This window comes from Phragmites australis, chromosome 14, assembly GCF_958298935.1.
Source record: "Phragmites australis chromosome 14, lpPhrAust1.1, whole genome shotgun sequence".
In the NCBI taxonomy this organism is placed as follows: Eukaryota; Viridiplantae; Streptophyta; class Magnoliopsida; order Poales; family Poaceae; genus Phragmites; species Phragmites australis.
In genome coordinates, this window is record NC_084934.1 from 10,263,600 (window position 1) to 10,407,778 (window position 144,179).

Genomic DNA, 144,179 nt, shown 5'->3' on the forward strand with positions numbered 1-144,179 from the left:
CCCTCACAGACATGGGTCCCTACTTCAGACTGAGGAACTCCTTCCTTTTTAGCTTCACCTCACTTGCAGGGACATGATGCGCTCTGAAGCTATTCCGGAATTTTGCCCAAGTGATCTCCTGAGGATCCTCGAGAGCAGCGGTGTAAGCTGTCCACCACTCTTGAGCTAGTCCAATCAATTGATGAGATGTGAAGAGAACTCTCTCCCTTCTAGTGCACTGAGCTATCTGCAGCTTTCTCTCTATTGTCTTCAGCCAGTCATCTACCTACATGGGCTCCATTGCTTGAGAGAAAGTGGGTGGCTGAGTGCTCAAGAATGTCTTGAGCCTGGACTGTGGCTGCTACGGTAGTGCTTGCTGAGCTTGGGGTTGCTGATTGATAGCCTGAACCAAGCCTTAGAGAATGGTCATCATAGACTCAAAACATAAGCAAACACTAGCGCAAACAGCACACGAGACTAAAAGATTTATTCAGCTAGGGATATCTTCTTAGCTTGACTCTACTCCTCGCATGTTGTGCCTAAAGGGCCTGCTGCATCTACCTGATAGAGCTTCTTGCGTGGAGGGGAGTGGGGCAGTGCAGCCACAGGTGCTGGGGGAACCTCCTCGGGGAGAGGGAGCTGGTCGGGGTCCTCCAGCAGCATCTCCAACTCACGGATCATCTGCTCGTGCTCGGCGTGGCACTGGTGCATATCCTCCAGCTCGTCGAGTGCTCTGTCCAGCTCGGCGTACAGGGTGGCAGTGAGGCAGACCTGCTCTCTCAGACGGAGATCTGGCTCATTATTGATGAGCGTGAAGATGACCTCCAGGCTATCGGACGGGCGCTGCGGGAACTTCCCTAACTGGGTGTGGCAGAGGTCCTGTCTGTTCTCCCTGTAGAGAATAGCCAGAGCCTGGCAAGTAGCGTCCTCAATCCCTACCTCGAACGTAGCTCTAAGGGCAGCGGCGGTGTGGACTCAGTGAACTCGTCGAAGAGTGTCGTTAGAGGGCTTCTCAAACATGGTCACCTCCGCTAACCAGGAGTAACCACGGCCTCCAAGCGGAACTCTGACTCCCCTGAAGAGTGGAGCGTCGTGGTAGCCAAGTCCCTGGAGCAGGTACCACAGTGTGCAGGCGAAGTAGACGGCATGCTGTCCGTCGAAGTAGAACTCAGCTGGGGGTTAGTGCCTCCAGACTGCACCAGCAAGGATCTCCAGCTCAGGAACCAACACGCGCTTGCATGGAGTGATCTTCATGGGAGCCATCTAAAATTTTGAAGGAAACAGAAAACTAATAACAATTTTATAAAGAGCAATAGACAGAAAAAGGAAAAACTGGAAGAAACAGTTTTAAAAAAATAGTTTGTACAAACATAAGTCCTTAGCATGTCCATTCTATCTAGGTTGTGTCTTACGATCAACACGGCTCTGACACCACTTCTGTAACACCCAGTTTTAAAGGAACAAACAAGGCACAACACATGTATACTAGGATCAAGCTTCATACATACGCTAACATCATTAGTGTATCATTACAGTGTCATTGTTACAATAACGTTACCAAACTTACTACAAAAGGACCCAAGGGTCTAAAAGAAAACAGAGCGAAAACTAAATAGGGGCTTCAGCACCAGCGGGGCCTCACATTGACCCTTCTCGTGGTGAATCAGATTTAGAGAGATGCAATCCGTAGAGTAGGACGGTCCAGGAAGATAGCCACCGCAGGACCTCACCGATCAGAGATCATCCCATCAATGATCTACATAAGGTTATCAAACGACAAAGACGCTCGAAGACCCCTGAGGAGGAATCAATTGTGGCTTAGTGGTCTAATCGGAGGACATCCTGACACCGCTCGAATAAAAGTCAAGGCGGATCTCTGACACCCGTGGGTAGAACACCCGTGGCTGCCTGGACCGTGCAAGGAAACATTGTAACACCCATTTTCAAAGGAACAAACCAGGCACAACACCTGTATGCCAGGATCAAGTTTCATACATGCGCTTACATCATTAGTGTATCATTACAGTGTCATTATTACAATAACATTACTAAACTTATTACAAAAGGACCCGAGGTCTAAAATAAAACACAGCGGAAACTAAATAGGGGCTTCAGCACCAGCGGGGCCTCCATCTTCCACAGGCGTCGATCGGGGGCACACCAGCCTAGAACAACAGCTCTGGATCGAAGTCATCCTTGTCGAAGGTTTCAGCTTCATTAACGGCTTCTGAACAACGATAGAATGCAAGAAGAGGAACAACGGGTGTGAGTACAAAAATGTACTCCACAAGTGGAGGGAAAACATGTTATGGGGCTCAAGACAAGGAAGGTTTGACACAGTTAACTGCAGTAAGCAACTTAACCTAAGACTCCAACATCAGGCATCCTATTTACTAGGTGAAGACACAACTATGACAAAAGGATTGACTCATCGGATTCCATCCGACTACCAAGACTCACCAGGTAATTCCATTACCCGACTACCCAACCAACCATACCAACCCTGATCCCAACTAATCCTGATGAAGTCCAAGTTCACTCTTCTCCGTGAGCACGGCTGATCGACCAGTTTGATACTCTGCAGAGTTTGCACAGCTTTCCCCATGAGTCGTGATTCCCATGTGGCTTCACACTTCCAGGGTGTGGAGTTGAGGTCTCACTACAAGGCCTTTACAGAGCTCCCACTAACCTGTAGGCACCCACTGAGTTTTCACCGCTAACAGATGATTCCATCACTACAGAAGCCCCATGTAGTGCCACTTAATCGTCCAACGGTGCCCACAGAATCAGAGAGATGGCTAATTAGTTGGCTAGGCTGTACCCATATAGGCCTCAAGATTGTGCAGAAATAGCTTGGTTACATGTTTAAGAACCAGTCCTTAGGACCCCACACAGGAACAACCACAACCAACTGTGCACTACCGGCACACGTGCATTACCGCACCATCATCAAACAACCATTCTGTTGGGATCCCTATACCATATTGCTACAAAATTACCCTTCCCGATTCTTGTTGCATAATCATTAGTCAATATTAACATTTTTCCCAACCACGACTGCACTAGCATATTCTACCCATTTTATATCATGACTTAACAACGGTGACAAGGAATAGTCATTAAAAAACTAGTAAACCCTAACATAGGATTTCAAATTAGACAATCATGCATTTGAAGGATAAACATATACGTATGAATCCTAAAATAGGGGTGAAATGTTAAAGGACACTTGCCTTCGGTGAAGGGTTGCTCAAAATCCTCGAAAGCTTGATCTTGGAGAATACCGAACTGCACACATCATAAGCGATACACTGGAAAAAGCACACAAGGAAAAACTCTAAGAACAGTATGCTATACAGTACTAAAACTAGGTAAAAAAAACCCTATAAAAAGCACACTAGGTTCACAGGTGCCGGTGATCGAGCGCGGCAGTGCTTCATCAGACTTGGGGCATATGGCATTGGGGTGGCATTTTGTTAGCCTATCAGCGTGGGGAGGTGGCGTGCATGGTGCGGCAGGCTCAGGAGCACCTTTTTATAGGCTAAGGAGGGAGCGAAGAAGACGTCGAGCGGCTAGAGTTGCGGCGGCCGACTTCAATGGCCACTATGGCTGTCGATTACGGGTTTGAGTGGGAATTAAAGAAGGGAATTGAATGAAGGGAAGATGGGGGAGAGGGGGGAGGGCAAGTGCCACGGAGATGGGCAGTTGGGCGGCCATGTGTGGTGAGGTTAGGTGATGGAAAATGTCGATGGTGGTGGCGCTCCTGTGTGGCATCGAGTGTGGCACATGGGACGGGAGGAAGTGGAGTTGGGGCTCGGCCACGGTTTGTAGAGGGGGTGAGGTCCATAGAGTCCAGGTACAGGCAGGATGGGGCAAGACATGAGAAGGTTGGATGGTCGACGGCAGCGGCATAGGAGCGGGCAGTTGAGCGGTCGGAGGATGAAGAAGAACTGGCTAGCTTGTCTCAAGAGCAGCTCCACTCATGCCAGGCCCACATGTAGAGATGGAGGGTAGAGAAGTGAGTCGGCTCAGTCGGTTTGGACTCGGACCAAAATCGAGAGAGAGTGGGGGAGGGCGAAAGGGCCTTAGCCTGAACGAAAAAGAAAGCAGGTTGGGAAAAGAAAGAAAAACAAAAATGGCCTGGCTGGGAAGAGAGGGAGAAGGAGATTGGGTTGCGTTCAAAAAGGGGTTTCGGCCCAAGAGGATTTAGGATTTCATGAATTAATGCATTTTTAGAAAAAACAAATAAAACCAATAAAATCCAAATAAATAGTAATTACACTAAAATAAATCTAGAAATTTTCAAAGAAGCATTTTGGAAAGCTTTGAACCCAATTAAAATATTTTATCATCAGGAATAAACTCTTTTTAAAATGCCAAAATTTATGAAAGGCTTTTAAAAATAATAAAATGCTATTTAATTGTTTTAAAATGTTCACATCTCAAAATTGAAATTTTGGGGTGTGACAATTCATCACTGTCCAGGGTTGCCACAAGGCAGGCCTTCGCTACGACAAGCGAAGTTTTGACAAGGAGCACCAACCTGACAAGAAGACAAAGAACTCGAGGTCCAAGGCAACTATGAAGTCTCACGGTGAAGTCAAAATTGTTCCTTTGGACTCGGTAGAGCCATCCAAGACCATCCGGATGGACCCTAACCTGAACTCTAAATAGAAACTCGTGCTCATCACCTTCATCCGGGCAAACGCTGACATGTTTGCATGGCAGCCATCCGACATGACTGATGCAAAGCAAGTCAAATAGAAGCTCCAGCAGTTTGCACCCGACCGAAAAGAAGCAGTCAAAGAGGAAATCGAGAGGCTTACAAAGGTTAGGATTAATTAGAAAGGTGGATCATCAAGAATGGCTTGTCAACCCTGTCATAGTTTAAAAATCAAATGGCAAGTGGTGTATGTGTGTGGACTTCACTGACCTCCATAATGCCTGTCTGAAAGATGCCTTCCCCCTACCGCGCATAGATCAGATAGTCGACTCCACCTCTAGGTGCAACTATCTAAGCCTTCTCGATGATTAGTATGCATTTTAGAAGATGAGGAGAAAACCTCCTTTATAACTCCTTTCAGAGTATATTGCTATGTCAAGATGCCCTTTGGATTGAAGAACGATGGCGTCACGTACCAATGAAGTATACGGATATTACTCCATGGCTAGATAGGCTGAAATGTCAAGGCCTACATCGATGCATCGCCAAGACTAAAAACAACGAAGATCTCATCTCCAACCCGCAAGAAACCTTTGACAACCTGCGCAAAAACCGATTCATGCTTAACCCAGAGAAGTGCGTATTTGGAGTCAACACAGGAAAATTGCTCGGGTACCTGGTGTCATACTGGGGAATCAAAGTTAATTTGAAAAAACCAAGGCTATCAAAGAAATGCAACCCCCATGTCACTACGAGAACTTCAGAGATTAATTAGGTGTATGGTAGTTGTCAGTCATTTCATATCCCAACTTAAGGATTGAGGACTTTCTTTCTTCAAATTGTTGCGCCAACATGACAAATTTAAATGGTCAGAAGAGGTAGACGAAACGTTGAAGAATCTAAAGCGGTATTTTTCATCCCCCTATGCTAGTCGCTCCTAACCCAAATGAAGATCTTCTGTTATATATAGCGGCCAGACCGTGTACTATAAGTAGGATATTGGTGGTGGAAAGGGAAGTACCCGAGAAGTGAGAGAGGAGCTAGCGACTGGTATACTATGTCAGTACACTATTTTCAGGCTCATAAGATCATCGTACCATCAATATTCCCACTATTTCCAGGCTCAGAAGATCACCGTACCATCAATATTCCCACTCGAAGAGATCCTCAACAACATAGATGTCATTGTCCTAAATGGGTTGTAGAGCTCAGAGAATTCGACATTCGCTTCATACCTCGGACAACGATTAAGTCACAAGTATTCATTGACGTTGTTGCCAAATGGAAAGAACTTGATCAACTTCAGGACAGATGCAATGACGTGTCGGATGTATGGACTCTTTTCTTTGATAGGTCACTTAAACTTCAAGGCACAGGGGTTGGAATCATACTTATCTCTCCCATAGGAGAAAGCCTGCTGTATGCTTTGTAGACCAACTTTCCAGGCACAAATAACGTAGCTGAGTATGAGGGTATGCTCATCGGTCTCTGAGTAGCTTCTGCTCTTGGTATCCACTGTCTTCTCATAAAAGGGGATTCACAGTTGGTGGTGAAGAAAATCAACAAGGCGTATCAAACCTTGGATAAGACCATGACAAACTACCTCATGGAGGTGAGGAAGCTAGAAAAGAACTCGTCGGACTCAAGGTCAAATATATCTCAATAAAGGATAATTGTCTTGCCAATAGTCTTGCCCATCTAGGCTCCTCATGATCTCAAGGACAAACTGGGATTTTCATAGAGAAACTCTTCAAGTCGTGTGTGAAATCATCATATGACATGACCAAAAAAAGTGGTGGTCTACAAGACCTACAACCAGCTTGGGGGCTTGCCAGGAATTGACACTCCAAAAGGAGTCACGGGGGACCTCATGGCTTAGCTCAAATATGTTGATTCGTGGTGGGATCCAATCCGCAAGTACCTTCAAGATCAAGTTGTTCCTGAAGACAATACACTATCTAAGAAAATATCCCGTTGATCCAGGATATATACCCTGGTGGAGAATGCTCTCTATCGATGAGGCGCACATGGAGTACTCATGAAGTGCATCTCTCAGAAGCATGGTAGAGAACTACTCAAAGAAATCCATGGAGGGTGTGCGGGCTCATGCTTCGTTCTGGCCCTGGTCGAAAAGTCATTCAAACAAGGTTTTTATTGGCCTATAGCTCTCAATGATGCGAGTGAGTTGGTAAAAACATGTATCAGCTGTTGATTCCACAACAGGCGCATACACCAACCCACCCAAGCCTTACAGACGATCCCCTTATTGTGGTCATTCGTGACTTGGTGGCTGGATATTCTGGGGCCCTTCCCGGTAGTGCCTGGGGCTTAAAGTTCCTATTCATCGCAATCGATACCTTTACAAAGTGGATTGAAGCTGAGCTAGTTGGCAAAATCATCTCAACAACAGCCAAGAAGTTCATGATGAAAAGTGTCATGATAAGATTTGGCATCTCGAGTAGGATCATAACCAAAAATGACACTTAGTTCTCAAGCGTGGCATTCATCGATTATTGTAAAGAACTATGCACTACAATCTACTTTGTGTCAGTAGCTCATCCACAAAGCAACAGACAAGTCAAGCGGGCCAATGGTCTGGTGCTCTAAGGAATCAAGACCCGAGTCTTCAACCGCTTATCCACACACACAAAAGCTTGGGCCTCCGAATTGCCTAACGTACTTTGTGCACTCCGAATGACATCCAATAGGGCGATGGGTGAAACACCTTTCTTCCTAGTCTATAGGGCCCAAGCCATGCTATCCTGTGAACTAAAGATAAAATCTCCCCAAGTCGAACTATACTCCAACAAGGATAAAATCCCGAGAAGATAGGATGACCTCAATGTTCTCGAAGAAAAATAGACTCAAGGGCTGATACGATCAGCATGATAGCATAAAGCTCTCCGGTGCTACCATGACCAATGTTACAATCCAATGCCTTAAGTTGAGATAAGTTGCCATTCAGGTGTGTATGCACAAGTGCGCTCTTGGAGTTATAGATTGTCTATCTAGGAACTTTTCCCTAATAACAAGTCAGGGGCTTCATATGTTTTCGATGCCAATGGCTGCAAATACTTGTCATGTGTGCCACCAAACATTTTCTGATGAAAAGGGATGATAATCTAAAACCACTTTTTAGGGACCATGAAGATCCTTATCGAGTTCATGAGTGCCTGAAAGCTATGATGCTTTTCACTCAAGGTTGACCTAAGGCACTCCACGATATACATCCTGACAAGTGGCTGCAAAATTTCCCAACTAATCAAAAGAAAATGTTTCAAAGCCCAACACATGTTTGCCATTTCTTGCATTCGTGAAGACCCACATTCATTTCGTACACAACCATTGCAGTAGCAATTAGGATTTTTCATTTAACAAGATTTTGATCTCTTTTTTACAGCTATGTAAAGAGAATGAACATCCAACAGAAGGTCTAAGAAGCCCTACATTCTAGCTCTATGTCGGGCAGGAGGAGGAAGAAAGAAAAGATCAGGGAAGCCTCTCCCTCCTCCTTTTTCTCCTTAGCCACTGTCATCATCGTCGGCGTCACTTGGTAATGAGGACAAAGTGGAATCCTTGGCCTCCTCCTTAGCCATCATTGTCAATGTCACTTGAGGACAAGAGCGAACAAGAAGCTGAGGCCTTGCTGTCTTTAATGGAGACGCTGCCAGTCACTGCCTCCTACTTCTTTTCCTCAGCAACCACCTCCTCTTCTCGTATCTCTTCCTCTAAGAGATCCCATTCCGCGTACTATTGGCTTAGGGATGATTCCTCGACAGCAGGGGCCTTGCTATCTTTAACGGAGATGCTACCGGTTGCCGCTTTTTCTTTTACCTCCTCATTGGAAGATATGTTGAAAACCTCCATGATGGAGTCGAACTTTGCTGCAGAGGACGGTGGCACTAAAGGGGGAGAATTGTGTGTTAAGGATGGAAGACTTGATGGTTATGAAACCCTAACCCTAGCTTCTAGCGAGTTAGATGAGGATGAAGACTTCATGACTAAGGCTCTATTTGTTTTCTGCTTCTGCTACTACCAGAAGCCAGAAATCAGAAGCCAGAATAAATGGGGTACTAGAGAAGTGGATTCTGGAGAAGCTAGAAGTCTGATTCTAAGGAAGATGAACTAAAGCTAAGAAGCTCACTGAGAGACGCTTTTCTGAGAAGCTATGTCCTGATGAGACAATAATTTGTTGTAGAAGCCAACACCTATTTCTAAAAGTAGCTTTCTAGACAAGCTAACAGCATAGCTTTTCATAAAATCCCCAACCAGAAGTCCAAACAAACAGACCCTAAGCCGGGAGGATCATATGGCAAGAGCTCGCCACCCAGGAGTTATAAAGGCCCATGGGTCATGGGGAGATGGTGGCTCTTTGTTTTTGCATATTAAATGGTGGGTGTAGCCGCATAATGGCTCATGGTAAACCAAGCGTCAACTTGCCATCAAGTCGCGTCTTTTCCGCAGACTCGCGCAGACAAAGAAGTGGTATCTCATTGCATTCAATACCCGGAGTATTCTCTTGATGCACATGGGGCAATTGGAATAGTATCTTGGAGAGGACAGGGCACTACCTCACCGTACTCATGCAGTCCCCAAGCGTCATCATGATCTTTTGACACGTAAAGAATCTCTTCTCCACCATGTAAAATCTCTGCTGCGATGGTTCAAATTTTAAACCCGGTTAGTGACTAGTAATTTCTCCCCATCCTTTCAAAGAGAATACGATGATATTTTTTGGATGAATTGGAATTCCTATGTAGAGGGAGTACCTTCTCAAGAACTCACCTGAGTACTCGAAGGTGCTGAAAAGCCCGAATGGATCACCTGAGGACTCCAAAACCCCAATTAGATGTATGATCCTATCCAAGGACCCAAATTCTACTAAAGGACATGGTCAGTCAAAACGTTTATCTTTGCTGACTAAGCCTTTGATCCGTCGAAGCCTCATTTCACATACTAGTGGGGGGCTCGATGATGGGTAGTGTAAAACTACTGAATTCGGACCTCATAGAATTTTCCTACCTTTGGACACCATAAAGAAATCCTAGGATGTATGGAAACTGCTTGCTGAGACCCCGGATATCTTGTAAATAGGGAAGTTTATCTCTAAGAATGATAAGGAAAGATTCCATGAGTCATATGATGACCTCTCTATATATACAAAGCCAAGAGACCCTACGGAGAACAAGCTAATTGAAGTCCACACAACTCCATTGATGCCATTCAAGCATGCAAGAGCTCTGAACCCTCGAGCCTTCTATAACTTTGATATGTATTAGTATCTCTCCCAGTCTACTCGCAAAGGTGCCCTCTGACTAGGTTTAGATGCATCTAGGCTAGCCAAGCACCCCCTTGTAAACAGTCATAGAGATTAATACAAAACCAACAGGACGTAGGGATATTATCCTACGGGAGGCTTAAACATGTATAAAATCATGTGTGTGTTGTGTGATTCATCTAATTGAAGCATCCCCTACTATTTCTATAAGTTTATAAGATTAGCGGTTCACCATTCATCGACACCCTCCTCAAAAAGAATTTGTCCCCGAATTCATCCACTTAACACCAACTATCGAATTAATTAGAACAAAAACTTATGCACATGCTAGCCAAAGAGTTCAGAATACTTATTGTGCATCTGCTCCTCAAGTTCCCAAGTCGCTTCCCGCCAGAGGTGCAGGGAGAGGGGTGCCTTGTGGGGGAGGGGCTGGTTGGGTCCTAGGCCTAAATAGTGGTTATTTGGGCCTAGTCGGGCCAACCCGTCCCTTTTTCTTTCCAAGTATTATAGAACCTCCTCTGGCGAGATGGGATACATTGGCCCCATCTACCCCTAGTTTCATGTCGCACGCTCCCTAGTGTTGTGCGACACCATGCTAAGCTGGGCCAGAAGTGGCCTAGCTCTTCATGATAAGTCAATGTCCTGCTTTGCTATGATGTTAGCCCTCTAGAATTCCCCCCTTCCACTATAATTTTAGTGCCTTCATTAGTCATCTCCGTGATGTGTCGATTTCTTTATGTATTCATGCATTTAACAACAATCATACACAAAACACAATATGTCACAAAACAAGGTTATCATTAGATGCCAAGTGGCATTCATGATAGAATAATGAGAATATATTCACCGAATTGATAGCAAATATGTACAATAACTCACGTCAATAACCATGTGGGTGAAAGACTGGTTAATGGAACACAAATAGGAATGATGTTTCACGAAATAAATCCAGGTATATCGAGATTGGTCATCAATAAAATTGATAGTAACTATGATCACCTTTTGTAGAAAAAGGTGAAGGACCACATCTAACAGAATGGGAACTACTAGTATATTATGGGAGTTGCAGTTGCTTTTCATGCTTACAACCCTTATAATGAAAAGAAGACTCGATAGATGTTTGACCTAAACAACATTCGTTAAACAATGATGATAAACGAAACCCACATAAATGACCAAGATGATGAAACCGCTTGGCGAAGGATGAAGTGGATGATGATGCGGCTAATTACACGAGGGGTAAAGCAAGTGGAAGGAGGAAGATGCAAGGTGTCCAAAATGTAGAGGCTAGGAGAACTTGTATGCTAATGGCCAGTCCCAATCGTAGTCCCACTTCAACAATCCTGAATAAAACAAGATTAGTCATGAAATCCAACAAACAGTTTTGGTCAATGATTTGATCTACCGAAAGAAGATTGAGGGATAACTGATGTACAAAAGAAACATTCAGGTATAGAAAAATGAGAATTGCAAAGAGCACCTGATATGTGATATGACAAGAAGTATCGTCAACTCTCAGTACATAAGCACCATCAGTGATCGACTTACAAGAACCATAGGAATAAGATTGCTCAACCCAATACTCCCAACGTACCCATAGCTCCAGCGCCACAAATTTCTAAAGCTATCAATACCAAACTCCAAGAATTCTTAGAGCTGGAGCTCTACCAAATAGGCCCTAAGATGCACTGTTATGTGTGGCAGCAACAACAGACACAGAGCCTCTCGGAGGAGGACCTGCAGCACGAACACGAGCAACATGGCATGCACGAAACTACACCAACTTCTTGTGGTGGTGGAAAAAACAATTTTTTTTGCAAGGTGACCAATCTTCTTACAATGATCACAAAGGATAGACTCCAAAGCTGCCTCTAGTTGTGCTAGTCCACTGAGAAGCTGCCAGCACATTATGAGGTACTGGCACTAGAGCAGCACACAATGAACAAAGACAGGGGTGGATCTAGGTAAGGCTAACCGGGGGCACATACCTCCACTCAAATTTGCTAAGCAGTATCAGTTAACTATTTTTTATCATAGATGCTCCCACACAAATAAATTACAGTGAATTACACAAAACTATAACTATTGTGCTATTTGTAACAGAAAACTATAACTATTGTGTCTAGTAAAGCAAAACTATGAGTTTTGTATACTAATTTCACACATAACCCGATTTCTGTTATCTCAATCGTCGAAATTTACTATTCACCAGTATTGTTCACTGACACAAAAATCTGTGGTCTTCAGTTTCTCCAAAAATCCTCTAACTCTTTGTATGTGTTACATAATCTATATGCATCCCATTTTAATTGGATTCACCTAAAAAGTCTACGTAGAATTTAAACTAAAATTCTAGAAAAAAAACTACTTCTATAACTTCTCACAATCATTAGGGTCTCAAATGACATCCCAAAAATCTAGGAAAATTAATATAAGATGAATTCCATATTTTTAGGATTTTATTTGAGACCCTAATAATTGTTAGAAGTTATAAAAGTAACCTTTTTGAGAATTTTAGTTTAAATTCTACACATGTTTTTTAGGTGAATCCAATTAAAATAGGTTACATATGAATTATGAAACACGTACAAAAAGTTCTAGGATTTTTGGAGAAATAGAAAACCACTGATTTTTTATTGGTGAATAGTGAATTTCGACGACAGATATAACGAAAATCGGGTTATATGTGAAATTAGTGTGTAGTTTTGTATTATTAGACACAATAGTTGTAGTTTTATATTACAAATGGCACAATAGTTATAGTATTATGTAATTCACTTAATTAATTATAAAGCCCTAACATAACAAGAAATGTAAGTAAGTTAAGTCCTCAATCAATTTTTTTTCTAGGTGCACTCCTAAATAAAGACGAGTCTCTTCAGCAATCAAAGCAGATAATGCCACTGCAATGAATGGAGTAGCAAAATTATGAAGGAACCACATACGAATAGTCAAAATCAGACCTTAGTCCCGTAACAAATTGTTATGTAAGAAATTTCTCAATAAACTTGTCCTTATTGACACATTACACCTAACGCACTAAAGTACTATTGAGATCAACGAACCATTAAAGGATCAAAGGCAGTGTAATACTCATCAATGAACATACCACTCAGTTAAATCCAATAAAATCTTTGTATCAGGTACGCAAAAGAGCACCACTGTCAAGCCTGATAGGGATAGTAAAGGCATCGGGATTCGACATAATGGAATGCAAAGAAGACTATCTTAGCAGCAGCAATATCCTCACAGCAAAATACAACTACTACGGGCAGAGACAGAGCAGATCACCAACCAATAGCAGCACAGCAAAAGAGAAAGGAGCAGCCACCACCCTCCTCTGTTCCTCTTCACCACCCCTGGGCACATATAGCAGAGAAGGGGCAGGGGCACATATAGCAGTGGAGTTCCGGTGTTCCTCTTCACCACCACTGTCGCCCCAAATCTCTCTCTCTCTACGCACACCAGTTTGCTCTATCCCCAACAAATATCTCCCTCTCCATCTTCTGTGGTGAGCTTTGACGAAACCTAATGAGACCATCAGGTCTCTCTCTCTATCTAACTTTCTTCCTTGCTTGCTCCGCCCCCAAATCACTCTCAGATCTATCTCTGCCATTCCCACGGTGAATTCTGACGGCGCCAGAATGAGAGCATCAGATCTGGAAGCCGGAACGCATGGCTAGGATAGGTGCAGTTTTACCCGACGAGGCGGTGCAATCTCTCTCGGCTCCCACAGGGGCTTCTCACTGGAGGATCACCGGCTCTAGAGCAGAGTTCTGTGCTTTTTTTATGCTCCTTCTGCTATTAGCTCCCATGGTCAATGCTTAATCATTTGGTTTGTTTGCAAATTTGAATCAGTTTGCTTCTCAGCTTTTTATGGATTTGCTTGTAAGTATGGAACAACCTGCCCCTAAATTTCTTTTTATGGAACTACTTAGAACTTTTCCGGACTTGCTTTATTCTAATTTAGGGCCAAATTTTCTCGTGATGTCGTGACAATTTTCCTACCATTTTAAACGTGAATTCATGAATTTTTGGATGCAAAGAGGACGAACGAGAGAGTAGTTCGTCCTTCTGTTATGCTCGGAGAGTCAGAGGGGATGCAGAATTGCAGAGTGCACCCTGCCAAAAAAGGATATACGGGGAGTAATGTTGTTTCCAAAACGAAGGTTTGCATGCCAGATGCCCAATTCGCATGTGCTCGAAATTTAGAACGTCCAAAAAATTAACATTTGGTGCCATTTGAACGTCTAATGCTTGGACGTCAAATGTGAGCTTACCTATCAAATGCTTGGACGGAAGCCACCCACATATACGTGCAAGTAGCACTACAGTATCGATAAAATAGTTGCAGAAAGCACATCTTGTCAGCCAAATTTCGATGGAAACCATGAGTATAAAACTTTGCTCCGTCTTAAAACTAATTAAAAAAACAACAGACAAGCTGCATGGCAAAATTTGAAAAACAACAGGCCATTGAATTACAAGCAGGAGAGAGGCAGATTAAAACAATGTTTTCATGGCAGTGGTATCCAATAGGTCCTATAATCCTAGTAGAAATCCTAGATCTATATGGCATTACAAACAAACAAATCTCATATACTGCAGCACGTCAAAAATTAAAAATAATAGAGGCAACGTTTTAATGGTAGTGGTATCCAGTACGTCGTACTAGAAATTCTAGATCTAGAGACCACATTAGAAATAGATTTACATATCATTCCACAACTGTGAGCTTGTATAGGTGGCTAATAAAACGAGCCTCTAGAATGGCCTTTCAAGGTGTTCCACGGTTCAAGGTTAGTAAGATAGTTTAAGATAACAATTCAGTTATTTATTTTTGAAAAAAAAAATCAGTTATTTGATCGTCACTCAAGACTAGAAGTTGCGAAGAGAATAAAGGTTTATACATTTGTGGGATGTTTGGTTAATCATAGACGGTATGATCCACCGTAAGACCATTTATTCAACTACTCGAAACCAAACAAACATATTATATTGGGATTTGGATCAAATGGCTATTCCATCCTCAAGCACATGTATAAAAACTCTTCTGTCCAATGCAAATGTGTGTTTAAGTAGGTCTTAGGCCACTCCCAATATTTTATTTCTTAGGTGATATTTTAGAGAAGAGAGTAACAAATTGGTGTTAAAAAATAAGCTTCCATCGCATAGTATTTATATGTTATTTCTTTAGGTCTCTCAAGATAATTAATGGTTGTATGTAGTATGATCAAAACTATTATTTTAATGATATGGCTAACTGTGTTGCTTTACGGGGAGAGGAAGCGTGAGTAGTGCTTGTGTCGTGAAGGGTGCAGATGATCAAATGTGGGGGGAGGGGGTGTTGGTGATATGCCATAGAGGTGATCGCATATGCAAATTGGATCTGCGAATGAGATTTAATATGATCCAATGTCCATTAGTGTTTAGAGTTATGATGGACTTTAATGTGATTAAAGACCCATTAGTGTACTCTATATAAGAGTAGGCAAGGGCTGTGGGTGCATGAGTGTTTTTTCACCACCAAAACCCTGGTCAGCACCTCTTCCCAAACTCCCTGGGAAACCCTAGTTGGGTGCGCGGTGCTAGCACAGTGGTGTACAGCGTTCCATCCCTGTACGTGTGGATACTGTGGAGACACTACTGCGATTGTTGCGGTGCCGATTAACGACAAGGACACTAGGAAGATTTTGATTACTTCTCATTGCAATCGAGGACGTGGCCGAGGCTTCCTGTTCGTGGTCGACGTGATCGACAACTTTCTCTGCGTGGTCAAGGAGGTGATCGATTACATCCACTTCATGATCATGAAGGTGGTCGACGAACACACCGGTACAACTCAGAGCTGGTCGTGGATGCGGTGCACCTGCTCAGAGCTGGTAGAGAAGCACGACCACCTGATCGTAGTTGGTCGAGGAGCACGACCACCTACTCGAAGTTGATCGAGAAGCGTGATCACCTGCGCGGGGCTGGTTGTAGATGTGATCGAGAAGCTACTTGAGGAGTTTGACATGCACGATGTTGGATCAGTCTACTCCAACTCTTCTTCCGCTGCACTGCACGTCAAGTGGTAACGATCTATGATCTTCTATTTGCACGGTTTCCTTGATGAATGTGGTACAGATTTTTTTTTAGTCTAGTGTAGCCAACCCGTTCCCCAACAATGGTATCAAAGCCTACATACGTAGTTTTTTATCTAGATCGGTCACATATAGATGATATGTGGTAGTAATTGATACGATCTATTATTGTTCTTGTGATCGGTTCATGTGATGGATCGGTCAATGCATGGTTTGGTAAAATTGGGATCAGAATGAGGTGTGAATCAATGGAATCACACGACCAAAAAAATTAGCTCGATCTCCCACCTAGCCGCGCGTGCGACTTGCCCCTACCGACTGGAATCACTATCTGGGCTAACAACATGCGCTAGTGCATGATTGGAAGAACAATAGATCGAGGTTGTGTGTGTTGTCATCGTTTCTAATAAACCTCACACGATGATCAATTTGATTGATCTAGTGGAAATTGAGGCATTCTGAATGACTCAGAATCAGCTTGATATGATCAATTCGATGAGATTTTCATACCGATTTCGTAGATATGATCTATGTATTTCCGAGAGGTTTTTAGGGTGATGCATAGCATACACTCATAGATTGTTATAATAACATGTTCACTTCATGAAATTAGAATTTGTTTCTACTCTTAACTCAGTTTTGCAGAGAATGTTGTGATTGGTATGGCCTTATTATGTATGTGACCCATGCGTGTAATTTTCATGGCTTCCATGTCATAGTTAATTGCAGCCAAGGCTATCGTGTTATTTTATAACAACCTGTGTGCCGACTTGTGATGCTTCATATTCTCATGTAATTCTTCGCTAGCTATTAAGAGTAGTAGTCTAGTACATGATCATAGAGACTTGAAGCATGATGACCTGGAGGACAGGATCATGGCGATGGAGATCACCATGTGAAGAGGTCATACTATGTCACAGTTAATATGATTGCCTCTAATGTTTATCTATGTTCCTATTATACTATTCCTTCATATTTTATATGCGGTGGATATGATTACTATGATAGAATAGGTTCCCTTAGAAAAATTTAGAGTAATTGATGCTCTTCCAATAGCTGCACCTACATAGGTTTTGATCATTGTTTGGTAGGTTTGCCAAAGAAGAGTGCCATCATTTATCTTAACCAATTAGGGTGGATGTCGGACATCTATGTGCATAGTGTTAGTTTCCTTAACAAGCTATCAAAATAGTTTTGGGCTTGGGGCATGGTGCCGGGCGTCACAGCATTGAATGCCACCCAACAAACAAGAGTCATATATGATATGATTAGCAAAGTGTTCCTTACCTATATCAATAGGTTTCTAGCAGTGATGCCAAAGCTCACTAAAACCTAGTTCAATATGGATCTTGTCCCAATGTATGGCGATGGAGGGAAATGGTTTCAAAACATACAGTGGGAGTCTTCTGATAAATTATTTATCGGAGGATACATACAAACATAGTGTTGAAGCGTTGCATATATTTTGTTGTAGATTTTGGAAGTAGTTCCCCTTACAATTTCTAGATTAAATTGTGACAATTGTTATGAAATTGAATTGGGAATTTTTCTCACTCAATGATGTAAAGGACGTGTTCTAGAAGTTCTTGTCCCGATGAACTAGCTCAAAGATGCTATATTGTAACTCAGAGAGTTTATGAGAAACGTCATGATTACTCATTTTATGTCCATTGCCTCACATTGAAATATGACTTCAATATGATTGGAGGGTATATTGCTTTATGGAGAACCAAGCTTGTCTTAAAGATACTTGATCATGAAAGCCTTGCTTGTGTACATGTTCAGAAAGTGGGGTATAGCACTTAAAGAGCCGTAATCATACGATGATAGTTCAAAGGGAAACCAGGATTACTTGAAAATTCTCAAGAAAAGGAAAGGAAGTATGACTTGTAGCCCTAGATATCAATGATATATACTTGGATTTAGCTATTTTCTCTTGTAATTCTTGGGTAGTTGATACTAGAATCAAACTGCAGTTTTTGACAAGATGTGAAGTTGATATGTGCATCGACAATATAGCAAATTGGTTGTTATGTTAGCCGATTGGCACTATAGTTTCATTAGTATCCTCGAAGTTTTGAATGGAATAATTTTTATTTCGATCTTAACTTGACTATAACCATAAAAAATGCTTTGGAAGTAAAGGATTGTGGACAAATGTTGTTTAGCTTTCTAACAACTTAGTCTAGTCATGATTCATTGGTGAATGGAATTTTGAGGATATGTGGGTCTATAATATTAATTGGCTTCACTTTTATTTGACATTGTTGCTTGTGTCATAAGAGACACATGGGGAAGTTACATAAAGATGGTCTTTAAGATTAATTTGATTTTGAATTATTTGACATGTGCGAATCTTGTTTATTTAGCAAGATGACTAAGTTGCCCTTCACAAGTCTACAAGAAAGGGCGAGTGAGTTATTAGCTCTTGTACATATAGATGTATGAGGGCTGAGGAGCTCTATAGCTAAAAGTGGTTCTTGGTATAAATTTGAATCCTTTAAAAAGTTTAAGGAGTTTCAGAATGAGGTACAAAATCATATATGTAAGATAATTATATTCCAACAATTGGATCGTGGAGATGAATACTTGAGCCATGATTTGATGGTCATCTAAAGCAATGTGAAATTGTTTCACAGTTGACTCCGCACGACATGCCTTCATGAAATGGATGTCTAAATGGACAAATCGTATTTTGTTGGACATTGTTTGATGTATGATGAGCCAATATGATCTTTCGTTGTCTTTCTGGGGTACGTTGTAGAAATTATTGTTTTCACGTTAAAAGGAGTTTTGCCTATGTCTATAGAGGAGACGTCATATGAGATATGGACTGGGAAATATCCCGTATTGTCTTTCCTTAAAGTATGGGGTTGTGAGACCTATGTAAAACGTTTGACATGTGATAAGCTCACTCCAAAATCAGACAAATGCTTCTTTGTGGGGTATCTTAGGGAAACCGAAGAATATTATTTGTATAACTAGGAACAATGCAAAGTGCTTGTTGCCCAGAATGATGTTTTCCTGGAGAAAGAGTTTCTCTCAAAGAAAGTTAGTGGGAGCACGATGCAACTCGAAGTGATTCGGGAACCGTTAGAAAACGTTTAAGCTCCTACTGAACCATAACTAGATGTTGCAGAACATGTTGTGGAGACACCAGCCCCACATCGATCAGAAAGGGTCAGTCGTGGAATTGAGATGCTTATGTTCCTAACCACAGAGTAGCGTGATATATTATTGTTGGATAATAATGAGCCCAAGTACTATACGAAAGCAATGGTGGGGCCAGACTCTGAGAGATGGCTTGAGATCCGAATTAGAATCCATGCGAGAAAACCAAGTTTGGAACTTAGTTAATCCACCCAATGGTGTAAAAACTATTAAGTGTAAATGGGTTTGAAGAAAAATGGGTAGACACTGATGGAAATGTTCGTGTCTCTATAGCACGATTGGTGGTGAGAAGTTTCATGTTAATTTAAAGTGTTGATTATGATGTAACATAATGCCCGTCGCAATGCAAAAGGTCTACCGGGATCATCCTAGCGATTGCTACATATTGTGATACAGAAAATGGGCGTTAAAACAACTTTCCATTATGGAAACCTAAGTTAAGTCATGTATGTGATACAATCTAATGGTTATGATGATCCTTAAATATGCTAGGAAGCTATGCAAACTTTGATAGTCCATCTGTGGATTGAGGCAAGCATATTAGAGTTGAAATTTTCACTTAGATGTGGTGGTCAAAGGAGTTTGACTCCATCAAGAGTGAGTAAGAACCTTGTGTTTACAACAAGGCTAGCGGGAGCACATTTATATTTTTGATATCATAAATATGTATGACATATTATTGATCAGGATGACAATCCAATGCATTAAGTTTCTCAAATCTTCATTGAGAAATGGTTTCAAGATGAAGTTGTGGGAAAGACAATATAAATAGGGCATAAAGATCTATATAGATAGATAAAATGAGGCCAAAGTGTTGGCACTTGCGAGAATCAGTGTGTGGTAACACCTGATGAGCACGATATCCTGAATAAAATGCCCGGAAAAAGGCTAATGAGATTGAGCCGAAGAACGCACATTAACAAGGTATTGAAATAGTTCAATATGCAGGACTCCAAGTGAGTTTTCTTGCCAATGCCATGTAGTGTCAGTCTTTGCAAGACTTAGCATGTTGTGACATTTGATGAGCATGAAAATTTTGATATCAATCACAAGTCCTGTTGATAGTCATCAGGAAAAAATCATCCTCTAGTACTGGATAAGAATGAGGATGTGACCATGGTTTTTAGAGGAAAGAAAAGGTCATTGTAAATAGTTACATCGATGCTAGATTCCCAACTAACAAAGAAATCATGGTGTGGAATCTGGTTTTATGTAAGTGATGGAACAGTAAGCTAGAAATGTTCCATGCAAGAATTGTTGCCTACTCTACAACTATTGTTAAGTACACTACCGCTTTTAAAGTCGCATTGGATATTGCTTGGATGAATTTTTTTTATAGTTTTTGAGTTATGTGTAATTTGCAATGTGTTTAATCCAATGAGTATCTATTATCGGTAGTAGACCTATTGCTCGAGCATTAGGAGCATTAGTACCACTATAATTTCGAGCATGTACTTTGGCATAGATACATCATTTTGAATTGAATGGAGAAGTGATGTAAATACATGCAATGAGTATTGGATACCTATCGGATTAGATCTGTTAGCTTGTCTTATCCTACAATCTGAAAGAAGGTGCACTATCGAGCTATAGGTATTGGATACCTATGTGACTGGTTCTAGTGCAAGTAGGAATGTTTTGGTGATATGCCATAAAGGCAATCATGGAGATGATGGTATCACGTCTATGTTTCTGTTGTCTAGAGTAATTTGTTAGTCTGTTCCTTGAATGACCATTATAGATATTGATCACCAAATATGTGAATTGCTCATAAGACTCATTGTTTGATGTCATTCTAAAATAGTCCCTAGTTTCACATCATCATATGGTACAATGATGATTCACAAGCCAGCACATGTATTGATTGATGATCATGTTTCATGGATCATTGATATGGAGATATCGAATCAATAATATGGACATATGTTAGCTAATATGGTGTTGGACAGAGTCACCTTGAGACACTGCTCGGATAGTTATGAGAAGTGCCATCAGTTGCAGTCTCGAATGGTGTACCTGTAGAATTCTTTGACCTGAGGTTGTCATTGATTCCAGAATGTATAGTAACACTCTTAGGGGCTTCCAAACGCTACTCCGTAACTAGGTAGTTATAAAGATTGCTTTCAGGTATGTTATGAAATATGTCGTGGGATGTGAGCGATTAAGATGGAATTTGACCCTCCTAGATAACAGGAGATATATCTTTGGGCTCCTCAAGATAGTTAGACTGAGAAAGTGCATGGCCATGCCAATATGATTGAAGAGTTAATCACGATGAATCCACTACTTGATCGAGTGAATGGTCGAGCTATCATAAGGGTGACACGTATCTCGCCTTGAGCTTGACTGGTACCATGTGGCAAAAGGGATTGGTGCATGTGTATATCAAGGTTCAGCTGATATAATTTTTGTATGTGCTCGGGAGTCAATATGTGCTGCTTGGTACTGTTATTGACTTGCAATACAAAAAGGGTTTCCGCGTCACGACCGTTTACACATGAACCTAACGGGTCACACACACTTACAGGGTTGGAACTTAAAACTTTCATGAATCGATTCTAATGCAAGTGGGAGATTGTTGGTGATATGCCCTAGAGGCGATCGCATATGAAGATTGGATCTACAAATGGGATTTAATATGATTTAATGTCCATTAGGGTTTAGAGTCATGATTGACTTTAATGTAATTAAAGGCCCATTAGCATACTATATATAAGAGGAAGCAAGGGTCGTGGGCGCATGAGTGTTATTTCGCCACTAAAACCCTGGCCACCATCTCTTCCCAAACTCCCTATAAAACCCTGGTCGGGCGCACGGTGCTAGCACACTAGTGTACGATATTCCATCCCTGTACGTGTGAATACCGTAGAGGCAATACTACGATTGCAGTGGTGCGGATCAGCGACAAGGACACTAGGACGAGTTCAATTACTTCCTCATCGCGATTGAGGACGTGCTTGAGGCTTCCTATTCGTGGTCGGCGAGGTGGTCGACATGATTGACTACTTCCTCTGCATGGTCACAGAGGTGATCGACTACATCCACTTCGTGGTCGCGTAGGTGGTCGAGGAACACACGATACAACTCGGAGCTGGTCGAGGACACAATGCACGTGCTTGGAGCTGGTCAAGGAGCATGACTACCTGCTCGAAGTTGGTTGAGGAGCGTGACCACCTGTGTGGGGCTGGTCACGGATCTAATCGAGAAGCTACTCGAGGAGTTTGACACTTACGACGTTAGATCAGTCTACTCCAACTTTTTTTGCATGGTTTCCTGGGTAAGTGCAGTAGGAAAATTTTGTTTTTAGACTAGCATAACCAACCCGTTCCCCAACAGGAGAGCATAAGAAACAAACTGTAATGTCCCAATATATATCTTAGGTCTTGATAGCTCAACTAGCTAGTTTTTTTATAAGAAACAAACTATATTTCTCTCCTCTTTAAATAACTTGACACATCAATTTTTTTTTACATGAACATCTAATTAATATCTAAGAAATCAACCATGTTAGAGCATTAGAAGAGAGCTTATTATCTTGTTAGACACAAACATATAATGCATACATAAGCACTCCTTTCTTCCGCTAAGCACCCACCTGACGTGACAAAAATAAATCATTTTTTTCCGTAAGCACCTCATATAAACATTCCCATTATATATGCCCTTATGGCACTAGCAGGAACAAGACTTCGCAAGGTCGTATGCAGAATTGAATAAATTCGCACAATCCTCCAGGATATGCTGGTTATTCAGATCAAGATTGTATCCGACCAAAACTCCACAAGCTAGGCCTGTTCACAGCCAAGCCACGATATCATGTAAGGCGATACAAAAATCATGTATCAAATCATGGTAATAAAGAATTAAAATCGCAGCCAAATCTTGAAATTAAAAGTCATCCACGAGCATGTAGCTCTGTTCTCTCCGGTCGTTTACTTGGGCGGGTCGGCCATGAAGGAGTTGAGCCCCGGCATGATCTCGGCGCGCTGCTTGTCCATGAACTTCCTGAAGCCGTGCTGTGAGTACTGCTTCCCCTCGTCGAAGTTCTCCATGATGCCTGCTGCCCTATTCTCCTTGGTGACCCTGTTGGAAAACACATGCATGCAAGCATCAGCAGGGTTGAAGAATGGCCAGATCTGATATGCAGCAGCGACTCTGACGCCGTCAACCAAACGGTCAACAAAAGGATGATGTTTGTCCGCATGTTATGCCTCTGATGGCGAGATGTGTAGGGACCCAATTCGATCAGAGGAAACAATTCTAACAAAGAGGCACTTCTCAGAACTGGAGAAACTACATTTGAATCACATGTTTTTTCTCTAATTCAACAAGCTTTAGAGTATGTAATGCTTGCATAGAAAATTCCTCCGTGACTACGAAAAAAATAAGAAATAGGAGCGGCGATGGATCCGGCTATACCTGACTTCGGGGTTGGTGGTGATGTTGCGGATGAGCTGCATGGCGCAGATGCCCACGGCCGTGCCAGTAGCCAGGAAGAGCGGGTACACCTGCGTCGGAGACCAACATCGCAAAAGATGAGCAATATTGATGACAACAACGAAGATAAACACCACCTCGGCGGCGGCAGCCTGGGCGACTAAGCAGCGCGCGCGTCAGCCGAAGATCGAGTTCAGATCGCGGAGAGCTGCGGGGAGAGATAAAAACTAGCACCTATCGACGAACCATCCTGCTCTGATCGTACCCGAAACGGGAAAAAAAAAAACAGAAGCAGAGCAGAGCAAAGCCAGAACAACTCAAGACGGGCGTGAGGTCGTTGATCGATTACCTCGGGCCGGAGCCACCTCTTGGACCACGCACCAGCAGAAGCCATCGATGGAGATCGGTGCTCTTCCTCGCACGCGCAAGAGAACGAGAAGGAAACGAAACAGATCCGCCGCCGCTCTTTCTTTCGTGGCTCGCAAGTATACTTTCCGCCTGCGCGTTTTATATAGGCCTGGCCTGGCCTAGCGGCGGCGGCGTGTTTGACGGAGGGCTGGTACCTGGTTGGTGGTAGGGTTCCAAGTTGTTGGAGGCGAACGCGAGGCTTTCGAATGCTTTTCTTTTTCTTCTCTTTTGCTTTTCAAATCGGGCAAGTGGTGTCGTGCGCGCAACGGAGGGAGGCGTGAACAGGCTGGCGGCACATGTGGACGCGGTGCGCGGCTTTTCACATGCCGAATCTGAGACGCCAACTGACCCCGCGCGGTCGGTGGCAGAGGCCAAACACGAATTTCCTTTCGCCGCGTGCCTACACTCTCCTCTGATTTCTCCCTTGACTAGTAAAATACGAATGGGAACGCAGCATGCAGCAACAAGTACGAACCGAAGGCACGGGAATAGTTTGCAGTCTGAGGAATTTCGAATAAAAACTTTCTTAGGAATACATTGTCCTGCAATCCACAGTGTACAATAGGAAACTTCTATAGGGTTTTAGGCGTACAAATTATCTCCAAATATTGTTTGTACAAATCAAGGGTCCCGAGATTTTCTAAGTAATTTCAGGCAACTAGTTTATCCTAATTGTTATTGACTTCAACTTTTGGGTCTAGTTGGGTATGACTAAGGTTCTATTTGGGATAACTTTTTTCTTTGAGGTTTTTCTGATAAGTTGGTTTTTTTAGAAGCAGCTATTTGAAGAATTTATTGGCCGGAGAAGCTGACTGTTTGACAACCTGATTTTCTTTAGAGAGATTGTCTACTGAGTGCGTAATACCTAATATACCCCTGAATAAAATGATGACAAGGTACAGCAAAAGAAATTAGGGCCAAAGCCTATTTCTGAAATGTGATCAGTGGTCACTCATGCAGTTAGCCAGCATCATATCAGAAATAGCGCACTGAAAAGCCAGGGCATCTCAACTTGCTTACCGTATTTTTTTTCGCGTCCTTGCAATGATACAGCAGAAAAGAAAGATGATGCAAACAAGAGATGCTTGGATGTGGCTATCAGGCGACCTTTTCTGAATAAATAGTACGACTGAATTTAGACCGGTAACTCTGAATTTAGCATGACAGAAGAATAGACAGCATCACAGCATAGGATTCAGACAGAGTAAAATAACCAATCTGAAATGCTCTTGATCACTCCTACCTCTACTTCTGAATATACACACTTCAACAATCATTACATAGTTTTACTCCTAATTTCCTCGTTCCTTATGGAAACAACAGAAAAAATGTTGCGTGCTCTACTACTCGCACTTAAATATTGTACCACACAATAAGTATATACATAGTTCATATGCAATCACCATTACTTAGTAATGATTCATCCAAGTAGAGGTCGCAGTAACAGCAGCCATCTCAGGGGGCAGGCTTGGCACCACCTCACCCCCAAATTGGCTCAGCACTGCCTTGACCAACATCTTGTCAGAGTTAAGAGGATCAAAAGCAGCTGTCCAGTTCAGGCAGGCCATAGTCTAGGTAGCTCATGCCATTGCTGCTTGTGACAATGGTCCAGGTAGCCCCGGGTTTCTAGGTTTGTGTTTTGAGGCAATGTGGTCGCGGTCATGACTAAAGATTTCTTGTCCATCTTGATCTTTGAGCTCTTTGGTTTCTTGCTTGGCTAGTGTCAAGCTGTCATGTTCAAACTCCGCTTGTCGCAACAGAGATCTGTCTTGGGGCAACCTCAGACGGTGATGACCCCTTTAGATCCCAAAATCTTATTGCACTGGTAAGCATAATGCATGGCAGCCATGAATTTGGTGAGAGTAGGTCTTTTCATGATAGTGTTGTATGCCATCTCGAGGTTGATCATATCGAACATAATCTTTTTCTTCCAGAAATTATCATGCTTCCCGAAGGTAACGAGGAGTGATATCTGGTCGATGAGAGTGACCGAAGATTTGGGTACTATGCCATGGAAGGTTTGTGTAACTAGTTTGATGGCAGACCGAGAGACCTGCATCGCTTTGATCACGCCAACGAAGAGGATGTTTAGGGAACTCCCTCCGTCGATGAGTACTCGAGTTACCCTGTAATTATTTATCATAAGCTCGACTATTATCAGGAAATAGACTGGTTGTACAAAGTTCTCAGGGCAATTATCTTAGCCGAAGGAGTTCTCAAAGTTTTACCACATAACAGCCTGATGACCCTTTAGGATGGCAGCTAAGACTTATCGGCCACTGTCTTGTACTGCCTCTTGGTCTCATAGGAGGCGGAACCACATAACATGTGGTCGACCATCCTCTGGTCCGGCTAAAAAGACATCGGGTCCATGTGGTTCTCACTGTGGCTAGAGTTGGAGTCCGTACCTTGGGCTGTAACCTGAGTCTTCTTTATTTTGGTCACTTTCTCTACCCCACCCTGACCATCTTCTTCCAAAGGCAGCACTCGTGGAGGCTATGGTTGTCGGTTGGTGGAGGTTGCACCAAGGCTTACCGTCGCATTCGCGGGGAGCCTAGTGTGAAGCTCTTGCCCTGGGAAGAACCAGAACGATTATCGGGATGAGTGTTATGCAGATATGCAAAAAAAAATCATCAGATTTAGCTTTCTTGCCCTTACCTCCCTTAGTGTTCTTCTTGCGCTTGCTCTTGACCTTGTCGCCGTTGAGCCTGGGTTGAGGATGCTTGATGCACCTGGCCTTTTCCTTGACGTAGAAGTGTGCATCCTTAGCCCTAGCAGACTTGTCGATGATCTGCACGAGCCTTTAGACCATTTCGGGCTACTTTTTTATGATGCCTTCAATAATACACCACCGGCTCTTAACCCTTGAGTGAATGCCTAGATGACATCATAGTCACTGATCTTGGGGATGGTGTTCTGGATATTGCTAAATGTAACATCTAGTTTTAATGGAACAAAACCAAGTACAACATATGTCTGCCGGGATCAAATTTTTATGCATCTGTTACATCATTAATGTATCATCACAGTGTCATTATTATAATAACATCATTAACTTATTACAAAAAGACCGAGCATCTAAAAGAAAATACAGCCAAAAAGGAGAGCTTCCACGCCAGAGGGTTTTCCATCTTCCACAGGCGTCAACCAGGGGTACACCATCCTAGAAAAGGAGCTCCGGGTCGAAGTTGTTCTCATCGAAGGATGTAGCTTCATTGATGGCTTCTAAATAGCAAAAGGGATGTAAGAAAGGGGACAACAGGTGTGAGTACAATAATGTACTCCGCAAGTGTAGGAAATCATGATATGGTGCTTAAGTCAAGGAAAGGTTAGACACTGATTAACAGCACTAAACAACCTTAACCTATGACTTCAACAACATGCATCCTATTTACTAAGTGTGAAGACATAACTATAACAAAAGGAATGACTCATTAGATTCCATCCGACTAACAAGACTCACCAGGTAATTCCATTACCTGACTACCCGAACATCCATACTAAAACTTTGATCCTAACTATTCAAGAAGAAGTCAAAGCCACTCTTGACCGTGAGCACGGCTGATCGATCAGTTTGACACTTTGCAGAGTTTGCATAGCTTCCCCACGAGTTGTTATTCCCGTGTTGCTTCACACATCTGGGGTGTCGAGTTGGGGTCTCACTACAAGGCCTTTACAAGCTTCCACCAACTTGCAGGCACCCACTGTGGTTTCATCGCTAACAGTGATTCCATCACTACAGAAGCCCCCTCTTATACCACACAACCGTCCACTAGTGCCCACATAATTGGAGGGATGGCTAATTAATTGGCCAGGGTGTACCTATATAAGCCTCGTGGTTGTGTGGTTTTGCTGGGTTACATGCTTCAAGAACCTGTCCTTAGGATCCCACACACGAACAACCACAAACCAACTGTGCAGTACCCGCACATGTGCCTTCCCGCACCATCATCACACAAAGATCCTGTTAGGATCTCTATACCATGTTGTGATGAGCCCATGGCTCCTTCAGATATGAACAATACCACCAATAATCTTCAAATCATACAAGGTCCAATTACAAGAGCTCGTGCACGATAATTAGACCACCAGGTGAACTCGTTCCTTACTGTTCATGTTTCTTTGGATGGACTACTACTAAACTTTTGTGATGTTTTATTGCATAGGAATGTGGGAGAAGCACCACAACCTTACTTGGACGTCACTCCTCGAAGGACAAGTCTACTTGGACTTAAGGCTGAGCTCTAGTCATGGTCGTGGTCGTGGTCGAAGTCGTGGTCATGGTTATGGTCGAAGTCGAGTTCCAGGACAACATATCAGTAAAATGGGCATAACTCTCTCATACGAAATCCGTTTTAGGCAATCTTGGACATTATGGAAAGCTTACGATAAGCCATTTCCAATGGATATGATCTCGACTAGATATTCCTTATAGTTTAGTTAGAGTCAAAGAAATAAAATGCTATGTCACCATTTTGAGTTATAGTCATGTAGATCTAGAGAAACTCCATTGGGTTAGCGTTTTTGTTATATTTCTCAATGTTGATGGGTCCGAATGTACTCGGTGAGTGAACTGCTTTAAGCTGGGGGGTGAAAGCCCATCACCTGGTAACTATAGGAGTTCTCCGACTGCTGTAGTCATCTCTCTGCCCCTTAAAATCTAGTTAGGCCTGGATCCTAGAAACCTGGTGTTGTTTGGCTGAGGATTTTCCCTGATCCCTCATCTTGTCATGTTGACTTCCATCTTCATGTCAGAAGTCTTCTCTTGGATCCTTGGTGGGTGTCTTGGAAGGGGGAACCCTTTGAACATGAGAGGGAGCATTCTCTAGAGCGCACCCCTGTTGGTTTCCTCTATTTGCGGGATAGTTATGACAATCCTAAGGTGCATTGCTCCATTGAACATGCTGGGCTGATGCATCTACCTGTTGCCCATCTTCACATGTATGGTGTGGATCACCCATGACTTCACACGCCATCTTGATCGTCTGATCCTAAACTTTTTGAGTCTCGATCCTCTCACCATTGACCACCAAGTTAACTTCACTGACCTACACAATATGAGACAAGAAAAATGATCTTCTTCTACTCTAACAATTTCTAATACCTTCACAAACTCCGGTTAGTCACAAATAATAATCATGCATTACAACAAAAAGGTACGTTCATACAATCCCTAAAACCCTGCATTTCAACTCAAGCCAAATAAACTTGTACATTACTATCACATATGATATGCCATGGCATATGCCAACATGGCTTCTCACTCCCCTTCAAGACCTAGTTGTTGTCACTGCTAGGAATTCAGCAATGTCCGCGATCTGTAGAGCACCCATCGTGTGACATCCCGGCCCAAAATGAAATAAGCCCATGGTGGCCCGTATGTGTGTGCATGTGAGGTTAGGAATTTAGTTCCGAGTTGCTAGTCTAGGGTGAGTTACACCAACATATAAGGCTAGTATAGTCAGTACCGCCAACCTGGACTCTTTTACGCGAAGTGATGACAAAAGCATAAGCAGATTGGAGTGAGGGTGGGCACCTAGGCTATTGTAGAACAAGCAAGTGGGCCTAAGCCAGATTAGACCCCAGGGTATTATACATCGAAAGCCGTGCACTGCTTCCACCATTCCTACCACTCCATTATTTGTTTTAAAGGGGACTCTTCAATCACTAGTGAGATGCTTGAGTTAAAGCCAAATTTGTTCACATCTGAATAGGGGAGTATGACAAGGGGTGAAAGGGGTGGATTCTCAGGCAGAGGTGGTCGCCACCGCCAGTGCAGTCGTAGCAGTGGCACCATAGCCTAGCTCGCCGACTTTGATTGTGTCTTCACCGGTGGCTTCATATCAGCCACTTCGCATGGAGCTCAGGTTGTGTTGATCAACTTTGTGCTCATGGACAGCCTCCTCATAGCCATTGCATGGTTCCCACACCTTGGAGAGGTGGAGGGTTGAGATTGGGATGTAGTGCCCACTACAGCAGAGCACGACATCAACGGCTGTTCAAAATCGCCTTCAGTGGCGAGTTTTGAACCGTCACTAATTACTCGGAACTATGTCATGTCTAGAACCGGCACTAAAAACCATATCAATGCTATTTGGAATCACCAACCGGTACTGATATGGTTTTCCCCGATTCAAACTTTTTAGGGCTGAAAAAAGCAAGAAATGTTTTTTGCAACCAGAGGCACCCGACTAGTCATGCTGCTCTCCCGGCCGCACAAGTCACACAATTTTTACTCGCATGCGGCAACCAGGACACGAACTCACGACCTCACAGCAGACCCTCGCGGGTGACCGCTCTAACCATCTCAACTATCGTTGGTTCTCAATTATAATAGCAAAATCAATCCTTTTGATATATTCTGACCGAACGTTTGAATGGTTATATGGACATCTAAATAACCTCAAATAAAAATCTAATCAACTACGAAGTTGTAAATCTCGTTGAGAGCTATAATTTTCATATAAAGTTTGTCTCTATCCGACTTTGTATAAAAACTTTATGAATTTTTTAAGATGAGTTGTCATCGAACACAGCTGCAACTTTGTTAAGATTATTTGGGCATTTAATGACCTCAAATTAAAAAGTTATCAACTACAAAGTTATAGATCTCGTCGAGATCTACAATTTTCATATAAAGTTTTTCCCCATCAGACTTCTTGTGAGAAAGGTATGATTTTAAGATAAGTTATGACAGTAGCATTCATGAGTGTCGGTTAGAACCGACACTGATACTGATTATCAGTGTCGGTTTGTGGCTAGAACCAACACTGATGTGTACTGATATATCAGTGCCAGTTCGTGGTTGGAACCAGCACTGATACTGATTTATCAGTGCCAATTCGTGGCTGGAACTAGCACTGATGCATCAGTGCCGGTTCCAGCGACGAAGCGGCACTAAAAAATGGTTTCAGTGCCCACTCTTAGCGGCTCACTCATTATTCACGCGTGGAAGCTTAAGAACCGGCACTGATACATTTTTCAGTTTCGGTTCCAGTACAACCGTCACTGATATACCGCTACTTTTGACTCGTTCTGTAGTTGTGCCCCCCCTCGCCTATAATCCCCCCCCCCCCCCGCTCGCCTGTAATTATGCGGAGCTAATGCAGGAGCTGAGATGTGCATGTAACCTTATTAAGGTTAAAAGTATAACACATGCCTCAAGTTTTTCGAGCGTCAAATTTCCGTGGACTAAATCAAAATGTTCCTAATGTCAACTATTCTTGACCGGAGAGACTAGATACTAAGATGGGAATCTGTGCGAAAAATGGGAGGCTGGTTACATGGTGTGGTTGCGCCTGGATGGCTAACAGGAGGATGGGAAGGGGCGGGATCCGAGAGGTGTTGCGCTATGCTTCAGAATCTCTTTTATTGTAGGAATATTATTATTTTTAGTGATCTTTCCGTTATGGATCACAAAAAGATATTTTAAACTAAGGTCTAATTTGTGGTTGTGATGTTGTCCTGTGCTAATCCTTACAAGTACCGGTAAAATCTACTATTATGTATTTAAAATGACACTTCTAACTAACTGCAACATTCAATTTTTTTTTAAAGAAAGTACTTCTGAAGACTCAACAAAATATACCAAACGAAGTCTCGGTTGCTACACACGTAAATAACCTAGAGCCTGAATGCCGAGACCTGTTGCCAGAGTCCGTGCAACTGTACAGACGTACATCTATCTTGTTGATAATCAGGAGATGGATATTCCAGTAAAAATAATTAAGAGTCAGCTGTTGGAGCTTCATCTATTTGTTGTGTTACTTATAACAAACAGAAGGCCCTTGGAACTTCGTCTCTTTGTTTCGTTTCTTTCTCGTGTGTGTGTATGTGTGGGGTTGCGTCATTGATCATCTACTAAAGATTGATTGTAAATCTGACATATTACACAACGTTATGATCTAAAGTACATCTGCATTGTTAATTTTACAAAAGTAATTTTTATCCTAACTGACAAATGGAAGAGAACAGATTAAGCGAGTTGCAGACTACCAAGAGACTCTACATAACAGAGCTGGAAGAATGGAGGAAAAGCTAGCCTGGTTTATATAAGGAGATTGCTCTGGAATTTTTAGAACTCAGTCCAAACTATACTAAGAACATCCTGATAAATCGATTCCTAATCGCTCTGTCGAAACATGCCCTAAAAGTGGCATAACGTGAATGGTCCCCGACTGCCGGACAAAATCAGATTACTCAGCATAGTCGGAACGAGACCCGTTTTATGAAGCTGGAACATTTTAAGGTTACATTCAAAGAGTTGAGGTCACGATGAACAACAAAACAAACCAAAATAGCAGTTCCAGCATGGAGGATTAACTGGTTGCTTACCCATGGGCATATATATATATAGATCGTCGGCAAGATGGGCCAAACGCGGACGAATGGATCTACTACTTTTATCTGAATCGATCAACGCATGACGACGATGCGATCGATGAGCTGCAAGATGTTGTGATCTTGGTGGTCTCGCTACTTGCGTGGCGTAGGGTCTGTTGGCACGTTGTCCATGGCCTGCATGTAGTCGCGGCGCTTGGAGAGCCAGAACTTGCGCACCCCGTGCTGCGAGTAGCGCCTCCCCTCGTCGAAGTTCTGCAGCACCCCCGCGGCGCGGTTCTCCTTGGTCACCCGCACCTCCGGGTTCGTCGTGATGTTGCGCACCAGCTGCATCACGCAGATCCCCACCGCCACCCCCGTCGTCGCGAACAGAGGGTAGACCTGTGTATAATCAGTCGCCGAAGATTAGGTTGGTCGATCAACGAGGCAGCAAACACCAACCGACAAGTTCATATATACTTTGAACGCATGCATTGTTTGCTGTTGGAAATGAATGAGCGATGCGCGCGTGATCGATTGAAATAAAATCGTGGGCAATTTGCACTCAAATATATATATATAATCATGTTAGGAATGGTTCTTTCGACGACTGGATCAGGCTCATTAGGATCCCAGAGAACAACATTAGAAAGAAAAAATAAAGCAAACCAGCAAAAGAAACAAAGCAAAACTTGTCTTTTAATTATTTCACAGCAAGGTTCGGCAATCGGTCGATTCGTACCTCCGGTCGAACCCAGCGAGAAGACATCGCTTGGAACTTTTTCCCTTTTCGCGAGATGAGATATATATCTCTGTCCGGGCAATGGAACAAGAAGAGAATGGAATTGAAGCCTGGGTAACTGACGACCGGCCTTCCAGGGAACCAGGAATACGTTTATCGATGCGATACCCCTATTTAGGAAATGGTGATTTCTGCAGGACCCGGTCTTTCCTCCGTAGCCTCCTCCTGCATTGGACACGTGGCCAAACAAAAAAGCGAAACTTAGCACCTCGCCATGGATCACAGTGAGTGCTCTGAACAGAGATTCCTTGACTCGAAGCTCCTTAGTTTTTTTAACGATGAGTGCTCTTTGACTGGGAAATAAGAATGCTATACAAATTTTTAATCCAAGACGGGCTTTTTATTCATCACTACATTATGCCATGCCACGTTGAGGTTAATGGGCTAAAATCCTCGTAGAAAAGGTTTATGGGCTCAAACTTGTTTCTTCGCAGGAGCGCCGGAGTTTCCACTTCAAAGTTATTTCAGTTTTCATGATTTCTTTATATAGTACTCAAATGTTAGTTCTTCTATGTAAGAACTCACCGTGCAGTGTAGTTGCATCTAATACAAAAATGTTCCCACCTCCATGGAAACCTTAGTCGCCACCCACCCCTGTTCCTCTCGCCGCCTCTCGTCCTCCTTTCCCAGTATACATTTCACACAATAGCTAGCATGTATTTTTAAAAATGAAAGATTTATTAACTTTCAACATTATCAGCTAGTATGCATGTATGCTCAAAAGTTTTAGAGAGATGGACTCTCATGTCCACAAATGACACTGACAATCTTACCTCGCACATAGCCTAATAGAATGAACTAGTAAAGTGCATGTATGTTGCAACGGTTCCCGAACCTCACATCCAAAATCTATTTTATTCCCCAAGCGAAGTTAACAAAACATTAAGTTAGAGACAATCCTTAGACCCTTAATTTTTTATTAAAACTAAATTCAATATCACTCGTCTCTTATATGGTCGTCAGATTTCAGCAATACTATGTCACATACATGCCACGATCCCAATTTTGCTAAAGCCTCGTCCCCACGCATGTACGCCACGCTCCACCACCATCTTTATGCAGTCTCCATCATAGCTCTAGGCTTCCCACCGCTATTTCCTAGCCAGCACGCGCACCCTGCCATTGTTCCTTGGCCTGTGTAGGTGTCTACAGGTCAAAAAAAAAACCAAAAAGATCAGCACAAAAAAAACTCTTTTCTTGATAAAGCCTTATATCATTACTCGAAGGGAAATATCAACCGTGTAAGAAAAATCAGTATCTTGACTAAGAATGAATGGGCCACCATCCAAAACAAATGCTAAAAGCCTTAAGCACATACTCCTGCTATTTCTCCGGTGCTTTCATAACATCTTCTTTGTGTAATCATTACGTTTTAACTCATCTTCATCATAGTCTCAAATCCTGCACCAATAGCTCTACTCATACTCTCTGATCACAGAAGAACACTTTATAGCAAAGGTGCAGGAACACTCTTGAGCCTCTGCACATGCTCGAGGTTCCTCGTGCCCAAGTACTTGGTCAAATTATCTAGCACTGAAGTAGCATCTCTCAAGGTCAGCCACACTCTAGAGACAAGCACACAACTGATAAGGGCATGGCTCCCTTGATACATATAAGGTGAATTCGTTCCTTATTATTCATATTTTTTTTATAAAAAATATAATACTACTAAGTTTTTGTACTGTTTTGTTATTTAGGAATCTGAAAGAAGCACCACAACCTTATCTGGACATCATCACTGGAAGGCCAAGTCTACTCGAAATCAAAGATGAGTCCTAGTCAACTCCAAAGTCTACTCAGAATCGCAGGACAACACATCAGGAGAACAGGCATAACTCTCGCATACAAATTCCTGAGACGGTCATGGAATTGCTGGAAATCTTATGATGAGCCCTTTCCAATGGATCCAGACTCGACCAAATATTCCTTATAGTTTAGTAAGAGTCGATGAAATAAGGTGCTATAACACCGTTTTGAATCTTTTCGGGTCTTGTAACCATGTCGAGGTCGGAGTCTAAATTGTGTATGCCTCTGTTGAAGGTGATATGCCTTAGAGACAATCATAGAGATGATTGTATCACATGTCTATGTTCATGTACTACTGAATAATGTGTTATTTCAAGAATGACTATCATTTACATTAATTGGCAAGTATGTGACTTGTTCATGAAACTCTTTATTTGTATCATTATGTTATTCTTAGTCGATCTTGGTCGCATATCATTGTGATGATACATAAGATCAGCATATGTATTGGTTGATGATCACGTTTCATGGATCATAGGTATAGAGATACCAGGTCAATAATGTGGATATTATGTTAGAGAACATGATGTTGGATAGACCCACCTTGAGATACTGCTGGGATTGTTATTTATGATGTACCATCAATTGTTATATCAAACGGTGTACCTGTAGGATCTTTAGACCTGAGATCGTCATTGATTCCCGGAATGTGTAGTGGAATACTTTGATGCTGCCAAACGCTATTCCATAACTAGGTAGTCATAAAGGTAGTTTTCGGATTTGTCATGAAACATGTCGTGGGGTATAAGCGATCAAGATGGAATTTGCCCCTCATTGATAACGGGAGAGATATCTTTGGGCCCCTCGAGGTAGTTGGATTGAGAAAGTGCATGGCCATGCTAATATGATTAAAAAAGTTAATCATGATGAATCCACTATTTGTTCGAGTGAATGGTCGAGCAGTCACAAGGGTGGCATGTATCTCGCCTTGAGCTTGACTAGTATCGTGAGGCGAAGGGATCGGTACATGTGTATATCAAGGTTCAACCGATATGATCTTTTATGTATAGTCGAGAGTCAACATGTCCTGCTAGGGACCACTATTGATTTCAGTTTGCAAAGGGTTTCTGAGTCGTAGCCGTTTGTAGATGAACCTAACGGGTCACACACTTAATGGGTTGGAACAAAACATGTGAATTAGATTTGTATATGGGTTTTGATTGGATTGTGATCCATGAGAAGTTAGAGTCCTAAAGGGCTTCCAACGTGGGAGCCCATTAGTGAGCTATATATAAGGAGAGGCCTGGGTAGGGCGTGCAGTGTTGAGCCACTCCAAAACCCTAGCTGCAGCCTTCCACGCGATCTCCCAAACCCATAGCCACGCGTGTGGTGCTAGCACATTAGCACTCGCATTTCTTCCCATATCCCAACATCTCTCCATGGTGGCACAACCCTACGTCGACCTCCCCACGTCTCTTCTATATATACATAGTAGCCATCATACTTTAAGCTCGAGTTTGGCTTAGACTATTTTGTTTTAGACAGTTTCATCGTTTATCAGTTTGTAGAACCCCAAACTCGAGTACTTCATTGGTAATCAGTAATATTTAGATTGCATCTACTTGTTCTTGCTTGTATTTTTGATTCACTTGTAGGAAAAGCCTTTTTGATGAGGTCAATCGCGTCTTGGAATAGTTGATAATCACGGAGTAGTGGTGTAGTGGTTGCGAAGGTTTCCGATTTGTTCTGGTCAGAGACTTTGGACCATCAACGTCGAAGCTCCACCAAATCAACTTATCATATTACCTTTCGGAAGATCGGACACCCCGTTCCCCATCAACAACCTCTAGTGCAACCTAAAGGCTCCAGCACCTTGAAATAGAATGGCAGCTTGTGCTCTCATTGTCGCCTCACTAAGCTAGGATATCGTATCTTGTGGTGATATGTCCTATTTTTTTGCAGGGCCATTTGCAACAAACATGTTTGGAAATTGCCTTCCTAGCCTTAGTAAAAAATTGAAAGAAAATATATTGGTGGCAAAGACAACTTTTTGTTTATCTCTATGTAATCTATGAATGACAGTTTCTTTAATGAGAGAAACTTTTTCTCCTTTGCAAGTTATTTATACTTGTACGCATTGGCTCCGTATATGGCCAGTGCTGCATTAGTAGGAACATCGCGAGTTGGTTGCAGTTACATGCGTGTAATTGGAATGGGTAGCTAGGGAGTTCTTCACCCTGTTTGGATGGTAGTTTAGACATTGTTTCACGGACTATCATAACCGAACAAGGTGGGGGGCCATTAGATCCCCAAGGTGATCTGAAGGCTGAGAGGATGAATAGACAAAGTGGGGAACTATGCACTACTATTAATGTCTCTCCCTCTTTTTTGGTTAAAGTTTTGGCCTATTTATAGGCCGTATCTAACCACTCCCGCTATAGTTTACAACATTACCCCTTGAACTGCCACATTTTCAGATTCTTCGTGGGTAGTTTGGCACTTTTCATAGTCAGATTGGCCTATTTACAACTCTATCATTTATTTTCTTCGGTTATCAACGGTCACACTTCACTCTGCTCTTCGAAGGCCCATGGTAGATGATGCCTTCGACCTCTCTTCGTTCATCCTTCTGGTGACACCAAGCGAAGATCTTCGACTAGTCTTTGAAGGCCCGATGATGGCTTCGCCTACCTTGAACCTCTAGTGTCCCTTTAGTCCTCCGTAACACTGAGCAAAGGCATTCCGTCTACCTCTGAAGCCCCAGTGTAGGCTTCGATGATTCCATCCATTGGAGATGTTCTTGCGGTTCTGCCCTGAAGAGTGCCTTCGAGGTGTCGTACGATTCCTGCACATGACAGACGCACGACAACTATAAGCTATCAGTAACGAGTGGCCGCAGAGGTCTTCAACTTAGATTTTGAAGGGGCCTGTGAGACCATTCCCCAATAGCAGCCCCCCACAGGAAAGGTTCCTCTTTGATGGACCGAACCCGTGAATCAGATGGTATCAACGAACACCATTCCCTTTGGCCCGTCAAAGGTCTCATGCTATTTTATTCACCTTTGGCAAAGGACAACATATTTTCTTTTAATGATATCTTATGTTACGATGTTCCAATTTTTGAGGCAGCGGTTACTATTTGTTCAGCCTAACTATCAATTAAGAGTCGTTTCAGTTCCCAATACACACCTTTTTAGCTACCCTCTTTTTTCACCGCTATATACATAGCACCCTATAGTTAATTTTTACTACTTTCTTCCTTCAATCCTACTCGCACATCTCTAATGCTCTGCACGAAGGTACTCACTATCCTTTGTCGTCCTAACCCTTTAGACCTAACACCAGGTAGTGCAAACCAATGGCTCCGAAAGGCAAGACCGGTAGGCCAAAGACCTATTGGATCGGGAAATCGAAGGTTGATGTGGCGATCTTGGCCGGTCTTAAGAAAGAGGGTTTAATATGTGATTTGATGAAAGCCAGGCTTCCGAAAGACCAAGAGACCCCAACACAAAAAGATGATGAATCTATTGTCTTTGTTGACTATTTCAGAGTAGGACTTCACTTGCCCTTGATGAAATGGTGGCAAAGGTTCTTAAGATTTTTTAGATCTACCTACATCAGCTATTGCCAAACGCTATCATTCGGCTCAGCCTCTTTGCCTGGGCAGCGAGATCCGAAGGAGCGAAGGCTTCAGCTAGGGCATTCATTGCAGCCCACCAGCTCCATCACCAGCCAAAGCACATCTTCGTTGACAACATAAAGAGCGAAGCTAACTATGGTTGCATGAACATCACTTGCCGAGTAGGTTTGGCCACACCTGCAATGGCTTATAAGAATAATTTGCCCAAGGACTAGACACATTGTTGGTTTTACCATAAAGTAGATAAAAAGGACTATCTTGTGTCGAAGACTAACAACTATAGAAGTAATCGTGCCCCAAATGTCATGATAAGGGGCCCCCAATGGGAGGCCTTTGAAGTGTTTACAAGGTTTGTGAAGTACCTTAGCACTCATGACCTCGTTGAAGAGTTCATCGCCACGAGCGTATGGCCACTTAGCAGAGGGTGGACCATTCCATCCTTTGGGCCAAAAGGTCCTAAAGGACTCTGCCACCACGAGTTTGACTTCGCGAGTAAACCAGGTATCTACTTCGGCCTAAATTACATTTGTCCTAGATTTTTTATTTGTTCTTATGTTTCCATGTTGAAACAGAAGTGACCATCGCAGAGGTGGAGGCTGAAGCTCATCATCTTCTAGGCAAATTCACCACAGCCGAAGTGAAGGCCTGTGCCGAACTGGCTCTCGGCCACCAGCTTAATTGAATTTTTGAGCTATGAGGCCTCAGTTATGGAGGGAGACTAGAAGCCATTGGTCTATTGATCGGAGGTGATGAAGAGGCTAAAGATCCAGAGGGAGAGGAAAACAGAAGGATGGGAACCCTTTGGCTCGCATTCACAAGAAGCAGAAGATCGGTGTCTCGAAGAAGGTTGCTCGTCCTAATGAGGACTTCATCGGCGAAGCTGGGGACGACAAAGGTGTCATGGTTCTGAGCACCATTCTGGTGACACCTCTCCGACAAGCATCTCCAAAGGACATGCCGGAGGTGGCCATGCCTTCGCCAAGACATGTTGCATGCACAGGGCCAATAACCCTCGCCCCTCTCTTCACTTGGAGTGACGATGATGATGATGTGCTGCCAGAAGTGCGGGTCACCAGTAAAGTAGCCGGTGATGAGACTATGCTTCGTCGTGCCAAGGATGGCGAAGGGGCCTATTCTGACAACGCCAAAACTAAGGGAGCTAGCTTGCTTAGCTGAGACTCCAACTCTTCCCCAAGTCTATAGGCTTCAGAATGCAAAGAAGGTGGGAATGTTTCACCATATCCACTCCTTGGCAGTGGCAAAAAAGTAATGTCGCTTGGTAGCTTAAGCAATGCCAGGGTCATCACTGCCAAAGTGCTACAAGTGTCTTCGTTCGGACCTAGTAACGGGGACATGAAGAACACATAAAACATATTTAGCAGCTTCATCCTCCCTGAGCTCAAAATTCAACTGGCTCAGAAACATGCTACTGAACTTATCAACACCCTCGATGTGGCAACCACAAAGCTAGTTTTAATTATTACTAAGCTTCCCTTCGCATTATCATTCTTATAGTGTTTTATGCTTTGTTGCAGAGTGTGCTTCTCTCATGTGCTCTGCTCCAATGTGAGGAACCGTCCAAATAGTATTCTAATTAATCATCAGGAGGATCATTATTCATAATCACAACCTCGACGATTAACCAGAATACCATTCCGGTAGTCCCGGCACGTGTTTTGTGCCCAGGATCGGAACACATGCCTTCCAACTCAAATATCACAACACAGTTTAATAGAGAGCAAATAATTAAACTGGATTACCATTATTAGACAAGCAACTGCTTCCACAATTTACAACAAAAGAGGAACAACAACAACTATGCAGCGGAAGAAAAACCTATACAACAAAAGAGTATGGAGCCGTATGCCCTTAGGCTCCATACCAAAGCGCCGGAGTTCGGAGTAGAAGGTGCTACTCCTGCCCGCCACCCTGATCGGCAGGCACAAAGTAGCCGAACACAGCCTCTTCCTCGCCAACCTGCGAACCTGAAAGCAACTTAAGGGCAGCACCCTTAGTACGAAGGTACTAGCAAGTCTTACACAGTATGAGTATATATATTCTCGACTCCAAGGATCATGCATTTAAAGCTGTAGCAAGGATTAAGACATGTTTAAGTTCATTAAGCGGTAAGCAACCTAGACTCTAGGTGTAAGCAACTGACTTAACCAACCACCGACTCAAACCCTGCCAACCAACTGATCAAAACAGATATATAACAACAAGTGTATAAAAGCAAACCATTCCCACTAAACCACCAACCACATACCGACCAAGTCACCCCAATCCAACCATGCCACAACCCACATCGAAACTCTACGACCAAAACATGGTCGCTCGGTGGAGATAAGCGATAGCGATGCTCATGACCGAGAGCGCGGCAGTTCGAACTGATTATACACCCTGCAGGGGGATACTCCAGGACCCACACGACACAGGGACCATACGGCTTGTGCCACCCGCTAAGATGCGCACAAGGGGGTACCCGTGACAACCTTTCCCAACCAGGCCCAACCATGTGGATCAACCAAAGCTCGGTGAGGCGGTATTAGAACTACTCCCCGAGCAAACTAATACCGCTAAAAGCCCGGACTCAAACCGGACTCACACCGTCTATGACGAGGCCCACATGACCACGTCTGCGAAGGTAATCGGCTCGCCTACCATTATATCAGCATGTGGTGAGTAAGGTATGTGCTAAAGCCGACTACACCGATGATCGGTGCTTAACCGGTGCAAGCGGTCTACGGTGTCCGGGTTCCCTCCCCGAACTGCCTGAGGACTCCTCGTGAGCAGATGACACCCCTAACACCGCCCACACCTCGTCTCAACTCACCACTCACCAAACCGACTCATCATCAACACAACCATAAGTGTGAACAAGTAATAAGTCCTAGGCTCGCGACAACGGTGGACGCCGTCATCGACTTCTACCGGAAAGCCTAAGTACCACTAAGCATAGCGAACTAAAATTAGACCTCGATGACACCACTAGGCTCCTAGGAACAACACATGACACGCGACCGAAATGGGATAATGCATCGGCATTGTCGGTGTATTTAGAACCAGGGGTCCCTAAGTCCCGAGGCCAGGCCGGCCATCCACCACATGTCACCACCCTGCAAGGTAGGTAGAAGCTAAGTCCCGGGAGAAGGTGCTCGGGGCCGCCGCTTCTGGTTCCCGAGCACCCTAGTTCCCCGATGATCCACAGAGCCCAAATACCAAGAAGGAAGTGCTCGGGAGAGAGTGCTCGGGGCTGCACGTGGCAGCCCCCGAGGACTCGGTGCCCCGAAGGTCCCACCAAAGTGCTCGGGAGAGAGAGTGCTCGGGGCTGCACGTGGCAGCCCCCGAGGACTCGGTGCCCCGAAGATCCCACCAAAGTGCTCGGGAGAGAGTGCTCGGGGCTGCACGTGGCAGCCCCCGAGGACTCGGTGCCCCGAAGGTCCCACCGAAGTGCTCGGGAGAGAGTGCTCGGGGCTGCACGTGGCAGCCCCCGAGGACTCGGTTCCCCGAAGGTTCGCCAAGATGAAATGATTACGCCCTTCTCCGTGGGACCTTGGCATTCGCGTCCCCTCTTTCCCATTCAGGATATGTTGAGGTCGGCGCGCCTATAAAAGGAAAGGATGGAGAACACTAAAAGAAGAGAGCAAGAGCCCCCGACCACAAGACGACCAAGAGACCAGACAACCAACAATCTCCGGCGAACCAGGCCAAAGATAGATCGACAGACACTCGAACCAGCTCAAGTTAAGCTAGAACAGAAGAGCCTCAAGCTCTTTGTAAACAGTTCTCCCCTTAGAACCAGATATCTCCTTGAAGAATCCCCTTCAAGGATAAATATAGCGCTCATACAGGAGTAGGGTGTTACGCCTCCGTGCGGTCCGAACCTGTCTAAAACCCGGCGTACCCACTTTTCCTTGCATTAGGGTGATCGTCTCCCACCAGCCATCGCATTTATTTCCGTTCCCGATTATTTCCCACACAAAGCTTTTCCAGGATCATCCCCCCGGCCGAATCTCTAAAAAGGGGTCTCTCGGGATCCCTGCGACAGGAGTTCACTCTCCGACAGGCATAGGTTCTACCCAACTCAGTACCCGACACATGCAATGTATACATAAGCGTAGATAACATATTAAATTTTCAAGTAGACACGGTGCAATATGAACGATGCTTGCCTTGCTGCCCTGGATCCGAAAGGTGGGACGCCTCACGATCGCCCACGGCCTCCGAGATCGACGAATCGGCGTTCACTACAGAGAGCAACGCGTGCAATGTAATGAGCATGTATGAAATGCGACCATGTAAGAAAAATATGCTCCACAATACACGACAACATTATTCCAAGATCGTACTGTCCAAACCAGAATTTTCCAAGTGGTCTCAAAAAGTTTAGAGTTCCTACGAATTAACTACGAATTTTACAAGCTATCAGCTATCAAGAAAGCCTGATAAACCGTGCTCGGGGGTGCCCGGGATGAACAGTACTCGCGGGTACCCAGGATAAACAGTACCGGGGTGCTCGGGTGAACAGTACCGGGGGTGCTCGGGTGAACAGTACCCGGGGTCCTCGGGATCGACCGTGCTCGGGTGCTCGGGGTGAACAGTACATGGGTGCTCGGGTGCTCGGGTAAACAGTACCCGGGGTCCTCGGGTTCGATCGTGCTCGGGTGCTCGGGGTGAACAGTACAGGGGTGCTCGGGTGAACAGTACCCGGGGGTCCTCGGGTGAACAGTACCCGGGGTGCTCGGGAGTGCTCGGGGTGAACTGTGCTCGTGCTCGGGTGAACAGTACCCGGGTGCTCGGTGAACAGTACCAGGGGTGCTCGGTGAACAGTACCAGGGGGTGCTCGGGTGAACAGCACCGGGGTGCTCGGTGAACAGTGCCAGGGTGCTCGGGTGAACTGTACTCGGCGCTACAGTAAAATCAGCCTCGCGCAGCTCCAGAACAGCAGCCTAACTCAAATCCACATAAATCCTCATTTGTTTCCAGACTGCAGAACTTTAAGAACTTTGCAACCCTAGTTCCAAATTCAAGATCTATCCAACCAAAAATGAGCATACTTGCCATGGGAGCCTAGCAGACTCACCCAAGGTCCTTTGCTGAGGTTGGCGACCGCCAGTTGAAGGAGGAAACGACGGAAAATGGCTTGGAGAAGAGAGGAAAAACTGCTGCTTCCTTGCTTCTCCCAAAGAACACCAAACAAGTTCAGAACCAGCTCGAATTCCTTCGGGGAAACTGAAAATGAATTGGATGGACGAGTAGTCCTTGAGCTGGTGGTCACGTGAGTACCACATACGTACCTTGATCTTGCTCCCAGAGGTAGGGATCCAAAAGGGGAAAAAGGGAGCCTAAGAGAGAGAGTGAGAGAGACAGCCAACTCCAACTTGCTTCCTCAAAAAGCCTTATATGGTGGAGTGGGTGAGGAGTACGTATGGGCAAGTTTGAGGGGAGAGAGAGTTGTTGCCCACTTATAGAGAGATATTTTCCACCCAGGTGGGCCCCATTTACCTAGAGGAAAGTCCAGACTTGCTTCCAGCTCCTTTATTTCTCTTAGTTTTTCCTTCTCCCACCTCATTGACTCAAAGTGAAGTGCTCCAGTGACCCAACTGGAACATGAAGCTGAAATTGCATGTTTTAGGATTAGAACACACAATTATGGATTTTGGGACGTGACAAACCTCCCCCCCTAAAAAGAATCTCGTCCCGAGATTCAGTACGAGTCGTGGAGAGAACGATGAGCACACTCATGTGAGAGATTCCAAATATGCCATATTACGACATCTTTCACAAGTTCTCAAAGAACTCAGGATACTCGGAACGGAGCTTATCTTCCCGCTCCCATGTCGCTTCGGCTTCTGTATGGTTGCTCCATTGGACTTTCAGGAATTTGATAGCATGGCGCCGTGTCTTACGCTCGGCTTCATCCAAGATACAGATTGGTCGCTCACAATATGTCAAATCCGGTTGCAACTCTTGGGGTGCAACATCAACGACTTCCGTCGGGACTCGGAGACACTTCTTCAATTGTGACACATGGAACACATTGTGTACGGCGGAGAGAGACGGAGGCAAGTCCAACTGGTACGCGACCTCTCCACGCCGAGCAAGAATCTGAAATGGGCCAACATACCGAGGTGCCAATTTGCCTCGGACTTGGAATCGACGAACGCCTTTGAGAGGTGAGACCTTCAGGTACACGTGATCCCCCACCTCAAATGTGAGCTCTCGGCGACGTCGATCCGCATAGCTCTTCTGCCTAGACTGGGCCGTGAGAATACTCTTGCGGATATTCTGGACATGGTCTTCTGCCTCCTTGACCAAATCCGAACCCAGAAAAGCCCGCTCACCGGATTCAGACCAATTCAGCGGCGTACGGCACCTCCGACCATAAAGGGCCTCGAATGGCGCCATCTCAATACTAGCCTGGAAACTGTTGTTATACGAAAATTCCGCGAACGGCAGGCATATGTCCCACTTCTTCCCATAAGTGAGCACACAAGCACGGAGCATATCTTCGAGAATCTGATTTACCCTCTCCGTCTGACCATCCGTCTGCGGGTGATATGCCGTGCTGTGGAACAACTCGGTTTCCATAGCCTCCTGGAAATTTCTCCAGAAATGAGAAGTAAATTGAGTACCCCGATCAGAAACGATCTTCTTCGGCACTCCATGGAGACAAACAATTCTAGTGAGGTACAACTCCGCATACTGCTTAGCAGAGTAAGTCGTCCTGACAGGAAGGAAATGCGCGGACTTTGTCAACCGGTCCACGATGACCCAAATAGAGTCATACCCACTCGAAGTCTTTGGTAAGCCGGTAATGAAATCCATCCCAACTTCTTCCCACTTCCAAGATGGAATGGGCAAAGGCTGGAGTGTACCGGCAGGCTTGATGTGTTCAGCCTTCACCCTTCGATAGACGTCGCACTCAGACACATACCTAGCAATCTCCCGCTTCATGCGAGTCCACCAGAAACGGGGTTTCAAATCCTGATACATCTTCGTACTGCCAGGGTGAATGGACAGCAACGAATCATGAGCCTCATCAAGGATCTTCTTCCTCAGCGCCTCGACCCTCGGAACCACTAGACGGTCCCCAAACCAGACAACGCCTTGATCAGCCTCAGTAAAGCACAAGGCCTGCCCGATCTTCCTCTTCTCTCGAATTCGGGCCATACCCTTATCATCCCTTTGTGCAGCCTTAATCTCATCAATGAGCGTGGACTTGATTTCGAGATTGGCAATAAAACCATCCGGCACCATATTAAGCCCAAGACGCCGGAAATCGTCGCATAACGTGGAATCCATCGGCGAGGCTACAAGACAGTGACAATGAGCCCTTCGACTCAAAGCATCGGCGACCACATTCGCCTTGCCAGGATGGTAGTGAACCTCCAGTTCGTAGTCTTTGATCAACTCAAGCCACCTGCGCTGCCTCATGTTCAAATCTGACTGCGTGAAGATGTACTTCAGGCTCTTGTGATCCGTGTAGATACGGCACAAGTTGCCCATCAAGTAGTGGCGCCACATCTTCAGAGCGTGCACGACAGCTGCAAGTTCAAGATCATGTGTCGGATAGTTCTCCTCGTGACGCTTCAGCTGTCGGGATGCATATGCAACGACTCGGTCCTCCTGCATCAAAACACAGCCGAGACCGATGCCGGACGCGTCGCAATACACATCAAATCCTCTGGTCACATCAGGTTGAGCAAGCACTGGAGCGGTCGTGAGCAGCTTCTTCAATGTCCGGAAGGCAGACTCACAGGCATCTGACCACTCAAACACGCTGCCTTGCTTCAACAACTGAGTCATCGGCTTCGCAACCTTGGAGAAGTTCTCGATGAACCGACGGTAATAGCCTGCAAGTCCAAGAAAACTCCGGATCTCACCGACATTCTGGGGCTGAACCCAGTCGAGCACATCCTGCACCTTGCTCGGGTCAACTGCCACTCCGTGCTCTGATAGAACATGTCCCAGAAAAGCCACCTCCCTGAGCCAGAACTCACACTTGCTGAACTTGGCATACAGCTGATGCTCCCGGAGCTTGCCCAGAACAATACGGAGGTGCCCAATGTGCTCTTGTTCAGTCTTGGAGTATATCAGAATGTCGTCGATGAAAACAATGACAAACTTGTCCAACTCCTCCATGAATACCGAGTTCATGAGGTACATAAAGAAAGCCGGCGCATTAGTCAAGCCAAACGACATAACGGTGAACTCATACAAGCCGTATCGAGTAGAGAACGCTGTCTTTGGAATATCCTCTGGTCAGACCTTGATCTGGTGATAGCCCAGCCTCAAGTCAATCTTTGAGAAGACTCGGGCTCCAGTCAACTGATCAAACAAGATGTCAATCCTAGGAAGCGGATACACATTCTTCACCGTGACTGCATTCAGCGGACGGTAATCAACACACATCCGGAGAGTGTCGTCCTTCTTCTTCACGAATAGAGCCGAGCATCCCCAAGGTGAGGAACTAGGACGAATGAAACCCTTCGCCAACAGCTCCTGGATCTGCTTCTTCAGCTCAACTAGCTCAACTGGCGACATCTTGTACATCTTCTTCGAAACCGGGGCCGCACCGGGCACGAGATCAATAGAGAACTCCACTGCCCTACCAGGCGGCATTCCAGGCAACTCATCCGGAAAGACATCCGGAAATTCCCACACCACAGGAATGGTCTCCATAATCCTGGTGGGGACAGCCTTTACGGCGAACAGGCAGGATTTGACATCCTCTAGCTTTAACTGGACCCGAGTACCTGACAGACCATTGAGGGTGACGGTCGGCTGAGCACAGTCCAACACAGCCTTGTTCTTGGAGAGCCAATTCATTCCCAAAATAACATCAATTCCCTTCGAGTTCATCACTAACAGATTGACAAAGAAGGGAACTCCGTTGACAATTACCGCCGCTTTATTCACACACTGGTTGATTAAAACTTTGGCCCCTGGGGCGTCTATAAGGTACGGCGTGTGGGTAGCACTGACTCTCAACCCACTTTCCCAAACATAACCCGAAGATATAAAGGAGTGAGAGGCTCCTGAATCAAACAAAACCACGGCAGAAAAGATGTCAGAGTTGAAACTCATATCCAACGTACCCATTAGGACGGTGTCACCCTTCTGAACCTCGTCGGCGGTAGTGTGGCGAGCTCGACCACGCTTGGGAACGTGAGTCGCCTGCGAAGACTGCGGTGCTGACTGAGCCGGCGGTGGTCGCGGGGCACTCACCGCGGCTCCTGGCCTCGGATACGGGCACTCCCTCGAGAAATGGCCGACGCGGCCACAGTTGAAGCACGGACCGCCTGAGCCACCGGTCACGCTCACTTGGGAGCCGGCGGGTCGTGCAGCCTGCCCCTGTGGGGCGGAGAACGCAGGACGTGGTACAAACCACATCGGTCGTGGGTAGCCAGCCGACGGCACCTGAAACTGTGGAGGCTGACTCTCAGTGCGGGCGCGCTGCGAGCTCCCACCCACAGAAGACGAGGAACCCCTCTTCTGCCTCTTCTCCTCTTGGTGGCTCTTATACTTGAGCTCCACCGTGATCGACGTGCTTACCAACTCGTTGAAGTCGGCGAACCTATGCGCGGACAACCGGTCCTGCATCTTCGAGTTCAGGCCATTCACAAAGCGGCGCTGCTTGCGCGCATCCGTGCTGACCTCCTCGGTAGCATATTGTGCAAGGTGGTTGAACACCTGCACGTACTCCATCATCGCCCGACCTCCTTGCTTGAGGTCCTCAAACTCCCGCCTCTTAGCCTCCATGAGGCCACTCGGTATGTGAAACGAGCGGAAGGCCTCGCGAAACTCCGCCCATGACACGCGGTGATCGGCGGGGTGCATGGCCAGAAAGCCGGACCACCACGCACCCGCCGGGCCCTGAAGCTGATGGGCGGCAAAGAGCGCCTTCTCGTGATCCTCACAACGAAGAAGGGCGAGCTTCTGCTCGATCGTCCGGAGCCAGTGATCAGCATCCAGAGGATCCTCAGCTCGCGAGAAGACCGGCGGCTGAGTCCGCAAAAAGTCCGAGAAGTCATCTCGGCGCACGGCCCCACCTCCTCCATGAGGAGCCGTGTTGCGCACGAGAGCCTCCAAGAGCGCTTGGTTCGTCTGGAGGAGAGCGTGATTCGCTTGGCGGTTCTGCTCGATTTGCATGAGCACATCCGCCATGGTCGGCGGTGGAGGAGGGTTGTTCTGACCGGAACCCTCCGGAACCTCCCCACTACGCCGAGTGACAACCATTCTTGAAATGCAAAATAAAAGGGGGAAACGTCAAATTCCGACTCAGCACAAAGCATTCGCCGGATATATTGTTAGAATCCCGTAATACATGTATAAATATGAATGCATGCATGAATGCCATGAAATAATGCATGCTCGAACCTAGCTACCGCTTCTTTCTCAAAATAAGAACCGCACCTGCAAGCATCAAAATCACAGGCAGTTTATAACATCCAGAACGTACCCTTCGCGCTAGAAAGAGTAAGAGCGCGAACGGCCCTTGTACCACATGCCGTACAAGCGACAATCCATACGTCGACAACGACGTATTCACTTCCCGTAGACCCTACGGGACATCTCGTGTAATCGCTACACGAGTAGACCACCATGTCTCCCATCGCATGGTGGATGTTCATACGCTATTGCTAGCGTATTCACTTCCCGTACGGATCACCGTACGGAACATGCCGGGCCCCTGCCTCGCATCCGGCTGAGCCCTCGGTGATTAACCGCCACCGAGCGTCGTACCTTACCTTCCGACGATGCAAAGCCGAAGATGCAATGCTCAACATGAATCAATGCAGGGTCGAAAGCAAAACAATGTGGTATAAGACATATAAACGTCACTCATAATACGCATTTTAACTTAGGGGCATAAACGATAGCAGTTTAATACATATTAGACGTGAAGAGGCATAAACATAAATCATGGGTTATTTAGGTGAAGTTGTCGACTTACTAAACAACGCACTAATTATGTTTAGGCTACTAAATTAAACCAGGCTCTGATACCAAGCTGTGAGGAACCGTCCAAATAGTATTCTAATTAATCATCAGGAGGATCATTATTCATAATCACAACCTCGACGATTAACCAGAATACCATTCCGGTAGTCCCGGTACGTGTTTTGTGCCCAGGATCGGAACACATGCCTTCCAACTCAAATATCACAACACAGTTTAATAGAGAGCAAATAATTAAACTGGATTACCATTATTAGACAAGCAACTGCTTCCACAATTTACAACAAAAGAGGAACAACAACAACTATGCAGCGGAAGAAAAACCTATACAACAAAAGAGTATGGAGCCGTATGCCCTTAGGCTCCATACCAAAGCGCCGGAGTTCGGAGTAGAAGGTGCTACTCCTGCCCGCCACCCTGATCGGCAGGCACAAAGTAGCCGAACACAGCCTCTTCCTCGCCAACCTGCGAACCTGAAAGCAACTTAAGGGCAGCACCCTTAGTACGAAGGTACTAGCAAGTCTTACACAGTATGAGTATATATATTCTCGACTCCAAGGATCATGCATTTAAAGCTGTAGCAAGGATTAAGACATGTTTAAGTTCATTAAGCGGTAAGCAACCTAGACTCTAGGTGTAAGCAACTGACTTAACCAACCACCGACTTAAACCCTGCCAACCAACTGATCAAAACAGATATATAACAACAAGTGTATAAAAGCAAACCATTCCCACTAAACCACCAACCACATACCGACCAAGTCACCCCAATCCAACCATGCCACAACCCACATCGAAACTCTACGACCAAAACATGGTCGCTCGGTGGAGATAAGCGATAGCGATGCTCATGACCGAGAGCGCGGCAGTTCGAACTGATTATACACCCTGCAGGGGGATACTCCAGGACCCACACGACACAGGGACCATACGGCTTGTGCCACCCGCTAAGATGCGCACAAGGGGGTACCCGTGACAACCTTTCCCAACCAGGCCCAACCATGTGGATCAACCAAAGCTCGGTGAGGCGGTATTAGAACTACTCCCCGAGCAAACTAATACCGCTAAAAGCCCGGACTCAAACCGGACTCACACCGTCTATGACGAGGCCCACATGACCACGTCTGCGAAGGTAATCGGCTCGCCTACCATTATATCAGCATGTGGTGAGTAAGGTATGTGCTAAAGCCGACTACACCGATGATCGGTGCTTAACCGGTGCAAGCGGTCTACGGTGTCCGGGTTCCCTCCCCGAACTGCCTGAGGACTCCTCGTGAGCAGATGACACCCCTAACACCGCCCACACCTCGTCTCAACTCACCACTCACCAAACCGACTCATCATCAATACAACCATAAGTGTGAACAAGTAATAAGTCCTAGGCTCGCGACAACGGTGGACGCCGTCGTCGACTTCTACCGGAAAGCCTAAGTACCACTAAGCATAGCGAACTAAAATTAGACCTCGATGACACCACTAGGCTCCTAGGAACAACACATGACACACGACCGAAATGGGATAATGCATCGGCATAGGTTCTACCCAACTCAGTACCCGACACATGCAATGTATACATAAGCGTAGATAACATATTAAATTTTCAAGTAGACACGGTGCAATATGAACGATGCTTGCTTTGCTGCCCTGGATCCGAAAGGTGGGACGCCTCACGATCGCCCACGGCCTCCGGGATCGACGAATCGGCGTTCACTACAGAGAGCAACGCATGCAATGTAATGAGCATGTATGAAATGTGACCATGTAAGAAAAATATGCTCCACAATACATGACAACATTATTCCAAGATCGTACTGTCCAAACCAGAATTTTCCAAGTGGTCTCAAAAAGTTTGGAGTTCCTACGAATTAACTACGAATTTTACAAGCTATCAGCTATCAAGAAAGCCTGATAAACCGTGCTCGGGGGTGCCCGGGATGAACAGTACTCGTGGGTACCCGGGATAAACAGTACCGGGGGTGCTCGGGTGAACAGTACCCGGGGGTCCTCGGGATCGACCGTGCTCGGGTGCTCGGGGTGAACAGTACATGGTTGCTCGGTGAACAGTACAGGGGTGCTCGGGTAAACAGTACGGGGTGCTCGGGTGCTCGGGTGAACAGTACTAGGCGCTACAGTAAAATCAGCCTCGCGCAGCTCCAGAACAGCAGCCATTACAAAGGGAAAAACTGGGCTAAACTAACCTGGGAGTCTCTCTAAATCAAAAGTAAAAATGCCTAGAAGGGTGTACAGGGTTTAGACTTTGCTCAACCGCCTAACAACATGATTCCTAACTCAAATCCACATAAATCCTCGTTTGTTCCCAGACTGCAGAACTTTAAGAACTTTGCAACCCTAGTTCCAGATTCAAGATCTATCCAACCAAAAATGAGCATACTTGCCATGGGAGCCTAGCAGACTCACCCAAGGTCCTTTGCTGAGGTTGGCGACCGCCAGTTGAAGGAGGAAACGACGGAAAATGGCTTGGAGAAGAGAGGAAAAACTGCTGCTTCCTTGCTTCTCCCAAAGAACACCAAACAAGTTCAGAACTAGCTCGAATTCCTTCGGGGAAACTGAAAATGAATTGGATGGACGAGTAGTCCTTGAGCTGGTGGTCACGTGAGTACCACATACGTACCTTGATCTTGCTCCTAGAGGTAGGGATCCAAAAGGGGAAAAAGGGAGCCTAAGAGAGAGAGTGAGAGAGACAGCCAACTCCAACTTGCTTCCTCAAAAAGCCTTATATGGTGGAGTGGGTGAGGAGTACGTATGGGCAAGTTTGAGGGGAGAGAGAGCTGTTGCCCACTTATAGAGAGATATTTTCCACCCAGGTGGGCCCCATTTACCTAGAGGAAAGTCCAGACTTGCTTCCAGCTCCTTTATTTCTCTTAGTTTTTCCTTCTCCCACCTCATTGACTCAAAGTGAAGTGCTCCAGTGACCCAACTGGAACATGAAGCTGAAATTGCATGTTTTAGGATTAGAACACACAATTATGGATTTCGGGACGTGACATCCAACAAGCAGGACAATCCATTGCCAGCACCTAAGGGATGGAGGAATTGAGGGCCCTCGTGCTCCAAAGAGCTAAAAAGGCTGAGGCAAAGCAGAAAAAATTTCTTTGACGTCCGAGGGATGCAAAGCAGAGGTTGCAAGAGCTAGAAAAAGAGGTGCAAATCCTTCACTCGGGTACGCAAGGACTGCAAAAAGGGGTGCTCACCCTTCAGCAATGTGCAGAGGGTTCTGAAGCAAACATATCAGAACTACATGCTCTCTATGATGCCGAGAAAGCTTAAAACCAACACTTAAACGAAGTGTTGAGCGAGGAAAAGCAATTTTCTTGCGATTCTGTTTGGGAGAATGTAGATATTCTGGAGCTGAAGACAGTTAAAGCTAGCCAAGCTATTTTCCAAACTCTTGAAGACTTGGAAACTTCGGTCGTGGCCCCAACACTCGACCAAGTTGATTTGGGTGACCTCCTCGGATGGATCACCAAATCGATTGGAAGCCTTCAGAAAGAGGCTCACATTTATGGTGATTTTTGCGCTATGATCTCAGGCCTAAGCATTATCCAATCCTTGGACTTGACGGGCTGCAACAATCACAATGCTCTCCAAAGCGCTTCGTATTGCTACTTGCCGGAGATGTCTGGGGTGGTATCGAAGGCCTCCACCAGGGCCTTCACAAGCAACTTTTGGTGTGAACACAAGCATGCCCATGTCGTTCAGGAGGCGGAGTACAACCGCCGCAAAGTAAGTAACTCTTCGCTATACGTTAGTGTATTTTCATTATTTTTTTCAATTAGATCTGACTTGTTTTTGTTTAGGCTATTGAGAAGGCCGCTGATGCTACGACCATCGCAGGAAGTTCTACCCAGCCCACTTCAGTACCTACCTCTTCGCAAGCAACTGATGGTGCACAAAATGTAGGTCCGAAGCGCGAGCAAAGGGTTGTTTTGCACTCGAAACATTCAATATTATTCGTAATGTTATATATCTTAATTTCTTCTTTAAACATTTTGATACTCTCCGCTTCCTGCACAGGTCCTCCCTTCGGACTCTGTGCAGGTAACCGAAGATGTTGTTCGCATAAATATGATGCGGGACCACTTTTATGTGTCATGGGCTTGCTGGAAATCGAACCGTCATCGCCATCCTGACATAGAATTTGACCATTAGTCACGAGTGAACGCCAGAGTCTATGACACAAGGAATGCTAATTCTGAAGTGTCTTGGGAGTTGTTTCACCCTTCAGACTTAGAGATCTGAAGGGCCAAAAGGGAAACTCATAGAATAGAGTGCAGGGAATTTTCCCCTCCGATAGGGCTTCTCAAGCCAAAGCCTAAGCCAGTTGATGAAGTGTATGACACCACTTCGCTCTTGTATTTTTTCTATTGGCAACGACCACAGCCATCAGAAGTGATTACATCTGCTGAAGGTGACAGTGATCAGCCTATATTTTTGATAGACACTTCTTCGGATAGTTATATCTGTTCCCCACTAGATCCGACAAAACCTTTTTCCACAAGGCATGGTATTGCCTTTCAACTTGGGCACAACCACTTGTATAAAGATATTATAGATCCTGACATGGATGAATTTGCAGATTAATGTTTCTTATTCTTTGTTGTATTCTTCCACTAAGTCTCTAGTGTGCAATATTTGAGTAGTAGGGACATCCGACATCATCGTGCATGAAGTGTCAATTAAAAAAACACTGTCCCCCTGACTTCTAAGCTGGAAGGACCTTTGGCAGCAATGCGCGTGAATCATCAGTGGAAAAAATGCCGTCACCTCCCCCTACTTTTAAGCCATTAGGATCTTTAGCAGCAACGCACATGAAGCGTTGATGAAAAAAATGCCATCACCTCCCTGACTTTTAAGCCGGAAGGACCTTCGGTAGCAACAGGCGTGAAGCGTTGATGGAAAAAACGCCATCCCTCCAGACTATTAAATCGTAAGGACCTTTGGCAACAACGTAGTTGAGCGCTGCTACAACTCTGCCTTCACTCATAAATTTTGACTCGAAGATAAAAATCATATTGGCAGAAGTGTGTGTGTGTCTAAAGACTATTTCCCTTTTTCTTGTGCACTAGTCTCATTTCTAGTTTGAGTATTGCTTTAATTATTCATACTAAAGCATGTTGTCCCCACTATGGGTCTGGTGACACGAACTTTCTTTAATTCAAAACTGGAGGTGTGCTGCTTTTTATCTGAGATCTAGTGTTACCTTGCCGTTTATGCTTGAAGAACTTGCGCTTTGATGCATTGACATAACGTGTGTGTGGAAAGTAAAGCTTTAGAGCAAGGACATGCACTTTTAGCCCCCATCTTTCATTTCTAGTTAAGAGGTGTGATGCCTTTTTTAAAGTTGAGCAACACTTTTGCCTTTTTTTACTTCGGTGCATGGCTGGCACTCTTAGTCCCTGTCTTGTTTATGATCCGAAGACTTTAGTTTAGTCTTTGGAGCGAGGGCAGGCACTCCTAGCCCCCATCTTGTTTATGATCCAAAGACTTTCTTCAGAGCAAGGGCAAGCACTCTTAGCCCCATCTTGTTTATGATCCAAAGACTTTAGTTTAGTCTTTGGAGTGAGGGCAGTCACTCTTAGCCCCCATCTTTTGTTTTTAAGTAGAGAGGTGTGATGCCTTTTTTTAAGGATGAACAATACTTTGGCTTTTTCCTACAGGTAAGCGTCTGTCTTATAAGTCAAAGGGTGAGGTGTCAAGCACACGTTGACATTCCTGACCTTGACTTCTCCCTATCTAGCTTCGGCCCTCCATGTTCTGCCGATTTGTGTGCATCCTTCAAACGAAGGCTTGCAGCAGTTCGACAGTGAATTACGCACTAATTCTATCGAAGCATATGCTTTCTTAGGGGTAATTTCTTAAAATCACAAGTATTTACAAAGGTGATTGCCTTGTTAAAACCTTCACACCCCAATGAGGGGGTTCCCCTGTGAGGAAAAGAGTACATCACTTGTACATTGCTTGAATTGAAATACTAAAATTAAAAGTTCATGAAAGTAAATTTGTTATGAGGGCTTCGCCTATTACTACAAAGGTCCTTCCTGACATCTTTGATTACATAATACTTGCGAAGATTACCAAAAGCTTTGACTGTGGGAAAGTTATGAAGCAAATGGTATGGGCCTTTCTTGGTCAAGAGTTCAAAGAGGCTTGGGTCTTGCCACTTCTCTACCCATGAAGGAGAAGAGCTCCCACACACATGAAGGAGAACATGCCAATGATGTCAATACCCCACCGAGTCAAAGGCCAAATCAGTGGGATAAGTTGTATCTCTAACGAAGGTCTATCCAAACCCTTTGCCATATACTCACACTTCGCGTAGCTTCGGACCGTGGTCTCCGCATCAAAGATGGCCTTCGACTAATAGAATACTTGCCTGAATGCTTTCCATATGAGTGCTCGAGTGCCAATGTGTGATCCACACTGCCCTTCGTGTATTTCTTTATGTAAATCCTTCCCGTCTGACTGGGATATACAATGAAGCATCGATGCACAAACTCCCATCTTTTACAGGTCAGCTCCCACAATCTTGTAGTTTCTAGCTCTCTACATCATACGCTTCACCTCCACCTGATCTTCAGGTTGGTAATGACCACGAAGGTAAGCCATTATACAAGATTGCCAATCTACACTCTCAATCGCAATGACGCTATGTGCCACTTGCTGAGGGGCTTTGAGAGCTGGTATTTTTAAATTTTGATAAAAATAACATCTGCAAGAAACATTTGCTGTGCTATAGCTTTGGCGAGGTCATCATCCTTGAGATTATCATTCCTTGATATACTTTTGATAGTGAACCCCAATTGCTTTTCCACGTTTTGCATGGCTGCCATATACTTAGCGAGCTCCAGCTCCCTGGTCTAGAATGCTTTGTCAATCTAGCCTGCAACCACCTAGGAGTGTATCTTCACGAGTACCTTTCGCGCACCAAGAGCTCATGCTTTGCGAAGGCTGAGGAGAACTGCCTTGTACTCTGCATATTGTTTTTTGACTGAAAATCAAGTCTAGCCATGTACCATAACTTTAAGCCTGAAGGTGAAGATACAACTGTTGTTGCGCCAGCCCACGAAGCCCCCCATGCTCCGTCACAATATATGATCCACACTGGGTCTAATTGTGTTTCCTCTTGATCTTCGGCCTTTGGTGTACAGTCTACCAAAACTCCGCCAGGGCCTAAGATTTTACTGTCGTTCGCACTATGAAGGACAATGTAAAAGGTGCTATTTCGGTGGCCCATTTCCCAATTCTTCTCGTGGCTTCACGATTTTCGAACATGACACGAAGGGGAGTAGAGGTTGGCACCGTTATCTTGTGTGCCATGAAGTAATGCCAAAGCTTTCGCGACGCCATCACCATCATATGCCATTTTTTCATTTCAAAATAGAATCTCTTCAGCCCTACCAAAGCCTCTGAAACATAATGGATGGAAGCTGTTGCAACTTTTCATTGACTTACGTTTCTTGCACAAGTATTGCACTTACTTCCGAAGGAGAAGCCGCTATGTACAACAACAACTCGGCCTTCGGATTTGGGCTGGTCAGAGCTGTGAGCATTTTTCAGCTCATAGAAAGCATTTTGCTGCTCTATACTCCATCTGAAAGGGTCAGAGCCTTTGAGAATTTTGAAGAAATGCAGGCATCGCTCAGTAGATCTAGTAATAAACTGGCTAAGGGCTACTAACTTTCCAGCCAAGCGTTGTGCCTCTTTCCTTCTTTGCGGAGACCTCATGTCTAGTATTGCTTGTATCTTTTCTGGGTTTACCTTGATGCTCCTTTTTGACCCTAAAAAACCCAACAATCTCCCAGAGCGCACACCGAATGCACACTTTACTGGATTCAATTTTATTCCCACACTTCACAGATTGTTGAAGGTTTCCCAAAGGTCATCGAAGTGATTGTCTTCTTTGGTATTCTTGATAACTATGTCATCAACATACGTAGATACGTTTCTTCCCAACTGTGACTTCAGTACAATTTGGACCAACCTGGCAAAGGTAGCTTCGGCATTCCGAAGACCAAAGGCCATTCTCAAAAAACAATATATTCTGAAGGAGGTTTTGAAGCTTGTTTTTGTCTCATCCTTCTTCACCATCCAAACCTGATGGTATCCATAACATGCATCCAGAAAGCTCAACATTTCATAGCCAACTGCAGAGTCTACTAACTAATCAATTCGTGGCAAAGGAAAGTCATCCTTCGAACAAGGTTTGTTTAGGTCTGTGAAATCAACGCACATTCTCCATTTATCGTTGCTTTTCTTGACTAACACTGAGTTGGCCAGCCACTCAGAGTGTAGTACTTCACGTATGACCTCCACATCAAGCAACTTTTGCACCTCAGCCTTTGCTACATCTTATATTTCTTTTGAAGCCTTCCGAAGCCTTTGTTTCTTTGGCTTTGCGTTTGGGTCAACATTAAGTGTATGCTCAATAATATCTCTGTTGAAACCTTGCAAGTCCTTCGGCGACCATACAAAGATGTCTTCATTATTGCGAAGAAATTCTATCATCCTTCGCTCGGCCTCGTTGGTCATTTTGCTCATATGAGCATTACTCTATCTTGTCTATCCTGACACATCAACACTTTCTTGGCCTGCCTTCGGGCTTTCGGTACTCATTGTGTCTTTTGTAGGCCTTTGCCTTCTTGGGGCTTTGACATAGGATCTGCTATGATGTGAACATTGCGGCGACCCAGAGTGTATCCAACTTGAATTCAATGAGTTGCATGCAAATCTCCCAACACCGTTATGACACCCTCGGGATTGGGCATCTGCATGCACAAATAACCATTGTGTGGTATTGCACCGAACTTGTTTAAAACCCCTCTTCCAAATATGGCATTGTATGGATAGGTTATATATATGACATCAAAGGTAATATCTTCAATTTGAAAATTTGACCCTTCGCCAAATTATACTGATATCTGTACCTGACCCAAAGCATTGATTGTTTTTCCACCATAGCCTATTAATGGTGATCCAGTCTGCTGTAAGATACTTCGCTGCAGACCCATCCTGTCAAAAGCGTCAGCGAATATGATGTCTATGGAGCTGCCACCATCTATTAGGATCCTGTGGACTTCATTGCATGAAATGTTAGCAGCGAAAATGAAGGCATATGCATGTGGATATTCCAGGGCTCCCATATCTTCCTGAGAGAAGGTGATGGGGACATGAGACCACTTCGAATGGATGAAAGCGGGGCTTACACCGATGTGGTTCACCCTTCAAACATATTTTTTTCGCTTCCCCTTGGACTCGGTCTCCTGATTACCTTCACCAGTAATGGCCAACACCACATTCAATCCGTGTGTTACTGTGTTTACTGAACTGCTGGTTTCTAGGGGAGCTTCGATTGTAGGTATTGGCGGAGGGGGTGGAAGCAGTGCTTGAACAACTATTGATTGAGTATAGGTGTGACATGGTGGAGTCGAAGGTGTTGGCCCATGCGGTTGCACCGAAGTCATACAGCACCATTGAGGAGCAAATGCCAAAGGGTTTGGCCCATAAGCCTGGCCCTGTCCATGTTGATATTGCCACACATTGTCTAGCCTATATAGTGTGGCATGATGCACTACTCTTGCACGGTTGAAGGGTTGCTTCCCCCGGCCTTCCTACATAGCTACAATATGTGGATAACGTTTAGTTGTATGACTGACAACTTCGTCGTGTATTTTGTAGTACAATGTGCTTGGATCATGAGGTGCTCGTCCTCTGCGACCTCTACCACTTTGGCTGCCACGTACTGCACTGCCCTGAGCTTCGATGAGCTCTTGGGAGACGTCCTCAAGCCCAGGTTCTATCTGGTTGACCTCCTTTTGCTTCGGAGTATACCCATAGGACTCGTGTTTCTTCGGTTGCTTCGTCCTGTCTTTCGGTAGGTTAGCATTTGCGTCCTTGTTTGAGGGATGGGGCTCTGATGTTTTTGATGCTGCCATTTTTCTCTTCCTTCGATGATGGTCCACTTCGGACCTTGCATACTCCTCCATTTTGTTGAAGAGTTCATGGACACTTTGCTGCCTCTTGCATGTGAGCTTTCTTGCCAGTATCCCTCTTTTGATGCCCTGGATAGCGATATCAATGATCATGTCCTCGATCAAGCCCTTCTCTTGATAACGCACATATACAAAGCGCTGCATAAAGTCTTTCAGTTGCTCCATAGACTGCTGCTTAATTGTGAAGAGGTCGCCTGCTATGACCTTCTCAGCCTAGTTCCCTTGGAAATTATAGAAAAGGGCATCGCACAGTTGCTCCCATGAGTAAATGGACCCCGGAGGCAAAGCGCAGTATCATGATCTTGCTATTCCTTTTCCCTCCAACATGAAGGCATTTTCCAATGTTGTCATCTCCCCTAGTGGACTCGACTGCTGCTTCGAAGCTCATAACGAACTCCCTGTGGTCTGATTCTGAATCAAACATTACTACCATCAGTATCTTGAAACCCAGAGGCCAGGGTTAGTTTTGCAACCCAATGGAGAGAGGTGATTCTAGATCCCCTGCATGTGACCTATGCCGAAGTTCTTGCACAGGCCATGCTATAAACGCTAACGAAGGTGTGATGATGTTCCGTGTCTCTTCCCCCTCCCTACACAGCATGTTAATTTGTTCTTGCATTTGCTCTAGGGTTCTTCTGTCTTCGTCATCTTATCGACGATATTCAGCCACTTTTTGACTTGCTGCTAAGCTCTCTAGCATATGCCTCTTCTATGCAATTTTTTGCTCCATATCTTCTCCTTCTAGCCACACAACTCTTTCTGCTTTGGTTTCTTCATCTTCGTCTTCATATTCTTCTAGTTTCCAAAGTCACTATGCTCTTCAACATGAGGTGCCTTTCCTTCTGTTGCTACCGAAGCTTCGAGTCTAGTGCGAAGACAGGCCTCTATCCTTAGCATTGAAGTATTTGCATCTTCTTAGTGAAATGAGTCTTCGTGAACCCAACCATCCCCCTCGGCCAACATAGCCATATCATTTTCTTCTTCCTGAACTTCTTCGACCACCTTTGGCAAGGTGACAATTGTGTCTGCCAATGCCGAAGGGTTGGCAATGGTCGCACCACCCTCCTGAAGCTATGCGTGCTATGCCCCTGATGCATCAGTGGCTTTTGGCTTCTTGTTGACTAACATGTTTTTGGGTGGCATGTCTTCATAATGTATCCATCCCAATGGGCGATGCCAACTATTGGGAACTATCATAACCGAACAAGGTGGGCGACCTTCGGAACCTCATGGTGATTCGAAGGCTGAGAGGATGAACAGACAAAGTGGGGAACTGTACACTGCTATTAATGTCTCTCCCTCTTTTTTGGTTACAGTGCTGGCCTATTTATAGGCCGTACCTAACCACTCCCACTACAGTTTATAACATTACCTCTCTAACTGCCACATTCTCATAATATTCATGGGTAGTTCGACACTTTCCATAGCCCAACCAAAATATTTACAACTATGTCAGAAGAAAAAAAATTGCACGGTTCACCCGTTCTACTAAATAACTAAATTAATCTCATGTCACTGAACCCGTTCTACTAAATAACTAAATTAGTGTCATCCAAGTGACAGGCGATATTCACAAGAGTTTCTATTTCAGCAAATAAATCAACAGAAAAGAAATCTAGGGGTGAAACGAAAGTGCAAATGTATATCTAGATATCAAAAGATTATCAATTACAGGGTTGTTACATCTTGCTTGAACTGGGAATCTGAACAATGCCTACTTGTTGCTGCTTGCCTGCACGCCATAGGCATTTGTTATCATCCTTGACTCCTTATAATATGAACATAAAACTCTAGATAATCAAGTATGTATAAATGGCCGCATGTTAAATTATACAATGTAGTATAAACGATATAAGGAGACAATTATGAGCAAAGTAAGTCAATTTCACATGGAGAACTTTGCAAAAACTGCAACACAGGGAAAAGGAAGAGAACTGCCACTGCAATATGCAGACACTCATTTTTTTCATGGAAAAGGGATATATTACTCAAAACTGGAGGATATACAATTGTCATGAATTAGACGAGTTACAATGTTCTTCACTTGCCCTATCCAAGCCCCAATGGTACCACGGATACGAGTGTGATTTGCTAACTCATGAGTAACTACGTTTTGGCTTCGATAAACTTTTTCGATCTCTAGTTCTCTTTGTCTGCGAACAAAAGTTTCATCTCTGTTGGGGTTCGTTATTAAGGACCCCCGACGGCCCCTTGGCTTAACCAACTCAGCCTCTCAAAGGCTCGGCCTCCCAAAAGCTCGGTCTCTCAAAGCCTCCACCTCTCGAAGCCCCGACCTTCCAAAGTTCTGCCGTGCGAAAGCTCAGCCTCTCAAAGACTCGGTCTCCCGAAGCCCCGCCTCCCAAAGGCTCAGCCTCCCAAAGGCTCGGTCTCCTGAGGCCTCGGCCTCCAAAAGCCCCAGCTTTTCGGAGTCCTGCCTCCCGGAGGCTCAGCCTCCCAAAGGCTCAGTCTGCCGAAGCCTCAGCCTCCCACTGCCCAGGCCGGCTTCCCGGAGGCTACTGGGTGAGTCATCAGGCTTTAAGAAAGATCTGGTAAAAGGAAAGCACCAGTCGTACTTTGCCTGGGAGGAGGTGACCGGCATTAAATACCTAGGCTAGCAGACGCCGCTCTGACACCCCAGCATGATGGAGGCTGTCCTGACACCCCAGACAGTGCGGCGCTGGGCCGCAGTTGGCGACCGGCTCGCCTCCTTTAGGGGGCAGGCACAACAATAATTACCACGGTGGATATGTTTCTCCCCGATAGGGTAGAAGGTACTTATTCGGGATAAGACCCAGTAATTCAGTCAGATCCCGGATATTTGTACATTATGATAACTTGTATGCCAAGCTACGCACGACCCTATAAATAGGTGGCCATGGTCCTCTGGGCACGACCCTATAAATAGGTGGCCATGGTCCTCTGGGCAGGGGACGGGCAAGACAGCAAAAAAAGACACAAAGGTGAAAACACACCAAGTCACGAAGTGATACTCCTCCCAGAGCGATCCATTTTTTCTACCATCAATACATTTGTGGTGTTCCTACCTCTTAAACTTCGTCTCCAAGCTTGAGTCTCCTCCTTAGAAGAAACTCTCATCGTACTTGCTGGGGCAACACAAACCCTTGCTCCAACAGTGCGCTGTCAATGGGGACTCGAACACAGAAGTGCTAAGAGAGGTACGATGCCACCCAAGAAGAAGACCACCAAGGCCGCATCGGTGGCGTCATACCCCACAGTCACGCCTGCGCGGCAGTCCAGCTGGCTATACGCAGGCGATGCCAACAATGGCCCCCAGCTGGGGGGAACGGGAACCTTACAGCCACCATCGACCCAACCATAACTACAGCTGCGGGCGACACCGAACGGTTCTCTACCCCGGAGACCCAGTAGTAGCAAGGTGAAGCCCCCGCTGCGCCCCTAGGGGCTGCGGCCGACGCTACCACCAAAAACACGATTTCGCCTGAGCGGCAATCACGCTTGGTGGCACTCCTGGCCTAAATGGAGGAACTACGGACGGCCCTGCGGGCCGAACAGCACGCTGCCCACACCTTCGCCGCCGCTCCTGGGACGGCCGGTGCGGTCTCGACCCAAGCTCCACGAACAGACAAACCCCTCGGCGCAAGGACCCAGGCTGTTCGGTCCCCGGAGCCTCAGGGCCAGCGTCGTGAGGACCCCCTGCAAGACCATAACTCTCCCCTACGGGCCGACCTGCAGGCCATGCCCTTCCCAGAAGGTTTTAAGACCCCAAAGTTGCCCAAGTTTAAAGGCGATTCGGACCCCGACTAGTTCGCCCGATCGTACGCCCTAGCCATAGAGGCCAACGGGGGCGGACCGGCCACCATGGTTAAATGCTTCCCCCTTTCCCTAGAAGGGGTGGCCATACGCTGGTTCTGAGTGCTAGACCCTGGCACCATTCACACCTGGTCCCAACTCCGAGACCTCTTCTATAGCAACTTCCAGGGCACCTTCATCAAACTAGTAACCTTCGGCAACCTGTTCACTATCATACAGGGACCAGACGAAACCCTCCGGGACTACTTTCGAAGGTTCTCCCAGACCAAAGCCTAGATTAGGGGCATATCGGACTCTTCGGTCATTAGCGCTGCAACCCAGGGCTGAACTGACGCCCAATATGCACGGTAGAAGTCCTCATGAGCAAGTTCGAGGAATATGCGTGGGCGGAGGAGGAAAAAATTCACCGGAGGCACTCACAAGCTAGCGAGGCTTCCCGTGGAGAGACCGCACTCTCAGGCCAGATCGTCACAAACCCCTGATCCCCCAGCAAAGAGGAGCTTCGAGGAGGCCCTTACCGTTGGGTCCCAAAGGGTGGGGCAATGACAACGCCGAAATGTTAGCAATATCAGCCTAAGCTGCGGGGCTCCGAAACAAAGCCAGCCCGGGGGACGCGGCCGGGGATGCTCTGGAGACCTCCCGGAGCGAAGCCACGCCCTAAACAAGCGTTCTGAGGAAGAATCCTAGTGCACTCTACACGGCGTAGGACGAGGACATAATACCGACAACTACCAAACCCTCACCACCTTTCGAGAGGAGTACCTCGGGAGGCACGCGGCCTTCGCCTCAACTGATGGGGCCCCCAAGGGGCGGTCCGAAGATCGCAGGACATCGACCAACCGACGGGTCGACCATCTGGCCCTGCAGAATCCTCCACAGCTGGCCCTACCTTCACCACCATAGTCTCCCTAGAGCGGTACAGTGACGAAGAGGCGTGGGGCAAATAGATCATCCTCGCTATTACCGACGGAGGGAGCTCCAGTTGCACTTCGAAACAACTGCAGGGAGACTACGCACGCGGGGTACACCACATCGGAGTGACTAGCATCCATCAACAAGCCCCCGACTGGGTTGACACCCCCGTGATGTTCACCGTTGATGACTCCGAAGGGGTAAAATTGTAACACCCTGATTTTCAGATTTCTCAAATTTCTAAAATTTTCTAAGATTGTTGAATAGCTTCACTAGTAGAATAGGTTTAAAATCTATTTTCTTAACCAATCAATCAATATAGGGTATTATTTTGTGTGCATTGCATGCTGAGTTTTGTTAGGAGCCAGGTAAATGCATTAGAGTTCTTTTTCTTTTCTTTCTCTTTGGTGTTTTGAGTGAAAAAGATTTTGAAAAGGTTTTTTACAAAACTCACTAGTGAATAAGTTAAGGATCTTAATGGTTGAAATTCAAAATCTTTGAATTCATCATTTATTCAATCCTTGATCGTACCTGTTCCTTCTCTAGATCAATTCAAATCTTATCCAAATCCTTGTTTAAAGCCAATCTCTCATCTTTCTCAAATTCTACCCAAATCCAAATTCAAATTCCTTATCTACTCCTATTCTTGTTCAACCTTATTTTTCGTTTCTTTTAAATTCACTCCAAACTTCAAGACCAAGATTTCGACAACACTGAGCAGCATTGGGTAAAAGGCAAGTGTCCTTGATCATCTTGAACCTATGATTTAAACTGGTTTGTTTTACAAAATTGCATGCAGTGTCTGTCAATATGATGGGTAGTTACCTATATTAGGGTTTTCCCTAGATTTTTCCTTATCATCCCTTGGAACCTATATGGTTTATGGTTAGGAATTTTTGTTGGGTAGATTGCCTAGCCATGCTTTTGGGATATTGGAAAGTCTCATAATCTTGATTAATGAACATATGCAACAATGGTGGTTAACTTGTTAATGGTCTAGCAACATGGAACCTTAGGCCTTGAGCAAAGTGGTTTTCATAGTTGTCATGGTTATGTTATTGGTTTAGTGTTTGCTCAAGTAACCTAACTAAGGACCGGTTCGTGGAGCGACAACCCAAGAAGTATCGTACCAACCACGAGACCTGGTATGGGACAGGCCTGGCCTATTAATTAGTGCGTGCCAAATGGAAGAGTGGATGTGTGGGGACGACAAAGGCCAGAACCATTTAGATAGTGGTATGAGATGTATAGTGGAAGGGAAGGGTGAAAACTTTCCAGAGCTACAAGGCGCAAAAGGGGCTTTTGGGTGGTGTGAATGCCACTTTGACGGCGGTGAAACCTAGTGGGCATGCACATACTGGATGAAACTTTGTAACGGCTTTGAAGTGACTTTTCGGGCGACACACCACTGGCGTGTGTTAAGTGTCTAGCTAACACGGCAACATGGAAATCACGACTTGTGGGGAAAGCTGGACTACCTCTGCAGAGTGTAAAGCTGTTATAACAGCCGTGCTCACGGTTATGAGAGATTTGGATCCTCACATGATTAGTGGGTTGTGATTATGGGTTGTGGTTATGGTTCTGGTACAGGGAGTACTAGATGGTTGTGGTTATAGTTTTGGTACATGGAGTACTAGATGGTTGTGGGTTTGGTTATAGTACAGGGAGTACTAAACGGTTATGGTATGCAAGGTGGGGAGCCTTGTATGCTGGGTGTTGGATTGTATGGGTTACATTCACTTAATAATTGTTTAATACTTTTGAGTCCAAATATGTTTTTATTACTTGCATTTACGCAAAATACCATTTGTTAGCCTATTCTTGATATAAGCCTGCATATCATTATCTTTCCCACACTTGCTGAGCGCGTTGTGTGCTCACACTTGCTATTTTCCCTATGCCAGGCAACATGTGTGCTGCTGCTCAGTGAGTGAAGATGTTGAAGACTATCAAGATGAGGTTGTGACGTTCTAGGCACGTGTCTCCCGGCCGGTTGCCTGCGGTGTTGTTGGGCACCAGTGCTTCTATTCCGCTGCAGATATCTTCATAGAAGACAATATATGTCAATTATTGTAAGAGTTTAACGTTTATTTAATAAAAGTATTGCTTTTGTTACTTCACCTGTGACGTCCTTATATGTGTTGAACATCCTGGGCACACATAAGCCGCATCTAGTTTTGGCCGTTAAAACCGGATGTGACAAAAAATTCCCCACTCTGATGCCCTGGTCATCTCAGCCAACATCGCCGAAGTCGAGGTCCGAAGAATACTGGTCAACGGAGGCAGCTCGGTGGACCTCCTATTCGTGCATGCCTTCGACCAGCTCTGAATTCCACGAAGCCAGCTCTCACCAAGCAGTAGACCCCTCCAGGGATTCAATGGGCACCCCCTCAATGCCCTAGGACAGATAGAACTCCCGATAATCTTCAGCGAGGGCTCTGCATCACGACCTGAGGTCATCACCTTTGACGTTGTGGACGTACCATACACCTACAAATGCCATCCTGGGACGGGGAACTCTGAGCAGATTCAGAGCTGTACCCCATCAAAATTACCTCTGCCTGAAGATGCCTGGACCCCAGGGGCTAATAACCGTTCACGGCGACCAAGACCTAGCTAGGCGCATCGAGTATGGGCACCCTGCTCCGCTCCCCAGTCACTATATCAACGCTATGACACAGGAGGACTCGAAGGACCCTCCATCAGTGCATCCCGGGCACCGCTGCCCTCCAAGGCCACAACCGGAGGTGGACATAAAGCTAGTCCCCATACACCAAGACCAACATGACCGGACCATCCAAATAGGGGTAGACCTCACCTCCGGGCAAGAAGCCCAACTTCTGGCCATCTTGCAGAGTCATCGTGACACCATCGCATGGTCCCCGCAGGACCTTCCTGGAGTCGACCGCAGCATCATTAACCACTCGCTTCAGGTTGACCCGAAGGCAAGGCCCATACGTCAGGGGCTTTGCAAGCTCTCTCCAGAGCGGGCAGAAGCCGCAAAGGAAGAAGTCCAGAAGATATAGAAAGTTGGTGTTATCTGAGAGGTCATCCACTCCGATTGGCTCTCCAACATCGTCAAACACAGCAGAAAATGGCGTATGTGCATCAATTTCACATCATTAAACAAAGTATGCCCTCGAGATCTATACCCCCTTCCTCCGCATCGACCAGCTAGTGGATTCCACAGCTGGTTGCGAAATGCTGAGCTTCCTTGATGCCTACTCAGGGTACCACCAGGTGTTGATGGCAACGGAGGATGAGAACAAGACCAGCTTCATTACCTCCTTCGGAGTGTACTGCTACGTCCGGATGCCCTTCGATCTTCGGAACGCTACGGTTACCTTCTCTCGCCTAGTACACAAGGTGTTGTAGCAGCAGTTGGGCTGCAACATTGAGGCCTACGTGGATGATATCATGGTAAAAAGCCAACTAGAAGTCAACCATGTTGCCAACCTGCAAGAAACATTCAACAGCCTTCGGGCCGCTAGCGTGCAGTTGAACCCAGAAAAATGCGTATTTGGCACTAGGGGTGGAAAGATGCTAGGATATCTCGTGTCCCGAAGAGGCATCGAGGCCAATCCAGGCAAGATTCGTGCCATCACAGAAATGTTGCCTCCCACCATTCGGAAAGAAGTACAATGCCTAGCCGGTTGCCTCACGACCCTCAGCCGCTTCCTTGCAAAATCTGCTGAGGGGCTCCGAGCCATTTAGTTGGACGACAGACTGCCAGGCGGCATTTGAGACCCTAAAGGCACACCTTTCCCACCTCAAAACACTTGCGATGCCCCTCCTCGGCGAAGGACTACTCCTACACCTATCCGTCTCTACATCCACCGTCAGCGCCACCCTGGTACGGGAGGACAAAAGTAACGATAGCTCCACTCAAAGGGCTCTATACTACATCTCGGAGGCCTTAGCCGGGGCCAAGGTACGCTACACTGAGCTCAAAAAAATAGCCTACGCCCTGCTAATGGCCTCACGCAAGCTCCGACACTACTTCCTTGCCTACGACATCACTGTCCCAACCTCGTACCCACTTGGCGACATGTTTCGCAACCGGAAGGCGACGAGACGCATCAGTAAGTGGGTGGTAGATTTATTCCCCTTCGTGGTAAGGTTTGTGGCCCGCACCGCCATCAAATCCCAAATTTTGGTAGACTTCATCGCTGAATGGACCCCGACACCCACCAAACCCACCACTACACCCACCAAAGACATATGAACCATCTACACTAACAGAACATACTGCTCCATGGGCGCTGAAGCCGGCGCGGTCCTCATCTCTCCCACAGGCCAGCAGGTCCAATACGCTGTTCGCCTCAATTTCAAGACGACCAACAAGAACTTCAAAGTTTGACATCTGGACATGACAACATACCTCGAGGCCATTTGCAAGGCCGAGGCACACTTCCATGGCATATCAATACAAATCATACTGTAGGTGGATAGCAGTCAGGCAGACGCAGCCACGGGTAAAGACCCACCGATAGGCAGCTTCCTCGAGACCCTTGACCAGCCGACCGCCAGAGCTCTTGACGAGACAGCCGCCGCCATCCCCCCCCCCCATTGAAGCCGCAGACTGGAGGGCCCCCATCCTATCCTTCCTGAGAGGAACAGAAGAACCAGACAACCCAGTTGCACTCCATTGCATCCAGCATTACGCCAGGGTCTACCATCTCATAAATGGTGCCCTTTACAAGACAGGTATCTGCGCTCCCCTCCTTCGCTGCATTACTAAACAAGAAGGAGCCGACCTCCTCCATGAAATACACGAAGGCCTATGAGACAATCATCTGGCGCCTCGTGCCCTAGCCAGTAAGGCACTTTGCCAGGGGCTCCATTGGCCTACGATCATGTCCGATGCGGAAGAACTCGTCCACACCTGCCAAGGATACCAATGGATGGGACGCCGAAGCCACTGACCTCCAACTCCCTTGCAACCAATCGCCCCTGTCTAGCCCTAGCTCGTTGGGGTATGGACCTCATCGGTCCATTTCCCCGTGCCAAAGGCAACCTTCAGTACACAGTGGTAGCATTGGAGTACTTCTCCAAATAGGTCAAGGCCGAACCCCTCACTGCAATCACGTCAAAAAATGTCTAGAAATTCTTCGGGAAGAACATAATCTGCCACTTCGATGTCCCACAACAGCTCACGGTGGATATTGGCACACAATTCGACTCCGGTCCTTTTAGACAATTCTGCGATAACCTCAGCATCAAATTATGCTTCGCGGCAGTTTGACACCCTCAGTCCAATGGAGCCGTCAAAAGGGCCAACGACAACATCCTCTCTGGTCTAAATTGCCACCTCGTCGGCTTAGCTCGAGGCCCATGGGTCAAGGAACTTCCCAAGGTTTTGTGGTCCCTCCGCACCACTGTCACATGGGCCACCGGGTTCACACCCTTCCGCCTCCTGTATGGAGACGAGGCCATGACCCCCACCGAGGTCAAGGGCTGCTCACTCAGGGTACAACTTCCACAAACTGACGGAGAAAGGGAGCTCTCCCTCGACCTTACCAAAGGCACGTGGCTCCATGCCATTCAGAACCTCGATCACTACATCAAGAAAACTAAGGCTTGGTATGATCCAAGGGTTGCATCGCGAAACTTCAAACCCGGCAAACTAGTGCTTTGACACGCCCTAGCCCCAGGAAAGCTATGCAACAAATGGGAAGGCTCATACCTGGTCCTCAAGTCTAACAGGCCCGGCTCCTACCGCCTGGCCGATACAGAAGGGACCCCCGTCGAACATAGTTGGAATGCGGAGACCCTCAGCAAGTACAATGTGTAGAGAGCCCTAGGCTTAGTCCTCTCCAAAGATACCCATAAAAAAGAGAGACCCTCCAGCATCTTGAACGCATAAGCCTCCGGGCTGGATAGGCATTCCGTCCACCACCTTTAAGGTCTCGCCAACCTACGTGGCGGATAGGCAAAGACTGCTCCAGCATCTTGAAGGCATAAGCCTCCGTGCTGGATAGGCATTCCGTCCACCATCTTTAAGGTCTCGCTAACATACGTGGCGGATAGGCAAAGACCTCTCCAGCATCTTGAAGGCATAAGCCTCCGTGCTGGAAAGGCATTCCGTCCGCCATCTTTAAGGTCTAGCTAACCTACGTGGCGGATAGGTAAATACCACTCCAGCATCTTGAAGACCTAAGTCTCCGTACTAGACAGGCATTCCGTCCGTCATCCTTTGGGCCTAGCAAACCTAAAATGGCGGATAGGCAAATACCGCTCTATCATCTTGAAGGTAGTGCCTTCATACCGGACATGCACAACACCCTCCATCATTTCTAAGGCCTGGCCGGCCTAACATGGCAAAGGGATAAACACCCCGGCAGAGGCACGACTAAAAGTCTCGATGCCAAAATCACCCGACCCTTCCGATATCCTGAAAACATAAAAACTCCAAGCTCCCCACTCCCACCTACTGCAACGCAATGCCCCTCGAAATCGCGCACCCCGTGGACGCTAAGCAGCCGTAGGATGCGAAGGGGGCTAGGATAAGGGGCACAGACGAAGTGTCAATGCGATCAATCATAAAAAGAGAGAGAAAAAGAAACAAAAACAACACGCTAACACAACGCAAGTTGGACATACATAACATACAAAGAGCCTTTTCATATAGCTAACCGTTGTACATCGAATTTATGCCCAGCAAACTTGCTAGCTTGCTACGCCTGCCTATACCACTACGGGAAGATGAGGGTGCCTGACCGCCACGCCTCCCAGAAGTACCGTGGGACCTGGAGAGTCGTCCCCGACAACTGCGCACAGGAGGCCGACACAAGCCCCCTCCGCGAGCAGAGCTACTGCCCAAAACGGAGACTCAGCCTCGGGAAGACGAAGGATTCGTCGGGAAAGGATACGAGTCGAAGGCCGAGAAGTCCAGCTCTTCCTCCTCCTGCCCCTCCGGTAAGTCCTCCACGGCTTCTACCTCCTCCACCTTCACCTTGCCCAAGATAGACTCAAGAATTTCCGAGGGCACTCTTCCGTTAGAACCCCGGGGAAGGACGAAGCGTTGTAAGAAACGTGAGCCGGTAACCTCCCGGGCTATGTGGGCCGCACACCAGTCATCCCTTGCAACAAAATATACATCTGGAGCGGACACTGGGGGATCCTCTGGCTCGACCTTGACCAAGACATTAGCGGCTACCTGCAGATCAATACACCCCTCGGAATCGCGGGGCATAATGAAATGACTCCACCGATGAACGAATGGAGTATCCCCTGACGCTCCGGACGCACTCGATCCCTCCCCAGAGGCACTATCCAAGTTACGCACAAGGCCTCCTCTGGCCTCGGGCCGCCATACCTATACATGCAGATCGGACTCCAGTTAAAACTCAAAGGCACAAGCATTCCAGAAACAACACAGGCAAACCACAAGAAGACAGGCGCGGTTCCATCAAATAAAGAAAAGATTATATACATGAAGCATAAGGGGGTAGTCAACATGCTAAAACTTGACCCCCTGGGAAAGAAAAGAAAACAAAAGATAGCTCGCGGCAGAGCGACACCTCTTGGGCATCCACGCATGGCTCCGACAGGGCAACAACGCCAGACAAAGAACCTCCAAAGGGCTGCGAAGTGCCCGTAGATTCCGGGTGAGGGACTGGACCTCCCAACGAAGGACTCGGGCGAAGGCCACTCGGAGTCCCCTGACCGGCCATGTAGTGCAACGTCACAGTCCGACCATGCTACGCAAATCTCCGCCGGAGGTGCATCTGGCCGGAAAGCCTCGACCATGGAGTCCGACACCTGCTGCTCCAGTGCTTCGAGGGGACCAACCCCCGCCTAGTGCAACAGGGTCAGCTGAAGCGCAGCAGCCACACGAGCGTTGGACCTCGCATAGACCTCCGCGGCCCTAACCATAACCTTCATGGTGGACCAAAGCCAGAAGAGCGGCATAACAGACGCATCTGAGTCAGAGGGCAGTGGCGGGCACCATGCCCCATGGACACTCAAGGCATCAGAGGTAATTCAGGCCAAGTCCGACACAAGTACCATTAACTGCTAGCACTCCGAACGCAGTGCCCCTTCCAATGCTCGAGCCTCCTCCAGCTCCCGCCACATATTTACCACTACTGCCCGAAGGGTGTCAACATCGCCCTCGGTGGACACACGGGCTGCATTGGCCACATCGGCAACCTCCCTTGCCTCCCGGAGGTCTTCGGCAACTTTCGGGCCTCTTCCAAGGCCTGGCGATGGCCCTCAACCTCGTCACGAGCTGCAGCAAAAGCCTGACGCCCTCCACCTCCTAGCACCCTCGTCAAAATTACTTTCTACAAGGCACCACAGATGAGGGAAAAAGATAGAATGAGCTACTCGGGACCCAACACCAGACTCGGCAAATCATAACCAATACTACCGACCTGAAGGGCCGCCGCTACCAACCATGCCTCCAGCTTCTCCAAAGGACGCTGGGCCAATGATCGCTTGACCTATCCACTCCAGAGAAGGGAGGAGGCCGCAGTGAAGGCCCTTCATGCCTCGCTGCATGAAGTCATCCAGGGTCAAGACCTCGAGGCCAGGGCTCCCCTCAACTGCTCAAAAGGGACCCTCGACGGAGGGCACAGTGCCTCTAGCACTAGCCGCCATGGGTAGGTCACCAGCTGGCTCTGGCTCGGGGCCCCACAGAAACGATTTCACATCCCCCGGGACAGCCTTCATAGACCCCTCCGAAGGAGTCCCCGATCCCTGCTGGGCCTCGGGGTTGGAGTCAAGGATGAATCCACCTCGAGGATCGCTACAAAAATAGAAACACAAATCAAGATCCTGGTGCACAACCAAAACAGGATATGGCTAACGAAGAAAATCACACCTAGTTCCTCTGAACCTCTTACAGGAGGGCTCGTAACGTCCTCAACGTTCGAGCTGATGATACCAAAATCGTAGTCCACAGAGGCCATGCCTCTCCATCGGCTCTAGCCATGACCCACAATATCCGGGGAGGCCTGGCCCTTCCCGCGGTCATCACCACCACCCTGGCCCTCACCTCCAGACTGGTCGCTCATGCTCCCAACCCACCTCAGGCACTTCTTGCAAACGAGGGGCACCTCCGATGACTCGAACGATGAACTGGTATGCGAGCCTCCAGAGGTGGAAGGCCGCTGGGCCTGGAGCGTCCTCACATGGATTGGTGGGCCTGCACGCGCTCGTTTTCCAGCAGCCCTAGGCTCTGGAGGATTCCGCCATGCCGAAGCGCCCACGCTGAGGTAAAAGCAGACACGGTTGTACCACTCTCGGCTCTGTGCCAGGGCCACTTGCCACTCCCGCTCTGCGAGAGTAGGGGGCCCAGGATCACCTCTGCGATCTCTGTCACGCGCTTCAGCGGGAGGCAACTCTCTGGAAGAAAAAAGACGGCTCACATCGGCAGATCAAAAACCAAACTACAAGAGGAACTCACTAGCACTGACGGGCAGGCTAAAGTACACCTTTGGCCACTCTTCCACACCTTGCTCAAAGACATAGTTTCATCCCATTTGAAGGGGCCGAACACACAACATGGTGAACTCCTCCATGAGGTCACACATGCTCATCTTTTCGACCACTCTCCAGAGAAGGGCCAGCCGTGAGGCGAACTGGTCGTCCGTAACCCCCGTCTTCGGTTTTGAAACATGCGCAATATCCCAGTTTGTGGAACGAAGGGGTGATGCAGGGCCGATGTTGTAGTAGAACCACCACTGCAACCAGTCGGTATACCACCGACCAGTAATGGCCTTCGCCGGGAAGGCATCGCGATACTGCGGCCGTATTTGGAAGTTGACGCTTCCGAAGCTAAGGGGCATCTTTCGTTCCCTCGACCTTGATCAGCTTCGGCTAGCAGCTGGCATAGTGGAGGGCCGCAAAGAAATCCTCCCTCCCTTCGCACCCCTCCGCCCGCATGGCCCACTCAAAGGTGGCCAGGTGAGCAATGGCATTGGCATGGAGCTGCGGAAGCTCCACGTAGAAGTGGCGGAGCACCTCCTCGAGCAGCGGCACCGAGGGAAACCCAGGCCCGCCTTGAAGAAGGCCACAACCTCATGGGCCAGAGGCTTCGGGATCTCCTTGCCTAGCGGAGGCCGAGCGACAGCTCTGGAGGGAATCTTCCCATCCCTAACCATCCGGTCGAGTTCCTCGTCACCGATGACAGACACCCCCAGCACGGTGATTTGCTAGGAGTGACTTTTGCTGGCACGCCGGAGCTCCACTCCTAGTGGCGGCCCCATCAGTGATGCCACCTGAGGGTCCCCCGCCGCGACTACTCCGGCAATCTCCCTCACCACCCGAGTTCCGAATTCACTCAGGGTACTCAAGCTAGCCATACGAACCACAGGAGGATGGTGAAAGGTGCTAGATTACGAGAGAGAGAAGAGTAGGGATCAAAGGACGACCTACGCCAGACAAGAGAAGCAATATTTGGACCATGAGCCATCAACCACAAGCCAGGGACCGCCGGAGGCCCTAGTCCAAAGGAATAGTGGGCCCGACCACTCCGCTGGCCACCCTCACGAGGGGCTACTATTGGGGGTTGTTATTAAGGACCCCCGACGGCCCCTTAGCTTAACCAGCCCAGCCTCCCAAAGGTTTGGCCTCCCAAAGTCTCGGCCTCTCGAAGCCTCCGCCTCCTGAAGCACCGGCCTTCCGGAGTCCTGCCTCCCGAAGGCTCAGCCTCTCAAAGGCTCGGTCTCCTGAACCCTCAACCTCCCAAAGCACCAGCCTTCCAAAGTCCCGCCTCCCGAAGGCTCAGCCTCCCAAAGGCTCGGTCTCCTGAGGCCTCGGCCTCCCGAAGCCCCAGCCTTTCGGAGTCCTTCCTCCTAGAGGCTCAGCCTCCCAAAGGCTCGATCTCCCGAAGCCTCGGCCTCCAAGTGCCCAGGCCGGCTTCCCAGAGGCTACTGGGTGAGTCATCAAGCCTCAAGAAAGATCTACCAAAAGGGAAGCACCGGTCATACTTTGCCTATGAGGAGGTGACCGGCATTAAATACCTAGGCTAGCGGACACCTCTTTGACACCTTGGCATGATGGAGGCTGTCCTGACACCCCTGACTATGCGGCACTGGGCCGCAGTTGGCGATCGGATCGCCCCCTTCAGGGGGCAGGCACCACGATAATTACCATGATGGATATTTATCTCCCCGATAGGGTAGAAGTTAGTTATCTGGGATAAGGCCCAGTAATTCGGTCAGATCCCGGATATTTGTACATTATGATAACTTGTATGCCAGGCTACGCACGGCCCTATAAATAGGAGGCCACGGTCCTCTGGGCAGGGGATAGGCAAGACAACAAAAAATACACAAAGGTGAAAACACACCAAGTCACATTGTGATACTCTCCTAGAGCAATCCATTTTTTTCAATCATCAATACATTCATGGTGTTCCTTCCTCTTAAACTTCATCTGCAAGCTTGAGTCTCCTCCTTAGAAGAAACTCTCGCTGTACTTGTTGGGGCAAGACAAACTCTTGCTCCAACAATCTCCATAACCACATGGGCAAGGGTTGAGCGGTCTTCTTCACAAGTTGTTGCTAGATGAATAACAGTAGTACAATCACTTTCCACAATTATCTCCAAATTTGTAAACAAAATCAATGAAGAAGACATGAATGAGGTGGAGCTTGGAAGCATTTTATACGACCTTAAGGCTACTGATGAGGACATCATTACTTCAGATATGATCAACATTTATAATAATCCTCAAAACATATAGGGGAAATTATATGAGCACATCCGTGACAATTAAACCACCAGGTGAACTTGTTCCTCGTTGTTAATGCTTTCATGGATGGGTTACTACTAAATTCTTGTGAATGTTTTATTGCTTAGGAATATAGGAGAGGCATCACAAGCTCACCAGGATGTCATCCTTCAAAGTCCAAGTTTACTCAGATTCAAAGTCGAGCTCTAGTCGAACTCCAAAGTTTACTTGGAGTCTCAGAACAACACGTCAATAATATTGGCATAACTTTCGCATATGGTGTCCAATCAATGTGTTCTTGGACTTGCTGGAAAGCTTATGACGAGCCATTTCCATTGAATAAGGTATTATCCTTAGATTCATTAGGAATTATTTAGATTCATTGAAATAAATTTCTATGTCACCGTTTTGGGCCTTATCGGGTCTTGTAAGCATGTCGAGGTCGAAGTCCAGGTTGTGTCCACCTCTCTCCATGGCCGCATAACCCTAGGTTGACCTCCTCATATGTGTGTGTGTGTGTGTGTGTGTATACAATAGTCATCATAATTTATACTCGGATTTTTCTTAGATTATTTTGTTTTAGAGAATTTCGCCATATATCGGTTTGTGGAACCCCAACTTTGAGCTCTTCATTGGTAATTAGAAATATTCAGATTACATCTACCTGTTCTTATGTTCTCAATTCTCAACTGCATTTTGGCATGGTTGATAAGCACGGAGTAGTGGTGTAGTGGTTTTGAGGGTTATCTATCTGTTCTGGTCAGAGCCTTTAAATCATCAACGTCGAAACTCTACCAAATTGACTTATCATATTACCTTTCGGAAGATCCAGCAATACTCGCATTAAGTTGTATTAGTGCTTCAGTTGCCCATTAGATAATCTCATTAATCCCTTTTTGTTTAGTTGTGTTCCACAAAAAGATTTAGATCTTTGTTCTTTTGCTGTCCAAACCACTTTGAGCCTTCTTGCAATTTTGATTTCAGTTTTTGCGTTGTTGAGTTTGAGTCCATCATCAGTGTATTTGTTGCTGGTCTAGTCATCGTGTTCTAGTTTCTAGCATCAAGTCTTTGCTGTTTTGGTCATCGTGTATCTCAGCTTGCCCTTGGCTGCATCTGTTACAATAAGGGTTTTGTTTGCTATAGCCGAGATTGTTTCACCAGCCGCTTCTACCACCTACTCAGATCCGATCCCCTACTCGGATTCGACCACGTACTCGTGTTCAACCACCTAGTCAAATTCGTCCACCTACTCAGGTTGACCATCTAGTCAGATTCATCAACCTACACTGGTTTGACCACCTAGTCGAATTCGTCCAACTACTTTGTTTTGCCCCCACAACCAAGTCAAAGTCTATCTGTTTCTAATTGCTCTCAGACACCCCCACACACCCATCATATCATGCCTTGCTAGACAAAGTCCGAGTAGCAATTCCATAGCTAAAACAAAGGTAGCCAAAGTGCAGAGAGAGAGAGAGTATCTTTTTATTACCTTTGTATCACTGCTCTCTAGAAAAAGTTTGTGACCCACTCACCTCCTTTGACCTAGACAGGTAGTAGAAGAGTTCTATGTTTGTGTCACATTCGTAAAAAAAAAAGCAAGAAGCAATTTTTTTCCATTGTGCTTGTATCTATCCTACTTTCTAGATTGCTTGAGCTAGTTCTAGGAACTCGTTCGGGCCAGCAACTGTGATGAGTATTGTGAACTTTTATTCAGCTTTGCTAATCCAATTTCATTATTGCTATTCCTTGCTCCTAAAGATTTCTTATTGAAGATCCACCTTCTCTTGATCAGAACAGTTTTCCCCTTGCAACTTTCTCACTCATACCCGATAAGGTATCATGAACTAGCCGCTAGTTATACTACATGTTGTGATTGATAAGAGCACTTGCAAGAGCGTGGTAAGATATTTGAGATTGTGTGATCCCACCTCCACCACCTAGTAGTTGATAGGGATAATAATTTCTTGTTATCTCTTGTTTGCTACTAATCATGGCAGGTGAAGCATCGAATGCGCAATAATGTGTTTTGAGGGAAGAACTCACGATGGTGTTGGATGAGCACCGCCAAGATATTAATGATGACATCGATAAGAAGCTTGCGGAAACAAATACTACATTGCAATGACTCAATGATAGTATATTAATGTTCAATGCACACTTTGATGGGTTGATCAATCAACCACCAAACAATAGGTGTGTGAATCCTCATGGTGCAGTCCATGAACAAGAGGAGTCCATCGCTGATGATGAAACTTTGAGGCAAGAACACGACGCCTTTGATGCAAGACAAAGGACACCCTATCAATCGGTTCCTTTATCATTCATCAAAGGCATCACGTTCTTGTCTCAAAATTTCATCATCCACGACGGACTCCTCTTGTTCATAGGCTACACCATGAGGATACTCTCGACCATTGTTCGATGGCGGATTAACCAATCAATGAAAACGTGTATTGAGCATTGCAATGCTTTCATTAAGTCATTGCAATGCGGTATTGGTTCTCGCAAGCTTCTTGTCGATGTCGTCATTAGTAGTTTGTCGATGATCATCCAACAACATTGTGAGTTCTTCCCTCAAAACACACTCTTTCACATTCGATGCTTCTCCTGCCATGGTTAGTGGAAGATAGAAAACAATGAAAGATAAATTTTCCCTATCGACTACTAGGTGGTGGAGGTGGAGTCACACACTCTCAAGCATCTTACCACGCTCTTGCAAGTGTTATTACCACTACATGGGATTCTTTAAAAGTTGCTATACGTAACAGATTTGTTCCACCCTCTTTTAAATGTGATTTGCATAAGAAATTGCAGCACTTAAACTAAGGCAATAGATCCGTAGAAAAATATTATCAGGAGCTACAAATTAGTATGTACATTGTGATATTATTGAGGATGAAGAAGCTTCTATGGCACGTTTCTATAGAGGGTTAATGTGTGAAGTTTAGGACATACTTGATTACAAAGAATATGACAGTGTTCCTACATTGTTCTAACTTACACGTTTGGCAAAAAAGAATTACAGGGATGACAACAGAGGCCAAGTGATGCGCGTTTGCCCGATCTTCCGAAGGTAATATGATAACTCAATTGGTGGAGTTTCGATATTGATGATCCAAAAGCTCAGACCAGAACATATCAAGAACCCTTGAAACCTCTACACCACTACTCAGTGCTTATCAACCGTGGCAAGACGCGGTTGACCTCGCCAAGAAGGCTTTTCTTGCAAACGAATTGAGAACACAAGCAAGAATAGGTAGATGCAATCTGAATATTGCTAATTACCAATGAAGCACTTGAGTTGGGGTTCAACAAACTGATAAACTGCGAAACTGTCTAAAATAGAATAATCTAAGTTAAACCTAAGCCTAAACTATGACAACTACTATGTATATATAGGGGGGACATGAGGAGGTCGACCTAGGGTTGTGCAGCCAACACGATTACAAGACCCGACAGGGTCCAAAATAGTGACAACACCATATTTTAATGCCTCTAATTAAACTATAAGAAATATTTGGTCGAGCTCATATCCATTGGAAAGGTCTCATCGTAAGATTTCCATAATGTCCAAGATTGCCTAAAACGAACTTCGTATGAGAGAGTTATGTCTGTTTTACTGACATTTTGTCATGCGACTCGACCACGACTAGAGCTTGGCCTCGAGTCTAAGTAGACTTAGCCTTCGAGGGATGACATCTGGGTAAGGTTGTGGTGCTTCTCCCATGTTCCTAAGTAATAAAACAACACAAAACTTAGTTGTATTTTATTCCCTGCAAAGAAAATATGAACAATATGGAACGAATTCACCATATGTGTATCCGAAGGAACCATGGGCTCATCACCAAGGAATAGTTTTGGAAGCACGACTGATGCAGACATCCCAACCAGTCATGTAAACAAGGATGCTTCACCCCTAATCTAAGGGACGATTACACGAAGCCGCGCCAAAAAAAAACAACAAGAGGTGAACTCGCTTCTTACTGAGTTAAACTTTAATAATGATGAGAATTTTATACTACCTAAATGTTATATATTTGTTTTGCTAAGGTTTACACCGAAGAGAAGGACATTGCTCTGGATACAAAGGCCTACGAGCAGTGCCACGTAAGCCTCGACCAGCTCCGAGTAGCGCCGCATACTCCTTGACCAGTTCCGAGTAGCGTCGTGTGCTCTTCGACCAGCTCTGAGCAGCGTCGCGTGATCCTCGACTAGTTCCGAGCAGTGTAGCAAGATACTTGACCACAAAGAAGAAACAACTACCACGAACAGGAAGTGGTCGATCTAGTCGACCACCTCGTCGGCCAAAAAGAGGGGACCTCGACCGCCTCGACAACCTTCAACACTCTTAGTCTTGTGACAACTGCTTCAACTTCCACGAGTCATGTGACCAAGCCTGTGATGATTCGGCATGCATAATACACATGGTTGGAAAGATAATCAAGTCTAGATTCACACCCAACAAACAGTTCATCATTTCAACTTCCAAGTAAGGAGTAATGTCCAATTTACTAAAGACTGCCAGAAGCTAATCAGGCCACGCGAGACTCTTCAACTTTAGACCGTTCAGCTAGCTTATCTTCAAGGAAACTCCACTAACCTTTCACACCTAGCTAGGAGGGTTGTTCCTAGTATAAATACCCCCTTGTATCACTATTATAGGAAGACTTTTGATAATCGAAATACAAACCCCTTTGTTAAGCTGTGTGCTAACAAATTCGGAGAGTGATCTCTACCCCTTTGCTCTTGTAGTTTTCTCGCAGGATTACAGAAGCAGCCACATCATCGGCTCCCAATTGGTGCTCCTAGCTCGTTGATTCCAGGTTGTGTTGGTTGGTTCTTTGAGAGTGTGGTTGGGCGAATCCTCGATTTAGGTTATGTTACACCCGGTTTTAACGGCCAAAACTAGATGTAGCTTATGTGTGCCCAGAATGTTCAACACACATAAGGACGTCACAAGTGAAGTAACAAAAGTAATACTTTTATTAAATAAATGTTTAACTCTTACAGCAATTGACATATATTGTCTTCTATGAAGATATCTACAGCGGAACAGAAGCACTGGTGCCCAACAACACCGCAGGCAACCGACTAGGAGACACATGCCTAGAACGTCACAACCTCGTCTTGATAGTCTTCAACATCTTCACTCACTGAGCAACAGCTCACATTTCGCATGGGGTAGGGAGAATAGCAAGTATGAGCACATGACGCGCTCAGCTTATATCAAGAATAGGCTAACACATGGTATAATTACATAAATGCGAGTAATGAAAAGATATTTGGACTCAAAAGCATTAAACAATTATTAAGTGAATTTAACCCAATTAATCCAACCTTTATCCCATACCCAAGGCTACCCACCTTGTACACCATAACCATAACCATAACCATAACCAAAACCACAAGCATCCAGTACTCCCTGTACCAGAACCATAACCACAACCCATAATCACAAAGAACTAATTATGTGAGGATCCAAGTCTCTCATAACCATGAACATAGCTGTTATAACAGTTTTTATACTCTGCAGAAGTTGTCCAGCTTTCCCCATGAGTCGTGATTTCCATGTTGCCGTGTTAGCTAGACACTTAACACACGCCAGTGGTGTGCCGCCAGGAGATCACTACGAAGCATTGTCCATTGATTAGGTCCTGGTACTCCAACGAATACCAGCCAGGAGTCTAATCAGTATGCTAAGCCTTACCCATATTGGCCTTATGGTTGGTACGGTAATTCTTGGGTTGTCGCTCCATGAACTGGTCCTTATATGTGACACTTAGGCAAAGACTTTCCAACTATCCAATAGGGAAATAACCAACAAAACCTAACATCTCTACTCAGAACGTATCCACAAGTCGACCACAAGAACCAACATCCAACTGAGAAATAACTAACATAACATCTCTGCCAGGAATGTATCCACAAACCCACCACCTGAATCATCATCACCAAACTCAATCTTTTCCCAAGTCCTAGGGTTCCATGTTACTATACCAAATTCATCGTTAAGCATAACTTCATTAATCATATATATGACACTTCCCAACATTTTGACAACATGGCTAAGCAACTCTACCCATAAGACACCTAACCAAAAACCACATAGGCTTCAAGGAATGAGAAGGGAATATCTAGGTAAAACCCTAACATAGGTGACTACCCATCAAATTGACAGACATTGCATGCAGATTTATAAAACAAAAATTTTTAAAACATAGGTTTAATATGATCAAGGACTCTTGCCTTATTCCCAATTCTGCTCAGTGTTGTCGAAATCTTGGTCTTGAAGTCCCTCGAACTGCTCCGGAACGTTATTGACTAATCGCAAGAACTACCGACAAACAACACAAAGAAAACACTAAGAATAACATACTAAACATCATTAAAATACTTTAAAAACACTATGGTTGGATTAGTAAGATTTTAGAAACATTTAGACGCAAGAATCACCTAAATTGGAGTTAAGATGAAAAGAGAACATCTTTCGAGAGATGGATTAGACTGAAAAGGAAATGCTAATTTTCCTGAAACTATCTTCCTATGGGAAAGGTTTTATTGCACAATCACTGTGTCAAGCTTGATAACATTGTTGCGCAAGATTCAGGAAGTGTAGGGTAGACCAGACTTCGCTAACTAGGCTAAGGAGAATGTTGTGGCACTGACTCGGAATGCTGTGCAAGTACCATCTTGGATGAAAGAAGGGATACGCTGAGATCTAGTATCAACCACCTGTGATGGATCAAAAAGGCCTAAGGTTGCGCTTCTAGGTTAAGGATACTACTGGTAACTCTATGTAGCGGTGGTGGTTCAGGTTTCGTCAGAGAAGGCGATCGGGCGCGTGGCCACAAACATTGATGTCGGGCTTCAGTGGTGTTTCAGTGAAATGAGGGAAGCATAGCATAGAACGCGGAAATACTAACTCAGTGGTATGGTTGGTTTTGGAAGGGGTCATCCAAGGTAGCGGTAAAACAATGATGACTGCTTCTAGGTTTGGTGGTGACCGTGAACAGATGCAGGAAAGAAGACACTCGCGTTCTTAGAGATTGGCTATGAAATTTGAGAAACCGTTTGAGCAGATATGTTCATATATCCCGGGAACACAATGCTATGGCATAGTTTTGGGTAGATCATCCACTGAGAGGAAGAATGATCAGCAGAGATGAGACAGGTGATGGCTACGACATGCTGTGGTTAGCAATGGCGACCTGGTCGTGTTGCTGCACAAACGGGGATGGGCTCCTAGGGTCACGTAGAAGACTCTATGGGACACACCATGATGTAGTTGATGCATCCATACAACTTTCAAATTGACGGGGAACGCGAATGCAAATCCGATGCATGCGCAGAACGCATCCAGAAACCGGACAGTGGGTATGTCGACCTTCATTACGGTGGTTTGGCTACTCTACTGGCTGAACCAGTTGGTGAGGTTGTGGGGAACATCATGGGTCATGTGCTGGTGAAAGGGCATGACAAATGGTACAATAGTTGGTCGGGAACGTCGATGCCAATCGGCTGCAGCGTGGTTGTCTGCGATGGCGACGACCGTGGCGATGTAGATTGGGCTTTGGCCGAGGCTAGAGCTTGGCTAGGAACTTAGTATGATGTTAAAACAGTATTAAGGGAGGAGAAGAAGGGGTCCTCACCTTTCTTTGATGGTCTAGGAAGGAGGATTCACGGAGAAGACGATGTAGCGCATCATGGGCGGCGGCGGCGGTGGTTCCGGCGAACGGCGGCGCTCCGGCGATGCTTGGGGGCATGGAATAGGGGTAGGAGAGGACGTGCAACTCATATTTATAGGGCTAGGGACAGCTGGTTGAGGTGGAGTCCAAGCCGAACACGAATCAGATTCAAGTTCGAGTCGGTTACAGTTTCTTTTTTCGCAGCTCTCTATTCCGAGGATGATATCTCCATCGTCTGGACTCCAAATTGGACGTTTCTTGACTCTAAATTATAGTACTCGAAAAGATCTACAACTTTGGTAGTCATTATAACTTCTGAAAACATCATATTGATTTCAAAAAATTCACCACAAAATAAACTATTTGAACTCAGATTTATCTGTGTAGCACTGATTTCGGGGGCCATAACTCCTAGCTCCGTTTTGAACTCTTGAAAATGCTTCTGCAGGAAATTCTCTAGTGTGAAGCATTCGGTGTGTACAACACAAACACCGGACCTTCCGGTGAGTTAATCTTCATTCTTCTATGCTTGGATTCTTCTCTGCAATAATTAGTCCAACGTGATCCTTCGGTGATCACCGGACCATCCGGTGAAGCCATCTGCATTCTCCCCTTTGTCAACAATGCTTCACTGCTTCTTCCCATTTGACATCGGACCATCCGGTGAGGTATAACTACCTCTAACACAAAGCTCTGGTGCGTAAAAATTCTTCCAGCACCTGACCATCCGGTGAGTACATTTTTCCTAGGACTTATCTAAATCAACTAAACTTTATCCCGGCTATGGTTGCTTGTTTATGTAGTACATCCATAAGACCTACTAAAACATATACTTGACAAAAAATTTAGTCCCATTGACTATGTTGTTATTAATCACCAAAATCATAATCATGGCCTAATAGAGCCCTTTTCTCTACATCATGATCCTTTGGTGAATGGATTTTGAGGATATGTGAGTTTAAACATTGATTGACCCCACTTTTATTTGACATTATTGCTTGTGTCATATGAATAAGAGATGCATGGAGAAGCTCCATAGAGATGGTCTTCAAGATTCATTTGATTTTGAATCATTTGACATGTGCAAATCTTGTTTACATGGCAATATGACTAAGTTGCTTTTGTACATACAGATGTATGCGGGCTGAGGAGCTCTATAGCTAAAAGTGGTTCTCAGTACAAATCTGAATCCTTCGAAAAGTTCAAAGTTTTTCAAAATGAGGTACAAAATCATACGGGCAAGATAATTATATTCCAGCGATTGGATCATGGAGATGAATACTTGAGCCATGATTTCATGGTCATCTAAAGCAATGTGGAATTGTTTCACAGTTGACTCTGCACAACATGCCTCCATGAAATGGGTGTCTAAACGGACGAACCATACTTTGTTGGACATTGTTCGGAGTATGATGAGCCAATTTGATCTTCCATTATCTTTCTAGGATATGCTCTAGAAATTGTTGATTTCATGTTAAATAAGGTTCCATCTAAGTCTATGGAGGAGATGACATATGAGATATAGGCCGAGAAGTGTCCTATATTGTCTTTCCTTAAGATTTGGGATTGTGAAGCCTATGTTAAACATTTGACGTCCGATAAGCTCACTCCCAGATAAATGCTTATTTATATGGTATCCAAGGGAAACCAAAGGATATTATTTCTATAATCAGGAAGAAGATAAAGTGTTTGTCGCCCGGAATGGTGTATTTATAGAGAAAGAGTTTCTCTCAAAAAAAGTAGTGGAAGCATGGTGCAACTCAAAGAGATTCGGGAACCATAAAAAAAACATTTCAGCTCCTACTAAACCACAACTGGATGTTGCAGAAGATGTTGTCGAGACACCAGCCCCAAGTCGATTGGAAAGGGTCAGTCGTGCACCTGAGAGGTTTATGTTCCTAGCCACGGAGCAGTGCGATATATTATTGTTGGACAATAATGAGCAATAGCTTAGAGCCATGAGATCCAAAATATAATCCATGAGAGAAAACCAAGTTTGGAAGTTGGTCAATCCACCCAATGGTATAAAATCTATTGAGTATAATTGGGTTTTAAGAAAAGTGGGTAGAGGCTAATGGAAATGTTCACGTCTATATAGCACGATTGGTGGTGATAAGTTTCATGGTAATTCAAAGTGTTGATTATGATGAAATATACTGCCTGTTGCAATGCTAAAGTCTACCGGGATCATCCTAACGATGATGTATATTATGATGTCAAAACGGTTTTCCTTAATGGAAACCTAAGGTAGGCGTCTATGTCATATAACCTGAAGGTTTTGATGATCCTAAACATGCTGAGAAGCTATATGCAAGCTTCAAAAGTCCATTTGTGGATTGAGGTGAGCATCTCAGAGTTGGATTTTTCACTTTGATGAGATGGTCAAAAGAGTTTAACTCAATGGAGAGTGAGCAAGAACCTTGTGTTCACAACAAGGCTAGTAGGAGCACATTTGTGTTTCCGATCTTATAAATATGTATGACATATTATTGATCGGGATGACAATCCAATGCATTAAGTTTCTCAAATCTTCATTGAGAAATGGTTTCAAGAAGAAGTTATGGGAAAGATAATATAAATAGGGCATAAAGATCTATAGAGATAAATAAAAGGAGGCCAAAGTGTAGGCACTTGCGAGAATCAGTGTGTGGTGACACCTGATGAGCATGATATCCTGAATAAAATGCCTGAAAAAGGCTAATGAGATTTAGCTGAAGAACGCACATTAACAAGTTATTGAAATAGTTCAATATGTAGGATTCCAAGTAAGGGTTCTTGCTAATTCCATGTAACATCAATCTTTGCGAGACACAGTGTGTTGTGACACCAATGAGCAGGGAAATCTTAATATCAATCACAAGTCATGTTCATAGTCATCAGGAAAAATCATCCTCTAGTACTGGATAAGAATGCGAATGTGACCATGGTGTTTGGAGGAAAGAAAAATGTCTTTGTAAATGGTTACATCGACGCTAGATTCCAAACCAACAAAGGAATCATGGTGTTGAATCTAGTTTTATGTAAAAGATGAAACAGTGAGCTAGAAATGTTGGATGCAAGAACTGTTGCTTATTCTACAACTATAACTAAGTACACCACCACTTTTTGAAGTGACATTGGAGATTACTTGGATTAGAAAATTAGTTTCTGAGTTATATGTGGTTTGCAATGTGTTGAGTCTGATGGATCTCTATTGTTCATAGTAGACCAATTGCTCGAGCACTAGGAACATTGGTACCACCATAATTTCAGGCATGTACTTTGGCATGAATATATCATTTTGAATTGAATGGAGAAGTGATGTAAATACATGCAATGGGTATTGGATACCCATTAGATTAGATCCGTTAGTTTATCTTATCATACAACCTGAAAGAAGGTGCACTATCGAGCAATAGGTATTGGATACCTATGTGATTGGCTCTAGTGCAAGTAGTAAAGTTTTGGTGATATGTCGTAAAGGCGATCATGGAGATGATTGTATCACTTCTATGATTGATTGATGATCATGCTTCATGGATCATAGATATGGAGATATCAAATCAATAATTTGGGCACATGTTAGTGAACATGGTGTTGGACAGATCCACCTTGAGACACTGTTGGGATGTTATTTATTGTACCATCAGTTATAGTCTTGAATGATGTACCTCCAAAATCCTTTGACCTGAGATTGTCATTCATTCCAGAATGTGTAGTAACACACTTAGGGGCTTCCAAACGCTACTCCGTAAATAGGTAGTTATAAAGGTTGCTTTCGGGTATGTTATGAAACATGTCATGGGATATGAGTGATCAATATGGAATTTACCCCTCCTAGATAACGGGAGAGATATCTCTGGGCTCCTCAAGGTAGTTGGATTGAGAAAGTGCATGGTCATGCCAATATGATTAAGGAGTTAATCATGATGAATTCACTGCTTGGTTGAGTGAATGGTTTAGCTATCACAAAGATGGCACGTATCTCACCTTGAGCATGACTAATATCGTGTGGCAAAGGGAGTGCATGTGTATATCAAGGTTCAGCTGATACGATCTTTATGTGCGCTCGGCGGTCAATATGTACTGCTAGGTAGCGCTATTGACTTGCAATTCAGAAAGGGTTTCTAGATAGTGGCTGTTTACACATGAACCTAACGGGTCACACACTTAAAGGGATGGAATTTAGAACTTGCATGAATTAACTCTAGTGGAAGTGATAGACTATTGGTGATATACCCTAGAGGCGATTGTGTATGCGGATTGGATCTGCAAGTGGGACTTAATATGATTAAAGGTCCATTAGGGTTTAGAGTAATGATGGGATTTAATGAGATTAAAAGCCCATTAGCATACTCTATATAAGAGGAGGCAGAGCTGTGGGCGCAAGAGTTGATTTTGCCACCAAAACCCTGGCCACCACATCTTCCCAAACTCCCTATGAAACCCTAGTCAAGCGCACGGTGCTAGCACACCGGTGCACGACGTTCCATCCCTATACATGTGGATACCATGGAGGCACTGTTGTGATTGTTGCGGTGCTGATCGGCGACAAGGACACTAGGACGGGTTCGACTACTTCCTCATCATGATCGAGGACCTGGTCGAGGCTCCCTGTTCATGGTCAATGAGGTGGTTGACATGATCGACTACTTCTTCTATATGGTCACGAAGCTAGTTGAGGACGCGGTGCCCGTGGTCGAAGCTAGTTGAGGACGCGGTGCATGTGGTCAGGGATGGTCGAGGACGCACACGAAGTTGGATCGGTCTACTCCAATTCTTCTTCTGTTGCACTGTGCATCTAGTGGTAATGATCTATAACCCTCTACTTGCATGATTTCCTGATTAAACGCGGTAGAGAAATTTTGATTTGTGCTAGTGCAGCCTACCCATTTCTCAACAATCCAAACCTCCTTCCTCTTCGAGTTTCACCATCATAACCAAGCTCCAGAAGCCGTTGAATCATCACCATAGAAGCTGATCATTGCTATGCTACTCCAAGCTTCCCCAATGCCCACAACCCCTTCAAACGAGATCATTGTCATTCCCGCATCGCATTATGCCACTCGCCATTGACTTCCGCGTATCGCAATGTCTTCTCTACCCTCTTCCAACCGTCCTCTGTTGTTCCAGTTAGTCATCGTCTCCATCGAATCTCCAAAGCCAAGGTAGCTATCTCACCGCCGTCGGATCTCACATGCATGGCTTAGATTAGATCGCATGAGTACTAGTCCGTGTAGATGATCTCGACCATTTGATCCATAGTGTGTGGCTCCAATTTGAATAGTTTTGCGCCGAGTCAGCGTTGCCACATATGTGTGCCACATAGGTTTAGTTGTCCGACATGGCAACCCAGTCAGCTAACCTGAGCCTCGTCAGCATCCATGTCATCGTGTGGCATTAACCTTGCATGATATTTAGACTTTCCCTTTAGAAACTAATTCAAGTAATTCGTGAAATCCGATTCATCCAAAAATATGGTTTTCATTATAGGAAAATTCTATAAATTAGATAAATGTTTAAAAAAAATTTATCGATAGAATAAATTTATTTAAAGTTTTTAAATATAATTTTATTTATGTAATTAGTTTTTAATTCGATTTAGCATCTTTTAGTGTTAAAATGTAAATAAAATTTAGAATATATGTTTTAATAGTTTTAGAAAATCTGGAATAATCCTAATAATGTTTAAATAGTTTTTCTTCAGTAAAATAAATGCTTAGACTCTATGCAAAAAAAGTTTGTTTTAATTCCTCAAAATGTAAATAAATTCTAGATAAGTTTTAGTTAGTCTTTTAATTAGTTTTCTATTATAGAATAATTCCATAAATTTATAAAAAATGGTTTTGACCTTTTATAAATTCAAATAAATTAGAGTAAATTCTAAAAATAGTTTGCCTTTTCAGCTGTTTAAAATTTGTTTAACCGTAGTTTTAGTGTCATAGCTCCGATTTGGGCGATTATTATGCCCAAATATTTCTAAAATTGTGCCCTAGCCAACCTTAGCATTTGATTGTTATGATAGCTCGGTAGTATAATTATCATGGTATAGGTAGAACATGCTTAGTCATGCTTACTCATGGGTAGTATAGGCAATGATGAATTGATTAATGATATATGGATCATGATGCTAACTTTGGTAAAAGTGCACATGGAAAGTAGGGTCTGAGCAAGTGTTGTCGTATTGGTTGGCCTGTGGATGTGTTCCAGGCGATTGTGGGCTTGTTGGGATAATGGTGACTACCCTTTTGTTGGGATGATGGTGGTCTTTCCCAAACCATATTAAGCACCAGTTCATGGAGCGACCACCTATGAAAATAGTATAACCACGAGGCTTATATTGGTATGGCTTTGCCAAATAAGTGGATGTTTCCCAGTAGTGTATGAGCCAAATGAAAGTGAGGGGACGGAATGGTTACTTCCTGGAACTACTAGGCACAAGAGGGGGCTTCTAGAGTGGAGGGACTCTTTGGAAAGGCATCATAGTGATCTCTCAGTGCATACATCAGAAGTGTGTAAGGTACCAACAGGTACCGACAAAAGAGCTGATCATGACTCGTGGGTAAAGTGATCATGACTTGGTGCACACCTTAGAAGTGTGCATGGGCATTCACATGATTAGTTAGGTGGTTTTGGGTTGGTTCTAGTGGACGACATTGGTGGGAATTGTGATTCAACTTTGAGTTTGGTTTTTGTTAGAGGTGGATGGAACCTTGGATGTGGAGCAAAGTGGTTGAAACCTTGGATCAAATTTTAGAGAACCTTTCACATAGTAAATAGGTTGCTTTTATAACTGTTTGACTACTAAATTGCATTTAAAACCCCTAAGTTAAGTCTATCTTGGCATTGGCCCACATGTCATATTTTCCTCGCACTTGCTAAGTATTCCATATAGTGACCCTTGCTTTCTCTCGAATCATCATGTTGCTTCTCAAAAGGTGTAGAATTCGAGGAGTTCCCTGAAGATGGAGCTGAGTTCTAGGCGTGCGGGCTTTTCGGTTGATTGCTTATGGAGCTGTGCCCCGTGCTAAGTCTACCACTGCTATATACTTTTCTTTTAGACCCTTAGGGTCATTGATGTAATAAGTTGAACACTGTAATAAAGGATATTATTTATGTTATTCACTTATGACGTCACTATATGTATATAACTTGATCCTGGTATACATATAGTTTACATTCAGTTTGACCTTAAAACCGGGTGTGACAAGAGGTATTGGCAGTCGTGTCCTCAGAGAAGACAGTGGACTGGCCCTCACCAATGCGGAGGAGACATCAATGGATGCGTCCATGAACACGAGAGATCCGGCCATATTTGATGAGGGGCCATGAGATAGGGAGGTGGGTGGTGCATGCAGCAGGAGTCGATATGAGAAGCACATGCACATGTGTGCGCATGTGTTGTCATGGAAAAGGGGAGGCGTGGTTTTTTCTGGTTTTTTATTAGATAGGACCTTGGTAGCATGCACGTCGAAACTCCTAGTTTATATTAGTAGAGATTACATCCCTATTCAACCTCTTGTATAGGTTAGCACTTGTCAGCTATTTTCCTTTTGATGATTGGAAGTTGTAGGGATTTTTTAAGGCTTGGCATCGTATTGGTTCCCCAAAACTAGGATGCTTCATATTCATATCAATGAGGCAGCAAAACACATCTCATTCACCAACGTATGAAGAATGTTGTTCTTTTTCGAAGAAAAAGGTGTGAAGAATGTTGAAAGGGTAACACATACAACAACCATGTGCATCTGTGGTCCCAGCTTGTCAACAATATCAATTAGCACGAATTTGTGGTGCTCTCTAAATCTTATAAACGTAATGCATCCTGTTTTATGGAATGAATTCATAAAAGTGTGTTTTTATAGTACGAACAAGATACTAGTAGTTCTAAAAAATTTACTCAAACATTTATTTAAAAGTTCAGAGTCCCCCATAGATTTTTTTAAAGGAATGCATCTTATTCTACATTAAGGGTTGGTTCAAATCATTAGTATTAAATGTCAAGGGTGCCGTTTAAGTATATATCCTAATATGCAGATCCAGTCTTGCACATATTTTCTTCTTTCTTGAGGTACATTAATTTGTTCCAATTTTATCTTCCAGTGGCTACATTTGCATGTGGACATTAAGTCTCGAATTAAAAATGAGCAACTTTTTCATGCATTTTCCTTTTTTATTCTTATACCTTTCAATAGGATTGAATTTTCATATACTGATGAGTTCTCTGTAAGTGCCAATTTCTGAAAGGTGATGCATGCAAATTTTTATCAGTTATTTGGCAGTTGTGCTCAAAATGTGACCACCATTAATGAGTACAGCTTTTGCTTTGTTTCCTTCTTTGTCACCTCTGCCTATCCTCCCCTCCAGTCATACATTGTGGGCTATTAAATGTGGTGAGTGCTTGCAAACATCCCAGTGTGAACATTTATGGATTTACTCAATTGATAACCATAGCCCAGATTACATCTTCTTCTCCATTGCATCCATATTAAACGTGCGACTCTTCTTTGCTATCTTTCTTCACCTTCTTCCATGAAGTCCAATCAATCAAATGCTACTAGTTCTTACTATATGATTGTGCGTCAACTATTCTCCCGATTGGTCTTTTCTCTTCAGATTGAGTCTTCCCTTTCCATGGAGATAATTGCCTTTTGGTTGTGGCTTGAAGGAAATGGTCATGCTGATTTCCTTGAGTGCATAGACTCGTTCGGTAATAATCAACTCCGGGCAATCGCTTTTGCCGGCAAAAGTTTTATTGAAGCCCTTTATCTTAGATCCAGTGAATCTAATGATACATCTACGCAAGAAAGTTATTTTTATAAAGAAGCTTCTGAAGGAGTTACTTTCTACCTCAACAAGTTCTGTTACAAGGCCTTAGAAGATATTCGAGAAATCGCAGAGACAAAGGAAAGAATCTGTCATATCAATCAACCTCACGAAGAGAAAATGAAGGATAAAGTTCCCATGTCCACGGTAAGAGGACAGTTTGAAAATTAGATCTGCCAAAAGTTTGAAAATTATTTTTTGTTCTGATTTACCCTAATCATTCGTGCAGAAGGATCTTTTATCCAAGATCAAGGCTTCCTACACTAATACTCCTGAAGAAGGCACGAGTTCAAGAAGTATGCAGTCCCCAAAAAGTCATATCCTGCAATATTCAATTGATGGGCGTCAATCAACCTACCATTTGGCAAATCTTTTGGATACCTTGAGCTTAAAGGATACGCCAAATGATGTAGTAAGAATCTCACTAAGTTTAACCATCATGATCATAAGTCACTAATTGATCTATATATTATTTGTTCAATTATGTTGCTGATGAGACATAGCTTATACCTTTTATTCAATTTTTTGACATATTTTGCTACAGATCCAGAAGCAACAACATTCCAGTGTGCCACGTGATGAGAGAACTCTATTCGTGACTTTCTCCAACGGCTACCCATTTACTAAAGACGAACTATATGACTTCTTTATGCGGTAACATCTATTATTATCAAATTTATATTACTTATAGATATTTCGGTGGAGAATTTTAACATTGGTGACTTTAAAACATCAGTAAATATTAACTGTATAGTAGGTGAGTAGGTATATATTCCAATATATTGTATTTGCTTACTGAAACAAAAAAAAGTGCATCACTCATAAACTTGTGACAAGCTTCTGAAATATTGAAAAAGAGAAGAGTACTTTTGGCAAACAATTTTGTAAAGCGCGAGCTAAGAAATAGTATGAGAGATCAATTATTGAATCATTGCATGGTTACTCTTTTGTGAGAAATTTTTCTAAGTTTAGCAATGCTAAAATGCATATCCTACCTGGCCCAGCTGCTAGGCTCAGCTGGCCCGGCATCCCCCAGCCACCACTCACCATATTTAGGGTTTTTTTGTATATATAGAATTACAGCTGTAGTGATTGATCTCTTTCCTAGTTTAGAGTGTTTGAGCCCTTGCCTAGTTTCACACCTCTCTTACCTAGTTTCACACCTTGTACATCTATAAAAGCCAGCCAACTACATGGGAATAAATCAAGATGAGCATTCTCCCCATCTTCATACTCTTTCATGGTATCACCTTCCTAGATCTTCTCCTGCGCCAGATCTGCATGCTCAGCACCTCCTGCGCCACCACCACCCTGTGCGCAGGAGGCCCAACACCTCCTGATCAGCACCCACCATCTCCCCCTCTTACGCCACCACACCAGGCCAGCACAGCAACCCCCCACGTAGCGCCTCACCATGGCCAACACGTGAACTTCCGGTCTCTCCACCATAAACATGCATACGCACATCCCCTTCTCTCTTGAGCTTCACCCACTGAACTACTCCCGCTAACATGAATTGTTTCAAGTTCTCGTCGGCAAGTTTGGTGCCAAGGACCATATCAATGGCTCCTCCCCCAAGCCGGACGCCAAAACATAGACCAGCAATGCCATCTCTGCTTGGGAGTCGATGGATTGCACAATCCTCTCTCTCCTCTATGCGTCTATCTCCGAGGAGATCCTCACCATCATCCTCATGCTCGGTGCTTCTGCGCATGCTGTCTAGACCAGTCTGGAGGGATTGTTCCATGACAACAAGACATCACATGTCCTCTCCTTCGAGGCTGAGTTCCTTAACTTCGCTTAGGGTGATCAGACCATCGTTGCCTACTCCTAACATATGATGGCCTTCTTGACACCCTCGCCGACCTCGAACAACCGGTGTCTAAGGACACCCTCATCCTCACCATGTTGTGCAGCTTGTCTAAGCCATTCCTCAACATCACCACGGTTATCAAGATCAAGACGCCATTCCCCAAGTTCCTCGACGCCCGCTCCCTCCTCCTTCTCGAGGAGGATGATCTCAAGATCACGATGTTCTGACCTTCCACGACTCTGGTGGCCACCATCGGTGCCAAGCCAACCAGTGCCAACTCCTCTAGCCATTCGATTGGCTATGGCACCTGGTCCAATAACTCCTCTACCGCCTGCAACAATGGCAACAATGGCAAGAAGAACAAGGGCAGGAACAACCATCGTAGCTGTGGCGGCAACGACGGAGCACTCACGGAGGCAACACTGGCAGTGGCGCCCCTTGGACCATGGGTGCTATGCCGCCAGTTTGGCCTGGCACCGGTCCTGGAATTCTCGAAACATGACCTACGACGTCCAACACTCAGCGTGCCTTCACTACACCAAGTGCGTACAATACCCCGACTGCTTCAACACCATCATGGGATCGGGACTCCCTCATCCAGGCCATGAACGCCATATCAATATAGTAGCAGGCACCTTGGTTTATGAACTCGGGTACTTCTTCCCACCTGTCCGTCGACCCGGGTAACATCTCCCACCTCTCCCTACCCCCCAAAATCAGAACTCTGGTCGTTGTTGGTAATGGCTCTATCCTTCCTATCACAATTTTTGGTCGTGTTGATTTTCACGCCTCGAGGCCTCTCACTCTCTCTAATGTTCTAGTTTTCCCCAACCTCATTACCAACCTTATTTCTATATGTAAATTTACCACTGATAATCTTTGTTCTATTGAGTTTGACCCATTTAGCCTCTTTGTGAAGGATCTTCGCACTAGGAACATGATTCTCGGGTGCAATAGCTCCGGCGACTTGTACCCATTTTTTGCACAACCCATCTGTCGTCATGACACCCTCAGCGTGCCTTCTACCACTACTTGGCACCATATTTGGGTCACCTTAGCTACCAGCCCTGTCAGTCTCTGCGCCAGCAACGCCATCACCACCACTACAAATAAAATGGCACCATCCCTCTATCATGCATGCCAGATTGGGCGGCGTGTTTGCCTCAAATTTCATTCTTCTGTTTCTAGCACTAGTGCACCTTTTGAGCTTCTTCATTGTGATCTATGGACCTCTCTTGTACCCATTATTTCTGGTTACAAATACTATTTAGTGATGCCTGATGATTTTATGCACTATTATTGGGTTTTTTTTCTCTCAAGTTGAAATCCGATACTCTACCTGCTATACTCCACTTCCATGCTTACGTCACAACCATTTCCACAGCATAATTCATAGCATCCAGTGTGACAACAGTCGAGAGTTCAATAACAACGATGCTGGCGCTTTCTTCCTCGCCTATGGCATTCACCTAAAACTCTCATGCCCCTACACCTCCCAACAGAACGGTAAAGCCAAGCGTGCCATTTGTACCATTAAAGATGTTCTCTGCTTGCTGCTTTTCTAGGCCTCTATGTCACCAGCTGATTGGGTCGAGGTGCTCCACACCGCCACCTACCTTCTCAACCGACATCCCACCAAGGCTCTTCCCCCCATCACACCATATCAAGCCTTTTTTGGTCGTCCTCCAACATACAACCATCTACAGGTCTTCGGGTGCCTCTGTTACCCCAACCTCTCCATCACCATGCCACAAAAACTCAATCACCATTCTGTTGATTGTGTTTCATGCAACAAAGATGCAATAATTCGCTTCCGAGGTAGAGTCTTCCCATTAAAATGGAACCCTTTTCATTATTTTGTAATTCCACTAAATTATTTTAGTTCTAGCTTTAGTAGGAACTACCACTACTACAAAATCTATTTAGTGAGACGCCCCTGTATAGACAGATCTATAGAACCGTCTCTACAAAGGGTACCACAGACGGCTCCAAACTATAACCGTCTAAGAATATGACAACAAGCAGTTGCAACAAAGTGGGACACTACAATACAGACAGTTCCAAACTAGAACTGTCTGTACAAAAAGGAACAGTACAGACGGTTCTAAACTAGAACCGTCTGTACTATTAGCAGTTATAGTACAAATAGTTCCAAATTAGAACCATCTATAAAAAAAAATGTATAGACAGTTCTAAACTAGAACCGTCTATACTATTGACAGTAATAGTACAGATGGTTCCAAATTAGAATCGTCTGTAAAAAAGAAACAGTACAAATGATTCTAAGTTTATAACTGTCTGTACTAATAGTGTCCCACTCGTTTTGAGCATATATCTTATATAGATTACTTTCATATAATGATTAGTAATGAACGATAGATAAGACGGTAAGGAATGTTTGTGCGAGGTTAGAGGTTACAGGTTCGACTCCTAAAAACACACTCGTTGTATTTTGCGTGGAAAATCGTGTGACTTGCGACCGCGCCTACATAATAATATAGAGGGCTAATGTAGGTAAGAAAAATATATTTTTAGATTTTTTTAGCTCCAGAAAACTTAGTACAGACGGTTCCAATAATGAGCCATCTGTATAAATATTTTGTACAGACGGTTTAAAAATCATCTGTACAAATTAAGATTTTAATTCTTCCACAAACGGTTAAAAAAATGTCCCACACGTGATTTTCAAACCGTATGTACAAATCATTTTTCTACTAGTGTACTTATAGTTTATATTATTAACTAATTTCTGAAACATGGGCTTTTATACTGAATAATGTTTCATTAAGTCTGTAGTCCCATCCTAAGATTCCTAGATGTCATGGCATATGAAAACGATAAAACATAGAAGTGGTTAAATAGTATATTCATTAGATATTAAGAAAGATATACTGTGCAAAACAAAAATTAGGGGATAAAGTGCTTTATGTAGTCCCACGAATAGGTTGGCTACTTTTTGAATGATTATCGAGCAACTCTAAATTAAAGAAAGTCACTACATAGGATCAACATGCTAAGCTTCAAAATATATACACCACTCCTATACTTTAAGAATATAAAATATGTAGTCCAAAATAATTGATATATATGAAAATGTACTAGCTAGCTTAGAAGGATCAACATGATGAACTAATTAACATAACTAATTGATCATTAGAGGGATTGTTGAACTATATGGGTAAACGATGACTACTACTACAAATGTAAAAGTTACTTAGTTAACAATGTATGTACCTTCCTAAGTTGTATGTTATTGTTATCTAGTTGGAAGTGTCGATTGATTGGGACTTCCATGATGTAATACTGTAACAATGACCCTGTGTTCCAGAGTGATTAATAAAGCAATGTTGTACCTTTGTTTTGGTAAGTTTAGTAGAGAATCAAGTTATTATTACATTCAGAGTTACAAAAGTCGCATACAGATCAGGATTAGAGGTAAACAAAAGTATCTATAAGATAAATTTTAAGAGGTCAGATGGTTACATATTCACCACACTGATCAAACATGCCGAAGTAATAAACAGTTAACTAGTTTCAAGCAAGCCGACAATAATAAACTTGAGAAGTGATGACAGATTGACAGTACAAATGATTGCCATGATTCACCCATTGCTGGTAAAAAAACATTTGCTCAAAGCTTCATGCAAAACTTTACTATATAGCTAGTTCACAGAAAATTGAACTGGCCATCTCCAGAAAATGGTTGTCAGGACAGACCAACTCATGCTATTATAAAATATAGAATTTTCAATGTTTAGGCCTCCAAGATACAAACATATTATTGATTTCTAATCGTATTGTGTTACTGAAAATTGTAAAATGCATATACGAGTATCATTTTTCGTCTGGACGATCATAGTTTGAAGTGCCTACATATGAATCTTGTAATGAGAAAGAAAAATACCTCAAGCGATATAGTTTACTAGGGATACTCTGGGTTCACCGAATGGAAAGAAGGGTTCGAATAATATATTTTCTTATTAATTTTGGTATTGGCCACAAGATCATTACAAACAAATATTTATAGTGTAATGACAGAGGTACAAAGTAAAATTCTATATTTAATATCATAATATATAATCTTATAAATAGAAAAGTTTGACCAATCGATTGTATCCATGCTGAAAATTTTTCTAATGCTTCCAAAGATGGTACCACGGGTAAAACCACTTACATGATAATTTCAACTCATGCACATTATGTTAAATGTATTGGCCTAAAAATGTCACTTTTTACTGTTTGGCATTTGCCAAAAAAAAAAAAGAAAATGTATTGAAGATGAGAATGTCCTTCGATCTATACACACAACTTCAGCCATCACTCTAATTACATCCTTCTATCTTTGTGCTATATGCTAATAATTACATCCTTCTATCTTTTTGCAAATTTTAAATTTGAGGTACTACTGAACTAAACATAGATGTTTCTGGAAAGTTAGACATTTATTTTTCCAGATATACATGATGCAAATCGAAGACAAAATAGTTTTTGGAGTATTTGACTCACATGGTTGTTTATTGCATTTCTTTAATATCACAGGCACTTTGGAGATGTAGAAGAAATAAGTGTAGAGGAGCCAATTGAATCAAGGCCACCACTCTATGCACATGTTACATTTTTCTCACAGGTGACACTCTTCCAAGTCCTTGATGGGAACAAGAAAGTCAAATTCATGACAAGAGGGAAACATATATGGGCTCGACAGTTTGTGCCAAAGCGGAAAAAAGTTGAAAATTGATAACCTCAGTTGCCTGAATATTGGGAACCTCATGTCATATGCCTGTCAAAAACAATGGAATAAGCTTCTGGAACCGTCTTGTGTCTTCAGCTTGTTATAACCCTTTTCGAATTCAATGTATTGGCATGGTTTTCATGTATTTCATGACAGCAACTTAAATGTGTTTGTGTTAAGACTTACGAATTGCAGTCTGTATCATTCACCTTTGTTGTAATGTTCAAAAACCTATCTTGGCGTATGGTTGCTGTTATCTGATGTGAGAACACAGTATTTGTTAGATTTTTCTTTTTGGAGAACTCTGAAAATTTCTAATCTCAAATATTTTCCATTTTCTGTCTGGGAGAATTGGTGGGTTCACTATGACATTTATATTCTCCACCCATTCATATGCTACTTCTGATAATACTTTGTTTAGAATTTTCTGCCATTCTCCTTGAATATTTGATTGTGGAAGTGGCTGAATTAGTATAATGGGAAATATCATTTATTATTCAGCTTTTTTCCCAGTTGGTTATTACTCTGCACCTTCACATTACTCCTGACTTCAGTGTACTGAACTGATTAATGATTTTTTTTCGAGATACCACTATCTGAAGGTGATATATGGTAGATATGCTGATAGCCTTACATATTTGCTGAATTCTGAAATAGTTTATGAGTAATCTGATTAGAATTAATTTTGGCTCAGTCTCTTGTTTCAATGGAGCTAATTATTTTTGGTGGCTCATAGAAGTTTTTGTGCTGTCTTATACAGTATAGTACTTTTGGTTAACTAGATGCTGTTTATTTCTTTACCGTGGATAGTCTAGATCAGTTTGAATGGTTCTGTTGTACTTTTGTAATATTTTTTTACATTACTTTTGATAATCAAGTTAAGAATTATTCCCTTAAAAGAATATCAATTTGGACTGGTAACTTAAAAGTAACTTTGGCCACTAATTTTAATTGTAATATATTTATACATAAGGAACTAGATTTGAGACAAGCATTCAAATATTCGAACACGGCCAAGATCAAAGCTTTTAGGGGGATCTCTAAGAAGTATTTGAACTTTGTTTCTACTGAAATCCTATATTTTGTAATTCAAAAGTGTTTCAAAATCCATGCCACTATATTATGGAAGCATCTCAGTGGTCTTAAATCTAAGCCCATTTTGTAGTGGAAAATTTCAGACAGAAATAATATACAGTTGCCATTATGCATTGAAGAAAAAATCTTTGTGTAAGAGATGATTCGTAAGTGTTTGGTAATATATCTCCCGTGTCGTATTCTCCTGTGCTACATTCGACAACAGCACGCCACGTCCAACCTGGCGCCTGAGGATCAAACGACTACACCGGCAATACATCTAACCTGTGATTTATTTCTATCTTTGTAATCCAATCTCCACGATTGGTGCTAGGGATAGTTTCCTTTTCAGTTGAGTCTATTCATGTACTATATATATTTCTCACAAGGCTGATCAATCAAAGCATGCGCGTGACTCCATACGATCCGCCTTCAGTAAGTTAGAAATGAACTGCCTTCTCTTTCTTGCACATAATATTTTGTTGAGGCGCTTAATTATGTTAAGAAACGATTGAGATGCTACCATTGCACATGCCCTACTCTCTTTGCTGCCGAAGTTGCCTTCTCCTCTTATGCATCACATTGTTGGAGCCTCCCCGGAAAGCACACACTCTCACAGCTCACTGGAACGCAAGGAAGAAGATGAACAGTGGTTTCCGGCGACGAACGCCGCGGCCGCCGCTACGGCCTGTATCTCGGCAACTTTATTCTTACCACCAGACTTAGCAGCTTACAAACAACGATTACATGCCGGCTTAATAGCCCGGGCCACGCAGCGTCGAGCAACGGCCTCGACCGATTCGCACGCACCACGCCATCTCCCAGCGACCCGGCCAGCTCGTACGTGAGCCTCTCCTGCTCATGCGCATGACCTGTTCTCTCGCCGAGCTATCCGGAAGGCACATCTGCGACTCATTCCTGCAGCTAACCCGCTGGCAAAGACTGACCTCGCCATGGACACATACCCGTGACGCGACGCACACGACGTGAACACAGACGCACATGCCTGGGACACAGCCATGTCGTGGTTATTCCAACAAACTCCCCCTAAACATGACATGGCGTACACCGCTATCACAGTAGCGTCGGCTCGTTGTCGGCATCGGCGAGCAGCGCCCTCTCCCTCCTCGACTTGGGGCAATCCCTCGCGATGTGCCCGCGCTCGCCGCAGTTGAAGCACCTTCCTCGATGACGCCTGCTAGCGCCTGAGCTCGTGCTGCTCGTGTCCTCGTCATCCTTGTCATGGCCGCCGCTACGGCCAGCGCCCATCTTGCCGCTATGGCCGCGCGCCCGCTCCTTGCCGCCGCGCTGACGCCGACGTGTCTCCCACTGCTCCTCAGTGAGCAACAGCCGCCCAATGCCGTCCGTAGCTTCTTCGACGTCAGCATCCTCCGCCACGCGCAGTCGGCCGACGAGCTCCTCCACGGACGTGGTGTTGAGGTCCGTGAGCATCTCGATCGCCACCGCCACCTGCTTGAACTTCTTCAGGACCACGCGCAGGATCTTCTTCACCACGTGGCTGTCCTCCAGTGTCTCGCCAAGCTTGCATAGGCTGCCGACAAGCCCGTTGATGCGCATCGCGAAATCGCCGACAGACTCCCCGTCGTGGAACGCGACGTTCTCGAACTCCTTCAAGAGACGTTGCACGCTCGCGGACTTCACGCGATCATCGCCGACCCTCATCGCCTTCACCGCCTCCCACGCTTCTTTCGCCGACTTCTTCACGGCGAGCCCGGCCTTCATCTCCGGCGGCACCGCGCGCAAGATGGCGGCCAGCGCCCGCCGATCCTTGGCGCGCTCCTTGGTGACTGCCTCCACAGCGTCCCAGAGCTCCATTGCCTCCAGGCTCACCTGCATGACCAAGGACCACTCATGGTAGTTGGTCTTGGTTAGCAGCGGCAGCTCCACGGCGCCGGAGTTGGCGACGATGCGCTCCACGACGGCACCGGCCTTCGAGCTTTCTCTGATCTTCGGTGGTGTCGACATCTTCACGGCTCTGGTACCAAATGCTGGAGCCTCCCCGGAAAGCACACACTCTCACAGCTCACTGGAACGCAAGGAAGAAGATGAACAGTGGTTTCCGGCGACGAACGCCGCGGCCGCCGCTACGGCCTGTATCTCGGCAACTTTATTCTTACCACCAGACTTAGCAGCTTACAAACAACGATTACATGCCGGCTTAATAGCCCGGGCCACGCAGCGTCGAGCAACGGCCTCGACCGATTCGCACGCACCACGCCATCTCCCAGCGACCCGGCCAGCTCGTACGTGAGCCTCTCCTGCTCATGCGCACGACCTGTTCTCTCGCCGAGCTATCCGGAAGGCACATCTGCGACTCATTCCTGCAGCTAACCCGCTGGCAAAGACTGACCTCGCCATGGACACATACCCGTGACGCGACGCACACGACGTGAACACAGACGCACATGCCTGGGACACAGCCATGTCGTGGTTATTCCAACACACATTTGTCCGTCTTAGTTTTTCTAGGGAAATTGTATGTCTTTTTTTTGTTGGGAAATTGTCCATCTTTGTTATGGTCATTTTGACAACTAGATTGCCACCATAGACCTTGACTACAAGTGGGCGATGAAGGATGTGGATTGCTAGCCCAAGATCAAACTACACCAAAATGTTAGGTTTACTGTAACGAGACGGCCGGGCACCAAAACAGCCAACGCAAAGCCAAATTAATGAATTCCATCAGAGGAAAGGAAAGCACGCTAGGATGACCTTTCCCCTACGTTTTTGACATTGGAATGATATACCATAGTACTTCTAAGCAGTGGTGTTCCTCAAATTGAGATTAGAGCATGGTTTTCTTTTATGATATTTTCCCTATTTTTATACATTTGTCCTTGCCTTGGACGATCTAGTGTGATAAATGATTCAAATGATGGACCATACTTGGGAGATCCTCAAAATATTTGCCGCTAGTAGGACCATGATTTCAGAAATTTGCTGCATAGTATCAGCCTAAGAGAAAAAACGTTGCTCATCAAAATCGGACCATGGAAGAGAGAAAAGGTACTTAAATTGAACTATCACACTAGTGGAGGCTAACTCAATAGAATTCATACTGAAGCTTGGTTTGAGAGGGGGTCCACCTGACATAGAAGAAGAACACCACCATCGTCGATGCAGACCGATCACCGTCTTCTTGGATGGAGGCCCTTATCATCCTCGCATTGCACCTTTGTCGATCGAGGCCACAACCGTCCTTGTAGATAGCAAATGGCTAGAGGTGGATGACGTGAGATCTAGGCATGAATCGAGGGAGATTGGCAGAGAGGAGGGAGATAGACTGGAGAGGAAAGAGTAAAATTTCACCAAATTTATTGCTAACACTAAGTCAAGTCAGAATGTCTTTTTTTTTCGTTCGAGTCCACATGGGTCATTGCAGACGGCCTAACAAACTACACGCTGCTACTAACACCCTAACAAATTAGTGTGATTAGTCGTGCCAACATTGCAACACACTTAGCCTTTCTTTGATAGGTTTTTTTTCCTAGTTTTTTCTATAAAAAGATCAAAAGCTATCTAAAGGGCTAATTTTCTTTGTCTCAGTTTCTATGCCTTTTAGCTGGCTTATGAAATGAAAGTGGCTAAAATAAACTGAGTCTAAAAAAACAGGTTAAGATGAGTTTCTTAGACTTTTATATATAAAAAGCTAAAAATTTATTATAAAAAAAATTAATAGTTACAACCTTCCAAACGCTCAAAGTCGCGGCCGATCGGGATGGCTAGGGTCTAGGGATTTGGGGTGGGTGGTTGTGCAGGCTCACGGAATTTTCGTTCCCTTCTGCGCTCTAACGATAGTGTTTGGTCGTGATGCGCATGGCAACTGATAAGAGTTCGACAGTGGTGGTCGAACAGTTTGCGAGCACATGGCAGACAGTCCAGGGAAGGTTGGCGGACAATTCACTTGTAGGGTGAACATACCGTGGTGCAGGGCAGACATGCTGGTAGCGACAGACTAGTCATACCGCAGGTAGTAGAGATGAAGAGATTGACAACAACAACATAGGAGCGTGAGGGCCAGTGGTGGTTATTCTCTGTGGCGTGGCAACACGTGGCGCGAGCTTAGGATGCAGGATGGTATTGGAGAGGGCTTGCATGCTTCCAAATCAGCAAGAGCGCGGATTGATTCGAGTTGTACATACGGGTTTCTGAAGTGTGGATCGATGAGCGTGAAGAAACTTCAAGGGCTGAATTAGAAGGATGTAGATATTATGGAGATCTTTATTTGTAACTGGAGTAATCTGGTTGGTTTGGGACTGCAGGAGGCTATAGTGTAAGAAGTCAGAGAATCATAACCTAAACAGTCAGGTGATGGAGCAATGCTAGTGTGACAATTTCTATGTGTGACTCGGAAAGCAACATTGAATTTTTCAATATCTAGAAGCAGTCAATTGGGAGCGTAGATGTCAGATTTAGTTGGTTTTTTCATATGACGCCCAACAAAGAGCGGTTTTTCTTTATGAAGTCTCGGGATTTTGATTTTATCTACTTATGTGACGACGTGGGCTACCGTGCTGTTGGAGTAAGGTGCTATCAAAATTAAGATCTATAATGGAGTTGTGTGCTTCAGGGAGTCAGGCATGTGTCAATGCTAACAAGGAATCTGATTTGTCTCAAAGAGGTTGTGTTGATAAAAGAGAAATGTGCTCTGTTGCAAGTGGAGTCATAGAGTCTGAAGTTGCAGTGATAGCAGAGTCTCTAGAAGGTGGTGAGTCTGAGTAAAACTCATCGGGCAGCTCTCGTTGAGCGGCAAAGGCGATAACTCAAGTCCAGTGTACATGGAGGTTCGTGCATGACGGGTTCAAGGTGGTAAATTATTCGTCAAGGTAGAGTTTGTTAGATATGTGTCGAATAATTGTACGAAGTTGGTTACGTATATGACTAAAAGTTGTATTAACGGTATATGACGGAATCCTAGTAGGATTGTTGTAACCAGGCCTCCTTATTAATATGAGAGGAGGACCGTTGTTTGTAACTATAATGACATAGCGATAGGTTCATAGGGGGGCAGCGAGTTTGCAGAAACCTCGGGAAGCGGCCGGTGTTGCTAGTTAGGGAGGAGCGTCCGTAGTCATGCTCCGGAGATGTAGGTTTTGGCTGAACCTCGTTAACAAATATCATGTCTCTGATGTCATCTGTGATCGTATACTTTATCTCGATAGATCTATCCGTTGCTTCCACTGATGACTTATTACCTAAGAGATTTCTCTCCTATCCGTTGCTTCCACTGATGACTTATTACCTAAGAGATTTCTCCCTGGCATTTCATGCCGGCCAGCCCACCTGCTGATGCACACGCGGCGGCCCCCCACTCCAGCGGGTCTCTACCAGAAACCGGCACCCCTCTAGGCATGGCTGACACAGGGGTTCCATCTGTGCCAGCAACCAACACTTCTCCCAACGACGTCACTACAGTAGCTACAACACTCTACCTGCCTTCGTTAACCAATACCATACCGCAGAACGTCTGCCTTCCACAGTCTCCAGGCACGGGCAGCGGATCTCCACCACAGGCTGGTAGCTCCCTAGGCAAGACGGGTGCCATGGCACCCTTAGAGCCAGCAACCATCGCATCCCCGCCCCAAGGCACACCGACAAGCTGTACATCCGTGACCATCCTTCGGGCGTCAAAGTCGACCGCTCCAACGGCAAAGCTGGTTTCTCATCAAGCTGAGGCGTCCATGGCTCCTCACGGACCGGTGCCTTTTCAGCGGTGGTGGCCTCTGGCGCACAGGGGCCCGTCTGGTGACTCCCTGCCATATGCCGATGCATTAACCTGCACGACAGCGCCCATCTCCGGCACTCTTAATTACCTCACAAGGATCACCTAAGAGGCTAAGACTCTGGCCTCATTAGCCTTGGCAACGGAGGGTCTACGTCGTAGTGGCTGGGCTTCTGCGATGCCCAACTCAGCTGGGGTGGCAGCAATGGATGAAGACTCCCTGTCACGTGCTATATGGTGCACTGCGTCAAGAAACTTGGATCAACCAATTCCGAGCATCTTGTCAGCTTCGACTTCATTCGTGAGGCAAGCTCCATTAGGTACATCTCTTGCCATCCATTTTCTATTTGTTCCTTTCGCTACTACAAAACAACACATCAATGTCAGTTGAAAAATAGTTTCAGTGTCGGTTTTTCAATTGGTACTTTTTACTCGGCACTGATAGTCAGCAACTATTAGTGTCGGATCTAGAATCGACACTGAATATTCTTTTTAGTGTTGGGTCATGCCTCCAACCGGCACTAAAAATGTTCCTGAGCCAAAAAAAATAAATGAGCCAGCACTTTTGAGCTGGCTCGGCTGTCGCTCCTACCGCCGCCGTCGTACTCCTGCCGCCGCCGCCGTACTCAAATCAACTCATCTCAATCCAAATAGCAGACTAATAATCGATTCAACATCACACAAACAATCGATTTAACATCACACAAAAATCGCTCGACATCACACAAAAAGTCGATTCAACATTGTTGGAGCAAATCTTGTCTTTCCCCTAACATAGTACGGCGAGAGCTTTTTCTAACGAGGAAGCTCAAGCTTAGGAACAATAATGAGCTGAGAGGAGAGAGCAAGAGAAGGGATGTGTTTCTGCGTCATGGGAAAAGACCTCTGGGTCTCAAAAACATGTGAGGTTATTCAGGTTCAGGTCTCCCTTAGTATAACAGTCCTACATCTTGTGTCTTCTCATATGATTTTTTATGAACTAGTTACGCAGAGTACTCATATCTAATGAGAGGAGAAAAATCCTTCCCAGGGTCTCCTCGGATTTATCCTATCTATCTTGCCCCTATGCCCCCTATGGGCCCTATTTATAGAGAGAAGTGGGAGAGATTACCACTGGCCCCCTAAGATATTATGACCTCTACAGTAATGCTATAGTACATCATCTAAATATCTTAAGGTTGGAGCATTCCCCCAACAGTACCCCCTTATCCACTAGTCCCGAGGTCCTGAGGGGCAAACAGATGTAATGCTAAGAAATGTGTTGAATTTATTCTAAAGTTGCATTAAACAACTAAAAAGAATATAGAGAGCATGACTGAAAAGTATAGGATTGCTAGAAGTAAAGATAGGAAGGAAATAAAATTTGAACCAGGTGATTTAGTTTGGTTGCATTTGAGGAAGGATAGGTTCCAAAACTAAGAAAGTCAAAGTTGATATCTAAAGCTGATGGATCATTTGAGATAATTGAGAAAATCAATAGCAATGCATTCAAATTGGACTTGCCTGCAGATTTTAGGGTTAGTCTCACATTTAACATTTCAGATTTGAAGTCGTATTTGGGAAAAGAAGATGAGCTTGAGTCAAGGACGACTCCAATTCAAGAGGGGGAGGATGATGAGTCCATGACTCCTTCAGATATAATCAATACTGTCAATAATTCTCAAATCATACAAGGTCTAATTACAAGAGCACATACACGACAATTAGACCACCAGGTGAACTCGCTCCTTACTGTTCATACTTCTTTGGATGGATTACTACAAAATTCTTATGATATTTTATTCCTTAGAAATATGGGAGAAGCACCATAACCTCACCTGAATATCATCACTCAAAGGTCAAGTCTACTTGGAGTTCGAATCGAGTCCTAGTTGAACTCAAAATTTGGTTCGGAGTCCCAGAACAACTTATCAGTAAATCGAGCATAACTCTCTCATACGAAGTCCATTTTAGGTAATCTTGGACTCGTTGGAAAGCTTACGATGAGCCCTTTCCAATGGATATGAGCTCGACCAAATATTTCTTATAGTTTAGTCAAAATCAAATAAATAAGGTGTTGCAACATCGTTTTAGGCCTTGCTAGGTCTTGTAATCATGTTGGAGTCGGAGTCCAGGTTGTGCAGACCTCTTTCCACGGCTGCACAACTCTAGGTCGACCTTCTCATGTCCCTCCTATATATACACACTAGTCGTCATAATTTAGGCTCGGGTTTAGCTTAGATTATTCTATTAGACAGTTTCACCATTTATCGGTTTGTTGAACCCCAACTCGGGTACTTTATTAGTAATTAGTAATATTCAGATCGCATCTATTTGTTTTTGCTTGTGTTCTCAATTCGGTTGCAGGAAAAGCCTTTTTGCGAGGTCAACTGTATCTTAGCACGGTTGATAACCACGGAGTAGTGGTGTAGTGGTTGCAAGGGTTCTCGATCTGTTTTGTTCGGAGCATTTGAATCATTAACATTGAAACTCCACTAATCGACTTATCATATTACTTTTTGGAAGATCGAGCAAACACGCATCAGTTAGTTACCTTGTAACATGATCTACATTATAAAATATTTATACTCACGAAAAAGTTGTATATTTTCTATGAGAAAATTTATTTGCTAAACCTAATTAAATGTATAGTTAATTATTTGCTAATCCAAAAATCATGAAAACAATTTTTGTCTTATTACATGATCCTCTATCATCTTAAAATACATGAAACTATGAAATAGTTATTGTAACGTGCATGATTAAGTAAATATGTTGCAACTAGATTAATTCATAAGTAATTCATCACACCTAAAATTAGTGAAACAACTTTTGTTAGTTTAACTAAATAATTTTTTGTGTAGAAAAAATAATGATAGACATGACAAAATTATTACAATGCTTTTTATTAATAGGTTCACTTTATGCTTGTAAACTTTATAAAAATCATAGAGAAATTACTAAAATTCTAAATAAAGTGAAACTAATTTTATATATCCTCTTAAGTACAGTCTACACAAAAAATATGTGTTTACATATTAATATTTTCCTTACGTGAGTTAATAAATGAGTTGTACACTTTTTAAAGCATGTTTTTTCTTTTTTTTTAAACTTACTCTCCATTAAATATGATGTAAAGAATATTATTTTTGAAAAAAATCACAGAATATCTTAGAATTATCTCTAATATTTTAAAAAATATGATTTTTTATTTTTAAATTTAAAATCGAAAACTAAATTTAGAATTCGGTGTGAACTGAACTAATCAGTTTTCAACGAATTTGCGAACCTGCGATTTTTCTTCCTCCGCTAGATAGACGAACCCGCGTCGGAGCGCGTCGCCCTCCTATTCCTGCATCCCCGCGCGGACTTTTCCACTTCCTCCCGACCCCAAACCTCTTGGCGAGCGTGGCTCGAGGCGTTGGAGATCCACTCTTTCCCCTCTCTCTTTCCTCTCTTTCTCTCTCGCGAGGAGGCAACGCGATGGACGTCGAGTACGACGTGATCGTCCTGGGGACGGGCCTCAAGGAGTGCATCCTCAGCGGCCTCCTCTCCGTCGACCGCCTCAAGGTATGGATGCCTCTTCTCCTTCCTATGTTTTGTATTTGCCGTGACCGGATCGCGATCATGAAGATCGCGTAATGGAGGGTTCTCGACTTCCCGTGACTGTTCTTGCATGCCATATCTGAGTCATTCCCGTCTCTTCCAATTTGGGTTATTACATAATACACAGGACAAATACGATGGAAACATTGTTAAGTGATCGCCACACTTGTAGTGTCCGTTGATGCATTTTGTACCTATCTGCATCCTGGATCAAGAGGGTCTGCATTGATCGGGAGGCACGGTGTTAGTTTTTGGCTCTTCCTGGTTTTTGTTTTCTTCGGACTACGGTATGCTCTTGCTAGTTTAGTGATCGTGAAGTTATTTCCTCTTCTCTCTCTTTTTCTTGAAGAGCGTGGATTGACATTTCTGAATTCCAAAGGACAGCACAGAATGGCAAAGTCACCCTTTTATCGTATATTTGTTCAGCGATCTGATTGGATTAGTTTTGTTTCTACAATATTAGGCACAAAATTGTGAATTAAAACAGCACTTTCTGCCTTTGGGATGACGTGACATCGCAACTTGCACATTAACTTTTATCGAAAAAGTTGCATAAATTTTGCATGTTTAATTTTTGTGTCAGGTGCTGCACATGGACAGGAATGACTATTATGGCGGAGACTGCACATCACTCAATCTCAATCAGGTGATGAGTCCTGCGATGTCTCTTGACGGTATCCAGCCCCAAATTTTTTTGAGTTTGTGAATGAATACCATCCATGAGAGTCGCTCATGCATATGACAGAATCATGATGATAAACCACGGATTACTTAGCCTGTTTTGTTTATGGCGTTCTATTCGGCATCCATGTTTAGTGGTCTACTGGAACTGTCTGAATCTATTCGCAGCTCTGGAAAAGATTCAAGGGTGAAGAAGCGCTACCTGCGCACATAGGGGCTAGCAGAGACTACAACGTTGATATGGTTCCAAAGGTTTGGTCCTATTCCAGTTTATATGTATCTACTATATTTATGTTTTAGCTCGTTCTGTAAATTATATTGGCACTGGATGATGACGTAAATGCTTAATAGAACTGAATGTTATTTTTAGTATTCCACCATCAATTTGTAATTAGGATGCACTTTCATATGTGTTTAGTGAAAGAACGTTATATTTGGACTTGTGTTTTAATATAATGTACTTTCACATGATCGTAGTTTGTTAGTTACTGAAGATATGCCATAAAATAACTAATAGTCAATGTTTGATTTTGATATCATGCAAGGTCAAACAAAGCCTTGTTGTTATATAATGAAAACGAGGGCGGTACTTTTTAGGTTTATTAATGAAAAAATAGTTACATGAATACTTTACAAGGTTGCTTTATAAAACCTCACTCTGATATATAATGCCATTCTGACTAGTTTATGATGGCAAATGGTGCTTTGGTCCGTGTACTTATTCATACTGGTGTCACCAAGTACATGTCCTTCAAAGCTGTGGATGGAAGCTATGTTTTCAACAAGGGAAAGGTTCAATCCCCTTCCTTATGCATGTGCACTATTTTTTATTAACATTGTCACCATGTAGAACAAGTTTTTATCCGTTGTCTGGGGTTCCAAATCCACAAGGTTCCTTCTACTGATATGGAAGCTCTGAAGTCTCCGCTGATGGGATTGTTTGAGAAGAGACGAGCAGGGAAGTTCTTCCTTTATGTGCAAGATTACAAGGAAAATGACCCAAGTACCCATAAGGGTTATGACCTTACAAAAATAACCGCTAAAGAACTTATCTCGTGGGTACCCATTTCACTTCTGTGCATTCTTTTTTTTCATGATTGAAACGTTCTTTTGAATTCTGCTGTGGTACCTCCAGATCACATATTCACATGTCTTGATTACTAATATTTCACAAGCAGAAAGAAATTATGCGAAACCATGATATTTGAATAATTACTTTTTCTTGGAGTTTGGATGTCTTATCAAATACTATTTTAAATAACTTTTTTTTTCCCAGAATGAAATATAACAGAAATGGTCCATGCATAAGGACATCATATACAGTTACTAAATCTCAACTGTTTTCTTGGTATGCTCTGTTCATTAAAGCTGGATACAATATATTCTGCTTTGAGAACTATGTGCATATGTCCAACCACATGAATAACTTGTACCCCCACTCCATCTAGAGGGAAAAAAGGGCCACTTCTTCCTGCTGCTCTATGCTTATTTTATAAGTAGTCCATCACAAATACCATCCTTGGACTGCCATATGCAGAAAGGCATTAGAGTTATGGCAATTGTATTACAAGCTATGAATTGATACATCATTCTTTGTTTTGCAGTATTCTGATTTTCTATGCCTGTGTGTTTTGAGCTATTTTTCTGACCTTATCTTCTGATACAATTATCTGCATTCAGAACCTGAAGTTCTAGTACTTAATTAAGATTCAGTATATTGAGATGTATCTGCTATTTTTTTCAGAAAATACGGTTTGGATGATAATACAATAGACTTCATTGGTCATGCAGTGGCTCTTCATAGAGATGATAGCTACCTTGCAGAACCTGCAATTGACACTGTAAAGCGGATGAAGGCAAGTCTTTCTGGTGATAAAAATACACCAATATTCAAATTCAAATCTTTCTAGTTGAAGTTTCGAAGTTCAGAAAATTAGCTTAGGCCAGCATTTCTAAGAAACTTTACTTCCAAGTACTCATCTTGGTTGGCTATGGCCTGATCCGAAAATGCTAGGCCAAAGCCAAGGCTAAGCTTAGCACAAAAAAAAAGGTTTGAACAGAAAATTCCGATCACATGAGGCTTACAATTACAATAACAAAACCTTTAGTCCTGAGCAAGTTAGGGTAGGCTAGATTAAACCTAACAAAAATATGGTAATAAATAAAAATAGCATTATTGTAGTAGTAAATAGTAATAGTAGTAAAATAAACTAGATTTCTATGCCATGGTTGTGGCATGTGAATTGCTAATTTCCACGCAATTCTATCTAAAGACAATTCTTAGGATATATTTCATTCCTTGAAGTCTTTTTGTATTGCTTTTTTCCATGTCAACTTTGGGCAAACCCTGACTCTCCTTGTACTATTGACACACCATAGAATTATGCTATGCACTGGTGACTTTGGAGACCTCCACTGGACATGACCAAGCCATCACAAGCACATTAGGCTTTAAACCTCGAAAACAATATGCACATTAAGTTATGTCCGAACCCGCATCATAAAACATATATATAATTTCGTCAGTGATGGTGGTGGATCAAGCTGGGGCTAGTACATATTCTGCAAGACTAGCCCTGATTCCTGACAGTTTAATAAGCTTTAAAAATCATGTTTGGATCTGATAATAGTTTAGTGCATCCAAGCTTGAAAGAACATCAGGCTTGGCTGTTATGGTAGGTAATGTGTACCAGAGGCGCAAGAGAAGGGAGCAAGGAAAGGAATCTGAACCGGAAGAAAGATAATGAAAGGAAACAATACATAAGGAAAAGAGTAGTCCGATTCTATTTGTACTAATTAATATATATTCTTCTATAATTATCTTTTCCTTGTTTAGAGTTATAAGATTATTTGCTTAAAATAGAGAAGGTACGTTTGGCACCTTAGGCTATATAAATAGAGGGGTGATTTGGAGATGTAAGCAAGAAATCGATAAAGTCTTCCCTCTACCTCTGAGTTGTTCTTCTCTTTTCTCTCTTCTACAATCAATAGAACGGCACCCAGGAAATTCAAGCATGGGTCCAGACCCCTCCATAGTTATTACCTACGATCAAAGGGTAATAAAAAATTGGTACCAGAGGCTATGTCCACATCTGAGGAGTCAGCTGAGTCCAACATGGCGCAAGTGCTGAAGGCACTACAAGATCTGACCGTGCGCATTGATAGGATGAACCAGCAGTTGGGTGACGTCGCCAGACGACTCACAGTGGCGGAAAAGAGACTTGCTCTGGAATCAGCCGGCATCTTGCCACCTTCACCAGGAATTTTGCAGACTCAAACCAGCTTCACAGCTGTAATGAGTTAGCCAAACGACTCTTGGGTCTCCGCCACAGTTCCTCGGTATCATTAGTTAGAGTTTTCTGTGTATGACGCCAAGGAGGATCCTTTGGGTTGGGTTAATAAGTGTGAGCAATTTTTTTGGGGCCAAAAGACGGAAGAATCTGACAAGGTATGGTTAGCTTCTTATCACTTCACAGGCATTGCACAATATTGGTATTTTCAGTTGGAACGTGACTTAGGGCAACCAGATTGGGGCCGTTTTAAAAAACTTTGTACTATGCATTTTGGCCCACCCATCCAAAGCAATCCTTTAGGTGCTCTGGCTCATCTTCCGTTCCAAGGTGCGGTTCAAGATTACATCAATCAATTCATGAAACTTTTATGCAGAACTGAAGCCCTACATCCTACACATCAGATTTAGCTATTCACTGTAGGATTGCCTGATCAGATTAGAATTGATGTGGAATTACAAAATCCTTTAGATCTTCAGATGGCTATAAGTCTGACTAGGGCGTATGAGCGTCACAATCAATCTACTCCTGCTCCAACACCACTTAATCGCTCAACTAATCGGCCTCCGGTAGCACCATGCTTGTCTACTTCGGCACCCGGCGTAGTTTGACCTGACAACGTTATAGGTCCTGCAACACCGTCACAGGTGCTAACAGTGTAGCCTGGTCTCCCTCTCCGTCATCTCAATCCAACTGAGATGGCTGAGCGCCGTAAAAAGGGTCTCTGCTTTAATTGTGATGAGTAGTACGTCCGAGGACATCGCTGCGCGAAGTTATTTTACATTGAGGTAGATGATGATCTAGACTTTTGTGAAGCTACTCAGGCTGCCGAACCTGATCCTAATGCTTCAGAATCAAATCCAACCGTGTCCCTGCATACATTGACTAGATTATGGACCACTCGAACGTCGAATACCATGCAGATTATGGTAAAGATTGGTAGAAAGGATTTTCTTGCCCTCTTGGACACTAGTTCTACTCATAATTTCATTAATGCTGACTTGATTACGGAGATGGGACTATGGGAGTAGTGCTTGTGGACTGACCAAGTGTGAGGGTTGAGGTTGCTAATGGGGACAAAATTGCGAGTGTGGGTCTTGTTCGCAATTTACAATTTGAAGTCGTTGACACATCATTCTGTATGGATACCTTGGCTATTACTTTGGGCAATTTTGATATTGTGTTAGGAGTCCAATGGTTAAAATCCTTAGGACCTATTATGTGGGATCTAAATAATCTTCATATGTCTTTTTGGTTGAAAAGGAGGGAAATCTCATGGACTGGGGTGGCTGCTTCCCCATCTAAAGTTTATGCCGTGGCATGTACTAATGAGGAGCTTATGTCAGGTCTTCTTGCTGAGTTTGAAGGATGCTTTGCTGAAACATGTACGCTGCCACCTTCTCAGACATGTGATCATCGTATACATCTTAAACCTCGTGCTTATTCGGTGGTAGTCCGGCGTTATAGGTACCCTCACTTGCAGAAAGATGAGCTCGAGAAGCAGTGTGAAATTATGCTGAAGGAAGGTATAATTCGGGACAGTACATCAGCATTCTCATATCTGATTATTCTTGTGAAGAAATCTGACAATTCATGGAGATTTTGTGTGTATTATAGGGCACTTAATGTTGCACAATTCCTGATAAGTTTCCTACACCAGTAGTGGAAGAATTATTGGATGAACTGAAAGGTGCTTATTTCTTCAGTAAATTGGACCTTCGATCTGGGTATCATGAGATCCGAATGTACCCTCCAGACGTGGAAAAGATAGCATTTAGAACTCATCAAGAGCATTTTGAGTTCTTGGTCATGCCTTTTGGCCTTACTAATGCCCCATCTACTTTTTAGGCCTTGGTGAATGGAGTCCTTCATCCATATGTTCAGTGATTTGTGCTTGTCTTTTTCGATGATATATTGTTCTATAGTTCTTCCTGGGTAGAACACTTGCAACATTTGCGGAAATTTTTACAAGCTATTCAGTCCCACAGCCTTTACCTCAAGAAATCTAAGTGTGTTTTCGCTACTAACACAATTGAATATTTGGGTCATGTTATCTCAGCACAAGGTGTTGCAATGGATCAAGATAAAGTGGCGGCTGTCCAAACTTGGCCCAGACCATTATCGCCCAAAGTTGTGAGAGGATTCTTGCTACTTGCAGGGTATTACCGCAAATTTATTAAGGATTTTGGGATAATTGCATCCCCTCTCACGGAGCTGTTAACCAAGGAGAAATTTCAATGGACTGCCATGGAAGAGCGAGCTTTTCAAGACCTAAAAATAGCTTTATCATCCGCTTCGATGTTGCAATTGCCGGACTTTTCTACTGATTTCATTGTTGAATGTGATGCTTCAGGGTCCGGTTTCGGTGCGGTATTACATCAGGAGAATAGACCCATAGCCTTCTTTAGCAAATCAGTAGCTGCTCACCCATTCGAAATTGGCTGCATATGAAAGGGAACTGATCGGTTTAGTCTACGCAGTTCACCATTGGAGACCTTATTTATGGGGACGTATATTTCTTGTTCGAACTGACCATTATAGCCTAAAGTTTTTGTTGGATTGATGCTTGTCCACAATTCCTCAACATCAATGGATGAGCAAATTGTTTGGATATAGTTTTACGGTGGAATATAGTCCTCGACGACTTAATAAGGCCGCTGATGCTTTGTCCCGGCGTGATAGTGATTCTGTTGCTTTGTATGCGCTTTCTGCTCCTTTTGCTCTATTTGATGAGATAAGGCGTGAGATATAAGGTTCTGCTCAGTTGTAGGATATACGTTCTAAAATTGACAATGGCAGCCTTGGGTATCCATGGGATTGGAAAGATGGACTAATTCTTTATAACCGCAAGGTTTATGTTCTCCCAATAGCTAAAACTATTTCGGCCATTTTGGAATCAGCTCACATGGGCCATGAGGGATTTCAGAAAACTCTGCAGCGTCTTCGTTCTGATTTTTATGTTCCAAATGCAAGGAAATTGGTGAAGGAGTATGTGAGTCAATGTGTAATATGCCAGCGCAATAAAACAAACTCTGCACCCAGAAGGATTACTTCATTCTCTTGAGGTTCCCACCTCGATTTGGTCTGATATCTCCATGAATTTTGTGGAAGGGTTGCCTTGTGTTCAAGGGAAATCGGTTATTCTGTCCGTAGTTGATTGTCTTTCTATGTATGCACATTTTATTCCATTGGGTCATCCATATAGTGCTACTATGGTAGCCTATGTTTTTTTCCAGCAGATTGTTTGTCTACATGGGATTCCATAATCTATTGTTAGCGACCGTGATCCGGTATTCACAAGCTCATTTTGGAAAGACCTTTTTCGATTATCGGGCACTAAACTCCATATGAGCTCGGCTTTTCATCCACAATTAGATGGTCAGACGGAGGCTGTGAATAAGTCCATTGCTATGTACTTAAGATGTTTGGCATGTGATAAACCAAGACAATGGTTGGATTGGTTGCCTTGGGTAGAGTATTGCTATAATATATCTTATCATGCAGCTTTAAGAGATACTCCATTCAATGTGGTATATGGCCGTCCATCTCCATCGCTAATAGCTTATGAGGCAGGCACAACAAAGGTGGCTACTGTGGAAGCACAATTGTTCTTGCAGGAGATTAGGGAAAGACTTCTTCAAGCTCAACAGTGTGCTAAGCAATATTATGACCGCCACCACCATGAAGTAACATTTGCTATCAATGACAAGGTGTGGCTACGCCTTAGTCATTGGCAAGCCTCTTCTCTTCCCGGGCATCGTACAGGAAAACTTACTCCATGCTTTTATGGACCATATCAGGTGGCTGAACGCATTGGGACAATCGCGTATCGCCTTCATTTACCTCGTAGTTCTCGCTTACACAATGTTTTCACGTGGGACTTCTAAAGAATTTCAGGGCACGCCACCAACTTCAATCCCCCCTTTGCCACCTATTGACAATGGTCGAGCAATTCCAATGCCTGCTACTATCCTTAATGCTAGTTTACGACGTGGAATTTGGCATGTTCTCGTTCAATGGGTTGGATTATCGCCAGCAAAAGCAACTTGGAAACCATTGGATTCTTTCAAAAGCTCTTATCCCTCCTTTCAGCTTGAGGACAAGCTGTTTCTTGAGGCGGGGAGAGATGTTATGGTTGGTAATGTCTACCAGAGACGCAAGAGGAGGGAGCAAGGAAAGGAATCAGAACTGGAAGAAAGATAAAGAAAGGAAAGAATAAAGAAGGAAAAGAGCAGTCCGATTCTATTTGTACTACTTAATATATAGTCTTCTATAATTAACTTTTCCATGTTTAGAGTAATTAAAATAGAGAAGGTAAGTTTGGCACCTTAGGCTTTATAAATAGAGGGGTGATTTGGGTATGTAAGCAAGCAAGAAATCAATAAAGTCTTCCCTCTACCTCCGAGTTGTTCTTCTCTTTTCTCTCTTCTACAATCAACAGAACGGCACCTAGGAAATTCAAGCCTAGGTCCAGACCCCTCCATAGTTATTACCTATGATCAAAGGGTAATAACATGGGCTGTCTATGGGTACTCCAAAATATGTATTTCAGTCACCCCAGCGTCTTGTCTATCTGCAGTTTAGATATTCTAAATTGGTCATTTGCATCCATTCTGATGGTTGGGGTTTAGTTTAAACATTATTGTATCGAGTTGATTTATCTCGTTAATTCTCTTTGTATCGTTTCTTACCTAACACTTCTAGATTATTGCAGCTTTATGCAGAATCAGTGGCTCGTTTTCAAGGAGGTTCACCATATATATATCCCTTGTATGGCCTAGGAGAGCTGCCACAGGTCAACACTTAGCACTTTTTTCATCTGATTCCAGCATTTACAGGTATCATAAATATGCGATTTTCTATGTTTTTATTTCATACAGGGTTTCGCACGACTAAGTGCTGTTTACGGGGGGACCTACATGCTGAATAAGCCAGAGTGCAAGGTACAGATGTGTGCTATAACCATTAGCATTTCCCACATTGTTTCTTTGGTGATTGTGGCACGGTAATGACTAAATCAAAGAAGAGGCAATGCTTTCGCATCTGTCGTAAGCAATGAATTTGAAGAGCATTGCTGGTTCATGTTGAAAAAAGTATATGTTTTTGACTTAATAGATTGAGGAAATGGAATCTTTAGGAGTCGAGAGGCTGCTTCTAGATAAACGCCAGCCAGTACAAACATGGCCTTAGTCGGGTTTGTCTATGTATTTCTGTACAGGCACTAGTGATAAGCAACAGTTACAGGGCAGAGTAGAAATTTCACCAAATGACTTCTTATAACTTTAATCGAAGTGCCACACAATTCATTTTTCATATCACCAATATATATACATTTCAGTGGTCAATGTGTGACTTCAATCTAACATATTTTACTGCATTCAGGTCGAATTTGACGATGAAGGAAGAGTTTGTGGTGTTACATCAGAAGGGGAAACTGCAAAATGCAACAAGGTTGTCTGTGATCCTTCCTACCTGCCTGACAAGGTAGAACCCTTCCTTTTGCATATCTCTACTTCAGTTTCATTATGCCATATCTCTCTTACGGTTTTTCAAACAATGATGCCAATTGTTTATGGTGAATAAAAAAGGATGCAGTACATTCATTTAGTACCTGCACTGGAAAGAACTATGTGTCCATGAGAAAACATCGCAATCCCTTATTTGCCACTCGTTATCTCACTGGCATGCTCATGTCAGTGAAACGATGGATGGCAAATAAGGAATTTCACTAAGATTCAGTGATACACAGGGGAAGCTTTACTAGAATTAAACAGTGGTTAGGAACATGGAGTTGCTGAGGAATGTTGTAAATGATGATATTTCTATACTTTGTTACCAGGTTAAAACAGTTGGAAAAGTTTTCCGCGCAATTGCTATCATGAGTCTTCCCATCCCAAATACTTCTGAATCTCACTCAGTGCAGATTATATTACCACAGAAGCAACTTGGCCGCAGATCAGACATGCAAGTATTTCTTATATCACCTCCAAAATTTTCTACATTAATTGTTTGTGTCACCTCCACATCTGTCTTTTTCACGTGTCATTTTTCTGATGTATCAAGCAATATTCATGTGTGCATACCAGGTATGTTTTCTGTTGCTCCTACTCTCACAATGTCGCATCAAAGGGGAAGTTCATTGCATTTGTGTCGGCACAAGCAGAGAGTGATAATCCAGAGACAGAACTGAAGCCAGGGATCGATCTTCTTGGGCCAGTGGATGAGTTATTCATCGACTCGTACGACAGATATGAACCTACTAATGACTCATCATCAGACAATTGTTTCATCTCAACAGTAAGTATTTGCAGAAATACAAAGTGTCTTGGTTTCAAAAATAACCAAAATCTGCATCTGTAGTGGAATTTCAAATTTCATTAACCCCGTTTCAATTTGCTTTTTCAGAGTTATGATGCCACAACACACTTTGAGTCCACTGTTATGGATGTACTTTCCCTGTATACAAAGATCACCGGAAAGGTACCAATGTGCTATGCTACTGATCCTATTTCTCAAGTTGCCTGTTCCAATCCTAAAGCCATTCTTTTTTCAGATGGTTGATCTCAGCGTGGATCTAAGTGCTGCAAGTGCTGCTGAAGATGAGCTCTGATACTTATCAGACTGCTATATGGTTTAGTGTGGAAAAATATATGATTAAAGCTTTGCTTTTGCAATTCTTATTAGGTTCATTTTTATAAATTTCGTTAGCTAAGTTCTGATGATAGGATTGGATAAATTTGAAGGTTATAATTTTTTTTGGGGGTTGATAAGGCAGTGGACCGTGTTTAGCTTTTGAAGAAACTGACCTTTATGTTGTCCAGTCTGTGCAATACCATGCCCATTTAGTGACCCAATGTTTGCAACTTGAACCCATGACCCCACAAATATAGATAGCTTGAGTGGTAGTTAACTGATATGTATTGTTGAAGAGGGCTCATTAATAAGATAAACTAAGGGTGTCTCTAGTAACGAGGAAAAATAAAAGTTAGACAACTAACTAGTAAATAGTCTACTAGTTTAATCTATTGATCTTGCAATCTATTGTTTGTGGGACTACATTAATTTTATACATAGTGTTACATTTAAGCTATTGGAGAGGCTATTGGAGAGGCTGTTTATAGTATTATGGGTTAATGATATGTATAACTCTTATATATATCAGTTATCTATATTGTCGAAGGTACTCTAAGGACTATAAGAGTATAGTTATACAAAATAAATATCATCATAACACATGTTTGTTCACTTTTATCTCATGCAACATATTTTCGTTCGAGCAACCAAATACTAAATCTTCTCAGCAATGCAAAACAGATATATACAACCAAACAAACTATCATTGAAATCACTTAGCTTGGTTGAGGTGAGTTTGGCTCATATATACGAGCTAGGCTAGAGCATGCGGACAACCAAATGGTCTGTAAGTGCCCAAATCTACGTTATGCTCCAATATTGTTGGCATTGAAACTAAAACAAAAATTGTAATAATAAGAATAGAACTTATATCTTCATAGCTGGGCATGCTATGAATCCCAAAAATACTATAGCAAAGAAGTGACTAAATCAAATTGCTTCCTTGAAAGGGGATCGGTGACGCCCTAAGAGGGGAAGTGTAAGACACCTAAAACTAATCCGCTTTAAAAACTTCACAAGATAAACCTATATCAATTTCTATCTAAATGTGATCTAGATTTATCTAGTGTGTTTACTCTACTGTTCAAAAAGGTTTATAACTTATAGCTAATCATAGCAAACTACTCTAGGAAGGTAAACAAGCAAATGTAGATTGCTTGTATGTAAATGCGAAAACGTAAAAATGGTTGAGAGATCAAACTCAGCACAAGGAATTTTTATCCCGTGGTATTGATGACATAAACGTCACTCCTAGTTCACGTTGGAGCAGCCACTTAGGCTATAGCTCCCAGACAGCACCCGATCACGACCATTGAGCCATCTAGGCCTCAAGTAGGTTGAGCCACCAAGCCACCAAGACAATGCCTCACCACAAGCCTCTCTTTCAGTCACTTGCCATTGTCTTCACTTTAGAGCTTGAGCCACCAAGATAAGGGTCTTCGCATTTTTATACAAGAGTCTTGCCGCCGCTCCATACCAAGTCGGATAGTCAACAAGTATGAGCCACCAAGGATCACGGTGCCGGCGAGTCATTAAGACTCCAATGTGCCTACGTACCACTTGATACAATGTAGGATCGCTCTTTGATCCTCTCTCTAGGCAGCAACACTTCTCTCTAGGCCTATTAGCACTAATCACTCTGTAATCTTATGTTTAATTGTCTTGGATGATCACTTTTAGCACTTTGGTGGCTTGGATGTCTTCTCAAGTGTATATAAGCTCCTTTGGACTCCAACCCATTCAAATGACCGAGTGGGGGGTATTTGTAGCCTCAACCCTATGTACTAGCCGTTGCTCCAACTGTCACATTTTTCCTGGTGCACCATCTCCAAACATCGGACCTTCCGGTATGTGACATCACTCAAAGCAAGCTGTTGACAGTTGTCACTAGCTATTGGAACTCCACTGAATTGCTTCGGCGAAGCCTCCTTTCTCCACTGAGCTGAGAGAAAATCTTCTGGAAAAATACTCCGGTATATACACCGGACCATCCGGCGTGTTCAAACTCCTTCTGCCACCGAGAAACACTACTTCGGTGGCTTCTTCATGTATTCCATCAATGAGTAACACCACTTCGAATGGTCCAGCGTGTTCAAACTCCTTCATCAGCTCAACGCTGAACCATCCAGCGTGTAGACCAGAAGGATCTCTTCTGAGTCAAAACACTCTGGTGTGTACAATTCTCTTATCGCTGGACCATCCGGCGTATGCAATCTTTTCTGAGCTTATCCAATTCACACTTTCTTGAGTTCCTCTTCGGTGGCTTCTTCATATATTGTATCTATGAGACATACTAAAGCATATACTTGACAAACATGTTAGTCCCATTGACTATATTGTCATTAATCACAAAAATCTCAGACATGTCCTAAAAGGGTCATGTTCGCTACACATTCCTCTTTGAGTAGAAAGAATAATACATATGTGCACTTTGCAAAATCTAAGTCCGCATGGCACTCAACTCATTCGATGGTGCATGAGCAAGACAGAGGAAGAGTGGCAACAACGTGCAAGTTATGTATGGGACAATATAACAAACATGGTGAGTGGCGTTGGGGCAAAATTAAAACTACGCAGCGGATTGTATAGAATCCAAAACTTCCAGGTTCAATCCAGAACTTTTGAGTTCAAGAGATTTTGCAGCGGAATATGTAGAATCCGGAACTTCCGGGTTCAACAGAGAATAAACTCGAAACTAAAATCAAAGTACATCTAAAGTGTTCTATCTCAAACCAAATAATGACGTGTGTTCCAAGTGATGATTCCAAGTAGATCCGCGGAGAAACTACAATCAATTTCACACGAGCAAGTAGAACGAGCAATATACACAAATAGTGAGCAGGAACTCAAACATAAGGAAACAAGAGAGAAGACACACGATTTGTTTCCTAAAGATCGGATACCTCCACTAAAGGTTCCTACCTATCCGTTGAGGGGCTCAGCCACACTTGAGCTAGGTGTTTCTTAACCATTTTTCTCTCCAAGCTTGGTCACACTTGAGCTTAGCTTCCACTCTTGATTTATTCCCTTACGGAGGCAAAATCGAAGCCTTCACAAACTTCCTGCGGCATACCATAACCTTGGGTGCTCGCTGACGACGCCTAGCTGCCTAGGAGCTCCAAGCTCCAAAATCACAAACGTGACGAGAAACTTCTTGCCGATGAGCTCGAGTGTTCATGATAGGAGGTATGCTCAATTGCACTCAAACTTTCAATCTCTCAACCCAACTACTTTTCTTCTTAAATCTCACACTAGATTTGAGTATTTTCGTGGAAGCACCAGCTGCATATGAAGAGAGGGGGTGAGGAGGTATTTATACCCTACCCTAAAAAACTAGCCGTTATGCAACTTTCTGGTTTAACCTGAAACTTTCGGGTTGACACTTGAACACAAAATAAAGAGTCCTAGGCCGAACTCAATCTAGAGGTTCCGGTTAGTCACCAGAATCTGGAAGTTTTGACACAATCCGGAACTTCTGGGTTCAGACCCATCCTCATCCGAAACATCCGATTACCCGGAACTTCCAGGTATAACCCGGAACTTTCTAGTTGGTTACAAAAGCCAAACCGAGCACCCTTGCCCGGATCCTAATCTAGAGGTTTCGGCTTACCCAGAACTTCCATGTAGCACCCAGAACATCTTGGTACACACAGTAAGTTAGAACTTTTCGGTGTTCGTAGGGTGATTTGTGTCTCTCAACTTGGTTTAAAAATGATACTTTGACCACTAAGACACAATAAATAGCTCTACGTTGCATATCTTAATAGTGCGGCATACATATACTCAATTTCAAATATAAAAACTCGTTTGAACCACTTTGAGCCTTTGAATACCTTTAAGTACCATTTCTTTCCTTCAAACTTAGAGGGTTGCTATTTTTTATATCATCTTCACTCCATCTCTTCTTGATTCTTCATATGATTGATGTGAATCACATGTAGCTTCCTATAGTCTCGCACGATATTGGCGCAAAGCCTTCACTCGTTCTTCACCATCGTACTAATCCTTTAGCACTAAGTCATTTGCTTACCCTTCATCACAGGATGGTCCATCATAGCTGAGTCTTGATTGCTCTTCACCATCTTACAATATAGAACAACTTCGTATCCGACATCTTCAATGAATTTACTTTATCAAATATGGAGTCAAATCTTTGTTCTTCACTCTTGGTATACTGGACTTCAATTCAACTTATGTCTTCTTATAGATCCTAATCTCAATTCACTCTCAAACACAAAATACATTGGTTAATCCATAAAACGTAATTTACAATGGCATATCTTTAGTTACACAAGTAACTTAGCCTTCATTCTTCAATTTTCTTCTTCTTTTTATGAGCATCATTAAGATCTCAATGACTTTGATACAATTCTTTAAACTCATGGCATTTCTTAATAAATTTATGCTTCATCACTTATGCATCCCCTATAGAATAACCTAATAACAATTCTCGATAACATTGTTAGTATATAGGTATTATCATTAACTTATCCAATCATTACTTAGAGCTCATCCATCTAAATACATATCTCTTCTCCACACATCACCTATGAAATAACATACTAACAATTCTCAACATAATTATTAATCTATAGATATTGTCATTAATTACCAAAATCACATTTTTCTTGTTCTCTAACAGCCTTGTACTCTAATAGGCTAACATTTGTCTTTGCACTTGGGTTGCAACCCACTTAAAACAACCCATCTATTGGATGGCTCATGTGCTACAGTACACATTCATCTTCATCTTCATCGGACATGCTGAGGCGCTTGGCGGCGTAGTGAAGCGGCGTGGCGGTGGCCAGCGCGAGGTCGAGCTTGACGCTATACCAGAACTTGGTTGCCAGCTCGAACGCCTCCGCGCCATTGGGGAACTCCGGCAGGCAGATGTGGTGCACGTCCACCTCCTCATCCTCCTCCAGAACCACTTCTTCCTCTCTGATCTCCCCTGCATCCTCTTCTTGCTCTTCTTCACCTCCTCTAGACTTGGCCTCGCGTGATTCCTTGTTCATGATGAGGTCGTGAAGCTTCTTGCTTCTCGACATTAGCGGGAACTACAAGAAAGGAAACTCCTTTAGCAAAGTTTTGGGATCAATGAGTGCAGAGTTTTTCACACTTTCGCAGCTTGAGACCAAGAAATGGACCATATTGACTCACGATAGAGACGTTGACAAGATTAGTAGATGGAGATCAAACACAGATTGGAACAAAAATGGAAAATTGAAGGATTGGAGATAAGATTCACCAACCATAGACCATCCCCAACCATATTCCCTTCATTTTGTTCCCTTCTTTATTCCCCTCCCCGTTTTCATTCCCTTTATTTTCTTTCATCTCCAACAGCTTCCCTTCAAAGGGATTCGTGAAGGGAAATAAAAGAGAATCCCGTCCTGGTGGGAATGTCCTTTAGAATCCTTTCGTGACGGAAACCATGAAGAAAAACCATTGGAGTGTTAAAGGAAATGAGAATCCCTTTGTGAGAGAATTCTCGTCCAAGAAGAAAATCCCTTGAGGATGGTCTTATGGATATGGAAGGTAATGTTGCCCACCTCAATCACTACATCACAAGGCAATTGTGGTGCAGAACCTGACCAACACAGACACGCAGATCAGAGATCACAGAACAATAAATCACTCAGAGCCATATGAACTGGTAAAGGGAGACAAGAACACTTTCATGCCTGGCCTTTGGAGCTGGCTGGCTACTGCTCTCGAGCTATCTCCTGTGTGCTCTTCTTCCTCCCCTACATCGAATGATCCTCTCAAGAGAGAAGTAGACAACAGCAATAGAGAGGCATTTCTTGGAAGGAAGAGTGACACGGGAATTAGAGGAGGGGGGATTCAGGTGTCTCCTTACCCTTCGTAGGCTGTAGATGAGCTTCTCATCCTTGGTCATGAGCTTCTTCCTGAGCTTGATGGCGCGGTGGAGCTCCCGCTGCGTGCGGCCGGTCTCCCTCGCCATCCGCTTCTCCACCTTGCTCCGCATGCCCCTCCCCTTGGTCGTCAACATTGCCCGCTGCCACACGCCCACTGCCAGCAGCCTTGTGGACGCCGAGGCCGAGTCTAAGGCTGTGACCGCCGCCTCACCCCTCGCGGCGAAGCTCCTGGAGCTAACCCACCACAGAAACACACGCACATCAGAGAGCCCGAGGAAGGGGGAAGAGCTGGTGCTACTGCTCCGGGTCGAGGGGCGCACCTACGACGGAGTGACGGCAAAACTGCTCCAAGAACGAAGGGAGCCATGGTGGCGAATAGCGCCATCGGCGAGGAGGACCATACGGTGGAATAGCTCAAGGATGCAAAAGCTGGGCAAAGGACAAGAGGGTGGGGCCAGCTGGACGGATAGGGAGTGGGGGCGCTCTGGAGAAGTAGCCAGCGGGAGGGGGGTTGGGCTATGTAAGCATAGGCAGCAGGGTAGGGAGGCGGTTGGAGATGGATTTTGGGTTAAAATCTTTATATTTAATTACAGAGAATTATTTAGGAGATTTTTTAAGATATTTTTAGGGGTTAGATATACTTTTAAAAATATGGAGAGTCTCTACGGATGAAAACGGACGGGATAAATCATGTTCTATTCTGATGTGTTTTCCACATTTTTTTCGATCATTTTTGGATTTTTGGGGCTTACATGAAAATGGGACGAAAACTATTTTGCTCTTTCCCGACCGTATTATTGGTATCCCATTTTTAATCGGGAATTTCCCGTTTTCCCAATTGAGATCAAACTTCACAAATCACAATATAGCCCATAGGCCAAGCTCAACTAGTCAATCTAATCATCACCTCTATCCCAAGCTTCACCTAGACCCTAATGGTCCAGTCTCAGTCGGTTACCGACCTACCGATGTCGTTCAAGCTCCTACGCCTACGTCGCCTCCAACTCTAGTCTTGTGTGACTGTATGTAGTGTCGAGTACTCGAGTTACGACATGATAGCTGTTTTTCAGTTGAGATTTATGTCATTACATGATTTATCTGTGTATGATATGAATTACTTTTGTTGATGTGAATTAATTATGTATCAAGTCTATGCTTGAAGTTATGGTTCTACAGGTCGGTGTTCCTGGTTTGAATTATCGGTTCTCAACTAATACTGGCGTGTTTCTGTTCGGATTGATTCGTATTCGATATCCCGACATTCCCGAGTTCTTACCCGTTTCCAACTTATCCGTTTTTTATTCTGTTTTTGAGAGATAATATGAAAATGAAAACAGTTAGGGGGATTTCCCAATCATTCCAATCCGTTTTCATCCTTAAGAATGACCGTGAAGGTTTTCGGGGCAATCTAGAAAGACCTTTGCTGATAGATGATGTGTCGAACATACTAATTTTCATTTAGAATTTTTGCCAGTGATTTTCACAAGAATTTTCGGTACCAACAATACCTCTACTTCAACTTTTTACCAAAAAACAACAGCCCTTAAAAGAGGGAAGTGGTGCAGTGACAAATTTTGAAATGTACCTTTGATCATTGTTTTATTTTGCAATATGTTTGAAAATCATAATACACTTTTAGATATTCAACAATGTGATTTTTTTTTGTAATATAGATATTAACATATTTGAAAAGATACTGATGTTTAATGATTTGGAAGATTGACTTCTCTTGTTAACAATTAGCATTTGCCCTTTTCGTCAGCGGAGTTGATGAAAATTACAAGAACTCCTATAGAAGCCCCACCCTTCAGCACGACACGTTTGATGGACAACCCGATCATAACTAAAATATGTGAAAATACGAACCTCTCACTCTCTCACACACATAGGGATGAAGACGGACAGGAACAGTTAGGAAATCTCTAAGCGTTTTTACTTTCACATTTTTCAATTGGACGGAAACAAAAACAAACACGAGATTGCCGGTCATATGAAAACAAACCAATCCAAGCAGAAATACATCGGTATCGAACGGAATCCTCAGAACCATGAGTCTATAACTTGAAACATTAAAATAAAAATAACAGTAGCATGCATCCAAATATGAACATGACAGTGCTTGCGATGGGTTTATTGTCCACTGCACTGAACTAATTTTAAACGGATTAGCCATACATAGCTCGATATAACATGCTTTTGAATGAGGTAACAGTGTAGAGAGCATAAGCAATAGAAAATAGTAGCCACAACACAAACCATACCCAGAAGGAGGATGAATAGCTTGGACTTATTACATACCCAATAATATGCTGCAGGATGCAAATTATTGTGGGATGCTTCACATGACTAGTTATAGGATAAGATCTTCTATGATAACTTACTGGGTAATCTACACTCCATCTGGATTTAGATATCTAGGATAATAATCCCACTCGCTCATAGAACCCTGGATGACGAGCGCCAGCACAATTCAGTCAGCATAATCACAGAATAACTCATCAAACAAACAAGCGATCCAGCTAATATTATCAAGTTCACCGGTAAGAAGTTGAAAGCAACAAACAACTTGCTAAGATACTTAGCGCAGCCAAGCAATCTAGGGCATGATCACTTTAATATGTATTCTAGGTTCCTCACCTCCATAGTAATATGCTGGCAGATAGAACAGGTTGGGATCCATAAAATCCCGAAGCACCGGCATGATGGACCGCTCTGATAGAATTGACACGCTCAGCGACTAGCTAGCTGCAGCACCCTGCTGAATCAAGCAAGCAAACAAATCAGAATCACAGATCACCTAGAGCAAATCATGAATTAACACAATGGGAAAACCCATCAGTACTACTGTTCTATCACTAGTTTCATGGTACCAGCAGGCTCAGTTGCATCCGCCGGCTTGGGCTGTGAATCCAGCGACAACTTCTGTAGCAGATCCGTGGTTTCTTTGCACATCAAATCAATGAATTAAGGCATCACAACGGTGTAGTCTGATCGCAGAGTTTGCAAACTACTAAATCCTAATGAGCGGTAGCAATAAACCATTCTAAAAACCCACAAAAATGTTTTTGGTCTCCTGTGTCTTGCAACCAACAGGTAAATGCTAAAAATAGTAAAAACACATCGATCTGTACAAGGCTAGGACAGACAAGAGCACTACATAAGGGATGGGCCGGCCAGCCTGGCGGCAGCGTCATAGCCACCACGAACGACGCAACAAACTGCACACAACACAACCAAGCAACCAAACTACACAAAAGGCAAAACCTTGCAAGCAGAAATCAGAACCAAAGGATACGATCCGCCATAGGAGCAGCGGTGGGAGCTGGAACAGCAACATCAGCTGGCACCGGATCGACACAAATCGCATGGATCGACATGGGGTACGGATCCACAGCCGCAGAGCAGCAAGAACGCTGGTGTGAGGAACGGTGACGTCCTAATAGAAGGTGAATTAGGACACTTAGAAACCTAAAACAAATTGGCTCCAAAAACATCACAAAATAAACTTATATTAATTTATATCTAAATATGCTCTAGGTTTATCCAATGTGTCTACTCTACCGCTCAGAGGATCGCAACCTACTCTAGCAAGGTAAATTGCAAGTATGTAAATGCAAAAACATAAATAACGTAGAGAGACAAACTTGACACAAGAGATTTTTATTTCATGGTATCGATGGCATGAATGCCACCCTTAATCCACGTTGGAGCTCCACAAAGGATATGCTCTCAGTCTCCAAGTCTCTTCCGGTCATAACTCTTGAGCTACCAAGTCACCAAGATAAGGTCTCAAGCATGATGAGCCACCAAGCTACTAAGGCAAGGTCTCACCACCAGCCTCTCTTCTGGTCATTTGCCATCGTGATCACTTCCAAGGCATCATTCTCCGTGTCCTCGGATATGTGTCTTGCTGCCGCTCCATACTAAGTTGGAGGGTTAACAAGTTTGATCCACTAAGACCCAAGATGTTGGCAAGTCATCAAGACTCTAAGGCGCTAACGTATCACTCGGTACAAGCTAGGATCATTGTTTCATCCCTTCTTCAAGCTGCAGCACCTACCTACAATTCACTCTAGGCCTATAAGCATTAAACACTCTCTAATCTTATGCTTAATTATCTTGGATGATCACTTTAAGTACTTTGGTGGCTTGGATGTATTTTCAAGTATCTATGAGCTTCCTCCAGATTCTAGCAGCATGCCACACGTCAAATGATTGAGTGGAGGGGTATTTATAGCCTCAAACTCGCTAACTAGCCTTTTTCACAATGGCTCAGAAAAGCTGTTAACACCGGATGATCCGGTTAGAATGGTAGTACTAACACCGGATCATCCGTTGAGTACAAACTCATAAACTAGTTGTTGAAACTCTACTCACAGCCACATGTCGGGACTACCGAGATGATATTTTGGTTAATCATTGAGGTTGTATTTATGAATAATGATCCTCCTGATAATTAATTAGAATACCGTTTGGACGGTTCCTCATAAGTTCGAAGGAAATCTGTGAAGTGGTCGTGGTGCTCGGCCCCACTCCTCCATGAGGGGCCGTATTGCACACGAGGGTCTCGAGGAGCACTGTTTGGGCCTAGCAGTTCTGCTCAATCTGCATGAGCACATCCGCCATACTCGGCGGTGGAGGCAGCAGAGGGTTGCTTTCATTCGAGGCCTCGGGAAGTTCTCCCAAAGTGCCACGAGTTCCCATCCTATGGTGATGATAAGACACAAAGGTAAAAGTCAAATTCCGACATATCGAAGTATTATTAGTCAGGTAACAATAGCAAATGATGCATTACTTTAGGCCCTGTCAAGTGCAGAGAGTCCACAAGAATTTGGGCAAAAACTTAGACTTGGACTTTGACAAGGAAAAATGCATGCTCAAGGGTATGGTGCAAGACAACAATGGAACATGCAAGTATGCTCAACCTTTATCTTCACATTTCTTTCCCGGATGTATCTCTCCCCATAATCATCACAAGCATGCATACATAAAAATCATCAATCATGCAACATAATTATCCAATGCATAAAAGGAAAACACACAATGCATAAGCAAACAAGCAAATGTGCATCACTCAAACATTCGTTATACTTAGGGGCATAGTATAGCAAGTTCATTCATATTAATAATGAGGATGCACAAAAGAAAATTTAGTGGGTTGCTTTAATGGGTTAAACACATTTGCTACCTACGTTCTAAGCATCTTTAGGCTACTTCCTTAAGCTAGGCTCTGATACCAGCTGTGGGGGAACCGTCCAAACAGTATTCTAGTTAATTACCAGGAGAATTATTATTCACAATCATAACCTCGATGATTAACCAGAATGTCATTCCAGTAGTCTTGGCATGTGTTTACTTCTAGGATCAGAACACATGCCTTTACAACATATAGCATCACAACACAGCTTAAGAAAAAGCAAGTAATTAAATTACATTACAAATTCTTAAGAATTTACTAAGTTATCACAATTTACAAAAAAAGAGAGCTAGGAGGAGACTAAAACCTGGTCAACTCCTAACCTACAAAAGAAACTACGCAGCAGAAGACTAAAACTTTACAACAAAAGCAGGATGGAGCCACATGCTCTTAGGCTCCATCACAAAAGCACGCCAACAGAGTAGGATGCACTACTCATGCTCGCCACCACCCTCGGTAGGCATTAAGTAGTCAAAGACCAACTCCTCCTCACCTGCAAAACCTGTAGAGCAGCTGAGTACGAAGGTACTCGTAACAATACTTAATCCATAATGGACAACTTATAATGAGCCCGACTCCAAAGATCATGCATTTGGATGTTAGTAAGAAAATGGGCACATGGTTAAGTAAAATTTAGATGCAAAAGCAACTTGACACATACATGTGTGGGCACCTAAACTTAACTAACAACAATACCACTATACCCTGCAAAGACCAACTGTACATAATTGTAACTGGAACCATAACGAACATATATGTAACACGAACCATCTCCACCATAACCAACATAACCAACCACAATCTACAACGGAACTCTACGATGGTGCGCATCGACAGAAGGTATGCTCATGACTGAAAGCGCACCATTTCAAAATGTTTTTACACCCTGTAGGGGGGATACTCCTTTACCCACATGACACAAGGACCATTCGGCTTGTGCCACCGGCTAAAGTGCATACAAGGGGTACTTGTGACAACCTTTCTCAATAAGCCCCAACTATTTGATACATACATCGCTCAGCGCAGAGGTATCTAGAACTACTCCCGGAGTAAATTAGATATCTCTTCCAAGCCCGCCTGCTCACACCATCGATGTTCAGGCTCAAATGATCACAACTACAAATGTATTCACCTTACAATTAGATCAGCATGTGGTGAGTACGATAAGTGCTTAAGCCAACGGTGGCCAACGATCGGTGCTTAACCGATGCAAAGCGGTCTATGGTATCCGAGCTCCTTCCCCGAACTACCCCGAGAACCTCCTCCAAGGCAGATGATACCCCTAACACCACAAACATCTCATCTCATGCTCACCACTCATCAACTCATCATCAATATTATTATGTAAGTAATTATTAAGCCTATGCTCGCGAACGATGAAACATTTCACCGCTCGACTTCTACTGTAAACCTATGCAATACTAAGCAACTCGTATCATATTTTAAGTTAGACATTAAAATGATTATGCTCGGGCTACAAGAATATGGATCAACAACAATTGAAGGTAAAGATCATGCATCTACATAGGTTCTACCAACCGCATTCCAACATCGACTCAAACTCATGCATACATACATAAACATATTTATCAATTTATACCATAGAAGATCCAAAGTATTGGGATAAGTATACTTAGATGCTTGCCTTACTGCTCTGGAGTTTGCCGTATGCTACCCGCGCAACACTCGCAAAATTCGAGGAGATGGGCGTCATCTTCAATCACCACCAGGTCACACGCCGGTTCTCCGCTCGCTACAGAAGAACGCATACAATGATGAGTATGATTGAAGTGCAACAATGCATGCCACAATATGCATAAAAACATGTTAGATGTGCAAGACACACGAATTAATGTCACACTAAGGAATCTAAATGAAGCCGGAAAAAAATATCAGGAGGCCTATGTATCCAAGTTGATTCGGAGTATCCGAGTCCCGGAGCCTCCGGGCCAACCTCTGGGAGAGGGTTCTATGTTAGCCATTTTCGATTTAACCCAAAACCTCTAGGTTTGTCCGGACTATCCAGATTGTGCTGGACACTCCTGGTGAGGTTCCGGGCGAGGGTGCTTGGTTAAATCCTCCGGTTTAACCCGGACCCTCCGGGCTTACCCAAATTATTCGGGTGGGGCGGACTCTGACATTCTAAAAAATCTTCCCTTGGGCGATTCAACTTGCATGATGGATATGTGCTACATAAACATGTATATACCCTATCCAAAGGATTCTAGACCCAACTTGCACCCTAAACCCTAACGATTTTTTAATACAATTCAATAGGCCTTTTCCTGTTGAACAAGGAGTATCCAGGTTTACCCAGAGTATCTGGGCTGTACAGAACAACCGTTTTCGAGGGGATTTTGGGGTCGATTTGATTTGCGAGCCACACCAAGTCTAAGGGAAACATGCTAGGGATAGTTCAAGGAGTCTGGAACTCACTCATCAACCTAGCAACATGACTTCATAGCTCAAATTTGCCCAAAACTACATTTTGCTCCAAAAACTCAAGAACATCTAAAGAACTCAAAAACAACTCAATTCCTCCATGAAAACAAAAACGAATTGGATAGATGAGTAGCTCATGAGCTTGTGATCATGTGGATACCACATGCATACCTTAAATCCTTCTCTTGAGATCGGATTTTTGGGGAGAGGGAGAAAATGCTTGAGAGAGAGTGAGAAGGGGCTCCTTGCTGTTGTGTGGTCGGCAAGGAGCACGGTGAGGGAGAGAGTGAGCTGAGGGAGTGGCAGGTGGTGTTGTCCAAGGGGTGGTTGGGGTGGTTGGCCCATATGTGGGGCCCACATGCTAGAGAGTCCATTTTAACTACGATTTCTATTCTTTTCTCTCCCGAATTTATTTTTCTCATCCAAATGACTCAGAACAAAGTGCTCTAGTGTGCCAAAATAATTTACCATGAATTTAATTATGATGCATGATTAAGATTAATCATGCAATTACGGAATTTGGGATGTGAAAATTCAACACCTAGAGTACCGGACCATCAGGTGAGGCAAATCTTTCTGGGAGTTCTCCAATTCAGTCCAACTTTGTCTCGGTTGCGGTAGCTTCTTCATATATTGCATCCATGAGACCTACAAATATATATTCTTGACAAACATATTAGTCCCATTAACTACGTTATCATTAATCACCAAAATCACAATCATGGCCTAATAAGGCCATTTTCGCTACAATGTCCCCCTTTTTAGTGATTCATGACAACACAACCAAAGCAAGTGGCAAATAATAAATGATATCAAATGTATAGATCATAAGCGAGCACAAAGTCTTACTAAATTGCTTGGATGAATGTTCTTACCACTTAGTCTCCTGTTTGTTTTGGCTCCCACTTTCCCATCGTCACTATCTCCCTTGATCGACCTTGCAAGAGCTTTCTTCTTCTCCCCTCCATAATGTTCATCTTGCAATTTGCATCTTGTTTTGGTTATCAAGATTCTCCCTCTTTGTCAACAATGTCCCAAAAAGGCTATATGCACATGTTGAACTTAAAGGGAAAAACATTAGAGCACATGAGAGAGAGCTTCACAAATCATGATTCAATTAAAAGGATACCAATTGTATGGATATCACTACAAATGAATAATACCAATTGTAGGCTATGAAAACACATGGATCATAATTTATGAAACTCACATAATATACTATAAACTCTCCCTATATGTGTGCATACATATGATGAGAAAGAAACATATGCACAACTAGATAATATGTCAAGATAGGAAGTTTAAGATATATTATGCATATAGGTAGCTTAAATGAATAAAACATTTGAGAATGATACCAATTGAAGCATTTACATTTAAGCATTGCATACCTCTGGGGACATATTGATTGCTCCATAAGACTACAAGTGATACAACTTGTAGCACATGTTAGTCCCAAAATCACAACCTATAGGATATACTCCCCCTAAAAGTGTGCATATAAGTGTGGAATACTTGTGATATATGCACTTGTTATTGATAACAATAGGGATTTATCCTATAGATTGGATCACGGCACATAAAAGATACCAAATGTAAAAACTAGTGCTATGAAATGAACCTACAACTAATAAACCATGTGGGTTGCTCATGGGTTAGAGATAAACACAAACAACTTACCATATGAAAACCTACACTAGACATTGCAATAAATTGAAATAAGCATATGCAATCCTAGACGAGGCAAATAAGCTAGAAGCAAAAATCAAAATACATGAACATAAGTCTAGCTACCATTTACCTCTTTTACCTTTGGAAGGGGATTTGGGTATATGATGACCATGATTTCATCAATGCGCCCATCATGTACACTTGGCTTCTTTACTTGAACCTTCACTTCATCTTGTGAGCCAAATCTCTAAATCCCCATAGTCGCATTAGGCTTCAAGTTTTTTTTAGAACCCAAACTGATTGGGACTCCTTCATGTTGGTGATGACTTCCTTGGACACCCAAATGGATTGGTTCCATCTCCAATCCTTTCTCCCAACCATGTGTGCAACCACCTTGCCATTATCCTTCTTTTTGAGCTTATAGTGGTTGCTCTTGGTATTGATCTTGTAGTTCAGCTTGGTGTAAAGGTTGGAGGTTTTGTTGGAGAGATTCATCATCTTTTTCTTCTGCTTGGTATCCTTCTTCACATGTTTGTATTGGAAGGACTTGTGGCCTTCTTGATGGTATTTGAAGCATGTCACGGTGGATCCCTCCGCAAGCTTCTTCACCATGAAAGCACGGTTATCTTGAGGAGGTTGTACATGTCCTTTACCCTTTAAACTCGCCAAGTCTTTCTTGATCCTCTCCACTTCTTGCTTAAGCTCATCATTCTCTTGTGCAATTAGGTTATTTGATGATTATACAACAACATTGTCAACACAAATCTCATTGTAAAAGGATGAGCTAGACAAAGCAATTAAATCATCACAAGAAATAGAAGCATATACCTTATGATTGAAATTAAATAGAGAGGTAGATTGCTTCAAAGGGACCTTAGTTTGAGATTTAATGCACTCAAATTTAGCCTTAAGCTCATCATGCTCCTTGTTTAGCGAATTGAATTTGCTCAATATTTGTTCATAACTAGAAATAAAGGTAGCATGAATGTCATCAAGTGCATTGAATTTATTAAGCTCTTTAGATTGTTTCTTAAGGGCCCTTTGTTGCCCATTGATCAAATGAAGGAGTTCATCATAGGAAGGAGAATCCTCATCGAATTCATCATTACTTATACCGCTATCCATACCTTTGGCCATAAGACACTTGTGAAATGACTTGCACGATAATGACTTGTATGATGATGACCTTGAGGAAGAGCTTTTCTTGGAGGGGAAGATAGTGAAGCTTTCATCACTTGAGCTTGACTCTTCATCGTCGCTCACCGATCTTCCTATGCTTGCGAATGCCTTGAATCTTCCCCTTGTCTCTCTCTTGTTCTTGGCCTTCTTCTTTTCCTTCTTGATATGATCAATTATGTTGACCAAGTCTTCAATGGAGATAGGATGATCAACCTTAGCATTGATCATCTTCTGTTCTTCTCTCTAACTTTGAGAAGAGCTTGGCCATCTTATGATCAATTTCTTCATCACTTCATATGCTTTGATCATCCTCTTCATCGCTCTCTTCATCTTGATCACCATCATCTTCGTTTGAGCTTGACTCTTGCTCTTGTCTTCTCATCCTTACCTTTATGTGTTGGCATTAAGCTTGCTTGCTTGTGAAAGCAAGGTTCTTGGTGTTAGATGAGGAAGAAGCTTTCACCCCATGTTTATTGTCATCTCATGGGCGGTGATCTTGTCGAGCACTTGACTTGGAGTCATTTTCTTGATGTCATTATTGTCGTAGATGATGGAGACTATCAACTTGTACTTTTTAATAAGAGCTTGAATTATTCTTCTCACCACTTGATCATATTCAATTGGTGTTAAACCTAACCCATTGATCTCATTGACAAGAATATTCAAACATGAGTACATATTATTAGCACTTTCATGGGGTAATTGCTTGATGCCATTGAGCTTAGTAACAAACACACGATATTTCTCATTGCGTACATCCTTTGTGTCTTCATGTATTTCAATGATACTAGTCCAAATATCATATGCATTGGTGAGAGAATAACCACGATTAAATGCATCAACACATATAGATGATAAAAGGATAGTCTTTTACAATGCATCTAATTACCTCTTTTTGTTGGTGATACGAGGTCTCATCCCTTCCTTACTGACTCTTCAAACATCTAATCCTCGAGCTTGCAAACAACAAGTCTATAATTTTCTACCAGGGAAGTTTGTGCCATCGAAAAATGGAGCACTATAGGAATCTATCCCAACCCTGAACATCACAACTCACTAGACAGTGAAGCTTAACCGATCACAATGAGACTAAGGCTCAAATGCCACTTGAATTGGTGAAACCTTGCGAAAGGAGTGAAGCTCTTACACAAATTGAAGAGCTCGATGTGAGCTCTAGCTCTAATACCAATTGAAGGGATCAATGATGTCCTAAGAGGAGGGGGTGAATTAGGACACTTAGAATATATTCGGCTCCAAAAACTACACAGGATAAATCTATATCAATTTCTATCTAAATGTGCTCTAGGTTTATCTAATGAGTCTACTCTACCAATCAAAGCGCTTGTAACCTATCTAAGATGGTAAATTGCAAGAATGTAAATGCAGAAACGTAAATAAGGTAGAGAGAGCAAACTCAGTACAAGGGATTTTTATCCCATGGTATCGATGTCATGAATGCCACCCCTAATCCACGTTTGAGCTCCATAAAGGATATGCTCCCGGTCGGCACCAGATCATGGCTCTTGAGCCACCAAGTTATGAAGACAAGGCCTCCACCCGGATAAGCCACCAAGGCAAGGTCTCACCACTATCCTCTCTTCCGATTTCTTTCCGCCATGATCATTTCGGAGCTTGAGCCACCAAGGCAAGGGTTTTCGTGTCTCCATACACGCTTCTCGTCACTGCTACACACCAAGTCGAAGAGTTAACAAGCTTGCCAGTGAGTCACCAAGACTCCAAGGTACCAACGTACCAATTGGTACAAGGTTGGATCACTCCTTAATCCACTCTCTAGGCAGCAATCACCTAGCAACACTCTCTCTAGGCCTATAAGCACTAATCACTCACTAATCTTGTGCTTAATCACCTTGGATAATCATATTAAGCACTTTGGTGACTTGGATGTCTTCTTAAGTGTGTATGAGCTTCCTCTAGACTCCAGCAACATGCCACCCACTCGAATGACTCAGTGGAGGGGTATTTATAGCCTCAAACCCGCGCATTAGCTGTTAACCCAACGGCTCATAAAAGTTGTTAACACCGGATGATCCGGTGAAAACAATAGTACTACCACCAGATCATCCAGTGAGTACACTCTAACAAACTATCCATTGGAACCCGATTCAAGCCTCTATAAACACCAGATACTCCGGTGTATACTTCATCTCCATCACTAGACTATCCAATGAGTTATCCTAAGCCATCTGAGCCAACTGCGTCCTCTCTATGTAAATTGCTCCGGTGTTAGCATTTGGTGCACATCATTTAATCACCGGACTATCCGATGCCTCAAACTTTGTTCTACCTCTTTGTACTGTTCATTATTCAGTGTATTATCCAGTGTAGCCTTTCTTCATCACCGGACCTTCCGGCGTATTTTGATCTTCGATCTTCCACAGCAGCAATTTTGTCTGGTGGAAATGCTCTGGTGTGTATCTTCCTCTAATCATCGGACTATCTAGTGGGTTATTCCATTCTGCCTTCTGGATAGAAACACTCCGGTGTTGCCATACTTTGGTCACCAGACTATCCAATGAGGCTTAGCCTTCATTCGTTAGCATGACACCCTTCTTTAGAAGAATTGCTCCGGTGAGAACACATGCTAATCACCGGACCTTCCAGTGATGTCTTCAGGCCTCTCTATCCCTTTGCCAAATATGCTCCGATGAGTTCAACACCTAGAGCACCAGACCATCCGGTGAGGCAAATCTTCCTAGGACTTCTCCAATTTAGTCCAACCTTATCTTGGCTCGGTGGTTTCTTCATTTATTGCATCCATAAAACCTACTAACATATATTCTTGACAAACATGTTAATCCCATCGACTATGTTGTCATTAATCACCAAAATCACAAGCATGACCTAATAGGATCATTTTCGCTACACCTACGACTCTCCATGATGCGAGCAAGTTAGTAAAAAAGTGTACGAGCTGTCAATTTCATAGCAGACGAGTATATCAACCCGCTCAAGCCCTACAGACAATCCCCTTATCGTGGACATTCGCAACTTGGGTACTAAATATTCTGGGGCTCTTCACGATAGCGCTCGGGGGCTTTAAGTTCCTATTTATCTCAATTAATACCTTCACTAAGTAGATTGAAGATGAACCAGTCAAAAAAATCACATCGGTGGTCGCCAAGAAGTTCATCATGAAAAGCGCCATGACAAGATTTGACGCCGTGAGTACGATCATCATTGACAATGGCACTTAGTTCTTCAGTGCGGCGTTCATCGATTATTGCGAGGAACTAGACACTACAGTCTGTTTTGCGTCTATTGCACATCCACAAAGTAATGGACAGGTCAAGTGGGCAAACGACCTAGTACTTCAAGGAATCAAAATCCAAGTCTTCAACTGCTTATCCGCCTACACTAAAGCCTAGGGTTCCGAGTTGTCTAACATACTCTGGGCACTTCGAACGATGTCTAATAGGGCGACGAGTGAAACACCTTTCGTCTAGTCTATAGGGATGAAGCAATGCTGCCCTGTGAACTAAAACTCAAATCTCCCAGAGTTGAACTATACACCGACAAGGATAAAATCCCGAGAAGATAGGATGACCTCAATACTTTCGATTAAAAAAGATCACTACTACAGAAAAGATCATCACTACCGATCAAAATTGACATCACTACCGGTTTTTGAATCGGCAGTGAATAAGTGGCAAATAATCCATGGTTATCACTACCGATTTTGGAACCGACAGTAATAGAGTTATCATTGTCAATTTGTGTTACAAACTGGAAGTGGTATTCGGTCCTAGATCTGATGTTTCTGAGACCAAAAAAAATACACTCGATGAACGAACCACTGTGGCCCCCTCCCCCCCCCCCCCCAGCGTTGCTTTTCTGACTTGTGAGGACGCCCCACCCCACGGCTCCTATGGTCACTCTCACTAGAATATAGAAATTTATGTTCCGGTGAAGTTTGTGGGAGTCGAACCTGCGACGTCACCCCTCGTGTGAAGCGTCCTTACCATCTCACCTCATAGTCTTACCTAATGGCTATGGAAAAATTTATTCTTTTGACCTTTCTTGCTCAAATCTTTGGATTATTATTTGGGTATATAGATTGCTTCAAGTGAAAATATTTTCAGCTACAAAGTTGTACATCTTTTCGAGATCTACAATTTTCATATAAAGTGATGAGCAATGTTGGCCTGATCTTCCGATAGGTAGTGATAAGTCGGTGGGTGGAGAACTCGACGTTGATGATCCAAAGGCTTCGACCCGAACAGATCGTCTCCCTTGCAATCACTACACCACAGCTCCGATGGTTATCAACCGTGTCGCGCGGTTGACCTCGCCAAGAAGGCTCAATCCCTGCAAGCGTACCGAGAACACAAGCAAGAACATAGAAGATGCAATCTGAAATATTGCGAATTGAATTCAAGCACTCGAAGTCGGGGTTCCACAAACACTTGCGGCGGCCTAGTCGGTCCGGAACAAGAGCGAAAATCTCACAACTGTGTGTAGATCAATGTCTAAGCAAAACCCAACCCTAATTAGGGTGGCGACTACTATATATAGAAGACTAGGGTCGGCCAAGGACCCCTGGACGTGTCCCTAATGAACTCCAACACGTTACACGGCCCAACGGCCCAAAAGATGGTCGCGAAGCACCCTGACAGATTCTGGACGTTCACTTATTTTGACGATTCCCGTTGACTCAGAACGAATTTGGACATGGGACCAGTACCGTTGGAAAGCTTATATCCTTAGCTTTCCAACCATGTGTAGAACGTCAAAAACGGAGTCCGTATGCGTCCTGGACGACGATTTTAGTGCGGACTGGTCCTGGACTCCGAAACGGACTCGAACTGGATTGGGCCTCCACCTTGGCTTGGGCGCCCTTGCTGTTCTTCTCCCATGTTCCTAAGTAATAATACATCACAATTATTCAGTAGCATCCCATCCTCATCAAAATATAAAGGAACACTAAGGAACGAGCTCACCTCTTGATTTAGTTGACGTGCACGAGCTCGTGTCAATGGACCTATTGTTGGAGGAATACTCGGTGTGTGTGTATCCGAAAGAGTGATGCCCTCGTCATAAAGTTTGTTTCCATCTGGCTCCGTATGAAAAAGTTTATCTCCAATGCATGCTCCATTCGGTAAAACAGCCATAACTTTTGCATACAGAGTCTGATTTTGACGTTTGACCTATACTTTCTAAGCTAACAAGGAGATGCATAAAAAATACATGTGTTTATATATGTACCTTTCTTGACCCCCAAAAAGGCTTGAAATACCCTTAATAGGACCTCTAAAGTTTTTGGTCGAAGATTTACCTTCTCCAATTTGCCTGAAATGTTTTGGAGATATAGTGCTACATCTGAAAGGCAGTACTACGCAGATGTTTTATCAATCCAAGTTACCAAACTCACGATAATTTTTTTTAGTTTGCATTTTTCAACTTTGTAGCTCTATGTGTAGCTTTTTTAATCATTCCAACTAGTATTACACTAGATCCAACAATTTACTTTATCGTCTAGTTTGTGGTTTTCTTTCAACACTCTATAGACATTTATTTGGGAATTTCAAATAAAAAAGTTATCAACTATGAAGTTGTAGATCTCATCAAGTTCTACAGTTTTCATATAAGATTTATCTCCATCCGACTTCGTATAAAAAAAGTTTATCTCTATCTAACTTTATATAATGAACCGGCAATAATATTTGATTATCACTGCCGGTTCTAATCATGAACTAGAACGTAATGATAATCAAATATCACTGTCGGTTTTTTAATTGAACAAACAATAATACTTGATTATCACTACCTATTTTTTTTAAGAACCGGTAGTAAAATTTTATCACTGCCGGGGACCCCCATTTTAGACCCCACAAGGCCACAACTTTTGCCTCCTGGCTCTCTAACGCTGGTTCAATAGTCAACCCAGATATGATACCATGCACCAAACAGCTAGCACCAGATTTGTTTTCTGTGTGTTAACCGAATTTGATTCTATTCCCGCTTTAGTTTGTACCTTGAAATCATGAGTACGGTTGCTGATTCCATTCCTAGTGTTGTTCAAAAGTCCAAGTGGCCTAACACATTGCACTGCATGAATGATGACCGAAACAAATTTTCCATTTTTTTAGAATACTCCCTATGGAATCTCTTTCCAGGATGTGGAAAAAGAATGGGTGGACTCTCTGATCTTGACTTCCGTCCTGGAACCTCTTTCCACGAGGTGGTCAGGCAAAGGTTTGGTGTTCTCGTTTCTCCCCCCTCCTCCTCGGTTGGTTTCTTCTTGGTGGCCTCTTTCAGTTGTTCGGCAATTTGGATCGATGCTGATTCAGTGAGTTTGATCTTGCAATCCTGCTTGGGTGGGGTTGCTCGGGATTTCAATGTCACTCATTTGCAACAATGGTGTTTCCGTTTCACGGTTTCCTCCAAAGTTGTGGGTTTCATGATTTACCGTTTGAACAAGGTCATTTGCAGTCTCTTTGATCTACATTTTACCCTCTGGTGCAATGGAGGTCCTGACTATATTCATCAGGAGAAAATTTGGATTTCGCTCCAAGATGCTGAGTGGAAAACAATCTTTCGTTAAAAGAAGTCTTATAAATCAGTGGTGGCCTTGCCATCTTCGCCTACACCCAAGACCAATGCTGCTCAGCCTGTGATGATAACGGACTCTGCTTCCTTTGCTTCGAAGGCTGTTGCTCCTGTCATTGCGAGATCTTTGCTTGTGACGCTCTCGACGGAGGATGAGGGCAAGGATGGCATGGACATTTGGGATGCGCAGATGGCTTCTTTCCAGGACTTTTTCAACTGCCTTGTTGATGTGCAGTGAGCCCTCAGTTTCATTCACCTTGACTAGCTACAGGTCCTGGACGTGGCCATAGGCTCAGTCCTCATGTATGTTGGCCCGAGAGCTCCACTTCATCAGTGTTTCGTCATCAAGCTGACTTTAGCGTCCAAGGTCCTGAGCTCTTGCGTTTTGGAGGAGCTCAGTGAAGATGATATCATGGATGTGCCACGTCCAAAATTCTCTTCGCCACTCAAGCGTCGTGCCCGCATGCCGTGCACTCCCACTGATGCCCGCTTTCTTCACCGCAGCAAGAGGCTCAACCCAGACTTAGGTGGCTTTCGTGACTAGGCCAGTGCTGATGCTGCCAAGGCCTTCTCTCCTACATTGATGTATGTGGGGTAAGTGCAGGATAGTGTCTCTAGGTCGCCTCCGCACCTCTCAGTGAAGAATGCCCAGGCGGTGGGCACCGGCTTCCTCAAGATGCATCCTATGGCTGTTTCTTCTGAAGCCCTTGAAGCATCTTCTAATGATAGTGATGCTAGTGAGTGATGCAACCTAGTGGTGGTTCTGGTGGCCAGAAGGGCCCTATTTTGTTTTGCATTCTTGTGATGTTATGCTCAGCTCTCCTCTCAGATGGTTTAATCAGTGGACAATTGATGTGGATCTTAATAAGTCCTTTGTGAACCTATGTTAGCAGTTTATTTCTAGGATGCTTTGGTGTGCCTATTGCCAGCCTATTTTGTTATGTACTAATATGATTTTTTTACTTGGATTTTCTAGATATTGGTGTCCCTTTCATCTTGTTCCCTGAAATGTAAAATGTTTTAGTGGGCGTGTCTAAAACACTGGCCCTATTCTAGTTTCCTCTACTTATTGATTCACGGATCCTAGAAAAAAGTGGAACATCTTATCTTGGAATGTCAGAGGGATCAATTCTTAATAGGAATGGGATGATATTTGTGATAAAATTTCAGAAAGCTCATGTGACATCTTATGCCTCTAGGAAACGAAGTGGTAATCGTTTGATCAGGTTTATCTCAGGCACTTTAGTCCCAGAACCTTCAATAAGTTTGTGTTCTCTCCTTCGTTTGGTGCCTCTGGTGGGCTAGTGATAGTTTGG

At 43.9% G+C, this 144,179-nt stretch overlaps 5 protein-coding genes and 1 long non-coding RNA gene across 6 annotated transcripts; 3 read left to right on the plus strand and 3 right to left on the minus strand.

Moving 5' to 3' along the window:
- Window positions 1–22,775: 22,775 nt before the first annotated feature.
- On the minus strand, window positions 22,776–24,193 carry LOC133891016 (uncharacterized). The gene is made up of 3 exons (XM_062331697.1): window positions 23,961–24,193; window positions 23,594–23,682; window positions 22,776–23,257 (listed from the first exon to the last, which is right to left on the minus strand). Exons 1-3 carry the CDS (start codon window positions 24,003–24,005, stop codon window positions 23,107–23,109), a joined length of 285 nt encoding a protein of 94 aa, XP_062187681.1. The 5' UTR covers window positions 24,006–24,193; the 3' UTR covers window positions 22,776–23,106.
- An 8,227-nt stretch (window positions 24,194–32,420) lies between these two features.
- On the minus strand, window positions 32,421–68,622 carry LOC133890226 (uncharacterized). The gene is made up of 2 exons (XM_062330673.1): window positions 68,455–68,622; window positions 32,421–32,740 (listed from the first exon to the last, which is right to left on the minus strand). Exons 1-2 carry the CDS (start codon window positions 68,620–68,622, stop codon window positions 32,495–32,497), a joined length of 414 nt encoding a protein of 137 aa, XP_062186657.1. The 3' UTR covers window positions 32,421–32,494.
- A 23,500-nt stretch (window positions 68,623–92,122) lies between these two features.
- LOC133890549 (uncharacterized) lies at window positions 92,123–98,928 on the plus strand. Its single transcript, XM_062330966.1, has 4 exons — window positions 92,123–92,524; window positions 92,607–92,786; window positions 92,922–93,031; window positions 98,730–98,928. The coding sequence occupies exons 1-4, from the start codon at window positions 92,123–92,125 to the stop codon at window positions 98,926–98,928; spliced, it is 891 nt and encodes a 296-aa protein (XP_062186950.1).
- A 10,124-nt stretch (window positions 98,929–109,052) lies between these two features.
- On the plus strand, window positions 109,053–120,385 carry LOC133890907 (guanosine nucleotide diphosphate dissociation inhibitor 2-like). The gene is made up of 13 exons (XM_062331532.1): window positions 109,053–109,288; window positions 109,908–109,970; window positions 110,174–110,257; window positions 110,690–110,797; window positions 110,888–111,060; window positions 111,750–111,861; window positions 118,010–118,090; window positions 118,176–118,238; window positions 118,678–118,779; window positions 119,135–119,259; window positions 119,382–119,592; window positions 119,701–119,775; window positions 119,849–120,385. Exons 1-13 carry the CDS (start codon window positions 109,202–109,204, stop codon window positions 119,903–119,905), a joined length of 1,341 nt encoding a protein of 446 aa, XP_062187516.1. The 5' UTR covers window positions 109,053–109,201; the 3' UTR covers window positions 119,906–120,385.
- LOC133890908 (uncharacterized) lies at window positions 111,871–115,219 on the plus strand. Its single transcript, XR_009904123.1, has 2 exons — window positions 111,871–114,680; window positions 114,763–115,219. It is a non-coding gene; the product is annotated as an uncharacterized LOC133890908 (long non-coding RNA).
- A 4,121-nt stretch (window positions 120,386–124,506) lies between the features above and the next one.
- On the minus strand, window positions 124,507–126,284 carry LOC133891026 (BTB/POZ domain-containing protein At5g66560-like). Its single transcript, XM_062331715.1, has 3 exons — window positions 126,128–126,284; window positions 125,789–126,041; window positions 124,507–124,985 (listed from the first exon to the last, which is right to left on the minus strand). The coding sequence occupies exons 1-3, from the start codon at window positions 126,190–126,192 to the stop codon at window positions 124,656–124,658; spliced, it is 648 nt and encodes a 215-aa protein (XP_062187699.1). The 5' UTR covers window positions 126,193–126,284; the 3' UTR covers window positions 124,507–124,655.
- Window positions 126,285–144,179: the final 17,895 nt, after the last annotated feature.

Excerpts from the sequence above, each read along its gene's own strand:
- LOC133891016 (XM_062331697.1), bottom strand. The coding sequence starts at position 24,005 with ATGGCTTCTGCTGGTGCGTGGTCCAAGAGGTGGCTCCGGCCCGAG. Across the intron at positions 23,683-23,960 it reads AGAGGTGGCTCCGGCCCGAG|GTGTACCCGCTCTTCCTGGC; the intron begins GTAATCGATCAA and ends TCTCCGACGCAG. Across the intron at positions 23,258-23,593 it reads ACCACCAACCCCGAAGTCAG|GGTCACCAAGGAGAATAGGG; the intron begins GTATAGCCGGAT and ends GTTTTCCAACAG.
- LOC133890226 (XM_062330673.1), bottom strand. The coding sequence starts at position 68,622 with ATGGAAGTGTGCCTCGGCCTTGCAAATGGCCTCGAGGTATGTTGTCAT. Across the intron at positions 32,741-68,454 it reads GCTTCAGCGCCCATGGAGCA|GTCTACCCTCTGTTCGCGAC; the intron begins GTATGTTCTGTT and ends GATTATACACAG.
- LOC133890549 (XM_062330966.1), top strand. The coding sequence starts at position 92,123 with ATGATTGTGCGTCAACTATTCTCCCGATTGGTCTTTTCTCTTCAGATT. Across the intron at positions 92,525-92,606 it reads ATAAAGTTCCCATGTCCACG|AAGGATCTTTTATCCAAGAT; the intron begins GTAAGAGGACAG and ends TCATTCGTGCAG. Across the intron at positions 93,032-98,729 it reads CTATATGACTTCTTTATGCG|GCACTTTGGAGATGTAGAAG; the intron begins GTAACATCTATT and ends TTAATATCACAG.
- LOC133890907 (XM_062331532.1), top strand. The coding sequence starts at position 109,202 with ATGGACGTCGAGTACGACGTGATCGTCCTGGGGACGGGCCTCAAGGAG. Across the intron at positions 118,780-119,134 it reads CTTCCTACCTGCCTGACAAG|GTTAAAACAGTTGGAAAAGT; the intron begins GTAGAACCCTTC and ends CTTTGTTACCAG. Across the intron at positions 119,593-119,700 it reads ACAATTGTTTCATCTCAACA|AGTTATGATGCCACAACACA; the intron begins GTAAGTATTTGC and ends TTGCTTTTTCAG.
- LOC133891026 (XM_062331715.1), bottom strand. The coding sequence starts at position 126,192 with ATGGCGCTATTCGCCACCATGGCTCCCTTCGTTCTTGGAGCAGTTTTG. Across the intron at positions 126,042-126,127 it reads TTGCCGTCACTCCGTCGTAG|CTCCAGGAGCTTCGCCGCGA; the intron begins GTGCGCCCCTCG and ends GTGGTGGGTTAG. Across the intron at positions 124,986-125,788 it reads TCATCTACAGCCTACGAAGG|TTCCCGCTAATGTCGAGAAG; the intron begins GTAAGGAGACAC and ends CCTTTCTTGTAG.